This window comes from Macrotis lagotis, chromosome X, assembly GCF_037893015.1.
Source record: "Macrotis lagotis isolate mMagLag1 chromosome X, bilby.v1.9.chrom.fasta, whole genome shotgun sequence".
NCBI lineage: Eukaryota > Metazoa > Chordata > Mammalia > Peramelemorphia > Peramelidae > Macrotis > Macrotis lagotis.
Window position 1 is genome coordinate 452,811,997 of NC_133666.1, and position 121,896 is coordinate 452,933,892.

A 121,896-nucleotide genomic window follows, 5' to 3' on the forward strand; every position below is an offset into this window, starting at 1 on the left:
GATCTCAAAAAATGGATAAGATTTCAATAGACAATGTATTGTGGGCACAGTAGCTGTGACATTGAAGGTAAAAAGAGCAACTTATCTAAAGAAAAGAAGATACAGTGAATCTTAGGATCTGTATGAGGCACTGAAGAGAAGGAACAAGCCCAGTAACTGAGAATGAACCGTGAAAAAATGACCCATCATCAAAATTTTTTATTTGATGTAGTTGTGGCCTTAAAAACTAAAACTTGACTTTATACAGTAACTGAAGTCTAAGAAGGAAAGCCAGTTCTAGGCAAAATTATGAATTAGAGGAAGTTTGATTTTGACATATTTTTATCTATCCTTTCAGAACCTTTTTTGACTTCTGTAAATTCTCAGTGACCCCATTCTATGTGCCCAAGATCTCCTAGTGGGGCATCCTTCAGTCCCTAAATTATTTCTCAGTCTTATCAAAATTATTTGACCCATATTCTGTACATTTAAGTTCTTCTCCTAAAACCATATGACACTGGATAGTAGGAAGTTCACTAGATTAATTAATCCCTACCTATGTTTTTGCTAGCTAAATTCCTCCCAAACAGCAAAACATCTTTCACCAAATAAAACTCATCCAGAATTAATTGATTTAAAAAAGCCAACTGTTTGGTGGTCTTCTGAAACAAATAATTAAATGACACAACATCCCATTTCTCCATCTAATTTAATAAAAATACAGTTCTGTTAGGACTACTTGATTTTAAATACTTCTCTTGAGACCAATGATAAATTGCCTCTGTCCCAAGGTAGCCAGTGCTTTCCTAAAAAAGAACTTGAGGCAGTATGGCAGAGTAGATAGAACATTGGACTTGGAGTGAGGAATGCCTGAGTTCAAATCTAGACTTAGATGTTTCCAAGCTGTGTGAGGAAGTCATTTAGCCTCTCTTGGTCTCATTGTTCTCATGTGTAAAATGGGGATAATTAATCACACATACCTTCATGGTATGTGTTTACCTTGAAATGAGATGATATTCATAAAACCCTTTGCAAATTTTAAAATACTATGGATATCAAAATGATCTATGTTTAGCATTGTTACAAATGTAGAACCTATATTAGATTGTTTTCTGTCAGGGGAGGGAAGGGGAAAAGGGAGGAAAAAAAGATTAGTAAAAATTACCAATGCATATAATTAAAAAATAAAAAATAAATAAAGTACAATGTAAATTTTATCTATTATTAAGAATTTCATGATCTGGAGGTAGAGCTAAGATGGTAGAAAGAAGCCAAGAACTTGCCTAAGTTCTATTCAACTTCTCTCAGAAACAACATCCTAGAGTGACAGAACCCACAAAAAGACAGAGGAGAGCATTTCCCAGTGTAAGATACCTTACAAGGATCTGTCTCATTCCAATGGAAAAGGAGCATGAACCAGGCATGGAGTAGAGACCAGCATAGAGAGGGTGCAGAGGAAGCCAGAGGGAGCCTCTCAGCCTAGCAAAGATCAGCAACTGAGACCCTCTGGGTCCTAACTCAGCAGACCAATGGCACAACAGGTAAGGCCTCCAACACTGCTGCCTACAGCAAATTGAGAACCCCCAAACCCCTGCACAGCCAACGTGACTAGGCTGTCAAGTCCATGGCAAGATCCCTTTCCCTAACACAAGAAACTTAGGACAACGCCCACTGTGGCCCAAAAAGAGAGAGTTCAAAATGAGTGAGAAAAGCTCTGATCATAGAGAACTACTTTGGCAATAAGGAAGATCACATCATCTTAGAAACTGATGGCAACAAAAGTACTACATGTGGGGCAGTGGATAGAGCACTGGCCCTGGAGTCAGGAAGACCTGAGTTCAAATCCGGCCTCAGACACTTAATAATTACCTAACTGGCCTTGGGCAAGCCATTTAACCCCATTGCCTTGCAAAAAAACCTTAAAAAAAAAAGTTCTACATGTGAAGCACCAGAAGGGAATTGTCTCAAACATAGAGTAATGGGCATTGGATTAGAATAGGTACAAAAGACATTGCAGTAAATTACTATGGTAATCTATAATTCAACAAATCCAAAGATACTAGCTTCTGGGATAAGAACTCACTATTCAAAAAAAAAAACTGCTGGGAAAACTGGAAAATAATATGGTTAAAAAACTAGGCATAAACCTATGTCTCACAACTTATACCAAAATAAGGTCAAAATGAGTACAGGATTTAGACATAAAGGGAGATACATAGACCAATTAACATCAAGTAATACTCTATTTGAAATTAAAAAAAGAAAAAGAAATTTACAAAAAAGAAATTATCTATCAGATCTATGTTAAGGGGAGACCAAACAAGAAATAGAATACACTATAAAATGCAAAATGGATGATTTCAACTATATTAAATTAAAAAATGTTTGCACTAATAAAAATAATGCAGTCAAGACTGAAAGGAAATCAGAAAGCTAGGAAACAATTTTCACAGCTAGAGGTTCTGATAAAGGTTTCATTTCTAAAATATATAGAGAATTGAATCAAATTTATGAGATTATAAATTATTCCCCAATTTAAAAATGGTCAAAAGATATGAACAAGCAGTTTTCAAACAAAGAAATTAAAACTATATGTAATCATATGAAAAATGCTCCAAATCATTACTGATTAGAGAAATGCAAATGAAAAAAAAAAACCATGAAGTATCCCCTCATGGCTAAAATAACTAAGATGACTAAAATGGAAAATGATCGAGGTTGGAGAGGTTGTGAGAAGATTGGGACATTAATGTGCTGTTGGTGGAGTTCTGAACTGATCCAATCATTTTGAAGTACGATATGGAACTATGCTCAAAGAGTAATATAAAACTGATCATATCCTTTGACCTAACAATACCATTATTAGATCTATATCAAAGGAAGTCATAAAAATAGGAAAAGTTCCACATGTTCAAAAATTTTTATAGCAGTTCTTTTTGTGATCACAAAGAATTGGAAATTGAGATGATTCCCTATTAATTGGGGAATGGTTAAACAAGTTATGACATACGAATGTTATGGAATACTATTGTTCAATAAGAAATCATGAATGATCAGACTTTAGAAAAGCATGAAAAAAATTACAGAATCTGATGCTAAGCAAATGGAGCAGAACCAAGAGAACATTGTACACATTAACAACAACATTGTGAGATGATCAGCTTTGATGGATGCAGCTCTTCTCAGCAGTTCAGAGATCTAGGACAATCCTGAGAGACCAGTTATGGATAATGCCATCCTCATTCAGAGGAAAACAGAAAACAAATAAACAAACAAAAAAAAATCTGAGTCTGAATGAATGCTATGTTCACTTTTTTAAAAACTTCTCTTATGTTTTTCCTTCCTATCCCATAGTTTTCTTTCTTTTCCCTTCATCCCAATTCTTCATACACAAAATGGCAAATATTTAAACATGTTAAACACAAATGTTTATGTATAACTTTGACTAGACTGCTCACCACTGAGGGGAGGGAGGTGCGAAGGAAGGGTGGTGGAAAATTGTGTAACATAAATATGCAAGTGTATGAATATTGAAAAAATTTTTATAGCATGTGAAAAAATCAAATATTAAATAACTCTTGGAAGAGCTCAAAAAAAGGATTTTAAAAATCAAATTGAAAGAGTGGTAAAAGAAATGAATGCAACAGCTTGGAAAAGGAAGCAAAAAATTTGCCTGAAGAAAGCAACTCCTTTATAAATAAAATTGAACAAATGCAAAAGAAAAAAACTCTAAATAGAATTGACCAAATGGGGGGAAAAAATCCTCTGAAGAATCTTGACTTCCATAAAGGACAGAAAGTATAGGGTCTATGTGTTTGTGTGTGTGTGTGTGTGTGTGTGTGTGTGTGTGTGTGTGTGTGTGTGTGTGTGTTTTGCTTAATAATGAGTATATGGAACTAGCTTGGGGATCTTTAAGTATTCATATTTTGACATTCCCTTGAAGGATCCCAAAGGACAAGATTTCTTTCCTACAGGATTAATCTAATGATATCTGCCACACTAGCAAAATCCTTGATCTACTCCTACTTAAGTTTTGTAATAACTTTCCAGTGTATGGATGACTTCTTTTAATTAAGAAGAATTTTGTTTTCACAAAGCCCCAAACCAAGATTGAGAAGACCTGAATCCTAGACTTTGATCTGCTAATAAGAAGTTGTGTGACCTTGGACAAATCCCTGAATAAACTAGTCTTAGTCTCCTCCTCTGCAAAATAGGAATTCCTATGTTATCTACTTGAGACAGCTCTGGCAAATGAGATAGTGCATGTGAAAAGGTTAAATGATGCTATGTAAACAGAAGCTGTTTTTAATTGTGTTAATTTGGGGGAGCTTGTCTTGTTTCCAAGGCTTGTGGAAGCTCAGGTTTCTTACAACTTTAAGAATTCATTAGCTGGGGCAGGTAGCTGGGGCGCAGTGGACAGAGCACTGAACCTGGAATCAGGAGGACCTGAAATCAGATCTGTCCCCAGGCACTTAATAATTACCTAGCTGTATGACCTTGGACAAATCACTTAACCCCATTGCCTTGCAAACCTCTCCACCCCCCAAAAAAGAACTCATTAACTAAGGGGTAGCTAGGAGCCACATTAGATAAAGCACCAGCCCTGGAATAAGGAGGACCTGAGTTTAAATCGGATCTCAAACACTTATGTGAGCTTAGGTAAGTCTCCTATGACTGATTGCCTCCAGAAAAAGAAAAGAAAAGATTTCATGATGACATTCTAAGGAGCTTTTCGAGGAGACATAATTTTATGAAGATTAACTATAAAGAAAGTTAGTATGTGTAATTAGAGGTAGCAAACTAAATTACAAATGGGGATGCTAATCCCCAAATAAGTGTCTCTTCAGGCTGCATAATGGCTTGGTTTTAAATGTTCTCTGTTTTAATACCTTTTTACTTATTATGTTAAATATTTCCCAATTATACTTTCATCTGGTTCAGGGCACTAGGGGATGTTACAGGGAGGATCTGTGGGTCCATTTCTGATACCTCTATTGCAATGGATAGAAAGTTGACTTCAGAGTAAGGATGGCCCAAATTCAAGTTCTACCTTTGTCAAGATCTAACTGAAGAATCCTGATCAAGTCTCTTAACCTCTCAGGGTATCAGATGACTCTCCAAGACTGGAAAAGTTGCAGAACAGTTACTTATCTGAATTGATAGAGGAGTGGGGAAAGGAGCAAGCACTGATAAGTAACTACTGTGGCCAGGCACACAACCACCAGAGGAGGCAGGAAATGAAGACAGAGGTAAAATGACTTACCTAAGGTCACACAGACAGTACCTGTATGAGACCAAATTTGAACTCAGATCTAACTGACTTGAGACCCAGGACTCTCTCTCAGTGGTCACAGCATCTAGAAGAGGGAATTTCCTTATCAAGAATTTCCTAAACTGATGAAATTATAGATCTGCAATAGCAACAATTACCATGAGCCTATCAAAGACTGTTGGCTATAGCAAAATCTCCCATTAGAGCTTAGAAACAAATGATGAAAAACTAAAGTATATAAGTAGAAAGGGCAGCTAGGTGGCTCAGTGTATAAAATGCTGAACTTCTTGAATCAAAAAAAAAAAAAGATTCAGGGGGCAGCTAGGTGGCTAGTGAATAAAGCACCAGCCCTGGAGTCAGGAGTACCTGGGTTCACATTCGACCCCAGACACTTAATAATTACCTAGCTGTGTGGCCTTGGGCAAGCCACTTAACCCCGTTTGCCTTGCAAAAAAAAAAAAAACCTTAAAAAAAAAGATTGACCTCTGAGAGTTCAAATCCAGCCTCAGATACTTCGTAGCTATGAGATCCTGGGCATATCTCTTCACCTTATTTGCCTCAGTTTCCTCAACTATAAGCTGGGCTAGAGAAGGAAATGGTAAACCATTTTTTTCTTTGCCAAGAAAATCCCAAATGAGGTCACAAAGAGTTGGACACAGCTGAAATAACTAAACAACAACAACAACAAATGTGAGTGAAAACAGGCTTGTGTGTGTGTGTCTGTGTATGATTTTCTATGTGTATGCACAGGCATGGACTCAACTAAACTGTTACATATAAGCTGTTATAGATTAGGACAGTCAACCTTCAAACAGCCATTGTTTCCATTAGGAGGTTGCTGTCCTCCACCAAGGATTTCTTAGAACCATGGAATACTTGGCCTCAGTCAGAGGTTGCCTTAGCCCTCTGACATCCACGGGGCAAATGTCCACTCCTCATCTGAGTATTGGTTGGTTTTTGTCCTTTGTTATCGAAGTTCAAAGAGACATCACTATGTTAGAGCTGAATTACAATGTATACAACCGTAGCTGATCAGATCAATATGAGCTCAGAATGCTCCACCACGGTCAAGCATAAATAGTCCCATGTGAACACCTGGGGTGGGTACTCTAAACCTCCATATATTATATTTCCTTTGAATTGCTTCAATTCTACCATCTTCATAGAGCTCAGCACCCTCACTGATGAGGACACTCCATGCTGGTCAGTCCTGTGCCAGTGGCTCCCTGTACAATCAATTCTAAAGTTCTTCAATGAGACTTTCAAGGTGTCATGGTATATCACTTCTTCTGACCCCCTTGTGAGAGTTTGCCCTGTGTGAGTTCTCCATAAAATAAACTTTTTGGCAAGCATACATCTGGTATCCTAACAATGTGTCCAGCCCGTTGTAGTGGTACTCTGCAGCAATATTGGAATGCTAGGCAATTTAGTTCGCAAAAGGACCTCAATGTCTGGTATCTTCTGCCAGGTGATCTCCAGTATCTTCCTAAGACAATTTAAATAGAAGCATTTCAATTTCCTGACATGGTGCTGGTAGACTGTCCAGGTTTCACAGACTGTTCCAGGTTTTCACAATGGCTCTGTAGACCTTCAGTTTGTTAGCTAGTCTAATACCTCTTCTCTTCTACTTTCTTTCAGAGTCTCCCAAATACTGAACTAGTTCTAGCAATGCGAGTGTCAACTTCATTGTCCAAGCGTCCCTCCTTGTAAAGGACACTGCCTAGGTAAGTGAACTTGTCCACAGTGCTCAAAACTTCTCCATTTGCTGTAATCGATGGTTCCACATATGCTTGGTGTGGTGCTGGCTAATGGACCACCTGTGTTTTCTTGGTGTTAATTGTTGAACCACAATTAGTGCAAGCAGCAGAGAATGCATCCATACTTTGTTGTATCTCAGCTTCAGAGGCTGCATTGAGTACACAATTATCCACAAACAGAAGATCACGTACCAACATTCCTTCCCTCCCCTTTGGTTTTAGCTCATAACCTTTTCAAGCTGAAGAATTTGTCATCAGTGTGGCAGCGGACCTAGATGCAGTGTTTATCCTCAGGGAAGGCATTTGATAATATGGTTGAAAACATCATGCTAAACATGGGAGCAAGGACACATCCTTGTTTCCACTTCATTGGTGACTGGGAAATCTCGAGAGCATCATCCACTATCCAGAACCCGGGCAACCATGAAATTGAGGTACAATACTGATGAACTTCTCTGGGAAACCAAAATAACTCTTGATGTTAGTTGAAATTTTTTATCAAGCTGGCTCAGATCATGTCTATTCTGAAAACTAGCCCCTGGCTCCCTCTGCTGGAGAGAAACTTTAAAACATAACAAGAGGCACAGTCCATAATACAAACCTGATCCATACGTGGGAAAAGAAAATTCTTCCTCTGTACTAAAGCAATACCTGTTCTTTGGTTTTCCGGCTTCTGGATCATCCCCTCTTGGTTCCATCCTCCCTATGGTTCACAATAATCTTTCTAAAATATAAGCATGATCAAAAGTCTCCAGGGGCCACCTCTTTTCTTTCTGATAAAATAAAAAAGTCCTCAATTGGATATTTAAAGTTTTCCACAATCTGTACTCTCCTACCTCTCTAAACATATTCTACTTAGTCCCTTTATGCATACCACTTTCCAGCCAAATTGGGTGACACAGATGTCCCTGAACATGACATTCCAAGTCTGAGCTGTCTGTGCTTGCACTGACTGTCTCCAGGTCTGGAATGCACTCCCTACTCTTAGAATTCTATCTAAAGCCACCCCTGGCCCTACTGTCCCTTCTCAAGTTCTCTTTACCTGTGCTTCACCCCTGCTCAGCACAGTACATCGTACATATTAGATGTTTAATAAATGTTTATTGGCTGACTGACTTTTACCTGTTGAGATCTCTAGGAGGAAGAGTAGAGGGAGCTCTCTCACCACGGGGTCCAACTCACCAGCTCAGGCCAACATCTGTGTCTAGTAATTTGCTCTATCAGATCAGGCCCCTAGGGGGGTATGCAAAGCTTACTCTTGTCATACGTAAAACCCTTTTTTAGTTTATTTTACTTTATTGTTTTGTATTTTTATTTTTCTGGATCTCTAAGGATATAATTTAACCATATCATAATCCATAATATCTTGACTTATGGCTGGAATCATTTACATTGAGATTCTAATCTCTCAATTTCAGTGACTTAATTGGATTATTTCTTTATATCAATCAATTAACAATTTGTTAAATACCTACTATGGGCCAGACACTATGCTAAGAACTGAAAATACAAAAAGGGTAAAAAGAGGGACTTAAAAGAAATGAGGGAGATATCATGCAAACAAATACGTACAAAACCCTAAAACAGAGAAAAGAAACAGAATAGTTCCACCTTTTAAACTTCCCACAGATTGGCAATCTGCTGCTCCAGTTGACTGTCTAAAATCTCAACTGTCTCCACCCTACTCTACTTCTCCTGGTGCTTCCCAAACACCCCTAGACATTCTGGCCCCCAAGGAAAGTTTGGCAGACATCACGTGTCTCAGATCACCACATCTACTTTCACTGTCATACTGGGTCTGTATGCCACCTTTTCAACTGTCATTCACAGACTTCAGGAATTCTTCAAGGCAGGTGGTTCACCAGAGAGCCTTGACATCTTTTCCCACAGAAATTCCTACAGAATGGTTCTCAAGTTTTCTCCTCTGGTCCTTTCTGTAACATATAATGGTTCTTTTTAAATATTCACCTCATAATGTGACAACAGAATGAATATTTATGACATATATTCTAAGTAATTCTCTTGTCTAGAAGTGATAGGAAAATGCTAAGGAAACCTCAGCCTACAGAAAGGGGTGTGTGTGTGTGTGTGTGTGTGTATGTGTGTGTTTATATTTTGTGTCTTCTCAATAGAACTTATACTTCTTTTTTTCAGGTTTTTTTTTTTTGCAAGGCAAATGGGGTTAATTAAGTGGCTTGTCCAAGGCCACACAGCTAGGTAATTATTAAGTGTCTGAGACTGGATTTGAACCCAGGTACTCCTGACTCCAAGGCCGGTGCTTTATCCACTATGCCACCTAGCTGCCCCCATGAACTTATACTTCTTGAGGGCAGGGGCTATTTTTCTAGTTGGTCTTTCAATCATCAGAATCCTGAATATTGCCTCACACTTAGAAGACATATGCAATGTACTCTGCCATCTTCAAGTACTATATAGATTATTATATAAACTATTTATATATAATACATATAGCATAATACATAATATACTTATATTGGTGTAACTACTAATGTATAAGCTATAAGTCATTATCTAAGCTATTATCATTTTGACATTTTAGTTGAATTATAGCTATCTTCAGGTATTTCCAGGACTGTCACATGAAAAAGCAATTTTTTTTTACTTTGCTTCAAGAGAGAGGAACTATACACAAAGGATGAAAGTTGAAGAGGAGCAAATTTTAAGCTTAGTTATTCCAAAGTGGAATGAGATGACTGGGGAGATAGTTGGAGGTAGGCATTGAAAAACCTTGAAATAAATTAAGGATGTAGTAAAAACAAAATTGTTCAGGTGCTGGACTAAGTGACCACTGAGATCTTTTGCACCTCTGAGATTCAGTGATCCTGTAAAAAACTGGAAACAACTTCCATATTAAAGAATGCCTCTAGTATATTCACATTAATTTAACAATGTCATGAAATGACAAATATAAAGAATATAAGGAAATATGGAGGTATTTCCAAAAAGTTGGCAGCATAAGAATGGCATATTAATGCCTATAATTATAAACAAAGGCCACAATATTTTTTCAAAACACAGGTGGATTTGGATGGGGACACACATAAAAATGTCATTTGCTAAAATGTAGATCATAGTACTTTTCCAATCAAAATAAAAATAGTAATCTAAAATTTTATCTGGAAATTTATTCTAATTTTAATAATCTATTTTTATTTCTTAAAAATTTTGTGAAGTACATAATGAAAAAGATTACCAAAGGTTCAAAAATGTGTTTCAGAGTTAGTACAAAATCTTTCAAAATTGCTAAGTGATGGGGCAGCTAGGTGGCATAGTGGATAAGGCACTGGCCTTGGAGTCAGGAGTACCTGGGTTCAAATCCAGTCTCAGACACTTAATAATTACCTAGCTGTGTGGTCTTGGGCAAGCCACTTAACCCCATTTGCCTTGCAAAAAAACTAAAAAAAAAATTGCTAAGTGACTAATTGTAAAGAATGTCACTTGGGAGCCCCCATATCTTCTTTCTTTCCACCTTGAGACTGGAGCAGCACAAATTTCCCAAAGGCAAGGTCCCATACTCAAAGAGCTTGATATAAGAATCTATCTGATTCTCCTATAGTTTTATTAGAGATGAACAGCATTTAATATACTTAATTGTGACTATCTATTGGGAGATTGTCTAGGATCAACATTTTAGTCTACACAATTTAGCTACTAAAATTCCTTCCCTGATTGCTTGCATAGTACTAACAGATTCTGTAGTTTCCTATCATCCAGTTATGAGTTAATATACTACTCCTCCCATAACTGACCTTTGTCTACCTCTCTCCTTCCCTGAAAGATGTGTCAAAATGTAATAATAATAAGAAGAAGAAGAAGAAGAAGAGAAGAAGAAGAAGAAGAAGAAGAAGAAGAAGAAGAAGAAGTTAGATAAGAAATCAATGACTTCTTACAACTCAGGGGAAAAAAGATCAGAAAGTTGGAAGACTTGTCCTGCCCTCATGATGCTTAAAGTCCAGGAACAGATAATATTTAATCAAATATTATTGTATAAGGCTTTGAAGAACATTTGGGTAATTTAAGATAATGCAAACTTCATTGTCAGGCCACCAAAGGAAGTTAATGATTTCCCTTATCCTTTGTTTTGGATAAATATGCTTGTGTCTCCCTCATTTCTGAATGATCATCTTGAATAGATGGTCTCCACCTAGAGGTTAGTGGTAAATTCCAGAGAAGAAAAATTCATGTCAAGCCTATTTATTGTCACTTTATTTTAAACCCCATATTTTTTAAGGTTTACAGAATTTTTAGTGTTCACAGTTTTTGTGCCATAACATATGTTGGAAATTTTGAGAAGGGCCAGGTCTCCCCTCAAACATGCTCCTTGAAAGGAAAGAAGTTTGTAACTTTTCAAATCCCAGATCTATTCTGAACCAGGGTATTAGTTGACTGATGTGGGATTAGACAATTTTGACTTGGAAAGGGGGTAGGTAGACTGTTTTTTTAGCCACACTGGATATAGGATCTCTTTATTTTTTTTTATATTTATTTAATTCTCATTTTATACAAATAATGTTTTTTATACATTAATAAATTATTCTTGTTTAAGAGTAAACAAAATACCCCCTCCCCCAAAAAATAAAGACTCACTTGAGTGATAAAGTAAAGGGGAGGGAAAAAAATTAAAATTAAAAAAAAATAATAGTAATAATTGTACGTATGGCCAGGTGGCACAATGGACGGAGCACCAGCCTGGAACCAGGAGCACCTGAGCCCAAATCCAGCCCCATACACCCAACAATCACCCAGCTGTGTGACATGCAAGCCACCCCAACCCCATTGCCCTGCAAATCACAAAAAAAAGAAAAAAAATAGACCCAAAATTAAATAAAATAGTAATAATAGTAGGGGTGGCTGGGTGGCGGACAAAGCATTGGACCTTGAGCCAGGAGCACCCAGGTCCAATTCCGGCCTCAGACACCCAACGATTACCCTGCTATGCGGCCCCAGGCAAGCCACCCAGACCCATTTGCCCTGCACCCCCCCTCAAAATAATAATAATAAAAAATGTGCTTCAGTCTTTGTTCCAACACCAACAACTCTGTTGTGGGTGGATCACATTCTTTATGGTAAGTCCATTGCAAAAGTTACTTCATATATTTCCACCATTGCCATTGCTGATCGCAACTCCCTCCTTTCTTATTTCTCCACTACCATGTACTATATTTTCTCTCTCCTTTCACTCTGACTCTGGTGTAGGCTATCTGAGTGGCTCAGCAGACAGATCCCTGGCCCTGGGGTCAAGAGGCCCCCAGCCCCCCTACCACCCCTTAGGCCCAGCATCCACCTGGCCCTATGGTCCCGGACAGGCCATCCAATCCCAGCCCCTTGCAAGGAGTAAAAAAGAAATGTGTTATATCTGATCACTCTCCCACCATGGTCCATCCTCTCCTCCATCACTCACATCCCCCCTTCCCTCTGTCCCCCCCCCTCCTTCTTACTCCAGATGCCTATACCCCATTGAGTATATATGCTGTTTCCTCTCCTAGCCACCTCTGATGAGAGCAAAGATTCCTTCATTCCCCTTTGCCTTCCCCCCCTTCCATATCATGGCAATAGCTCATTGTAATAAAGAAAAATCTTATATGAAATATCTTGGCCTATTCCCCCTCTCCTTTTTCTTACTCCCATTACATTTCCCTTTTTTCTATTGACTCCATTTTTACACCATATTTTATCTTCAAATTCAGCTTTCTCCTGTGCTTCAAATATAAAAGCTCCTTCTACCTGCTCTATTAACTGAGAAGGTTCATATGAGTATTATCAGTATCATTTTTCTATGCAGGAATACATGCAATTCATCATCATTAAGTCCCTCATATTTTCCCCTTCTCCTCCAATCTCTATGCTTCACCTGAGTCCTGTATTTGAAGATCAAACCTTCTGTTCAGCTCTGGCCATTCCAACAAGAACATTTGAAATTCCCCTGGTTCATTGAAAATCCATCTTTTTCCCTGGAAGAGGACATTCATTTTTGCTGGGTAGTTGATTCTCGGTTGCATTCCAAGCTCTTTTGCCTTCTGGTATATTATATTCCAAGCCCTATGAGCTTTTAATGTAGTTGCTGCTAAGTCCTGTGTGATCCTGACTGTAGCTCCACGATATGTGAATTGTGTCCTTCTGGCTGCTTGTAATATTTTCTCTTTGAATTAGGAGTTCTGGAACTTGGCTATAATATTCCTAGCGGTTGGTTTTTTGGGATCTCTTTCTCAGGGGGATCGGTGGGTTCTCTCCATTTCTATTTTGCCCTCTGCTTCTAGGATGTCAGGGCAATTTTCCTGTAGTAATTCTTTGAAAATGATGTCAAGGCTCTTTTCCTGATCATGACTTTCAGGTATTCCAATAATTTTTAAATTATCTTTCCTAAATCTGTTTTCCATATCAGTTGTTTTTTCAATGAGATGTTTCACATTTTCTTCTAATTTTTCATTTTTTTAGTTTTGAAGTATTGAGTCCTGATTTCTCTTAAATTCATCAGTCTCCCTGAGTTCTATTCTTTATCTGAAGGATTTGTTTTCCTCAGAGAGTTTTCTTATCTCTTTTTCCATCTGGCCGATTTTGCTTTTTAAAGCATTCTTCTCCTCAATAACTTTTTTTGAACTGTTTTATCCATTTGACCTAAGCTGGTTTTTAGCATGCTATTTTCTTCAGCATTTTTTTGGATTTCCTTGACTAAGCTGCTGACTTCATTTTTGTTTTTCCTGCATCTCTCTCATTTCTTTCCCAGTTTTTCTTCTAACTCCCTCATTTGATTTTCAGAGGTTTTTTTTTTAGCTCTGTCATAGCCTGAACCCAATTTCTGTTTTTCTTGGAGTCTTTAGATGCAGGAGCTTGTGCTTCCTCATCTTCAGACTGAGTATTTTGATCCTTCTTGGGATCATAGATAATGTATTTCTCAATGGTGTTCCTCTTTTTTCTCTGTTTGCTTATTTTCCCAGCCTAAGCCTGTTTGGGGGGTGCTTCCTGAGCTTTTGTGATACTCCCACAAGGGTCTCAGTGTGTGAGGCTCTGTGAGGCTCCCTCCTGGTCTGTGAATGACCATATGCACCCCCCCTCTGCCATGGGGCTGAGGTCAGGGGACCCTGCTGTTCCATGGGGGGGGGGGGGCTAGACTGTGATTAGGATCTGAATGTGGTCAGAACCCCAGAGTCCTGTTCCAGGGGCAGAGGACAGAGCTCTGCAGTCTCTCTCTCTTTACTCCCCTCCTAGGTTCAATGGGCTCATGCCCTGGGGGCTCCTGCTTACCTGCTCCACCTGCTTCTGTTTCCTGAATCTGGGCTGATAGCTGTGTGCCCTGAGGGCTGGTCTTCACGTGTTCTCTCTGGCAGAGGGCCCCCCCCATTCCCCCAAGTTGTGCCTGATGCTCCCCGGGGCATAGGTCAGGAAACTCCCCCACTGCTGTGAGCCACTGCTCCCAGCACCCTGGGGCTGCCTCCAGGAGGCTGAAGTTCTTTCACTCTGGTGGGCCACCCATCCAACCCCAGGGAGCAGAACCTTTCTGCTCTTTTCCAGGTTACCCTGAGTAGGAGAACTGCCTCTCTGGGTTCCTCTGTGGGTTCTGTCTTTCAAAAATTTAGTTAGAGTCCTTAGTTTCCAAGATTTATGAGAGAGCACCTAAGACACAATCCACTCTTGTTGCCATCTTGGCTCCATCCCTATAGGATCTCTTTAAAAAGAAAAAAGCTAGATCAGATTTTGAGCCTAGCCAAAGCTGATGTTGAAATAAGGCTAGTGTACCACTTCTTCAACTCAAGTGCTCTGCTCTTGAACCTTTGTTAGTTTGAAGTTGAAATATTCTCTGGGTTTTACTCCTGGTTACTGAAACTCTGCCTTTTGTGAGACCCCGGGTATGTTTCTTGGTTTTCTAACACTCAATAGTGTCAGAGATATGGTTTGAGTGCCCCACCCTATTTCTATGGTTTTAGGAATTGTGCCTTTGGCACCCTATGAGACTTTGTTTGGGTAACCCTCTCTTTTGTTTGTGTGTATGCCTGTTCGGGTACCTGTGTTTATTTGTTGCCACCTCTGCTATTAGCTAGGACTAGAGTTTCCCCTACCAGGAAAGTGGCTTCTAACTACCTGACATTTGTTTTTTTCAGCTGTTAAATGGGGTAAAAATTAGAATTTCTCTCTTAAATGAAAATGTAAGTTCTAAAATGTGAATACTTTTATTTGTTTGAGCTTCAAATTTAATTGTTTTAATTTAAAATTAATTTAATTTAAATTTAAATTTAAAATTAATTTAATTTAAATTTAAATTTAAAATTAATTTAATTTAAAATTAATAAACAAAAGTAGATTGCCATCTAAGGTAGGATATCATCTTTTTAAGATTTCAACTCTTCAGTTCAATTCTTTTAATTGTCTTGTTTCAGTTAGAAACTACAAAGGTAAATTTTCCCTTTAGAAATTAAGTAAGTAAATCAAGTTTAAACTAGGAGAAGGTTTCCAGATAAATATCTGTAGGGAGCTTTTTAAAGCAACCTAAGTCTTGCTAGCCAGTAAAGACTTGGTCTGATTTCAGAAATGAAAATCCATGAGAGTTTTTCAGAGCCAAGATTTAGTTTTGAAAGGGACTAAGTCTTTCTAGTTACCTATCAATTGCTAGTTGACATAAAGAAATATATTAAAGCTATAGGAATGCTTTTATATAATCATACACACACACACACACACACACACACACACACACACATATATGGGCTGATCTTTTGTTCATTACTAAAATTAAGAAATTTTTAGAAGACATAATTGTGATTATAGTATTTTGATGTCATATTATAATATTAAGAAATAGTAATAAATAAAACTGCTAGAAGAATAAGGACAAATTCACAAATAAACTAAACATTTAGGAATTTAAAAATTGTGATGTTGACCACATACATTGTATCTGGCCATAATGTTATGACCCTCATAGGGTTTTCTCTAATCAGTCTGACTTGGCTTGATCTCATAGGAATTTTAAAGTCTAGTTTCCTCAGTATGCCGCCACTTGTGTTTCTTCAGTGGCATTGGCCATTACAACTCTTCTTTTGTAATTATTGCAAATGGGGGATAAGGATATCTTTCAAAGGAAAATCCCCCTGGTTTTAAAACAAATTAGGGATTTAGTAAGGCAATGTCTTTAAAATTATAGTATGGAATTCTAATATAGCTCTTGTGTAAAAATAATGCTAAAATGAAATTAAGTTTCTTTATATTAGGCAATTTGTCAGTTTTAACTGTTTTTAAGTCGTTATCTGATTTGTAAAAAAGAAATTATAAATTGAAATTCTGTAATAGCTGAGATATCTAGGAATAATTTCTTTTGGTCTTATTTGTAAGTGATATTTAGTCCAAAATATCTAATTTTTATTATCCCTTAATTAAATGTAACTACTTCAAAATTCAAGCCACCTAAATTGGTAATTTTAATTAATTTAATTGTTTATGTGATATAACTCTTTAAATCCTATATTTGAAAGGAATTTGACTTGAGTTTGTCCATATGAAAAATTGTGTGTTTGAGTTATTGAGGAATATAATAGAGGAAATTTGGACAAGGAAATATGTTTTATAATTAATAAAATTATTCCTTCTGCACTGAACATATATCTTACTTTGCTCAAAGCAACATAGGCCCTTATCCCCATTCCAGTTTTCAAATTCTTGAGATGAGATAAATAAACTATTATTAAAGTACCTTACCCTTCCCTGAAAAGGACTTCCCTGACACTAGGCAAGCCCTATCAACAAAGCAATGGATCCCTAGGCTAACCTGAAACAATTAGATCTTTGACCTTCTGCCCCTCATCCACATGTTCTTACTCATCTTTGAACTGAGTTGTTCAGGTTAATTTAAGGATTTTATAGGTGGAATGTAGTGGAAAGTCTAACCCTGTTGCAAGAGTACCAAGTGTTGTAAAATTCTAGCAAAATCCTTGCACTGAATGGGGAAGTAATTGTATAATTTAAATCGTCAACTTGTTCTATCTAAGAATTTATATAAATTAAGGTGGAGGGGCGGCTAGGTGGTACAGTGGATAGAGCACCGGCCCTGGAGTCAGGAGTACCTGAGTTCAAATCCGGCCTCAGACACTTAATAATTACCTAGCTGTGTGGCCTTGGGCAAGCCACTTAACCCCATTGCCCTGCAATAAATAAATAAATAAATAAATAAATAAATAAATGAAAATTAAAAAAAATTAAGGTGGAAGTTATACAGCAAATTTGTCAGTGCTATTCAATGAACCATCTATGTAGGATTATTTCTAGTGATACAGTTAAAGATGAGAATATGTTGAGTAAATTTTAAAGGTCTGAGAAAAATTTTGTGATAATAGGAGTACTTTTATTAGGTATTTTTCCTCTCTGGTTTAGAAAATGAGCCACCTTAAAACCTTAACCTCCTTACTTTAACCAATGGAAAGTGAATCTTGTAAATTTGCTAAGTTTGTCAAAGTCCCTTTCTGTAAAAAATTTTCATCTGAAAGCTAATTCATTGTAATATTCATCTAATATTGGTGATAATAGCTGTGTCCAACTTTGATAAATGAAATCAAACCCTGTATATTTTCATGGTGTTGCTGTTTTGATGCAGATTTTGTTTTGACTCAACTGAAGTTAATTGTTGATAACTTTTTTCTGCTCCCAGTGAGGTTGACTTAACTCTAAATTTCCTTTGCTTAAGCTATGTCCCTGCTTATAGATCTCTAAAAATTTTCTATTTTTCAAGGTAATATAAGTAGGAATTTACTATTTGTGAAACGTTTTGTCATTAGATAGGAGCATCTAAATTACTGTCAGTGGAAAGGATTTTGTTGTTTTTTGAATTTGTTTCCATTTCCATGGTATAGGGAAAAACTATGTTGATGTGTTGAATTTATCACAAGTATATAATTCAAATTCCTGAAGAATATCACTGTCTTTTTGAGTGACATGAGTATATTTGAGTAGAAGAACTTGTAAAACAAAAAATATGTAAAGTCATTATGATTATAAGGTTAAAAAACAAACTTACCTCTATGCTGTTTTCTTTTTGTTTTTGTAAGGCAATGGGGTTAAGTGGCTTGCCCAAGGCCACACAGCTAGGTAATTATTAAGTGTCTGAGGCCGGATTTGAACTCAGGTACTCCTGACTCCAGGGCTGGTGCTCTATGCACTGCACCACCTAACCACCCCCCTCTATGCTGTTTTGACTATAGTTCTAAGAATTAAGATTTGAGTATCAAAACATTATGATTAATAAAAAAAAAATACACATGTTACCCTACTTGAAAATCTGATTGTTTTTATGACTATTAATTATATTTGAAGTCAATAATTTCTGTTTATTTTTAAAATCACCTAAGATTTTCTAATTGTTTATAAAGATTCTAAAAGCAATAATTTGTATTTATGTCTTTTTACATCTGGTTAATAGCTGAACATATTTTATATTTATTTTATAACTGAACATTTATTTTATAAAGTCTGGTTCTAGAGGCAATTGGCATTATTGATTTTTTTTAAATCCCAAGTTTATATTTTATTTTTAAGTAGCGTCCTTCTGTGCAACAATAGAATGAGTTGTATGGTTTTATTGTGATAATATATTATTGTTGCAGCTATAAGATTATAGTCACCACCAGATCCTTTAGTCTATAAAATATAGAGCTAAATTTCTGTCAGATTATAGGAAATTGCTATTAAAAACCTCATGAGACTGAAAATTGGCCTTTTATCTTGAATCTGAAATCCAGGTATCAAGGAAATTTAAGTTGGACCAATGCCTATGAGACTGGCAAGATTGAGGAAACTATCTTCAACAAATTCTGATATTAGACTTTCCTAACTCATTTTCTCAAAAATGACATTTGGAAATGTTTCACCTGTCATTGTTCATCCACATTGCCTTACTGTTATCCCTGAAAGCAGAGCAGACCCTGAGAAACAAGGCAACCCAATTTTAATGTGTCTTTAATTCCATATTGGACTAAAACCATCTTGGAATGGCTTCTGATCCCTTGACTTAATGCTCAGTGACGCGTACTAGAAATTAAAAAAAAAAATTCTAATGCCCAGACCATTCTTTTTGGGGAAAATTCTATCTGGACATTCGAATGTTTCAAACTAAGGAACTAGTAACATTCCAAAAGTTTACTTAAGTTACTAGCTTTGAACTGAGGATGCATTCCCCACCCCTCCCTCACCCCCACAAGAAACACTGTTATAAATGGAAGTTAAGTTCCCCTCCAAAACCTTTTTATTCCATAATGCGGATGACCTCAAGATCAATATATCTACATCACTCTCTACATTTCTAATTTTTAAAAATAGGGAATTTTTTTAACCACATTAGCAGCTAAATGAAATAGAAAAATAGTAAAATTGACAAGCAATATTTTTTCTTTTACATTCAATGCTGCTACACCAGATTATAAGAATGACTTCCAAAAAAAATTTTTAAAAAAGAAAAGAATGACTTTCTCTAAGTCTTCCTTCAGTAGAAGGGAAACATTGAGATGACTAGGTATCTACTCAATCCTCCCACTCCTCCAGTACAAACTTTGATGGAATCTCCAAACTTTCTTAATACTCCTGCCCTGCTCAGGTCTTATGTCTTAAGCTACATTTTCTGTCCTGATTGACCTCAGAAGAGAGTTAAGTGAGAATCTCCCTTCTCTTCTCATCCCCCTCACCCCAGGAATTTAAGAAAATGAACAGTGGTAACTTTTCTGTACGGTAAAACACTTCCAATCTAACTGTAATCAGAAAAGGTTAGTTCAGTTCTTATTTCCATCCAATACATGAGATCTGGGAAACAGGGGATGTATTCTTGTTGCTAGGTGGCACAGAGGATAGAGTAGGGTTGGAAATCAAAGAGACTCATCTAAGACTGGATCTGAACTCATAAAAATAAATCTTCCAAATTCTAAGCCTATTGCTTTGCCCACTGAGCTCACATAACTAGCAAATAGGAGGCTACTGCAATAGCTCAGGAAAGAAAGGATGAGGGTCTGAATTAAAGCAGTAGCTGTGTAGAGAAAAGATGTATGAAAGAAATAAAGGTAGAAACAAAGTTTAGCATTTGATTGGCTATATGTGGAGACTGAAAGTGAGAAAAAAAAACCTAAGTGGTTAGAAAGATGGTGATGATTTTGAAAGAGGTAGGGAAGGTTAGAAAAGGAATGGCTCGGGGGCATGGTGCAATAAAATATGAGTTCAGTTTTGGACATTCTGAGTTAAAAATTCCTACAGAACATTCATTTCCATGCATTCAACAGGAATTGGTGATCCTGGACTAGAACTCAGGAGAGAAACAAGGGCTAGCTAAATAGATTTAGGATCATTAAACCCATGGAAGTTGGTTAAGTCATTAAATGAGAACATATAGAAGGAAGAAAGGAAATAAGCATATTAAACTACTATGTACCAGGTGCTGCGCTAATATTACAAATAATATTTCATTTGATCCTCATAAAAACCCTAGAAATTAAGTGCTGTTATTATTGTCATTTTACAGCTGGGAAATCTGAGGCAGACAGAGGTAAGATGACAGCCCAGAGTAACACAGTTAGGGAATGTGAGACAGATATGAACTCAGGTCTTCCTGACCATGCCCAACATTTTATCCAATGATCTTTTGGCTGCCTCATCAAAGAAAAGAGAAAAAGATCCAGGATACATCTTTTGGAAGCTACCCACAATGAATATGAAAATTCAGCAACAGAGATGAGCAAATGAGAAAGAGCAAATAGGAAAGACAAACTATTTTTTTTTTTGCAAAGACTATCATTTATTTGGGATTTTTTGTGTGTTTCAGTTTGGTTTTCTTTTTGAAGCACAGAGAGGTAGGGGGGAAATCAAGAGAGAATAGTGAAATGACATTTAAGTGGGGACAAGAATCATGATGAAGTGTATTTTCTGGGGAAACATAGAGAAATTACAAACAGTTCTAAATAATAGCCATTTGTCAAAGCTATCTATAGTCATGTGAAAATTGCTCTAAATCATTACTGATTAGAAAAATGCAAATTAAAACATCTCTGAGGTACATTGTCACACCTCTTAGATTGAACAATATGACTAGAAAGGAAAATGGTCAATATTGTAGGGGATGTGGAAAAACTGGGACCATTGTTGGTGGAGATATGAACTGATCCAACCTTTCCAGAGAGCAATTTGGAATTATGCTCAAAAGGAAATAAAACTATGCATGCCCTTAGATCCAGCAATGTCACTGCTAGGTCTATATCTTGAAGAGATCATAAAAAAGATAAAAATCCCACATATACAAAAATTTTCATAGTAACTCTTATTGTAGGGACAAAGAATTAGAAATTGAGGGGATACCCATCAACTGGGGAATGACTGAACAAACTGTGGTATATGAATGTGATGGAATACTATTGTTCTATAAGAAATCATAAGAAATGGGATTTCAGAAAAACCTGGAAAGACTTGCATAAAAGGGTGCTGAGTGAAATGAGCAGGACCAGAAGAATATTATACACACTAACATCATGGGGTCATGATCATAATGGACTTATTCATTTCAGCAGTACAATAATCAAAGATAATTTTAAAGGGAAAAATATTATCCATATAAAGAGAAGGAACTGTGGAGTTTAAATGAAGACCAAAAAAACCTTTGTCATTTTTTTCTCTCTAATATTTCTTCCATTTGGATATGATTCATGGTTATTAATGTAGAACCAATATCAGATTGCTTTCTATGGGGGGGAGGGAAGGGAGAGAGGGAAAAAATTGTAAAACTCACAATCTTGCCCCCCCCAAAAAATGATTGTTAAAAGCTACCATTATATGTAGTTGAAAAAAATAAATAAATAAAATATTTTTTAAAGTAATAACTATCTGCAGGAACTCATGTTCTTCTATACTCTTCTACAGAACAAGTACTTAATCCTTCCCCCCATCCCCCCACATGTTGATTGCTATTAAATACTCTCTATTACTTACCTAATTTAATGAACAGGTTAAAGGAATATTATGGAATTCTATTTTGAATATAGTTATGGGAGAAATATCCTCTCTGAGTTCATGGCAAATATATATATATATATGTATGTATATATACATACATATATATATATAAATATTTACCACAATGTATAAATGATGGTGGTAATATTATGCACAAGCATAGCTTCAGGTCTCAGAGAAAACCTGAATTTGAGGGTTCTGACAACACTTTTTATAAGCAAAATTATATCAGTCTAACAGAGAAGTAAGTCTTTTACACTTTGCAATCTTTTCTCTTAGACCATAAAAGTTAAAAAGAAGATAGATCCAAAATCTCATACTTCCTTTGATGTCAGAAAAGTTGAACAAACCACAATAATCTCATCCATTCCCTAAGGAAAAAGAAAACTTTATCAAACAAACTCTATAGATAAACTAATGTATAGGGAGATTATACAACACTGAGAAGATTCACAGATAGGCAGACTAAGGAGTAGTAAGGCATCAGGGACAGTTAAGATTCTTCTTCCTTTTTAATCTAAAGACTGTTTAATTCTCTAAGTAAATTTTCATATCCTTTGGTACAGATTTTCATCAGGTGAGGTTAATATTAATAGAATATAGACTTTTAGTTAATCAAAACTTTCAGAAAGAATGACCCTGTGTCCTGAATAATAAAAAGACATAAAATATGTATAAACAAATTCACACACATACACACACACACATTTGGATTATATATGTTTAATACACATAAATAATTATGTATGTGTATTGTATAGCTCTGTGGAGAAACATATATACACGTTGCTGTATTTATACTTTCATATATGCACTGTTTGTATGAATATGTGTTTATGTATATATATTCTCTTTGTACAATATACATACATATAAATATGTATGTTTATATCCTTTTTGTATAACTGTTTGCCTATTGTCTCCTTCATTGGACTCTGAGCTCCTTGAGAGCAAGGACTATTACATTTCTTTAGTTTCCCAGTGATTAGCACAATGTCTAGCACATGGTCAGTGATAAATGCTTGTTGATTTGATAATTTGACACATAAAAAATTACAATTTAAATATTATGTAAAATGACACCTTGAAATGCATAATGCTCTATATTTTTCAAGCATTTCTACATTCTAGCATACTCTGTGAGGTTCAGGGGAAGGAAATGGCAAACCACTTCAGTATCTTTGCCAAGAAAACCCCAAATGGAGTCAAGAGGAGTTGGGTATGACTGAAGCAACTGCACAAAAACCTGTGCTGAGTAGGTTTGTATAGCAGAAGAGTTCTGGCTTTGGAATCAAGTCTTAATTCTGACATATGATGACTGAGACCCTGTGTACTTCACATAGCTGCTGTTATTCTTTGTTCTAAGAGAAGACCATGACATTGGGGTAGTGATGCCATGAACTGAACGTGAGTGGGGGGAGGGGAGGGCTCTGTGCTAAGTCCCCAGACCCCTAGGTCCTCCAGACCCATCTGAGTCCAGTGGCCAGAATTTGAATCAGCATGATGGGAGATGGCCCTGGATGTGAGGAAAATGGGATTAAGTGACTTGCCCAGGATTACACAGCTAATAAGTATCAAGTATCTGAGGTTGGATTTGAACTCAGGTTTTTGTAATTCCAATGCCATCTATCTGGATGGCACAGGGGATAGAGGAGTACCAGAGCTCAAATACTTACTTAGGGTATGACCCAGGGCAAGTCACTTAACCCAGATTGCTTCCAAACACAAATAAAGAAATAAACAAACAAATAAAGAAATAAATGAATATAAATGAATGCATTCATTCATTCATTGATAGATAAATAAACAAACAAATAAATAAATAAATGAACAAACAAATAAATGAATGAATGAATGAATGAATAAATAAATGTCATTCCTTCCCTTCCTTTCTTAGCTCCCTCCTATAGATAGTATCTAGTCCAACAACTTCAGTTCACATAGCAAATCAGGGTACTAGGTTATTCTTTAAGACTAAAAATTGGGGTGGCTAGGTGGTGCAGTGAATAGAGCACCAGCCTTGGAGTCAGGAGTACCTGGGTTCAAATCCGACCTCAGACACTTAATAATTACCTAGTTATGTGGCCTTGGGCAAGCCACTTAACCCCATTGCCTTGAAAAATCTAAAAAAAAAAAGACTAAAAATTGCCCAGTAGTGATATGACTTGCATTGCAGTCAGGAATAGATATTGAATTTTGTATGCTGCCATATACAGGTTTTTGTTGAGCAATGTGACACAGAAGAGCTAAAAAGTTGGATATCCCTGAAGGAATAAATATAATAAAAGACAATTGACATTTGGGAGGTCAGAAAAGTCTCCTGTGAGCTGTGCTTTGAAGGAAGTTAGGGATTTTATGAGGCAAAGGGGAGGAGGTAGATCATTTCAAAATTAGTGTAATAATTATATGAAGACACAGGGATGTAAGATGGAGCAGTGGGTAGACCACTGGCAGGCATCTGATTGCTTGAAATGGAGAATAAATTAAAGGGTATAAAAAGTAAATACGAAAGGTGGGTGGGAAGCAGAAAGCTTTCTAAGTCATGTTGGGACATAGTATTTTTTGCTAGAGGTAATAGGGAGTCATTGAAGGCTTTTGAAATGGGAGTGGACATTATCATGTTCAAAATGGTGTTTTAGAAATAATATAAAAGAAAACACATATTAAAAACAGACAATTAGAATTTAATTTTTTTTCTTTGAGAGATATCTTCCATACACATATGACAATAGGAAACCCCCTATATTATATGTGATTATATCTTCACAAAAAATTTAAAGAGAACAATTGCTCTGGCTAAAATCAACAGTTAAAGCACCAGTGGTTGCTTGGGGTAACTAAACTTAACACAAATTATTCCAATCATAAAATCATAGAATCATGGATGGGGAAGTAAGAGAAACCTTAGAGGTCACCAAACTCAACTGCCTCACCTTAAAGATGTGTAAGATGAGGTATAGAAGGGGAGTTGGTTAATGAATTATCTGTGAGGGGAAGGGCATTGGTGGGGAGAAGAAAGGGAAGAGAGAGGGAAAGTGGGAGAGAGGAAGAGGAGAGGAGGAAGAAGAACAGGAGGAGGAGAAAGAGGAGAGAGATTGTGTGTGAGAGCATGAAGATGTTAAACAATAAGTATATTAGAAAGTTACCAAAGTGCTTTGTGATGTCTAAATAAGAAGTCATTCCTAATGGATTCAAAGAAGGAAGACTTCATGAAGGAGACAGATTTTTTGCTTGTTTAATTGCAAGGCAATGAGGTTAAGTTGATGACTTGCCCAGGGTCACACAGCTAGGTAATTATTAAGTGTCTGAGGCTAGATTTGGACTCAGGGACTCCTGACTCCAGGGCCGGTGCTCTATCCACTGCACCACCAACATTCGATTTTAATAAGATTTTTGAGTTTCAAATTTTTCATCCTTCTCATCTCTTCCCAAAATGGCAAATAATCTGATCACATAAAATATATATCCACATTAGTCATCTTGTGAAAGAGAACACAGACAAAATACCCAAGAAAAATAAGAATGTAAAAATAAATTTGCTTCAGTCATTAATTCTCTTAAAAATAGCATTTTTCATCATGGGTTCTTTGGAATTTTCTTGGTTCATTGAATTGTTGAGAATAGCTAAGTAAGTCACAGCTGATCATGACACTACTGTTTTTACTGGGTACAATGTTCTCCTGGTTCTGCTCACATTACTCAGCCTCAGTTTGATGGGGTAAACTATAATTTGGAATTGAAGCTTATACCTGAGAGAGGACTTGGGATATAGAAATACAAACCTGGTAAAAATTCCCCTCTATCTAGGACACAGGCTTGAGAAAATTCTTTCCTACCCATTTGACCTTGTGATAAGTATGCCTGAGAAGGGGCTTTGTGATATAGAAAAGCAACCCTGAGAGAATTCTTCCCATCTGTCCCTGCAGAGTTGAAGATGTCTTTCTTTATCTACATTCTTGCCTCATTCTCAGATTAACCCCTAAAAGAGAATTGCCTCTTCGCCTTCGATCTCACTTGCAACTCTGGCCCCTTAGCTCACTCCCCCCAACACTTTCCCCTAACATCTAAACATCTGGTAATTAAGAAAGGTCAGATTCTTCTACTTAAACCCATCCTGCTCTCCCTAAGACAGACTGTCAGTTTGACCTGTGCTGACTATGTCACATCACTCTTGATCTAAATACTATCAAATAATTAAACCTTAGCTTCAAGGGATCCTTTGTATGTATGTTCTCTCATGACTGGTCACCAGACCAGGGTACCAGGGCCCTTGGACAAAGGGCTTTAGCCTCCTTTGTCCAAGGATCCAGACCCCAACAAGTTCATGTGAAACTTCAGTTTTTTCCTGAAAGTCTCTTGCTTATCATTTCTTATACAATATAGTATTCCATCAAAATTATATACTACAACTTGTTCAGCCAAACTTCCCCTCAATTTTCAATTCTTTGCCACCAGAAAAAAGCTACTATAAATATTCTTGAACAGGAAGGTGCTTTTTCCTCTTTTATAATCTCTTGGATAGAGAGCTAGTAGTGATATTGCTGAACCAAAGAGTATGTACTGTTTTATAGTCCTTAGGGCATAGTTCCACACTGCTCTCCAGAAAGGTTGAATCAGTTCACAATTCCATCAACAGTGCATTAGTGTCCCAATTTTCCCACATCTCCTTCAACATTTATCATTTCCCTTTTTTGTCATATTAGCCAATCTGATAGGTGTGAGGTGTTACCTCAAGTTGTTTTAATTTGCATTTATCTAATCAATAATGATTTAGAGCATTTTTTCATATGACTATAGATGGATTTAATTTCTTTATCTAAAACTGCCTGTTCATATCCTTTGACAATCATTTAAATATTGGGGAATGAGTTAAGTTCTTATAAATTTGACAAAGTTCTCTATATACTTTAGAAATGAGTTCTTTAGCAGAAACAGTAGCTATAAAACTTGATTCCCAGCTTTCTCTCTTTCTTTTAATCTTGGTTGCAATGGTTTTTGTTTGTGCTAAAACTTTTTAATTTAATGTAATCAAAATGAACTATTTTGTATTTTAAAATATTCTCTGTTGGGGCGGCTAGGTGGCGCAGTGGATAAAGCACCAGCCCTGGAGTCAGGAGTACCTGGGTTCAAATCCGGTCTCAGACACTTAATAATTACCTAGCTGTGTGGCCTTGGGCAAGCCACTTAACCCCATTTGCCTAGCAAAAAAACTAAAAAAACTAAAAAAAATATTCTCTGTCTCTTGGTCATAAATTCTTCTCCTCTCCATTGATATGACAGAACAAGATTCCTTGTTCTCCTATTTGGTTTATAGTATTATCCTTTATGTCTAAATCATGTGCCCATTTCAACCTTATCTTGGTATAGTTTTTTGTCAAATAGTGAATTCTTATCCCAGAAGCTGAAATCTTTGGATATATCAAACAATAGATTGCTAAAGTAATTTACTTCTGCTTCTTTTGTGCCTATTTCTTAGCTAGTACCAAATAATTTTGATGACTATCACTTTATAATGTGGTTTTTAGATCTGGTACAACTAGGCCACCCTCCTTTGCATTTTTTTTTCATTAATTCCCTTGATGTTCTTGAACTTTTGTTCCTATAGATGAATTTTGTTATTATTTTTATAGCTCTAAAAATAATTTTTTATTTGGTTTGGTTGTAATGGAACTGAATAAGTAGATTAATTTAGGTGGAATTGTTATTTTATCATATTAACTTGGCCTACCCATGAGTAATTTACATTTTTATTCAATTGTTTAGATCAGACTTTATTTGTGTGAAAATGTTTTGTAATTCTGTTCATATAATTTCTGTATTGTCTTGGCAGATAGAATCCTACATATTTTATGTTGTCTACAGTTGCTTTATTTTTTTTTTTATTTTTTTGCAAGGCAATGGGGTTAAGTGCCTTGCCCAAGGCCACACAGCTAGGTAATTATTAAGTGTCTCAGGCTGAATTTGAACTCAGGTACTCCTGACTCCAGGGCCAGTGCTCTATCCACTTCGCCACCTAGCTGCCCCTTACAGTTACTTTAAATGGAATTTTTTCCCCTATCTCTTCCTGCTGGATTTTATTTGTAATATACAGAAGAGCTTATGATATAGGTGAGTATATTTTATATACACCAACTTTGCTAAAGTTTGGTAATTGTTTCAAGTAGTTTTTGTTGTTGTTGTTGTTTTTAGGATTTTTCGAGGCAAATGTGATTTACCCAAGGCCACACAGGTAGGTAATTATTAAATGTCTGAAGCTGGATTTGAACTCAGGTACTCCTGACTCTAGGGCCAGTGCTCTATCCACTGTGCCACCTAGCTGCCCCTCAAGCAGTTTTTAAGTTGATTTTCTAGGATTTTCTAAGTATATGATCATATCATCTACAAAGAAAGTTTGGTTTCCTCTTTGCTTATTCTAATTCCTTCAATTTCTTTTTCTTTTCCTATTGCTAAAGTGAACATCTCTTTTTAATTTAATTTAATACTAGTGGTAATAATAAGCATCTTTATTTCACCCTGATCTTATTTGGAATGCTTCTTCCAGTTTATCCCCGCTTACATTTAATGCTAGCTGATGGTTTAAGTGCCTACTGCTTATCATGTTAAGGAATACTTGTGGCTAGACAGTCAAATAATGGAGTGCAACAAGAGTAGTGAGCATAGCAGAAATAGGGAAACAAGGTTGTCTAGAGACAAAGTCTGTTCATAGCAGGACTCTTGTTTGGGCCTGTTAGCACCTGTCTGAGCTCAGGGACCATCAGTCCAAGAAGATGAAGGAAAAAGATTGCTGTTCTGCACAGCTTGCTGGGTCTTGGATCTGGAAACAGAGAATCTCCTAATAGTATCTTAATAACACTTTCAGGGAAATTTAGAGGAGGGAAGAATTTGAGGGCAAAAACAGCAGGCTCTGTTTTAGACTGGTTGAGTTTTAGATCAACTAGTCAGCAAGCATTTATTAAATATGTACTACATTGCATTCAAAGCAGGAGGAAGCTTGATGACCCAGTGCATAGAGCTCTCAATTTTTCAGTCAGGAGGATCTGAGTTCAAATCTAATTTCAGACACTTACCAGCTGTGTGAACCTAGTCAAGTCACTTAACCTCTGTTTGTCTTAATCCACTGGGGAAGGAAATGGCAAACCATTCCAATATCTCTGTCAAGAAGACCCCATGGACAGTATGGTCCTTGGGACCATTAAGAGCCAAACATGCCTGAACATCAAGACATTCCAATAAGCTTTGAAACAAAAAAAGGTCAAAAAAACTCAAATAAACAAACCCCACACAAACCCCAGTCCCTATGCTCAACAAACTCATAGTCTAATCCAGAAGACAATAATCAAACAACAATATACAAAAAAGATGCATATGAGATAAATTGGGGGATAATTCCAGAGAAAAATCATTAAAATGAAAGAGGACAACTCCCTATTCAGAGAATTTTCTATTGCTTCTAGGATCAAATATAAAGTTGTCTGTTAGTTTTTAAAGAACTTTATCATCCAGCCCCTGTCTTCCTACACATTATATTACCTTTCTCCTCTAACTGGGGGGGGAATGGAAGTGGTGGTGGAGAGAGAAGTAATCCCTTGCCACTGCTCTTCCTGTTCTTTTAAATAGGTCCTCCCATCCCTATTTCAGCCCTTTTCACTACCTGAACCCAGATTTTGAATGCTCTCCTCCCCATCTCTGCCTCCAAAGCTTCCTTGGTTTTCTTCAAGTCTCAGCTTCTGTAATTAACCTTTCCTAGTCTTCCTTGGTCTTAGTTCATTCCCTCTGAGTTTATAACATATATTCTCCTGTTTGTAAAGAGCTGTTTGCATCCTTTGGGTTGGGAGGTTCACCTTGAGAGCAGGGACTACAGCCTTCGGAAATGTCTGCACTTGGGAAACGTCCTGTCTTGTTTAAGGAACAGCAAGGTTTCCATAGTTACTGTATTGCAGATTTTGTTTGGGAGAGGAGTAAGGATGTAAATGGGGGTTTGCAGGTGGCAGGGTATAAGGTGTAAAAAGTCTAGAAAGGCAGAAAGCCTTTAAAAAATCAAACAAAGGATTTTATATTTGACCCTGAGGTACTAGGAAATCATCAGAGTTTATAGAATACAAGGTCGACCTGATAAGTGATAAGACCTGTATTTTAGGAGAATCAATTTGACAGATATTAGGAGCATGGACTAGAATAGGGAGAACCTGAGGCAGGGAGACTCAACTAGAGCTTACTGCAATAGTTTAGGCTCAGATGATGAGGACTTGTAGTTGAGTTACTGGCATGTCAAAGGAAAGAAGGGGATGTTGTAAACATAGAAATAACTGGGATTTGAAATTGATTGGATATTTGGGTTGAAAATGAACAATTGAGTTTGCAAGTGGTTTTGAGAACAAACCCCAAAATCTGAAACAATTTTAGGAAAAAAAATATTAGATTTGATAGAGGAAAGTGAAACAGAAGGGAAGTATGGCTCCCTTTTCTCTAAGTTCTAAATCATATAGAATTTGCACAAGGACAACCAAATATACATAGGTAATTTTGCTGAGATGGCAAGGACAGCAAAATCAGATTGAGATGGTATTAGGAAACATAAATATTCAATAAAATTTGTGTGAAGTCAAAATATAAACTTGAAGTGTTTTGGGTGGATTCAGGATCTGGGAATACTCAACATTCCTTGTAGCCATTTCCTGCATTCCTAAAGAGTTACTGAACTCAATGTGACATTTAAGGTTCAAACAAACTTTAGTCACATAACATCAGGTTCAAAATAAAATTCATAAGTGATAAATAATAATCCAAACAAATTTGGGTGACTGGGAAGATGATGATTGGAAAGCTCTGAGAAGAGAAAGACTTTTGGAGGGAAACATAATGAGTTTAGTTTGGACATATTGAATATAAGATGATATAAGATTGATCAATGAAATAGTTGGTTCAACTACAATAAACAGTTATTTTATCATCTGTGCAAAGTCCACAGAACATTAAGTTAGAAAGGATAGTAACTTTTTTTTCATTAGTAACATTAGGATCATTTCTGTCTGAACTTCTTTGAGCAAGAGAAAAAACATGAGAAAAACATCATCATCATCATCATCATCACCAGTAGCAGCAGCAGCAGTAAGTAGCATTTGTGACCGATGGAGTCATTAAACTGCCTCAGAAGCTTAAACTTCTGTCACCCACAGCAAAATGCCAGATCATTGAACTTGGACAACTTGTGCAAGGAAGGGTTCAACAAATAGTTGAATTGTGAGCATTTGTTTATGGTAATGGAAGAGTTTATGGTGACAATTCATCCACACCAGAAATTATAGACAGCTTATACTTAAGGAACTTAGTGATCAGTGAAGATTATATAAGGATATAGTAGAAACCAAACAAGTCATTTTAGGCAGTAAAATTTTTGTTCCTAACAAATACCTAGCAAGTATGACTCAAAGGCTAGAATTACACATTAAAGATTCACTAAATTCTGTGGTCTGATAGATTGCAAATATGCAAATATTGCTATAATATAGACATCCTTGAGGATATGGCAAGCTATCGGGCATGAAATATTATCATAGGCCAAACTGTTGTATGCCCAGTCAAAATCTTGATCCATAAAATTTTATTTTTTTGTTTGTTTTTTTAAATTTATTTTTATTAAAGATATTATTTGAGTTTTACAATTTTCCCCCAATCTTGTTTCCTCCCCCCTTCCACGGAAAGCACTCTGTCAGTCTTTACTTTGTTTCCATGTTGTACCTTGATCCAAATTTGGTGTGATGAGAAATCATATCCTTAAAGAAGAGAAGAGAAGTCTAAGAGGTAACAAGATCAGACAATAAGATATTTGTTTTTTCCCTAAATTAAAGGGAATAGTCCTTGCACTTTGTTCAAACTCCACAGCTCCTTATCTGGATACAGATGGCACTCTCCTTTGCAGACAGCCCAATATTGTTCCCAATTGTTGCACTGATGGAATGAGCGAGTCCTTCAAGGTTGAACATCACTCCCATGTTGCTGTTAGGTTGTACAGTGTTTTTCTGGTTCTGCTCATCTCATTCAGCATCAGTTCATGCAAATCCCTCCAGGCTTCCCTGAAATCCTGTCCCTCCTGGTTTCTAATAGAACAATAGTGTTCCATGACATACATATACCACAGTTTGCTAAGCCATTCCCCAATTGAAGGACATTTACTTGATTTCCAATTCTTTGCCACCACAAACAGGGCTGCTACAAATATTTTTGTACAAGTAATGTTTTTACCCTTTTTCATCATCTCTTCAGGGTATCCATAAAATTTTAAAGACAACCCTTTATCAAATAACTCCATTCTGTTGTATGCCCAGTCAAAATCTTGATCCATAAAATTTTATTTTTTTGTTTTTTTAAATTTATTTTTATTAAATTTATTTTATTTTTATTTTATTAAATTTATTTTATTATTAAATTATTTTATTAAAGATATTTGAGTTTTACAATTTTCCCCCAATTTTCAAGCTTTGTGAAATAAAAAGCTTTCAAGAAACAATGCAGAAGAAATAAAAAAAATCACTTGAAACAATAATTTGGGGTTTTTTTTGTTTGTTTTTGTTTTTTAGTTTTTGTAAGGTAATGGGATTAAGTGGCTTGCCCAAGGCCACACAGCTAAGTAATTACTAAGTATCTGAGGTCAAATTTGAACTCAGGTACTCCTGACTCCAGGGCTGATGATCTATCCACTGCGCCACCTAGCTGCCCCTTGAAATAATAATTAAAGTACTATCCACATTCTCATTGTCCCGGCTTACAACAGTTACTCTAAAGATGATTTCAGTAAGTCAGCAGTCTTATAGTAGTTATTTCATTCCCTTGTGCAAGCAACTGTATGGGGCATTGGTTAGAGCACTGGCCTCAGAGTCAGGAGGATGGAAGTTCAAATCCAGCATCAGACACTGGCCATTTATTGGTTGTGTGACCCTGGGCAAATCACCTAACCCTAAGTGTCTTGAATCTAGGGTCATCCTGATCTATATCTGGACCCATATGGCTCTGGAGGAGAAAAGAGGCTGTTGACTTAAGCATAATATCCCCTCACTCAGATTTAATTCATGTGCTTGGCATGGCATGACCATCCTGTTGTCATGGTCTTCTTTGAGCATGAAGGACAAGCATCATCGAACATGTCATATAAAAAAACAATAGCATACTATTGACTTATTTTTGAACTTCTTCCACTTGAACTCCATAAAAAAAGATGAGAATGAGATTATTATTTTTTTATTAAGATTCACATATATCAGTTTGCTAGTGAGACACTACAGAGTGAATATAAATTAAAATTGATTTCGTTTCTTATTATTTCAGGGGGTCATAAATATTTGTAGTTTTTTTCAGTGAGAAGCAAGCAATGCTTTTTCCTTTATACAGGATTATTATAAATAATAATTGACATCCCACCTTATAAGCTATTAAATCATAATACTGGGACACTATCTCATTTGACCCCCATAACAATGTGATCAAGGAAATTCCTGACTTTTGAAGAAGAGTTATACACTCTGTTATGTTAAATTCCAAATAAGTTACCTGGGAAAGATAAAGTATTCCATTATTAGGATGCATTGATATAGCAGTAATTATTTGTTTATCAAATCAATTGGCAGACCATAGGACTCTAAAGAAATAGCAACCAAAGAAAAATAAATTGTAATGAGGAGGGTAGTAGAACTATATGTCTCACAAATTGTGGCAAGAACATACAGTGTGAATCATAAATATGTCTGATAAATGATAATGATGTTGGAGAAGTGGAAGTAGAGCAAAATCAGAAAAGTTAATATGATTTAGAACTGCTGGGGCATTAAAAACCATCTAAGTACTGAAGCAATTTGAAATTATGCTGAAAAAATGGCTAAAATGTCAAAGACAGAAAGGCCCCATATTACAACAGAATAATCATAATAGCATTTTTTGTGGTAGAAAAGAATTTGAAACCAATTAAATAGATGTCTGTAGATTATAGAATTGATAAAAATGTGGCACAAGAAAATAGTGAAATATTATTGTCTTATAAAAACTAATGAATATGAAGAATTCAAAGAATCATGAGAGGGCAACATGCATATATATAAAATGAAGTAAGCAGAATCTGGAGAGCAATTTATACAATGAGTATAAGAATGCAAATGAAAGGAGCCAAAAACCCCAACAAATCTGAATGTATAATTAAAATGACCAACAAACTTGATCCTAGACAGGGGGTAAATGTACCTTTTTCCCTTCTTTGTGAAATATTTTATATACTCACAGACTCAGTTAATGATTTGATTATTGGTAACCTGCTTTTGTCTTTTATTCTTTATTATGTAGAATGACTTCCTGATCAGGATGATGAGAAACGCATTTTTTTAGGGGTTTTTTGCAAGGCAATGGGTTAAGTGGCTTGCCCAAAGCCACACAGCTAGGTAATTATTAAATATTTGAGGTCGGATTTGAATTCAGGTACTCCTAACTCCAGGGCTCTATCCACTGCACCACCTAGCCACCCCGAGAAATGCATTTTAACAATGATGATGATGTAAAAACAAAAGTTATGATGAATACAAAACTATAAAACCCTTTTTGAAGGATAAGGGTGTTTTTTTAGGTTTGAGTAAAAATAAGACTTTTTCATTTCTGTTTTAAAACATCATCTAGCACAAATTCCTCATTTTGTAAGAAAGAAAATTGATTCAAAAGAAGGAAAAAGACTTGCTCAAGGTCACCATTATTATAATAAAGAATTCAACTTCAGGTCTTGTCTTTCCTGATTTAGAGGTATACTGTTCTATACAGGATACTAGATTTAAAAATAGCCTACATTCTATGTAGTTTTTAAGATTTGCAAAGCATTTTACATATTTTATCACATTTTATCCTCACAACAACCCTGGGAGGGAGGTGCTATAATTATCCTTGCATTACAGAGGGGAAAGTTGAAGTTGAAAGATTAAGCCCCTTCCCAGAGGCTAAATAGCTAAGTATCTCTTTCAAGATTTGAACTCAGGTCTTCCTGATTCCATATTGTTTTCTTTTATATTGTTGTCATCACTGCTGTATTTCCTCCCCCAGCCTGGCCCTGCTTACTTCACCTTTTAGGGATCTATTCAGGGCAATTTTAAAATATTTCCCCAAATTTCTTATACTCTGCCACCAGGATAATTGCTTTATCCTCTAAACCATCTAGTTACTGCTTTAGGAATACTTTATTGGGTATGACCTTGAGAAGGCACTGATCTTTAGAGCCCAGCAGAGAGGTACACCTAAGGGAGGCTTTGTAAAGATTCTACCCAAAGAAATAAGACTTGCAGGAGGTACTCCTTGACCAGAAGAATCCTTTATGCAAATATGTTATTACCATCTTCAAGTTTGAACTTACTCTCCCTAGGGACATTATTTGTACTAAAATTTGTACTAAAAACTATTAGTTTGATGGGAAGTGGCAGATAGAGCTCAGAATGAATATTGTTAATAGCATTACCTAATCTCATTCTACTCTGGCCTTCCCGAGGTTGGGAAAAGCTAACCTTCCCTCAGGGTCCTTAACTACAAAAAGTAAATCACTAATAATTTTGATTGCAGCAAGAAACAAATTGTTTGAAATGGCGGGGAGGGGGGCGGGGAAGAAACAGTGCTACCAAGAGGATGAAAAAGGTAGGTTAGAATACATTTACATAGGGGTGGCTAGGTGGCGTAATGGATAAAGCACTGGCCCTGGAGTCAGGAGTACCTGGGTTCAAATCTTGTCTCAGACAGGAGTACCTGGGTTCAAATACAGTCTCAGACACTTAATTACCTAGCTGTGTGGCCTTGGGCAAGCCACTTAACCCCTTTTGCCTTGCAAAAAAAAAAAAACCTAGAATGTATTTACATGATTATCACTGTAACACAAATGCAAATCTTGGATGTGATAGTGGAACTTTAGAATGCCGGACTTGGTGAATTCAAGTCCAAATTCAGATAGTTATCAGATATCTGAAGCTGGACAATTCAATTAACCTCTACTTTGTAAAGAAATGCTAACTTTTTTCTTAACCTGTCAAGTATTTTTTATCATTCTACAAATATATATATAAAATGAAGTAGATATATACTTCCTGAAATAGAGATGGACTTGACCCAACCTTGGGAAGGAAGTTTGATTTGCTTGAATTCCAATTTTTGCTATGGAGGGTGTGGTTTATCTTTTTTCTCCAAAGGTGGAGAAAAGGGTAGATGAAGGGACAAGAAGTTTAGGATTGCAAAAAAAGAAAGTCAAGGCAGCATATAAAAAATTTCATAAGAGAGAACATAGATTTTGTTTATCTTTTTTTTTCTTTAGTGGTGGAGAAAAAGGTCGATGAAGAGACAAGATAGGATAGCAAAAAAAAAGAAAAAAGTCATGGCAGCATTTTTAAAAAAAAGTCATAATAGAGCAGAAAAATCAGAATTACAAAGTAGAACAGCTTTGGGTTACATTTTGAATTTTTAATATAGACTAAAAAGCTTATATGAAATTTATAGATTCAGTTTCATATACAATTCTTTTTCTGTTCTGCTATTTATATACAAATGTCCATTTAATTCGGTATTTATTTAAAGTTCAATAACAAATACTCAAATTTGAAAATTAAAAAAAGATGATTTGGATTAGAAGATCTCGAAGGTTCCTTAGTGATTCAGTGGCAGATGACAATATCCTTGCCCTCCAAACCACGAAGGGTCCACCAGACGAAAGTTTATAGAGTCTTTTTCCAGCTCCCCAGTCAGTAGCAGGTACTTGCAAATAGCAACGCAGATTTGAACAAGCCGGAGGAGGAGCCACGACACCCCTCAGCTTCCCCTCCCTTTCCCCTTAAGTTCGGTCCCTCAGCCTGCCCCGGCTCTCAAAACTCTACAGGTGTGAGCAAAAGCGGCCGCGCCGGAGACCCGGACAGACGGCACCGGCCCGGGCTCCTCAGGCGTAGCCCAGCTCCTCCGGCCACGCGTGCCTCCTGCGTCCCCTCCCCACCGCGGGACACGGTGACCACAGCCCACCGAGGCGGCGGCTGGACCATGAGGTCGCTAGTCCCTTGTCCCGGGTTGCTGTTGGCTGCCGGCCTGGCGCTGCTTTGGCCCGTGCAGGTGAGCAACCCCTCCCTTCACCTGGCGCCCACCAAGGTGGGAGGGCAGGGGGCCCGGGGACCTCCCCTGGAGGGGGCTTCCATAGATTCCGGACGGATGTCGGTATTGCCCGCACTTGAGTGGCTCAATACTCTTTCTGTTCCAGTTTCTCATCCCAAATCACCCTCGGGATGGGGGGAGGAGGAGAGCATTGCTTCTCTATTCATTCCAACACCTTGGTCTCCTTTGCACTAGGTAGCAATTAGGAGAGGTCCTGGGGAACAGTTCATCCTTTTTCCTCTCCCTCACCTTCCCTCTGCACCCCCTACCTCCCCCCATCTTCCTTTCCTCCTTCTCTCCACCACCTGTTCTCTTCTCTCCCCCATCTCCCTCTTCACCCTATTCCATCCACTTTCCCCTCCTCCCCTACTTCCTCTCCTTCCTTCCTTCCTCTCCCTCTCTCCCCCTCCCCCCTTCCCCAGCCTCCCTCCTTCTCTTCCCTCTCTCCCCTTTTCTTATTCACCCTTTTTCTCCACCTCTTCTTTCTTCCCCTCCTCTCTCCCCTTCCCCCTTCCTCTCCTCTAACCCCCCCTTCTCTCTCCCTTCCTCTCCCTTCCTCTCTCCCCCTCCCTCTCTTTCCCTTTTCTCTTTCCTTCTCTTCCCTTTCTCTCCCTTTCCTACTGTCCCCTCCTGAGGAAGAGAATACAGTTACAGTGAGTGTGGTGACCTTTCTGGGCCACTATGGCTTGAGGGCTATCTTAGATAATTTATAATTGAGCTGACCAAAAGACCCAAGAGAGATGGGGGGATAAGAGAACTCTCTCCACTAATCTTGGATGATTTGGAATTTGAGTAGCCCAAAAGGCCCAGGGAAAGAGAGTTGGGGAGGGGTGGTTGGAAAACTTAGGCAAACTAAAAGGAAGAAAGTGTCTCTTGCCAGGTGAGTCCTTACCAGATTTGTATGGGTTGACTGCTAGCTTGCTTTTTTTTGCTATTTGTTCCCCATCATACCTGGTCAAATGATCTAGTTTTGAAAGGAATGAGTAAGTTTGGTGACAGTGGGTGATAAGGTTGTTTTTTTTGGGGGGGGGCGAGCATGTTCATGGACTTATTTTTGAAATCTGGTGAAGCCTGTGGATCCCTTGTCAGAAGGTTTTCAAATAATTGAAGAAAATGCTCTTTCAGTTCCAATGTGAAAATAAAGATGATAATTTTCTAAATTCACTGTAATGGGATCCTGATTATTGGTTATGATGAAATCCCCAACATTATGTTTGCTCTTTCTGATGTGGCCCGCTCATTCAGTTCTGAGTGTTCTTCCAGATACTTTGCTAGAATTTGGAATTCAAGTTATGATTTAATTACTGTCTATACTGCTCTCACTTTTGCCCCAGGACTTTTGTCTTCTGGTTCCCTGTTATCTGTGCTCACTATTTGGGACCTTTTAAAGGCTAACCTTGTCCTTTTATTTTACAAAAAGGTCAGGGTTTGCCTTAAGACTTAATTACCTATATCTGCACCTGGGATCTTTTGATATGTAAAGGTTCTCCTTGACAACTATGTATATAACTTAATTGCAAATTTTGTCCCAACTATCTCTATTACCCTACATTCTTGAGGTAATTTCTAACTCCAGGCCCATTTTAAACATTAATTTAATTATTTAACTGAGACCATTTTTTTCTCTGTTCTTCTTGCCCTATACAAATGAACATATGTCAGATCTCTCTTTGCTAGAGAACTTTCCCTCTCTATACTGTGTCTTTCAGTGAATAAATGCCTCATTTGACTTCATCTTCCTTTCCTCCTTCCTCTCTCCACCACCTGTTCTCTTCTCTCCCCCCATCTTCCTCTTCACTCTATTCCATCCACTTTCCCCTCCTCCCCTACTTCCTCTCCTTCCTTCCTCTCCCTCTCTCCCCCTCCCCCCTTCCCCAGCCTCCCTCCTTCTCTTCCCTCTCTCCCCTTTTCTCATTCACCCTTTTTCTCCACCTCTCCTTTCTTCTCCTCCTCTCTCCCCTTCCTCTTCCCTTCCCCCTTCCCCCTTCCTCTCCTCTAAACCTCTAAACCCTGCCATCTCTCTCTCTCTCTCTCTCTCTCTCTCTCTCTCTCTCTCTCCCTCCCTCCCTCCCTCCCCCCTCCCTCTCTTTCCCTTTTCTCTTTCCTTCTCTCTTTCCTTCTCTTCCCTCTCTCTCCCTTTCCTACTCTCCCCTCCTGAGGAAGGGAGTGAATTCTTTCTCAGACCTCCTATGCTGTATCCTGGTCTTCTGTCCCTGAAAACTAGCTATAAACACTATTTCTCCTCCATTGCTCCTCCCAAAGGGTTAATAACCTTTGACTTCCTTCTACTCCTCTATTTTACAGGACTGAAAATTAAAGTCTCCAGAGTAAATGAATAGTAACTTATTCTTTTGATTCCCAGGCCACTCACTGCTCTTTCTATTATAACATGGATGTAATTGAAAGCATTGCCCTTAGATTTGTCAAATATTATTTTAGCATCACACCAGCTGTGAAAGCTTTGTTATACTTTTTTTTTGGTAAAGCAATGGGGCTAAGTGACTTGCCCAAAGTCACACAGCTAATTAATTATTATGTATCTGAAATTGGATTTGAACTTGGGTTCTCCCAACATCAGGGCCGGTGCACTATCCATTGCTCCACCTAGTTGCCCCTATTTAATGTACTTTAAGCATTTTTCTGTCCTTTTAAGGGTTAGTGGTGAACTGGAGGAGAGGTCCTTGAGTCATACTTCCTAAGTGTGTACTAAGCATCTCCGAACCTAGAGAAATGGAGGAATATCCTAAAGCAGGTGAATATGGATACTCTGTTCTTGTCTCTTTTTAATAAGTACCATAAGAACATTCCCCACCCTAAATACAATTTTTGGACCTATGACTTTATTGGTATTGCAAACTCCCTTTAGCAGTGAAGGTTTGCACCTTCTATGCAATAATTTGAGAATTACCTAGACCAATTTCTAGGATTTTCCAGTGACTATTTCAAGGTGACTTACTTTTTTAAAAAATTATTTTATTTTAAGCAGTGTGGTTAAGAGTGACTTGCCCAAGGTCACACAACTAGGCAATTATTAAGTGTCTGAGGTCACATCCGAACCCAGGTCCTCCTGATTCTAGGGCTGGCATTCTCTATTCACTTCACCACCCAGCTGCCGCCTGTGACTTAGTTTAAAAAAAAAGCCTTTATGAGGTCACAGTTGAAGACAGCTAAAATATTAAATGAAAATCTATTAAGTATCCCCACTGTGTTGCCTTGCTTTGGGAGGATGTTCCCCTGAAAATTGGAGTTGATACTAGCCTTACAAAAGCTAAAAAATGAAGAGTCAAATATGAAGTTCCAAATGGCAGGAAAATATGTAATTTCTGAGTATTGTGGTTTGCCCTTTCCTGAGAATGGCATATATTGATTCATTTCTAACAGGTTGCATCCTAGACTTGGTTGGGAGGATTTATATACTGTAAAGAGCTGTCTTTAATCATTAAAAAAAATCAGGCTTTTAACCCACTCATTCTGTGCCTCTCAAGAAAAGTAAAGAATGTTTTTATTTCTTTTCCTCAGAAACTCAAAGGGTTTAATATCCTGGTAAAGATGAGGGAGGGAGAGAGAAGAGAAGTTTGCCTATTTTTTTTATCCAAGTGGCATTAAATTGACCAGTTATGCTACTACTATGATCATTTTTTTTTAAAAAGGTGATCTCCATTATGGATAATCCTATACCAAATGCTTTCACCCTTACTTTTAAAAGAATTTTTACTGAGTCATTCTTTAATCTGGGGCTGATAGAGCAGAGTGCCAGTAATCAGGGAATAGTTTAATTAATTATTTTCATTATAAGGAACCAATTTGCAAAGCATGAGATTTCTCCTGCTTGGAGCTCTACCTTCGTATAGTTCAGGCAGAGAATATATACATGATCATAAAGTGGGAAGAGAAAGGGAAGAATAATCAGTTTGGGGACATGAATGATCTTCCTAGGACAAGCCCACCCAGCAGGGTAGTAATAAAATTACAGCAGTCCTGATCATCCAAGTAAGACACCACCAGCTTTTCGAGTCCTTTGAGAATGGTTAAGTTCATTGTATAGGCTTGGGGGTATATATAACCCATTGTTTTGCTTGGGTACAGAACAGGCTATGCTGATTCATTTCACTTAACACAGACAAGCACAGGTCAGGGAAAGAATTAAGGACTTGTCAGAATTGATAAATTGCTCCCTATTGCTTTGTTTTCACTATTTTCCAGGGCCAGAGTCTACCTTTGTAAAAGATCTCTAGAAACTAAATTATTAGTGTTAAATTCATTTCACATATCACATTAGTCAATATGAAAATCATAATTCTCTCGACAGTACTTAAAACTAAAGCATTCAGAGACAGAAGTCATTGATCCAAACCATTATTGCAAAATGTTTTGAAATTTTTCCCAAAGTCTTTAAATCCTTACATAATGATAATACAAATAGTATTCTTTTTTGTTATGAAAAAATTTGGAGATTCTCATATTTACTAAGTGCAAGAAATGTTTCATTCTACATCGAATCTATCACCTCTGAGAAGAAATGGATAGAGTGCTTCATGACATTTGATTAGAGTTTTTCAGAGCTGTTAGTTTTGCAGTGTTGTTATTTTACATATTGCTTTCTTGGTTCTTTTTATCCTATCAATTTATACACATTTTCCTAGGTTTCATAGAAACTGCCTCTTTCATAATTTTTTTATGATATAACAATATTCCATTATATTCATGTACCTTAATTTGTCTAGTCATTCCTCAAATTTCTGGACATTTGCTTAGTTTCCATTCTTTGTTACTACAAAAATAATAGCTAACATTTATAAAGCTACAAATATGTACCAGGCATGTCATAATATTTTCTCATTTGATCCTCGCATCAATGCTAGGATATAGGTCCTATTATTTTCTATATTTTACGGTGTGAGAACATTGAGGCAAACAGTTTCAGTAACTTGTGCAGGATCACACAGCTAGCAAGTATCTGAGATAGGATATGAACTTGGTATAAAAGAACTCCAGGCCAAACATTGTATACCTAACTGTCCCCCAAAAAAGAGCTGCTACTTTTTGTTTTTGTACATTAGTGCTTTACCTCATCTGTTTATCCATATGTAGGCACCTATATAATACCTTGTAAGCACTGCTAGACATATCTTTTCTTCTACACCATAGGTATAGATTTCAAGAAATCTGTTGTATACTACAAGTGTAGGCAAGGGTGTGGAATGTGCAGAAGAGTGAACATAAGTTGTCATATGAATAACAGAAAGGGTAGATCTGAATTAGAAATGTCGGCTAAAGAAGGAAAGTTATATTTTGAGTTCCTGTGGTCTAAGTCAACTTCTTATCTTGCTTGTGTTTTGTAGGGTAGTCTTACTCCTTAAGTCCTTCTTGTAGTAGAGAATTCACTACTTCAGGAGAACCCTATTCCATTTTTAGACCATTCTTATTTTTAGAAACTTCTTTACATCAAGTCAGAATTTGCTTTCCTTTATGTAATTTTACCCAGTGATATTTTTTTTAATTATGAAGCCCTGCAGTGGAAGTCTAGGTTCTTCCCCATGGAAGCCCTTTGGCTATTTGAAGACCTGTCAGATCTGTTTTCTACACTAAAGGAAGAAATTGAGTTTCCTAAACTCACACCTTATTCTTCCTAGGCAGATCAAAATTTGGGAGCTGCAGACAGGGCAACTGCTTTTGAATCTGCTTGTTCACCAGGATGTGGTGAGAGATCTGATTTTCCTATCCATTGGAAACTTGACTTTGGTATCTGTATCAAGGGATAAACTTGTTCAAAGCTAGGATCTAAATAATGATAGCAAACAGATCCAGGAACTCTCTGACCATCTGCAATGGATCTTTTGCTGTTCCAGCTCCAGACTGCTGTACCCATGCACGCAGGAGAAGTGAAATCTTTTCTTTGGATCATGTTGCCCTACGTGTTTATTAGGAAGCTAGAAGGGCATCATAATAGTATGGTTTCTTGTGACTTCTCATCAGACTCTGTACTGCTCGTCACACACAGCTTCCTATGGCAGATGACAGACTATTCAGGATCTGAGCTTTGGAACTGAGAACTCCCAATTGCATTTGCTCCTATGACCAATGGTCTTTGCTGCATATTTTTGCCATATGAAGTATTATTGCCACAGGGACAAGAGATGGCTATGATAAGTTCTGGACAGTACCTAGGTCCTATCATCACTAAAGCATTTATGTTTTATTTATGCCATAAAATCCTTTGGGGTTTCCTTACAACTTAACAAGTCTTATCACTGCCAATATCCAAGAAAATGAAAAATGTTTCTCACATACAGGACCTTCTAAGCCATGTACGCATACATAGTTTTTCTTAAAAGGTAAAAAGGGGGGGGGGCTAGGTGGCGCAGTGGATAGAGCACCAGCCCTGGAGTCAGGAGTACCTGAGTTCAAATCCGGCCTCAGATACTTAATAATTACCTAACTGTGTGGCCTTGGGCAAACCACTTAACCCTTGCAAAAAAAAAAAACCCTAAAAAGAGAACATAGAGTCTTGTTCTTTCCTAAAAAGAGGATTACTCATTTTTTATCAGTTATATACAATGATAGTTTCTACCAACCATTTTTTTGCAAAGTTTTATAATTTTTTCTCCCTCCCCTATACCCCAACAGAAGGGAATCTGATATAGTCTTTACGTTTGCATCCATGATATACATGGATCAAAACTGAATGTGTTATGAGAGAATAATCAGATCCAAAAAGAAAGAAAACATCAGAGACAGCAAAATTATATTATACATAAGACAACTTTTAAAAATTGAAGATATTAAGCTTTGGTCTTTGTTTAAACTTCACAGTTCCTTCTCTGTAAACAGTTAATATTCTCTATCATAGTTCGCCTAAAATTGTCCCTGATTATTGCACTGATGGAGTGAGCAAGTTCATCAAGGTTGATCATCACACCAAGTTGTTGTTAGTGTGTACAATGTTCTTCTGGTTCTGCTTTCACTCAGCATCAATTCATGCAAGTCTTTCCAGGCATTTCTGAAATCCTGTCCCTCATGATTTCTTATAGAACAATAGTGTTCAATCACATACACATACCACATTTTGTTCAGCCATTCCCCAATTGATGAGCACAGGATTAACCATTTTGACAAAGGTGGAGCTGAAATCATTAAATGGAAACAAATTGGGCTCATAAACTTTGATTCTTCTTTGAAACAGAATTGTTTTGGATCATAAACATGCAGTTATGTGCCAGGGGAAAACTGCTCTTTGACTTTTTTTATTTATCTATAATGTTCAAAATCTAGTAATAGAGGAAGTGGTTTTCTTTCTTTCTTTTTTTATTAAAGTTTTTGCAAGGCAATGGGGTCAAGTGACTTGCCCAAGGCCACACAACTAGGTAATTATTAAGTGTCTGAGGCTGGATTTGAACTCAGGTACTCCTGACTCCAGGGCCACTGAGCCACCTAGCCACCCCTAGAAGTGGTTTTATTTTTAAGGCTACAAGCCTTAATTTAGATTGTCCACTTAATAACAACACTTAATTCTGTGTTGTTCAAAGTGCAGTTAATAATGTTGTTTTGGGCCATGTGCTCTCTTAGTGCTATAGGAAAGAACCATAATCTTACACATAGAGAAACCTGACTCTGCCCAACACTTATCTATGTTAGTGAAGCATTCAAATTATTTTCTTGCTCTTGGTTCATAGTATCAGTATTTCTTTGTTTAGCCAAGTGCAAATATTTTACATTTATAAAAATCATTTGTCTTTGTTTTTCCTCTGAGAGATTTCAGTATGTCAATGGAGCTCATTGGCTGCCTTTTTGCAGACTGAGAAGGGTCTCCATCCTCATTGTTTTCTGGTTTGGTAGCTGGGTTTCTGTCTTGCTGTCACAGTCACCTTCATTCTTTGATGAGTTATAAAATGAAGTTAGAAGTCACTTCCTAAGTAATCTTAGTGAAATCAGGAGTCCTCATTTCAAAGAATGTATCATGAGATGCTTTACAGTCCTTACTAGGGAGTACGGAACTGACACTTTCCCCCTTCCCCTGGTTTCTGATGAGGAATCACAGAATTTCTCTTGAATTACAAGAAATTGATTTCATCTTCCATCTAAACAGTTTATTCTGCAGGAAAAAGAAACAAAGAAAAGGAAGAAAAGAAAAAACAGTTGACCAAATTCTGTGACCCTTTATATTAAGGACCCAAGTCTACATCCACTATTTGACTAAAGAGAAAAGGAAAATTCATAGAGGAACAAAGTTCAATGCCATTCTTTCCCTTTCTTTGGCTCACCATTGGCTACTGTTGCTTGCCCTTTTTTGTATGCGTGGGTATGTATATGTATATGTATGCATATATCCTGGATATACATACATATATATGCATATGCTCACACATAAATACACATGAGCATAGCCACATATGACCACCTATTTAACAAAAATTTTGGGGTTTTTTTTTCACTTTGTATACATCATCAAAATCTTCCCAATATGAGATGGGTCCAGAGAACCATATCATAACGAACAACATTTTAAAGATTTATAAAAGAAAAGAAATCAGCAAAATTGATCAATATATTAAAAAATAGAAAAAAATAATTAATTCATTTAGGTATTGTTTTTATATACTTTTCAAGTAATATTTTTTGATTTTCTATCAATTTCATGTAAAAACGATTTTAACATGGGTTTTTTTTTTAATTCAAATTTCATCCCTCCATACCTCCTTTCTTCCTCCTCCAGCTCCTCAAGATGTGGCAATCTGATATAGATTATACACGTGCAAACATGTAAAACACTTCCATATTAGTCAGTTTGTCCATCACTGTTGTATTTTTCATACTTTAATGAATTTGTGTTTTATAGCCTCTTGATTGTGAGCATAATAAGAACAGAGACCTTTGTTTCCTATACCCGTTCAGCATAATCCTCTTCCTTTAATATCTATAGAATGAAGAAACTAAGCAGATTATTACAGTTCTTCTTGATTTACCTTCAAAAAAATGATCAGATGTACTTTAAGAATACTTAGTGTCTTCTCTTTTCTGTGACAGGGTTGAAGAGCATTTGTGGTTAATCTTGCCACTGAGGCTACTTTTGGTAACTTTGATTTCAAGGTGCTGCCACAGTAACCTAGAATTGAAACTTCATTGGACTATTTCAAACCTCACCCTTTTCTTTCTGATATTTTTTTAATGTCCTTGTGACTGTCACATGAGGAATGTGAGTGGTACTTGAGAAATTTTAAAGAGATTTGTTGCCTTGAACGAATAAGTGATACCCTTAAAGGCTGCTGACATTAACATAACCTTTGCTTCTCTGATCTTAAGTCCCAAAACCTAGGCACTCTGCATTCTTCCTAATCTTGTTCCAACTAGCTCATATATCTAAAACATCCCTTAATTCCTTGTGTGAGGGATGGAAGAATTGGGTAGCATTAGTGCTGAGCCTATGCATAAAGAATTAATCCCTTGTACCTATCTTCTCATTCCTGGCTGATTTGTTCCTGTTAGTAAATCTTCCCTCTTCATTCCTGAAAGTACCTATTTCCCATAGCAATACTTTAAGAAAGCCCTAAATAGAAAAGTCAGTAAATATCACTTCCTTCAAATAGCTTTGTGTTTGTATGTACTGGATATTAGATATTGGAAAACTGAATTTTGATTCTAAGTATAAAAATTAATGTTTTTCTTAGGACTAAAAAAAATAAATCATTTTTTCCCCCAAAAATGTTATTTGGTGTCTATTCAATTTTACAATAAAAAGTATAATTAAACATGCATATAGCAATGACAATTTACCAATTTTATCTCCTTATCTTTAGGGTTCTCTATATTAACAAATCTACAAATAACTTGCATATATACAATACTTTTCATGGATGTGGGATTTAACTTGAAAACACCTTTCAAAAAACAAGGCATTTCAGTTCTGATTTTTCCACATGGCATTACTCCATTTTGTACTTTTCTTACTTCCACATATCCTTGGTATTTGTTACATTGCATGGAGAGTCATGTTGGTGGGCCATATTCTCCCTGACCCTAACCTCAATCCAGCCATTCCTCAACATTTGAACATTTAGACTATTTCCAGTTTTTCTACCATTATAAACAGCATAGCTTTTAACAGTTTTTTTTAATTCTTTCCTTGAGGAGATTAGGGAAGGGAGTTCCTAATATTTTTTTTTAGTTTGTTTTTTTTTTTGCAAGGCAATGGGATTAAATGGCTTGCCCAAGGCCACACAGATAGGAAATTATTAAGCAGCTTAGGCCAGGTACTCCTGACTCCAGGGCCTGTGCTCTATCCACTGTGCCATCTAGCTGCCCCTGGGACTTCTTAATATTAAGATCACTGTGTCACAGATTTTGGTTAAGTTTATAATTTTTGCTAGACTTTGCCAATTTGCATTTCAGAGAGAATAATCCATTTGTAAGGCCAGAAATACCTTTTCCTCACCATCTCACTGTTGGGTTTTTATAACTTTTAAGTTTTCCCAAAACTGGTGCCAATAACATAGTATTAAGAGTCAAGAGGAACTTTGGAGAGTATCTGGTCTAATCATATGGGCAGTTAGATGGTGCAGTGGGTAGAGTACTGGCCCTGAAGTCAGGAGGACTTGAGTTCAGATTTGACTTGACACTTAATAACTGCAAGTCACCTAGGCAAGTACTTATTAACCCTGATTGTCAAACATTCAGAGTCATCATATCTGGCCACTGGACCCAGATGACTTTGGAGGAGAAAACTAAGTGGTGATTCAGCACCCCCTCACTCAAATCTAATTCGTGTGCATCTAATCATACCTAAACAGCATGCCCAATTATGACCATCAAACCTGAAGTCCTCCAGCCTTGGGAAACTCACCACCTCTCAGGTTAATCCCTTCTACAACAAAGCAATTCAATTTGTTGAATTTTTCCTTTTATCAGGTTTAAATCTGCCTTTATACAACTTCAGCCCAATTTTCCTGATTTCTCCGGGACCACAAAGAACAATCTTTCTAACATTGTTCTTCCGATGTTTGAACAATGATCAAATGTATCTTTAACTTGTAATTGCTTGTAATTTTCTTCAAATGTTCACTGTGTTGGATTCTTCCCTTGGGAATTTTCTATTCATATCTTTTGGCCTTTTGAACATTTAAACTTGATATTGACAGAAGATCTACTTCTAATCCTTGACTTGAGGGAGGCCATTTTTAGATCAGGGATTCTTTAATCTTTTTTATGTCATGGACCCCTTCTCAGAATCATGTCTATAAATGAATAAAACCAAATACTTCAGATTACACAGAAAACCAATTATATTGAAATATAGTTATTTAAATATCTTTGAAACCTCATTTATACAACCCAGGTTAAGAACCTTTACTTCGGATCATAGTATCTGTAGAGTGACTTCAAGTTCTTATTGTTGAAATGTTTTTTGGCATCAAGGTTGTTTGTATTTGTTTTGGTTATACAATTCTGGATTCTTTTTTTAGGTGTTTTCCCAGTCCTGTGTTTGGTATGGAGAGTGTGGCATGGCATCCATAGGTAAGAGATACAACTGTGAATATTCAGGACCTCCAAAACCATTGCCAAAGGATGGATATGACTTAGTGCAGGTGAGTTTATTATTATTATATTTTTATAATGAAATAGGAAACTAGGTGATACAATAGGACTTGGAGTCAGGAAAACCTGAGTTCAGAATTCAGGCTTAGATACTGACAAATTCTGCGACTCTGGACAATAACAACACCTACCTTTCATGGCTTTTGTGAGAAAAAAAGAGATAATATAAAGACTTTAAAATGCTTTGATGATGATTACCTTCATCTTTATCATTGTCTTGGCTATTCAAAGCATGGATCATACTAGACTATATCATGTATGGGTACCAACAAATATTTTAATTGAAAATGAAAATAATTTTCAGTAGATAAGTATCTAAGGCCAAGAGAGATTAAGTGCCCAAGTTCATATAGAGTATCAGTCAAGATCTGAACCCAGATCTGCTAAATCCAGGTCTAGGTTCTCTCACTGAAATTCTTTAAACATGATCTGCTTCAGTTTTTTTTTTAACCTCACAAGGTCAACAACCATTTATTTACTCTAACAAGAGACCATTTTAATATTAGCTAAGAATTTTTTTAAGTTATGAAACTTACAGGATTATTCACTTTTATTCAGAATTTTTTGTTTTTCTTTTCCAATTACATATAAAGACAGTATGCAACATTCATTTTGAATTTCACATTTTTCTCCCACTGTTTCTTTCCCCCTCCCCAAGACACGTATTCTTATAGGTTATCTGTGTACAATTATGTTGAATATATTTCCATATTAGTCATGTTGTGAGAAAAGACTAAGAACAAAAGAAATAATCATGAGAAAGAAAAAACAAATTTTGAAAAGTGAAATTTGTTTACTTCAGTTAGCATTCAGACTCCATGATTCTTTCTCTGGTTGAGGATGGCATTTTTCATCACAAGTCTTAGATTGAGAATAATTAGTTCTATCAGAATTAATCATCATACAATATTGCTATAATGTGTACAATGTTCTGGTTCTGCTTACTTCACTCAGCATCAGTACATGTAAATCTTTCCAAATTCTTCTGAAATCTGCCTGCTTATGATTTTTCTCTATTTTATGAGCAACTTTATTTTTTTCAATTACATATATAGTTTTAAACATTTGGTTTTTTGCAAGATTTTGAATTCTACATTTTTCTCTTTCTTTTTTCCTTCCCCCTTCCTATGACAGCAGGTAATCTGATAGATTATCTGTGAACTGCCATGTTTAATATTTTCCATATTAGTCAAGTTGTGAAAGATGAATCAGAACAAAAAGAAAAAAATTGATCATTGTTCTGCAATGGTTGATAATTACACAATGTTCCTATTAATTTGTACAGTGTTCTGTTTCTGTTTATTTCACTCAGCATTAGTTCATGTGTTTCATTATAAGATTTTCAGAAATCCATTTCTTATAGAACAGTAATATTCCATCACATTCTATGTCACAACTTGTTCAGCCATTTCCCAGTTGATAAGCATCCCCCCAATTTTCAATATTTTGCTTTTGACTCATTTTAAAAATTATTAGAAAGCTTTTCAAAAATATTTTGTCAGTGTGTGTTTTTACCCCAAGGAGAATCCTTTATGAAATAGTCTTTTTTTTTTAGAACTATCTCTTGTTTTTTACTGTAGTGTTCTACATGCCTTTGTTTGATTTCTCTCCTAACAGGAAATCTGTCCAGGCCTCTTCTTTGATGATGTCAGTCTTTGTTGTGATGTACAGCAACTTCAAACACTGAAAAATAATTTGCAACTGCCTCTACAATTTCTATCCAGGTAAACTGATGACCTTGCAAGTAAGAAAGACAAACACTTAATGTTTTTATGAACCATTAAATTCACTTGGATCCACTTGAGAAGGGTGACAAGTCTCAGAAAAAATTTAGGAAAGTAATTTTTGCCATGACTCATTGGAAAGGAAGATTAACCAGTAATTGTTGGAGTTTTTTGAGATAGTTTCAATATGAGGTACTCCAATTTTCATTAGATTTTTTTGTTTTTGTTTTATTTTCTCAGCAATTTTTCATTTGGTTATTTCATCATCTCCCATGCATCTGATCTTTCTAGTCTTAATCTCAACCCTGAGGTACAGTTTTATATTGCTTACTGCCTATTAGACATTCCTATTTGAATGTCCCATAGATTTCTTGAACTCACTGCCTTAGAAACTGTCTCCAAATTTTCCCATTTCTAATAGGGGCATCTCCTATCTTCTTCCACTTAATTGCTTTATTCATTCTATTCACTCTTACTCTTCCCCCATTTCTAATCATTTGCCAAGTCTTGTAGAGTCTTCAACCCTTATGTTGTGTTCTAGTTCAGACCCTAATTTCATTTTATCTCTTAAATGGTCTCCTTTCTCTTAGTTATTTGCCTGTCTAATCCATCTTCCACATGACTGCCAGTTTTAATAAGCCTACACCTAACAGTATCACTTCACTTCTCAAGAATTTTCTATAATTTCCTATTACCTTTAATACAGATCATTAACTGTTCGCCTTGGGATTTAAAGCCCTGTATTGTCTTTTGGTTCCAACTTGCCTTTCAAGGCAGTGTGCCTTGTATTTCAGCCAAATTGATTCACTACTGTCACCTTGGTTTCTTGGAATCCCTATTTCCCTTCAAAACTCCTCTACAAGTCTCTTTCTGAACTTCACCAGTTTTTAAAATCCCCTCTTTGAAATTACTATGTTTCTGCTTTGAATATATTTTTATCTTGCTTTTTTCCTCTATATTTTGACTGTCTTTAGCCAGCATTTAAAGTGCTTCAATCTTTGAAGCATTTTACAAATATTCATTTGATCCTTTTAACAGTGCTAGAAGGCAGGTGAAGTGTTTAATGTTTTCCTAGTTCTTCTCACTTCAGTCAGTATCAGCTCATAAGAAAAGGGAAGAAGGGACTTATTCCTGCTTCAGATGTGTTTCTTGTAAATGACATATTGTAGGATTCCGGTTAGTAAGCCATTCTGCTATCCCTTTCTGTTTTATGGGAAAGTTCATCCCACTCACATTCACATTTATGATTTACTAACTTTGTATTTCCTTTCATTCTAGTTTTTCTCCCATTTGTACTTTATCTCCTTTCACCCTATCCCTCACTAGTGTTTTGCTTCTACTTCATTTAATCTGCCCTCCCTTCTAATCAACCTCTTTCTCTTTTTCTTTTTCCTTTCCCCCTCCAATTTTTATCCTCCCAGCTATCAATTCCTCTTTCCCTTTTTTTCCCCTTTCCCCATCTAATGCTCTTTAGAGTAAGCTGAATTTCTAAATCTAATTAAATGTATGTTACTTCCTCTTTGAGCCAAATCTGATTGGTGTAAGATTCAAACAATTCTCATTCCCTCTCTTCTTATCCTCTGCAGGAAGTTCTTTGTGCCTCTTCGTATGATATACTTTACCATATTCTGCCTTCTCCTTTCCTCATTTCCCAGTATAATCCTTTTTTCATAGCTTTTTTAATATCATTGCATCAAAATCAATTTATGCCCATATCCTCTAAGTATATATTCCTAATAGAAATGCAGGAGTTACAAGTATTATCTTCCTATGTAGGGATATAAATAGTTTAGTCTTATTGAATAATATTTTCTTTCCTTACTGTTTGTCTTTATACGCATCTCTTGAATCTTGTATGAAAAATCAAATTTTCTATTCAACTCTGGTCTTTTCATCAGGAAAGTCTAAAAGTTCATTATTTCATTGAATGTGATCTTTTCCCCTGAAAAAATTCACCCAGTTTTTCAGTATATTTGATTCTTGGTTGTAATTCAAGCTGCTTTACCCTCCAGAATACTATATGCCAGGTCCTTTGATCTGTTACTGCTGGAGCTGCCAAATCCTGTGTAATCCTAATTGTGAGTTCTTGGAATTCTCCTTAACCTAATAATTTGGGGATTTTGCTACAACATTCCTTGTTATTTTCTTATAGGAATCTCTTTCTGGAAGTGTTGAGTGAATTCTTTTAATGATCGTTTTATTTTGCCCTTTGGTTCTAGGCTACAGGAAAGTTTTCCTTAATAATTTCTTGAAAGATGTTGTTTAGGCTCTTTTGTGGATCATGGCTTTCAGGTAGTCTAATAATTCTTAAATTATCTATCCTGAATCTAATTTCCAGGTTTTTTTTAAATGAGATATTTTTCATTTTCTTCTATTTCATTGTTTAAAATTTTGTTTGACTGATTCTTAATGTCTAACTTGCTTACTTCAAGTTTTAAGGAATTATTTTCTTCTGTTAGCTTTTGCATCTCCTTTTACATTTCATCAATTATAATTTTAAAAAAGTTATTTTCTTCAGTATATTTAAATTTTCCTTTGGGCCAATTCCATTTTTTAAAAAGTTTTCTTTTTCTATTTGCTTAAGCATTGTTTAAGGAGTTCTTTCTCCAGTCAATTTTTGCACTTCCTTTTCCAGGCTGTTGACTCTCCCTTACATATCTCATTTCTTTTCCCAATTTTTCTTCTACCTCTCTTACTTGATTTTTTAAAAGTCCTTTTTAAGTACTTCCAAGAGAACTTTTTGACTTGAGATCATTTCATATTATTCTCTGAGGCTTCACAAATAAGTCTTTTCCCAATGTCTTCTTTTAAAAAAATTTTTTTTATTTATTTAAGGCCAGTGATTTGTCCAAAGCCACACAGCTAGGTAATTATTAAGTATCTGAGGCCGGATCTGAACGCAGGTCCTCCTGACTTCAGGGCCGGTACTCTATCCACTGTGCCACCTAGCTGCTCCCTCAGTGTCTTCTTCTGTGTTTTGATCTTCCTCGTTGCCATAGAAGCTTTCTATGGTCTGGACTTTTTTTTTTGTTTGTTTCTTACTCATGTTTAGATTAGTCCAAAGTTTTTAAAGATGAGTTTTAGTCCTGGGCCAGAAGGGGATACTGTCTCAAGCTTCTATAAGAGGTCAGAGGTCTGCTTAATGATTTTCCATGTCCTAAGGCCTCAGTTGTTAAAAACTTTCCTGCTACATTGTGAGTTCCCAGCCTAGAGGCCTTCAGTTGGTCTTCTGAAGTGGGATCCAAGGAGCCTTCCTCAATGATCTGAGCTGTGGCTGAGAGTCCCCACTCCCCTCTGTCCCCTGGGCCACACTCCCTCCCACCCCAACACACACACACACACACACACAGACCTGGATGAGAGACCTTCCTTGAAGTCCTTCCAAAATGTCTTAAGATGGAAATTGCTCCACCCTATTTTTTTTAGTGGGTTCTGTCACTCCAGAATTAGTTTTGAGACTGGACTAATATTGGCTCTGGGTGAAGCTGAGGAGAGCTCAGGGAAGTTCTGACTTTTCTCCTCTATTGTCTGTCCATTCACTCTCTCTTAATCCCTTTTAATCATATTTCTGTCTCTACCATCCTATTGAAACTACTCTCTCTAAGGTTATCGGTAATCTCATCCCTAATCTAGTGGCCTTCCTTCAGAACTCTTCTTTGTGATAACTATGTTGCATTGGACACTGACTGATCGCCCACCCCTCACCCTAATTTAATGTTTATTTGAATTGAATGACCTTTGGAAAACAACCTTCCTATTGCTCCCTTGTGAAATGGCTATCTAATTCTCCAGAACCTGTAATTCCTACTACACTTTTGAAGGAGACTTAGGTGAGGTGGGACATAGAGAAACCAAAAGTAGTAATGTTATTAAGTGGTTATAAGACAAAAATTTGAGAATTTACTAGATTAAATTTCTTTTTCCTCTTTATATTCTTTGACATTTGTCAGTAAGATGATCGATCTTAAGTCCCACTGATTTTAAGACAGACTACATTTCTAAATGAATTGATAAATACAAAGATGTAGTTATTTTTCCATGAAACTCTGTTCAAAAAAAAAATACAGCTTTGAAATATGATACATTCTCTTCATGGCTCCATTTTTTTGTTCACTTATTATGCCATATGATTTCGTTAACATGACCTACTATTGACTTTTTTTCCCAGGTGTCCATCCTGTTTTTACAACCTGTTGAACCTGTTTTGTGAACTAACTTGCAGTCCTCAACAAAGTCAGTTTCTGAAAATTACAGAAACCCGTAACTATACTGATCCTATCACAAAAAAGACCAAAGTAGATGTCATAGGACTACAGTACTACATTGGACAGAGCTTTGCCAATGGTAAGCTAATATTGAAGAAGAAAATGGGATATAGGATAAGCGTTCCTATTGAGCTAGAAGGTCTCTACTTAAAGGCCATCTAAATTATGTATTTGTCCTGTGAGTTAAATGCTTATTTATTGCAGGATAATAACCACCTCATCACAGCAACAATAAGGGCTAGCATTTGTTTAGTGCTTCAAAGTTTGCCTACATTATCTCATTTGATCCTTAGAACAACCTAGTGAGGTATGTACTATTATCCCCATTATATGGAGAAAGAAACTGAAACACAGAGAGGGTCAGTATCTTATGCAAGGTCGTACATCTAAGGAGTGAAGCAAGATTCAAACTGAAGTCTTTTCAGATCTAAACTTTATCTACCATGTTACCTTGCTAGCTGCCTCTGATAGAAATAAAAGATTAGGAAATAAGCCGAGATGTCATTGTTTTGTATAGAAATAATAAATTCACATTTATGTGACACTGTCAGGTATGAATTAAACTGGGGTCTTTTCTGCACCTCCTGAGTCTGAAGCATGAGACAAACTAGGCTGACCAGGTTATTTCTTTCCCACCTCTGGTTCATCTGCTTCTTTACTCCCTTCTTGTTATTTGGAAGCCAAAATGAGTCAGGGAATGCCCAGAGAAGAGGAATCATAAATATCCTACCCTCCCAAACCCTCCTCATGTCCATTATGTTGTATACTAACTTCTCTCTTCCACTCTGTTCTCAAGGGGTCTAGAATTCTAAGATCTGGGAACGTTTGAAAACACCTCTGTGGAGCGAGCAGCAGGGGGCTGAACTAAAACAAGTATATTTCATTTCACCATTTTTCTCCATTTTTTTTCAGCCATGTATAATGCTTGCCGGGATGTTGAGGCCCCCTCAAGTAATGATAAAGCTCTGGGGCTTTTATGTGGGAAAGATGCTAGAGACTGCAATGCTACCAACTGGATCCAATACATGTTCAATAAAGATAATGGACAAGCTCCTTTCACCATCATGCCTGTTTTTTCAGGTAGGGGAAAGTTGGTTATTGTCAGTTATGTTCAAAATATATTGATTCCATGCTAAAGAATAATCAACATGGATGGCAGTGGGGGGTGGGAACAACACACAGGTATGGAATTAAGTTCTTCATACCTGTATCCTATAGTGTAACTGTATCCTATAGTGTGAGACTTATCAAATTGTTCTAGTAAGCCATGTAATAAAAAGAATACTGACTTTGGAGTCTGAAATTCAGGGTTTGGATCTTAACCATATGGTGTGATATTGGACTAAACTTGTAATGTCGGGGCAGTGGATGGAGCACTGGACCTTGAGTCAGGAGGACCTGAGTTCAAATCTGGCCTCAGACACTTAATAATTACCTAGTTGTGTGACCTTGGGCAAGTCACTTTAACCCATTGCTTTGCAAAAACTAAAAAGAAAAAAAAGTACTTGGCAAACTTGTAGTGTCTCAAAGAGGGGGTTGAACTTAATGACCTTTAAGGACCTTTCTGATTCTGTAGCTGTGGTTATGGAAGCTCTAAAGTGATTTACAAAACAAGTATCTTTTTCCTGATTCAGGGACAAAAAGCATATAGTTAAAATAAAATTGAAGAATACAGTTAAAAATAGCTTACCACTAATAAACAAGAGTGGCACCTGGTTATTAACACTCCTATCATAGGCTGCTGCACTGACTCATTAGAACTAAAATAAGATAGTATTAGTTTTGTTCCTCACAGAACTAATTCAATTCAGAAAACATTTTTTTTAATATTTTGCTTACAAAGAAGTCTTGACAGTCTTATTCACTCTGTTAGTCAAACTTTTATTGAGTATCTGCTTTGTTAAGCACTGTGTTAAACTCTGGACATACAAAGAAAAGCAAAAGACATTTGTTCTCAATAAGGTCACAGTCTGATGGGGGAAATGTGCCATCATCTATGTACAGACAAGCTCTACTTAGGATAAATAGGAAATAATCAACAGAAGAAAAGTTCTAGAATTAGATAGAATCAGGAAAGGCTTCCCTGAAAAAGGTGAAATTTTATCTGGGACTTGACAAAAGTCCAGAGAAACCAGAAGGCAGAGATGAGGAGGAGAGGAATTTCATCACTGGGAATTCATAGAGGAAAAATGCCCCAATTTGGGAATTCTGGAATATTTTGTTCAAGGTACAACAAAGAAGCCCATATGATTGGAATTATAAGGAATGGTTTTAAGGCATAAAAAGACTGGAAAGGGCCCAGGGTAGGGACAGATTATGAAGGTCCTTGAATGCCAAACAAATGTTTTTATATTTGATTATGGAAGTAAGAAGGAGTCATTAGAGTTTATTGACTAATAGATATAACATGATCAGACTTAGACTTTAGAAAGACCATTATGACAGCTTAGTGGTGGATGGCCTGGACTGGGAAGAACCTCATTGACCTGGAGACCAACCAGCAACCTATTGTGGTGGCACAGATGTGAAAATGATAAGGGTCTCCATCAGGATGGTGATAGTGTTAGAGGAGAGAAAGGAACTGATGAGGGAGATATTACAAAGTTAGAATCCAAAGACTTTGGCACCAGATTGAATGCAGGAGGGTGAGAGAGAGTCAGAGTTGAGAATGACATTGCAATTCTGGGAGACTGGAAAGATAGTGATGCCCTGGACAGTAACAAGAAATTTTGGAAAAGGAAGATGATTTCTGGGGAAAGATTATAAGTTCTCTTTGAACATGTTGAATTTAAGATGGCTATAGGACATTCATTCTGAGATGTGAGGTGGAGATCAGCAAAGAGGTTAGGACTGGAGAAATAGATATGAGAATCATTAGCATAGAGTTAATAGTTAAATTCATGGAAGCTGTTGAGTTCATCAAGTAAGTTAGTATAACTGGAAAAGAGAAGATGGCCCAGTATAGAAGTCTGTGGGGCACCCAAGGTTAGAGGAGGATCCTGCAAAGAAGATTGAGGTGGGAGAAGCAAAAGAAAAAAGAAAATATCAAGAAGAGAGTGATCAAAGGAAGCAGAGGGGCTAAGATGAGGATGAGAATTGAGGATTAGATGTGGCAATTAACAGCTTTAGAGGGGGTGGACTTTAGGCAAGGTACAATCCCTACCATCATAAAATTCATATGATAGTAGAGAGATAAGGTAATGCCATGAATTAACATAATACTCATGATTATGTAATTGTATTAAATAGAAGCATGAGGACTGTGAAGTCACAATGTAAGGTTCTTGTTGATAAACCAGGTTTAGAAGATTTGGCATTATATTCAATTTTTATAGAGGGGTAAGAAACAAATAGATTTAAAGGGCAATAAAGGACTGTTTCAGCATAAGAGGCAGTCTGAGCTAAGGGGCTTTTAAAAATTGAAGATAATAAGCTTTGGTCTGCATTTAAAAGTCCCAGTTCCCTCTCTGGATATGGATGGTACTTTCCATCACAAGTCCTTTAGAATTGTCCTCGATCATTGTACTGCTGAAATGAACAGGCCCATATTCTGCAGAAAGACCTTCCTGGTCTCTTTCTCCCACCCCTCTCCATTGTTGGTACTTTCCCTCATAACATTCCTTTCCATTTACTACACATCTGTCTTGTGCATATCTGTTATTTCATCCTTTAGACTTTTCCAAGGTCACACAGCTCAAGAATATCTGAGGCTAGATTGAGTCTTCCTGATTCCGGACTGAGCCCCCATCCACATAATCATCTAGATAGCTCTGTTCTTCATCACTAGACTTCTGGAACTGCAATCAATAATTGCACTAATTAGAGTTCTTTAGTCTTACAAATTTATTTTCTTTTCATTGTATACATTGTTCAACTGGTTTTGCTCACTTCATTCTGCAATAGCTAATACAAGAATTCCTAAGCTTGTCTGAAATTGTCCCTTTTGTAATTTCTTGTGGCACAATAATATTCCATTGCATTCGTAGTACCTTGTTTTCAGCTATTCCCTGTGTGATGAATATCCCCTTAATTTCTCTTTCTTTGCCACCATGAAAATTCCTATTATACATAATTTTGTAGATTTGGAGACTTTGATTTTTTTGGTCTATAGTTATAGTAGTGTTGGTATTGCTCAATCAAAGGGTATGCACCTTTTATACCTTTTGGAATATAATTTCAAATAACTTTCCAGAGTGATAATTTTTTAAAATAAGTGTTATTTTATTTTTCCAATTATATGCAAAAATAGTTTTTAACATTCATCTTTTTTGTAAGATTTTGAGTTTTACATTTTTCTACCTTCCTTCCTTCCTCACAACAACAAATATTCTGATATAAGCATGCTTAAAGCTTAAATATTAGTTATGTTGTGAAAGAGGAATCAGAACTAAAGGGAGAAAAAATCCATGGGGAAAAAGAAAATAAAATATAGAACAAGTTTTAGAAAGTGAAAGTAGACATAATAGACTTACCGAATGCTTGTTTATAGAAGTTAACAAACTTGTCTGAAGTCCCATATTCAAGATATGTCTAAGATGAGAAATGGATCCATTGTCTCTGCTCTCATAGAAGGGAATCTCCTCATGGAAAATTGCCTATACTTGTGAAATCAGAAGTTGTGGATAAAAGAGGAGGAAACAGGGAAGAGATAGTGGGAGGGAAATCAGGTTGAAGAGAAGGAGGGAGACCTTTTTTCTTTTTACTTCTTAAAATTGTTTTGGTGGTTGTTTGAAATTTTGCATATACAAATGTGTTGAGGTAGATATGTATATTTCCAATTTTTTCTGTATGTTGTCATTTCAAACCAACTTTTCAAATAAAATCAAGTTCTCATTCTGTTAAGATGTATTGTTAATTTGTTAATCTATGAATTTGCTAAAATAACATTATTTAATTTCTTAGATACTCCTATTTATGGAATGAAACCAATGAACAACGCCACCAAAAGCTGTAATGAGTCAGTGGATGATGTAACTGGGCCTTGTAGCTGTCAGGATTGTTCCATTACTTGTGGCCCCAAACCCCAGGTCCCACCTCCTCCTGCTCCTTGGTTGATATTTGGCTTGGACGCCATGTCTGTCATTATGTGGATCTTCTACATGGGATTCTTGCTTGTGTTTTTTAGAAAGTATTTTATAGCATGGTGCTACAGGTATGGATCTACATTTTTTTAATCTCCTTTGAAGAAGGGAAAAAAACATTTTATATATGATGTTTGTTTACTTTTGAGTATTAAGTGTAATTAGTTTAGGAAACAAGTTTTCTGAGTCATTTTACAAAATATGAATTTTTTTAACACAAGCAAGCATTCTAATGCTGGTTGAAACACTTAGCCAAGTTTTTTCTAAATTATGTTTTATTCATAAGAATATCTATTTTTGTACTGGCTTTTATTTGCTAAAATTATCAGATCATAAAAATTAAGTCAATTCAAATTCCTTTTTTTGTTCCCTGTGCATTTTTGAATAGGTGTTTACTTTGTTAGTGTGGAATAATACTTTGTGAGAATGTAAAATTTGTCAGAAACATACTTAAAAATGAAGACAGATTTTTTAGCAGCATGAATATAGAAGAAAAATGAATACTCAAACAAAGAAGAAACAGGGAAAAAACTTTGTGGATTTGTAGTGATTTCAGGGTAATCCTTTCAGAATCAGACGTTTATTAATTTTGCTTATATTCTTCCCCCCCCAGAAAACTACATTTTGTCTCTGAGTTCACACCCAATGATGCCAATATAGCTGCTTCTGTTAATGCCAGGGATCAAGGTATGCCTATTTGGGATTTGGAAAAAAGGGTATTGGGAGCTGCAAAGGTGAACAGACATCATGATTTTTGAAAAATAATTTTTAGTATGGGGAAAGGGATTCCTTATATGCAAGGTTCTTTCCTCCTGGGTGAGGGTATGAACCACCCACCTTTGGGAGGGAGAACATGGATTTTGTATCCATCCTCACTGATTTTAGGCTAGTCAGATTTTTCCCAACCCCCTCTAAGCACTTAATCCAGTCACTGCTGAATGAAGTTTAATTTATTTCCATTAAAATTTGAGGAATGGCTTGGCTCTTAACCTCCAATCTCCTTTCTTCTCATTGTCTTCCAGGGGAGGCCTCCTGTTGTGATCATCTCGGTGTAGCATTTGAGAGCTGCTTGAAACAAGGGTTTACACGATGGGGATCTTTCTGTGTCAGAAAACCAGTGCTTGTCCTCTTCTGTTCTCTGGTTTTCATTGGAGTATGCAGTTTGGGTCTGGTGTTCATGAGTCTCACAACCAATCCAGTTGATCTTTGGTCTGCCCCTAATAGCCAAGCATACCTAGAGAAAAAATACTTTGATACCCATTTTGGACCTTTCTTCCGTACTGAACAGCTTATAATCCGGGCTCCAAATACTAGTCAGCACACTTACCAGCCATATCCTTCTGGATCAGATGTTCCTTTTGGGTCCCCTCTGGACAAAGGGATCCTGCACCAGGTAATCTGCTATTTGTTAAGCCAGTCCAAGGACCACATGCTATATTTGTGGTACATTCTATAAAATGACCTTTTCGGGGGCGGGGGCAGGAATTTATCACTTCCTAGTGAAAAATTAGTTGCTTGGAGCATTAAGAAGTTCAGGGATTTGCCCTGAGTCACACAACCACTTTCACAACAGGTCTTGAACCTAGGTTCTTTCTGACTTGGAGACCTGAGAGCATGGCAAACCAGCCCTATTCATTCAGACCATTTCCAAATACTTGAATAACCATACATCCTTTCTCCTACAAGATTTTGTTTCTTGTTTTGTTTGTTTGCTTTTGCAAAGCAACAGGATTAAGTGATTTGTCCAAGGTCACACAGTTAGGTAATTATTAAGTGTCTGAGGCTGGATTTGAACTCAGGTCCTCCTGACTCCAGGGCTGGTGCTCTAATGCACTGTTCCACCTAACTGCCTCCCTTCTAGATTTAAAAAACTAGTAGAGTTTTATGGTCCACTTTAGGTACTTGTGGTAAAACATACCTTTTTATTTAAGTCGGAAGGAAAAATCTCTGAACAAAAGACAAACTATACCAGTACTTTCTACCTTATCAAGAAATATTCCCATAAAACTTGGCATGAATTTTTTGAAAATGATAAATGCCCCTTTTTTTGGTTACATAATTTCCTTTCACCCTCCCTTCCTACCCCCCTCCCCTCAAAGGCAAACAGTCTGGTGAACATTGTACATTCATATTTGTGTTTAGCATGCTTACAGTTTAGTAATTTTTTTCTTTTTTTCTTTTATATTGATATTTTATTTTATTTTTCTAATTTCATGTAATGAAAATTTTTTCAACATTCATCCACATAAATATGCTTATTTTTAAGTTACATGATTTCCTTCCACCCTCCCTTCCCACCCCTGTCCCCTCAGCAATGAACAATCAGGCAAATATTGTACATACACATTTATGTTTAACATGTTAACAGATTAGTCATTTTCAGTATGAAGATTTAGAATTAAGAGAAAAGAAAGAAATCCATGAGATAGGAAAGAAATGCATTAGAGAAATTTTTAAAAAATGAGTGTATTGGGTTTTGTTTTGTTTTTCTTAATCTTTTTTATTAATATTTTATTTGTTTTCAATTATATACAATAGTAGTTTCTACCTATCATTTTCTGTAAGATTCTGAATTTTACAATTTTTCTTCCACTTTCCCTTCCCTCCCCCATCCCTCCACAGAAGTCAGTCTGATAATCTTTACGTTGTTTTCATGCTATACATTGATCAAAATTGAATGTGTTAGGAGGCAGCTAGGTGACACAGTGAATAGAGCACCAGCCCTGGAGTCAGGAGGACCTGAGTTCAAATCCAGACTCAGACACTTAATAATTACCTAGCTGTGTGATCTTGGGCAAGTCACTTAACCCCATTGCCTTGCAAAAACCTAAAAAACAAATTGAATGTGTTGGGAGAGAAATCATATCATTGAGGAGAAAATAAAATATTAGAGATAGCTAATTATGTAGTACATGAAACACTTAAAAAAAATTGAAGGTAATAGACTTTGGTCTTTGTTTAAACTCCACAGTTCTTTCTCTGGTTACAGATGGTATTCTCGGTCACAGATGCTCTAAAATTGTCTCTGATTATTGCTTTGGTGGAATGAGCAAGTCCATTAAGGTTGATCTTCACCCTCATGTTGCTTTTTGGGTGTACAATGTTCTTCTGGTTCTGCTCATCTCTCTCAGCCTCAGTTCATGCAAGTCTTTCTAGGCTTCTCTGAATTCCCATCCCTTTTGGTTTCTAATAGAACAATAGTGTTCCATAGTGTACATATACCATAATTTGTTTGGCCATTTCCCAATGGATGGACATTCACTCAATTTCCACTTCTTTGCTACCACAAACAGGGCTGCTATGAGTATTTTTGTACAAATGATGTTTTTACCCTTTTGCATGATCTCTTCAGGGTATAGACCCAGTAGTGGTATTGCTGGATCAAAAGGTATGCACTTTTTTATTGCCTTTTGGGCATAATTCCAGATTGCTCTCCAGAAAGGTTGGATGAGTTCACTCTCCACCAACAATGTATTAATGTCCCAGATTTCTCACATCCCTTCCAACATTGAACATTGTTCTTTCTGATCATATTGGCCAATTTGATAGGTGTGAGGTGTTACCTTCTCTAATCAGTAATGATTTAGAGCAATTTTTATGACTATGGATCGCTTTGATTTCCTCATCTGTAAATTACCTTTGCTTATCCTTTGACCATTTGTCAACTGGGGAATGGCTTGGTTTTTTTTTTTTATAAATTTGACTCAGTTCTCTATATATTTTAGAAATGAGTTCATTGTCAGAAATATTAGTTGTAAAAATTGTTTCCCAAATTACTGCATTTTTTTTATCTTGGTTACAGTGGCTTTGTTTATTCAAAGCTTTTTACTTTAATGTAATCAGAATTATCTATTTTTTTTTTAATGATCTCCATCTCTTCCTTGGTCATAAACTGCTTCCCTTTCCATAGATCTGACAAGTAAAGTATTCCTTGATCTCCTAGTTTACTTATAATATTGTCTTTTATGTCTAAACCCTATACCCATTTTGATCTTATCTTGGTATAGGATATTGGTCTAATCCAAGTTTCTCCATACTAATTTCCAATTTTCCCAACAATTTTTATTGAAGACAAAGTTCTTATCCCAGAAGCTGGACTCTTTGGGTTTATCAAACAGCAGATTACTATAATCGTTTCCTGCTGTCTCTTTTGCCCCTAATCTGTTCCACTTATCCACCACTTTATTTCTTAGCCAATATCAGATAGTTTTGATGACTGATGCTTTATAGTATAATTTTAGATCTGGTGAGGCTAAACAACCTTCTTTGACACTTTTTTTCATTGAATCCCTGGATAGACTTTTTGTTTCTCCATATGAATTTAGTTAGTTTTTTCTAGTTCATTAAAGTAATTTTTTGGAAGTTTAATTGATAAGGTGCTAAATAAGTAGATTAATTTAGGTAGAACTGTCATTTTTATTATATTAGCTTCGCTTATCCATGTGCAGTTGATATTTGCCCAGTTATTTAAATTTGATTTTATTTGTATGAAGTGTTTTATAGTTGTTTTCATAGAGTTTCTGCCTTGGCTGGTAGACTCCCAAGTATTTTATATTGTCTGAAGTTACTTTAAATGGAATTTCTATTTCTAGCTCTTGCTGCTCTATCTTGCTATTAACATAGAAATGCTGAGGATTTATGAAGGTTCATTTTATATCCTGTGACTTTGCTAAAGTTGCTAATTGTTTCTAGTAGTTTTTTAGAAATTTTTTTTAGGATTCTCTAGGATTCTCATCATGTCATCTGCAAAGAGTGAAAGTTTTGTTTCTTCCTTCCCAGTTCTCATTCCTTCAATTTCTTTTTCTTCTCTTATTGATGAAACTAACATTTCTAATACAATATTAAATAGTGGTGGTGATAATGGACATCCTTGTTTCACCCCTGCTCTTATTGTGGATGCCTCTAGCTTATCTCCATTGCATAAAATGCTTTTTGATGGTTTCAGATAGATACTACTAAACATTCTAAGGCACAATCCATTAATTCCTATGCTCTAGTATTTTTAATAGGAATGGGTGTTGTATTTTGTCAAAGGCTTTTTCAGAATCTATTGAGATAATCATATGATTTCTGTTAGGTTTGTTATTAATATAGTCAATTATACCAACAGTTTTCCTAATGTTGAACAACCCTGCATTCCTGGGATAAATCCTGCTTGGTCATAGCATATTATCCTAGTGATAACTTGCTGTAATCACTTTGCTAAGATTTTATTTAAGATTTTTGCATCCATATTCATTGGGGAAATTAGTCTATAATTTTCTTTCCCTGTTTGTAACTAAATTCATATGGAGAAACAAAAAAGTCAAGAATATCCAGAGATTCAATGAAAAAAAGTGCCAAAGGTTTAGGTATCAGCACCAAAATGGTATCATAGAAGGAGTTAGGCAGAGTTCTGTCTTCATCTATTTTTTTCCAAAGCATTTGTATAGAATTGGAACTAACTGATCCTTAAATGCTTAATAGTATTCACTTGTGAATCCATCTGGCCCTGGAGATTTTTTCTTAGGGAGTTCAATGATGGCTTGCTGAATTTCTTTTTCTGAGAGAGGGTTATTTAGGTATTTAATTTCCTCTTCATTTAACCCGGGGCAATTTATAGTCATTTTCTGTGTGAGGACTCAGGACTAAGAAAAAAGAAAGAAAACCATGAGATTGGAAAGACAAAAGAAATTTCTAAAAAGTGAACATAGAATTCCTTTAGATTCTGTTTTTTTTGTTTTACTCTGTTTTTCTTCCTCTGAATGTGGATAGCATTGTCCATAACAGGTCTCCCACAGTTGTTCTAGGGATCCAAACTGCTGAGAGGAACAATCAAGGTCAATCATGTTGACATCAATCCTGAAATTCTCATTTTGACTTCCACCATACCTAATGAGAAATGCCACCCAACTTCTCAAGAGGGTTTTAAAAATCATCCCATACTATTCTGTATTCCATTGTGCCTATGGATTATCATCCAATTCCCTTTTACAAATTTCCATGTTTTAAAACTCTTACATGATTCTTAATTATAAATTCAATTACATTAAACCAGCATTTTTGAAGCTATATTCTAGGGACTGGGACTATGGAGATAAAACTTGTCTCTCTCCTCTTTTCAAGGGGAAGGACAAAACAATTATACAGAAGTACATTTGAACATAAAGTAAATATAGAGTAATTGGGAGAGGGGAGAGGTACTAGCAAGTCATCTCTTGGGACAGGTTCTGTAAGGCTTCAAGGAGATGGCAGCAAAAGATTCTAAAACCTTCTTTCAGAAAATAGGAATAGTTAGCCTTCCATATCCACCTGAATACAGATTGTCTATGTGCATATTTCTCCTATCTCCATTAACAAGGACAAAGATCCAAATGAACTGAGTGTTGGTTTCAGCTCCACACTTCCCTGCCCTAGGTGGTTTCAGTGTGTTTGAGATTATCAGAAGATAGGGGCAGCTAGGTGGCACAATGGATAAAGCACCGGCCCTGGAGTCAGGAGTACCTGGGTTCAAATCTGGTCTCAGACACTTAATAATTACCTAGCTGTGTGGCCTTGGGCAAGCCACTTAACCCCGTTTGCCTTGCAAAAACCTAAAAAAAGAAAAAGATTATCAGAAGAGGTCTTTTTTCTTAAGAGCTGATGGGAGTTACCTTATTTTAGCTGATGTTGTCTTCTCTTTTTGTTTCTCTGAGAAATTTTGTACCTTCAGTCATTTGATCCTTAGAATAGGTATTCGTGGTGTCCTAAAGTGTGAGGACTGGGAAGACCACTCTGGGTTTTTCTTTGCATATTTAGGAGAATTCTGCCTCAGCTGTAATTCTCCAGGTACAGATTGGGGCAGGGATTCTGTGAGCTTTTTTTATTTTGACATTTTGATAATAATATTTCATTATAATTTGTTTTCTTCGTAATGCTACATATTTTATTACCTGCATTTAAAGATATTTTAGAAGAAAAGTATGCACAGGTTTCATCAGATTGCCAAAGATAACCATTTTTTAAAAAAGGTTTAAGAACTCTAGATTAGGGAATCTTAATGTTTCCTAACAAATTATCTTCTGACTCTAACAAATGATCAAAGTGTAAGTCAACTATTAGGTGATTAATGTAGATGTGATTCTGCTCTTCTAGGTGCTAGACTTACAGACAGCCATTGAACAAATTACTGCTTCATATAACAATGAAACAGTGACTCTTCAGGACATCTGTTTGGCCCCCTTGTCTCCTTACAACAACAACTGTACCATTATGAGTGTACTGAATTACTTTCAGAATAGTCATTCTGTTTTGGACCATGAAATAGGAGATGATTTCTATGTCTATGCAGATTATCACACCCATTTCTTATACTGCACAAGGTAAGTAGGAGTATTTGAATTAAAAGGAAAAAAATGAAATTTTAAGAGGTTCAGGCATGGTGCCACATGCCTGTTAGTCTCTGCTTCTGGACAAGCTAAGAACATTGATTTGATTGAATTCAGGACTCCTGAGCCAATCTAGTGCTTACACTGAATCTGAGACTGATATGAGCAGGCAGACCACCAGGGCTGCTGAACTAGCCCAGTTCAGAAAAATAGCAGGATTAAGTTTCTGTGACAAGTAGTATTGGCATTGGACCAGGAGTAGCTGCTATGCTTGAGCACTAAAAGGGAGAACCAGTCTCAAAAAAAAAAAAGAAAGAAAGAAAGAAAGAAAGAAAGAAAGAAAGAAAGAAAGAAAGAAAGAAAGAAAGAAACCAAAAATGACAACTTTTCAGACCCTTTTAACCAAGAAGGATGTCTAGTAGTCTCCAGTGAGTACATAAACACAGAATTGTTGAATCAGTCTGGTGAATTTTCCGTCTGGTGAATTAGCATGAGAAAATGACTTTTTAAGAAGTAAATGGTTTTGGGGGCAACTGGGTGACATAGTGGATAGAATGTTGCACCAACCCTGGATTCAGGAAGACTTGAGTTCAAATCTACTCTCAGATACTTAATAACTGCCCAGTTGTATGACCTTGAGCAAATTACTTAACCCCACTGCCTTAAATAAATAAAACTTTAAAAAAAAAAAAGAAGTGCTTTTCACACCCTTTAAAGATGAGTGGTATCAGGTAAATATAGAATCAGTTTTCAAAGGAGAAAAATGAAAGACCTGTTTTAAAGAACTGACTTCCTTTAAGATTCTTTCAAGTAAAAAGAATGACTAGTGATATTGAATGAGTACATAAGTCCTTGTTGAGTTAGCTTCTCAGCGAGATTTCCAGATTTGGAAATTCTAGAGAGATGTAACCTGTAGGATAAATTTAATATTTGAACTTTATAGGAGACAAGGGAAGAGGTACATTGAATTTACATGCTAGCTCTGGAAACTGTTCCTTGAGTCATGATAGTTATTACATTTTCAGGATGAAAATAAGCAAACATATATCTCATCATCTGAGTGTGTAACTGCTTAGAAATGAGTTTCCCAATAACTTAGTTATAAAGATTTGGTCATATTTTGCTGGGAAAGGTTTTTTATTTTGTGAGTATGTGTTTGTGTGTGTGTGTGTGTGTGTGTGTGTGTGTGTGTGAGAGAGAGAGAGAGAGAGAGAGAGAGAGAGAGAGAGAGAGAGAGAGAGAGAGAGAATGAACTACTTTGGATTTCTCAGTGAATTCCAATTTTATTCACCACTTTTTCAAGGAAGTGCTTATTTAACAAGATGATGGTGATAACAGCATACATCTTTAAGCTTGAGTTTGTGTCTGCTAACATACCTGGGCTGACTTAACATGTGTGTTACTGTTATTTTTTTTTTTTAGGTTTTTGCAAGGCAGATGGGGTTAAGCTTGCCCAAGGTCACACAGCTAGGTAATTATTAAGTGTCTGAGGCTGGATTTGAACTCAGGTACTCCTGACTCCAGGGCCGGTGCTCTATCCACTGTGCCACCTAGCCACCCCCCCCATGTATTTTTTAATGCTTTTTTTTCAATTATATGCAAAGATAGTTTGTTTTTGTTTTTTAGTTTTTACAAGGCAATGGGGTGAAGTGGCTTGGCCAAGGCCACACGGCTAGGTAATTATTACCACCCCCAAAGAGTTTTCAACATTCATCTTTTTGTAAGCTTTTGAATTCCACGTTTTCCTCCCTCCTTCCTTCCTGCCTTCACATGAGAGCAAGTAATCTGAAATAGGTTATACAAGCACAATCATGTTTAATATATTTCCATATTACTAATGTTATGAAGGAAGAATCAAAATTAAAGGGAAAAATACCATGATGAAAAAATTAATAAACAAATTTTAAAAATTGAAAACTATGCTTTGATCTGCATAGTATTTTTCTGAATATGGATGGAATTTTACATCACAAGTTTTTCAGAGTTATCCTTGATCATTGAACTGCTGAGAGAAGCAGCATCATCATAGTTTATCATCTCACAGTCTTGTCTAATGTCTAATGTCTCCTGTTTCTGCTCATTTCACTCAGCATCAGTTCATGAAAATCTTTCCATGCTTTTTTACAAGGTTTTGAGTTCTATATTTTTCTCTTTTCCCTTCCCCTTTGTCAGAAAAAGCAATCTAATATAGGCTATACATGTATAACTATTCTAAGCATACATCTGTATCAATCATTGTGAAAGAAGAATCAAATCAAAATGGAAAAAATAGTGAATAAAAAAGAGAAGTCTTTTAGAATTGTCTTTTATTATACTGCTGAAATGTATAAATCCATCATACTTAATAATTACCTAAGTTTTGCCAGTCCATTCTGAAGTTTCATCCCTCATGATTTCTTATAGTGTTCCAACATATTGCACAATTTATTATCCATTCCCCAATTAATGAACAAACTCTCAGTTTCCAATTCTTTTGCCTATATTTTTGTATGTGTGGGTTTTTTTACCCTTTTTTATGATCTCTTTAGGATACAGACCCTAATTCTTTATCAAAGTGTATGCAGTTTTATTGTCCTTTGAGCACAATTCTAAATTGCTCTCCAGTGGTTACTTCAGTTCACAACTCCATCAACAATGCATTAGTGTTCTAGTTTTCCCATATCACCTCCAACATTGATCATTTTTCTTTTTAGTCATAGTGGTCAGTCTGGTGGATATGAGATGGTACCTCAGAATTGTTTAATTTGAATTTTTCTGATCCATAATGTTTTAGAGCATTTTTTCATGTGACTATAGATTGCTTTAATTTCCTTCATCTGAGAATTGCCTTTTTATATCCTTTGACCAATTATCAATTGGGGAATGATTTGTAGTCTTATAAACTTAATTCATTCTCTATAGTTTAGAAATGAATCCTTTTTCAAAAACACTAATTGTAAAATTGTTTCCCAACTTACGGTCTTGCTTGCATTGGTTTTATTTGTGCAAAAACTTTTCAATTTAATGTAATCAAAATTATCCATTTTGCATTTTATAATATCCTCTATCTCTTTGGTCATAAAACTGCTCTTTTCTTGGATTGGATAGGTAAACTATTTTGTTCTCCTAATTGGCTTATGATATCACCATTTCAACCTTATCTTTTTTTAAGATCTGAGATGTTGATCAATGCTTAGTTTCTGCCATACTATCTTCCAGTTTTCCCAGCAGTTTTTATCAGAGAATGAATTCTTATCCCAGAAGCTATAATCTTTGCGTTTATCAAACAGAAGATTACTATAGTCATTTACTATTTTTTCTTTTGTACCTAATCAATTCCACTGATCCACCACTCTTTTTCTTAGCCAGTACCAATTTTGATGACTGCTTCTTTATAATTTTAGATCAAGTAGTTTTAAAAATGATTTTCTAGGATTGTTATTGATAAGGTCCATTTTACTGATTATTTTCCTAATATTGAATTATCCTTGCATTTCCTCTATAAATCCTACCTAATCAGAGTGTATTATCCTAGTAATAAACTTGCAATAATCTCTTTGCTATTATTTTATTTAAAATTTTTACATCAGTATTAGGAAAATTGATCTATGATTTTCTTTCTTTGTTTTAGCTCTTCCTGATTTAGGTATTAGCAATATACTGGTGTCATAGAAGAAATTTAGCAGAACTCCTTCTTTGCCTGTTTTTTCAAATAATTAATATAGCACTGGAATTGTTCTTTAAAAGTTTCATAGAATCCACTTGTGAATCTGTCTGGTCCTGGAGATTTTGTTCTTAGAGAGTTCATTGATGGCTTGCTTTATTTCTTTTCCTGAAATGGCTTTTTAAATTTCCTCTTCTGTTAATCTGGGCAATTTATATTTTTGTAGATAATCATCCACATTACTTAGATTGCCAGATTTATTGGCTTATTTGAGCAAATATCTCTGAATTATTACTTTCTCACTGATGGTGAATTCACTCTTTTCATTTTTGATACTGGTAATTAAATTAACCAAAGGTTTATCTATTTCATTGTTTTGTGTTTTTTTCCATAAAATCATTTCTTAGATTTTATTAGTTAATAACTTTCTTATTCAGTTTTATTAATCTCTTCTTTGATTTTCACCATTTTTAATTTGATTTTTAATTGGAGATATTTAATTTGTTCTAGTTTTTTTTCATTGCATGCCAGATTTATTCATCTCTTTCTCTATTTTATTCATTTAAGCATTTAAAAATATAAAATTTTGCCTAATAACAGCTTAGGCTGCATCACATAAACTTTGGTATGTTGTCTTATTATTGCAATTGTCTTAGATGAAATTATTGATTGTTTGTATGAATTGTTGTTTGATCCACTCATTTTTTAAAATTAAGTTATTTTGTTTCTAATTAATTTTTAGTATATTTTTCCATGGCCTTTTATTGCATCATGATCTAAAAAGGAAGCATTTAATATTTCTGCCTTTCTGCATTTAATTCTGAGGTTTTTAATGCCTTAATATATGATCAATTTTTGTGTAGGTGCCATGTACTGTAGGAAAAAAGGTATATTCCTTTCTAGCCCTTTTCAATTTTCTCCAGAGGTCTATTATATCTAACTTTTCTATACTTCTTATTTAGTGATTAGATTTATCCATTTCTGAGAGGAGCTTGCAGTTCCCTAAATTTTTTGAATGTCTTTCTGTACCTCACTTAACTTGTCTATGATTTTGGATGCTATATCACTTGGAACATATATTTAATACTGATATTACTTTATTGACTATGATACATTTTAGGAACATGTAATTTACTTCCTTATTCCTTTTAATTAGATCCATTTTTGCCTTTGCTTTGTCTGAGATCAGAATTGCTAGCCCTTTTTTTACTTCAGCTGAACTATATTTTGCTCCAGCCTTTTACCTCTATTATATGTGTATTTCTCTGCTTCAGATGTGCTTCTTTTAAACTGCATATTGTAGGATTCTGATTTTTAGCCCACTCTGCTATTCACTTCTATTTTATAGGAAAGTTCATTCCATTCACATTCATAGTTATGATTACTAACTCTGCATTACCTCCCATCCTATTCTCCTTCTACCATCTGAACTTCTCTCCCTCTTTTCACCCTATCCCTCCTCACAAATGTTTTCCTTTTGATCAACTCCCTCAGTCTTCCTTCTATTCAATAAACCTCTCTCCCTTTAGTTTCCCCCTTTCTTTTCCTACTTCTTTTTTTTAAGGCAATGGGGTTAAGTGACTTGCCCAAGGTCACACAGATAGGCAGTTATGTGTCTGAAGCAGGATTTGAACTCAGATCTCCTGACTCCAGGGCCAGTGTTCTATCTACTACGCCACCTAGCTGCCCCCTCCTTTCCTACTTCTGCTCTTCTGCCCTCCCTTTTATCAGCCCCTTTCCCTTTTTTCCCTTTTCCCTTTCTAATTCCCCATAGAGTAAGATAAATTTAAGAACTCAACTGAGTTTATATGTTATTCCAACCCTTGTTTCAAATCCTTTGAGATTAAGCATTCTCACCTCCTCCTTTCTCTCCCTCTACTGTAATAGGTTCTTTGACCTCTTTCTTCTTGCTACCTAATTTACCTTATTCTGCTTCTTCCTTTCCATTTTTCCCAGTACAATCATTTTTTCATGCTGTATTTTTATATCATCACATCAAAAGAGCTTATGTCCACATCCTCTAAGTATATTCCTTCTAATAAAGATACAGTTCTCAAGAATTCCAAGGATCATCTTCCCATGAAAGGATGTAAGCAGTTTAATCCCCTGACATTTTTCCCCCCTTTCCTATTTACCTTTTTATGTATCTATTGCATCTTATATTTGAAGAGTGAGTGAATTTTCCGTTCAGCTCTGGTCTTTTCATCTGGAAGGTTTGAAAGTCCCTGTTTCATTGAATGTCTATCTTTTCTCCTGAAAGACTATGTTTAATTTTGCAGTGTAGTTAGTAGACACTGTATTCCAAACTCCTTTGCCCTTCAGATTATTGAATTCCAGGTCCTATTATCTTTAAATGCTGAAACTGCCAAGTCCTGTGTAATCCAGACTGTGGCTCCTTGGTATCTGAATTGTTTCTGGCTACCTGCAATATTTCCTTCTTGATCTGCAAATTCTGGAACTTGACTACAATATTTCTTCATGTTTTCATTTTAAAATTTCTTTAAGGAGATGATCAGTGGATTCTTTCAATGACTGGTTGACCCCCTGGTTCTGGGATATCAGGGCACTCTAACATGATGATTTCTTGAAAGATGTTGTACAGGTTTTTTTTTTTAATCATTGTTTTCAGGTAATCTAGTAATTTTTCAATTATCTCTTCTGGGCCTATTTTACATTTCAGTGAGGCATTTTACATATTCTTCTATTTTTTTTTATTTATCTCTTTTCACTCTTTTCCCTCCTCCAAATGTTTTCCTTTTTTTTTCCCATTTTTTAAAATTTTCTTTGATTTTTTTTTTTTAGGTTTTTTTTTTGTGAGGCAATGGGGTTAAGTGGCTAGCCCAAGGCCACACAGCTAGGTAATTATTAAGTGTCTGAGGTCAGATTTGAACTCAGGTACTCCTGACTCCAGGGCCAGTAGTCTATCCACTGCACCACCTAGCCGACCCTTGATTGATTTTTTGATGTTTTATAAAGTCTTGAGATTCAATTTGTCCACTCTAGCTTTTAAAGGAATTCTTTATTTGACCAATTTTATTTTTAAAAGAGTTGTTTCCTTTAGGGAATATTTTCTCTATTTGGTCAATTCTATTTTTTAAATAGTTATTTACTTTTTGTATTTGTCTAATTGTATTTTTAAAGGAGTTGCTTTCTTCAGTTAATTTTTGTGCTTGATTCCAAATTGTTGAATTTCTCTTACATTTCTTTTACTAATATTTCTTTTTGATTTTTAAAATGTTTTTTGAGTCTTAAGTTGTTTTTGTGTTTTATAATTTAGTTTTTTGCAAGGCAAGTGGGGTTAAGTGGCTTGCCCAAGGCCACACAGCTAGATAATTATTAAGTGTCTGAGGCCAGATTTAAACTCAGGTTTGAACTCCTGACTCCAGGGCCAGTGCTCTATCCGCTGTACCACCTAGCCACCTCTTAAGTTGTTTTTGATCTTCAGACCCCTCTGCGGCTTCACATGTAGCACTTTTTCTACCATCCTCTTCTGCGATGGTACTGTGATCTTCCTTATTACTATGGTAGCTCTCTGGTCAGAGCTTTTATCTGACTTTTTTCTGTTCCTGGGCCACAGGGGTGCTGTCCCAAGCATTTTGTGCTGAAGGACCAGGGTCTGCTCACATACTTTGAGACCTTAGATATTAGTGTTAGTGGCTTCCTCATTGCACTGGAGTTGCCCAGTGCAGGGGATCTCAATTCATCTACTGTACCAGTTCTGGAGGCCTTGCCACTGGCTTCCCTCCTCCCACTTTCATTCATTTGTGTTTCTTGAGCTGGGTGAGTTCCCCTCCACCCCATTTGTCCTTTCCTGATGCCCTTCCAAGATATCTTACACTGAAAAATGGTCCTCTTTGTCTTTTTTGTTGCTCTAGAGAAGTTCTTGCTTTCTCTCCACCATCTGGGCTCCATCTGTCATATATTTTCAAAGTCCTTTGTCAGGTTTGATCACGTAGCACCATAGACCCTGTGTAGATAAAAGAATACATTTAGAAGAGTACAAGATCTGCATCCTTCCAAAGTAATGAATTTCTCATCTTCTTTCTACCTCTGTAAAAGCCCGTAGGACCTCCTGTGTGTAAAGTGCTTTGAGAACTTACAGACTTTATGTCAGTTCTTGTTTCCTGTCCACCTTTAAGGTCCCTCTGCTATAGCAAGGCTTGCTTCATATTACTTGGTGGCTGAGAGCCTCCACTAGAATTAAGAGTTGACATAGTAACTGCTGCTCTTGAGCTTACCCCAGGAAAATCCTTAAACTTTTGTTCCTTAAAGAAAACCCTCAATATCATACCACCGGAGTTTTTCAAATATGTGAGTAAAGACATTTTACCAGGATTTACATATTTGTTTGCAGAATCTAAATCTTTTGTATTTAAAAAATTGAGAACATATCTGTCTTACTTAATTTGTAGCTCCTAGTGTGTATTTTCTGTGATTTTTATCCTGTTTCCTTAGTCTTCCTGTCTTGTCATGGGGATTCCCTAAAACATTTCTTGTTCAAATGCAGAGTAATTGTTTTTGGATTTTTTGGCAGGTCTCCTACCTCATTGAATGATACAAGTGTGCTTCATGATTCTTGTTTGGGAACATTTGGTGGGCCTGTTTTCCCTTGGCTTGTCTTAGGAGGGTATGATGGTAAGTACTTGTATATGGGGTGAGGGGGTAAGGATGAGATGGGCTATAAATTACCTATAGTTGATCTCAAAGGAAGCTATTAATTTAGGATCCAGATATCCAAGATTAAATTCTTATCTCACAAATTCAAGGTATTTTCTATGATTTCTTTAACTTGAAAATTTGGGTTACTTTTATTTTTTTGTTTTAGTTTTGCATTAGGAGGGTTAGATTTGGAATCCCTAGAATCTGTTCCTTATTACTACCTATAAGGTAGGAAGAACTCATTTCATGAGTGGTTCTGAGGTCTGGTCTATCAATTGAAGAGGCTGGCCTCTAGGGTCTCTTATAGCTCTAAATCAGTAATACTAAGAATCTTCATTTTGCTGGATTTTTATCTCTTCTGACATGCATTTTACTTCCACTTTTTAGATTTTTCAGCTTTGTAAAAAGAACTACAAAAAGATCCTAGTATTATATCAAGACAATCAGCTTGTTTTTCAATAATTTATGTTTAAATGAATATCAGAGCATAAAATTTCATCAGAATTTTATAATCTGTTTATAATACCTTTTTTAATTCCTCCTCATTCTCTTTCCTCTTATGAATTAAATTCTATTAAAGTTTCACATGTATGATACCAGATAGAGCAAGAGTTTAGTCTTTAGCCTCAATAGTCTCTTAAAGGAAGTACAGTGTTGTTCAGCAATGAAACACGTCTTTTTTTTTTTTGTGTTGACTAAGAAATTCAGCCATATTTATGCCATTCGAGGCTTTTTAAAATGCAGAAACTACTGCTTTAATTTCTATTTGCTAATTCCCATAGAACATCACAGTATATTATCCAGTGTGCACTGATACAATTAAAGTTTCAGGGTTTTAGTGTCTAAGGTTTAATAACACAAAGTTTGACATGGGTTTCCTCTGTAGAGAGGAAGCTAAATGAAAATTCTTGAGCATCCCCACCATGAGTGAGAAGGGATTAACTTCCAATCTTAAATAACTGTTGAATGAGAACTTGGCTTCTAAGCTGAACTCTGACTTATCTAGTAAATTGTCTCATTCTTGGTACATAGGGATTATTACTAGTAATCTGCTCCAGTTATGTCATGAGATTATGAGCTCTCTCGTTAGATGTCTCCTTTGTTTCAAATTTGTAATCTTTGTATTACTGCATTTTTCCTTACAGAGCAAAACTATAATAATGCTACTGCCCTTGTGATTACCCTTCCTGTCAATAATTACTACAACAACACCGAAAAGCTACAAAGAGCCCTAGCATGGGAAAAAGAGTAAGTTTCTTGCTAAGTACTCCTTATATCTTTGCATAGTGAGTTTACTCTTCTACTTGCAATATTTCTTAATAAATAGATAACTGTAGATCCTCTTTCTTCCCTATTTTGCTACTATTAGGTAGAGTGGGGGAAAAATTACACTTGGGAGTCCTGAATTCTTGTTGAAAATGATAACCCATTTCAGTATCATCTTTACCAGATGGGAGGGGCATTTTTTAAATTAGATTTTTTAAAATTAATTTAATTAATTAAAAAATAAAAGTAACCCAAATTTTCAAGTTAAAGAAATTAATTAAATATTTTTTTAAATTAGAAATCCAAGTGAATTGTTTTGAACATGTTTTTTAAAATAACCCGAAACTGACCAAGTTGAAAATACTTGTCATTTAAACCACAACCCAGTATAGAAAAAAATTTAGACATCTTGTTGGCATAGTAGAAAGAGGGCTAGATTTGGAATCCCTAGAAACTGTAATTAAATATTAGTTTGGCCAATTACTTCTATCTGTAAGACAGTAGGATGTTAGTTTTCATCTCTGTGATTCTCAGATCTTGTCAAATGATGGAATGAGATAAGATTAGAGAGCCTCTAATCTCTTCTAGCTCTAAATCAGTAATCTGAAGAAAGTTTTCCTGTTTTCTTTTCTCCCTGACATGCATTTTATTTATACTTTTCAGATTTATCAGCTTCGTCAAAAACTACAAAAATCCAAATCTGACTATTTCATTCTCTGCTGAACGAAGCATTGAAGATGAGATAAATCGTGAAAGTAACAGTGATGTTGTGACTATTCTCATTAGCTATGCTGTCATGGTTTTATATATTTCCATCACCTTAGGACACATCAAAAGCTATCGTAGGTTTCTGGTATGTGATATCAATGAGTTTGTGTAATTATTATTATTGAGACTTTTTTAATATTCCTAAGGTATTTCTTATGCATTGATCTTTATATTTAAAGCAGATATTCCCCGGCACATCACTTCTTCATTGGTCATTTTTTTAAAAATTGAGATATATGTAAAAATAGTGTATTTATAAATAAGAAAACTTATAGACATCTTTTTTTTTCAGGTAGATTCTAAAATCTCCCTGGGTATTGCAGGTATCCTGATGGTGCTCAGTTCAGTAGTGTGTTCTCTAGGTCTCTTCAGTTACATTGGAATTCCCCTCACCCTGATTGTCATTGAAGTCATCCCATTCCTGGTGCTTGCAGTTGGAGTAGACAACATCTTTATTCTAGTTCAGACCTTTCAGGTATATGCATACATACCACTCTTGCCCTTTAGTTCCACTTTTGAAGTTATTTGAAAGCACATTGAAAAGAAGTAAAATTCTGTAGTTAAAACTTATTGTATATTCATTATATCAATGTAAATTCCTCTATGTCTGAAGCAATTGAGTAATTACTAGTGTGGGTATGTTAACACCAGGGAGTGGGATCACTAATAATAACAATACATTTTAAAGTTTACAAGGATTTTAAACATGATCTCATTTGAGCCATATAATGTGAAATAGATATTATCAGCATTTAGTCCCATCTTACAGATCAGGAAATCAGGGTTCAGATGTGAGTTGAAACTTGCTCTTGGTCACTCAGATTGTACGTGTCAGAGAGAGCCTTTGAAATAGGTCTTCCTGATTTCAGTTTGTCAGTCTGTCCAATTTACCATATTGCCTCTGCCTTAATACAAAATAAACCTTTATTATAAATATTGTTTTTGACACAGTGGCCAATATGCTACAAATTCCCCTTGTCTTAAATCTCCTGAGGTAGCCAAGTTAAAGAATTTTGAGGATAAATGCTGTATAATGATGAATCATCACAGATTTGATTTAACAATTATTTTTAAGTACTCTGCATAACACTATGAAAGGGAAATGTTTAGTTAAGAAGTCTTTGCTTTCTTGAAATTTTAACAGCATATTACATGCACTAAGATGATTGTAAAATAAATAACACATAAGTATATGAGAGATAAGCTATATGTTATCTGAAGAAGGAAAGGCTTATCAGTATAGGGACAGGACAGAGAATAAGAGAGTTGTCTTACATTAGAGGCTAGAGACTTTGGTCTCAGATCACATCAGTGCCATTACCTGTGTGCTCTCTGATTATTTAATTTCTCTGGACCTTGGTTTCTAGCATCAAATGAAGAACTTGAACTGATTTCTGGAGACCTTCCTGTTTTACTTCAGTGATCCTATCAGCTTCTTTTATTTCTCATCTGTGTACTAAGAGAGAAGGGTTACCAGGAATCTTGGGTCAGATTATTATTAATATATTAATATTTTACTTTGGGGGGGATATGAAATGTGGACTTTTAAATCCTCATCTTTTTGGGGGGGGGGGTTGCAAGACAATGGGGTTAAGTGACATCCAAAGTCACACAGCTAAGCAAGTGTCCAGGACCAGATTTGAACTCAATTCCTCCTGACTCTAGGGCCTTGATCCAAAGTGCTACCTAGCTGCCCCCTTCATCATTCTTCTTAAAGTTGACCATATCTCCTTAGGGAATTGTGGAGAGAGAAATTGTAGTCAATTTTATGGAAAAGTTCTTCTTTTCTCTTTTAGAGAGATAAACGTCTTCAAGGGGAAACAGTGGATAAACAACTAGGGAGGATCCTGGGGGAAGTGGCTCCAAGCATGTTCCTGTCATCATTTTCAGAGACCGTAGCCTTTTTCTTAGGTAATTCCTCCTCATACAGCTCTGCTCCTGCTTTCATTGAGCCTGGGTGGTATGGTACAGGCACTTTGCAAGTAGATCTCTGGATGCATTTCTTTTTTGCCTCTTTTTAACATTCATATAACCAGAATATTTTATTGGGAGATTGAGTTTCAAAAGAATCATTAATCTACCTTTCCCAGCATATAAGCATCACATGAGCATCAGTTTTAGAACTAGAAGGATATCATATATAAGGGATACCCTTCTCCCACTTGTAAAATAATTTGCATTGCTGTGGCATTTTGACATTTGTAAAATGCATTCCCTTTTGTGCCTCATTATAACACTCATTTCAGAACCTTTGGGAGCAACTTGCTCAATGTCAGTCAACTAACTATTGGCTTGGATTAAATAGGGGAAGTAGTCCATTGGTCACATACCTGTATTTATGCTATTCTCACCCCCCAACAAATTTTCTCAATCCACTGCTATTGTAAATGTATGGGAAAAAAACCCCAGCAAGTCGAGTCATAATGTATCCTGACTCTCTGGGAGAGCTTTATATACATGTTTGGTCTACAGCTTTCTACCTGCCTCCCCAAATATGAGTGAAATTTCCCCAAAAAAATTTTAGGTAAGATTCTTGACATAGGAGGACCCAAATTGAATCTGAGATTTTTGAAAAATATTTCTTGCTTTGACCATATTGGTATAAAATTGAGCTAAGACAAGGTGGTAAAGTCCAGCTCTCTTTTTCAGTTGAAATATAGACCCTTTCACTCCCAAACACCTCTTTCTTAATCTTATCATCTTTCTTACTTTGGGGGGAGCTTTCTTATTGCCTCCTTATTGTCCACAGTTTTGTCAGAAATGTCAAGTAACCAAATAATTGTAAAGCTAGTTAGAACATGTGGAACAAGAATGATCAGTCTCCTTTCCTATTGTTCCATAGGAGCTTTGTCACCCATGCCAGCTGTTCGAACCTTTTCTCTGTTTGCTGGAATGGCTGTTTTCATTGACTTCCTCCTTCAAATAACTTGTTTTGTCAGTCTCTTGGGACTAGACATTAAGCGTCAAGAGGTAAAATATCTAATTGTGGCAAATGATCTTCACCTACCTCTCTGTAATGACAGTGGACAGAGAATGTACTTACAATGCTATCTTTCTTTTCACCCAATCAGAAAAATAAATTGGACATTCTTTGTTGTGTCAGAATTACTGAAGACAGAACCAGCCCCCAGCCATCAGAGAGCTATTTGTTTCAGTTTTTCAAAAATGTCTTCTCTCCATTTCTGCTGAAGGACTGGATGCGACCAACTGTGGTATGTAGTCTTCTGCAAGTTTTTGGTTTTTTTCTCATTTTGAATTGGAGACCTGCCACCAGGTATTGAAAACAATTGCTGTATAAGAAATCCAATATTTCTGCAGATGAGTGGCTAATGTATTTTTCAGGCTTGTAGCTAATTATTGCTTCTCCCAAGTATAACCAAAAACCTGTTAAGAGTTCTAGGCTATCTGATGACCCTTGGCCGTGGTGGATTTGTGATTCTGGACATTAGATAGACATGGGTCATCATTGAAGGCCATTTGAACATTGGCTACTCCTTTAGGAAATTCCAGGTCTTCACTGGTTCAGCTCTTTTTTCCTTTTTGGAGTTTGTATTCGTGGAAATACTGTGCAGAAATCTCAAGTCCTTACTATTTCTTTTTTTTCTCATGCAGATAACTGTGTTTGTGGGCATTCTATCATTCAGTATAGCAGTTGTCAACAAAGTGGAAATTGGCTTGGATCAGTCTCTTTCAATGCCAGATGTAAGATTCTTTTATACTGATTTGATTTGAGTGGTTAAACAGGAAAATTTATACAAGGTGTTCAGAGAATGTCAGCTGATTAATACAATTACAGCTTACTTTAAAGGTGCCATTTTTAGATGTTACCCCAAATCTTCACCAAGGCAGTCCTTTAGACCTAAAAGTGCAGAATGAACAACCAGTTTGTCATCTTTTAAAAAAGAATAGATAACTTGAATGTAGATGAGTTCTAGATAAGATGTTCTTCCCGTCTTTCTCAAGAAAAGACTCCAAAGGAGTCTTCATTCAGCACTTCTGATAACTTTAAAAAACAATTTTTTTTGTAAATTAAATTTTTATTTATATTTCTTGATAATAAAACATTTCTAGATGATTTCACATCACATAAATTTCTCAGGATAGCTTCCCCCCCTTCTCTTTTCTGAGAATCATCTCTTAAAACAAAGAATTAAAAAATAGGAAAACAATTCAGCAAAACTAGCCAAAATATATAAAAAAAGTATAATATGCACAATGTTCTCCACACCGATAGTCTACCACTTCTGAAAAAAGTTTGGGAATAGGATTGCTTCTCATCTGTTGAGTTTGATCATTATGATTTTGCTTTTTCTTTACTTATCTACTGTATGATCTTTTCTTTTTTAAGGACTCTTATGTTCTAGATTATTTCACATCCCTGAACCAGTACCTGCATGCAGGTCCCCCTGTCTATTTTGTGCTAGAAGGAGGCCTTGACTATACTTCTCTAGATGGACAGAACATGGTGTGTGGTGGAATGGGATGTAACAACAATTCACTTGTGCAACAAATTTTTAATGCTGCACAAATAAAGAATTAGTAAGTAGTCCATTCTTCTCCATCAATCACTCCAATAGAACAAACTTGAAGCTCTTTCTACATTAGCATGGGTAATTATTAGATGGTAAATGTGTGCTTAGTTTCAACTGTCATGGATCAGAACTTTCAAAAATTAACTTAGCCCAAAATTCTTTTATATTAAATGATGAAATAGTATGGAAGAGTTGACAGTCTTCCTAGACATTAATTTGTCTTATATCCCATAGCACAAGAATAGGTTTTGCTCCTTCTTCCTGGATTGATGATTATTTTGATTGGATTAAACCCCAGTCTTCCTGCTGCCGGATTTATAATATGACTGACCAGTTTTGTAATGCTTCAGGTAATACCCTCTGAAAATCTTCCCCTTTTTTTGAGCATCATGAAACTTTTACATTTTGCTGTTTTTATTAAATGAAACATTTTGTATAAACTACTGAAATTTAACTGACTCAGATTGACAGCTTTCAACCAGTATATAATTTCCTGTGTTATTTCTGTGGATGTATTTTATTTTATTTAAGTATTTCTTGGGCCAAAATTAGACAATTATGACTTATTTCTTGACTGCCATCTCAGACAATGTCTTCAGTGGCTCATAAGCCAAATAGACTCTTTAAAAACTACTGATTCATCCCATTGTTTTTAAATCAGAAGATTCAACTCCTTATTCCTTGAATAACATACTTGAAAACTTTATGCAATAGTTTCAGCTATAGTAGTAAGATTTCCATATTTTGAATCAGAATATCAATTCTGGGCTTGGTTCTGTCACTTTTAGTCTCTGTGCGATTTGGGGGCATGTCTCTACCTCGGTTCCTTAGCTTCTATGTAGTATGAGGAAGATGATTTAAAATACTTTTCAAATCCCTTTTAGCTCTAAATCAACCCTTATTAAGGGTAACTATATATTTAACTGTGATAAGTGCTTAGTTGCTAGATGTAAAAGTGAAACTATGTCTAAGCTCAAGGAGCTTAAATTCTAATAGGGGAGGCAGGACCTAGATGGGAAATGGTGGTGGTGAATGAGATATTTTGATTTGGAAAGTCAGAGGGTTAATGACTGAAGTCATAAGTGAATTGCCATATTCTTTCCAGGAATTAGATGGTATTACTTAGATTAGATTATTATTCTGGAGATTTGGTTTATGATCCTTGGCAAGTAACTTAATTTTCAGTTTTCTGTATATAGGATCAGAAATTTCAGGCACTGATCTGAATTGGAAAAGGATATTCCTCTTTTAGTTTCCTATACCAGTGAGGGTCACAGGTCCCTGGAAATCACAAGCCCAGTTTTCTTGTTCCTATTTGGAGCTGAAAAGACAGGAAAGAGGGGAAGGAAATGGGAATGAAGGAGCTGCCTGTGGCACCAGAGCAGGTGGCAAGAGGATGTTCTGGGAATGGTCCTGGCCAGTCAGAACAGTGGAGATCCCATAGGGTGAGCTCCAGAACTGAAATGATCAGTTCATATGAGGTAGTGTCTGGTCTGAAGGAGTAGTGAGTGGCAGGGCTGATGACCAGAATGAATCTCTGAGAGTGCATACATTGCCTTGGCAAGTCTCTCTTTAGGAAGCTTTCCTTTTTTCTTTGTATGGTTCTTTTTGTCTTAAGAATTAATTGAGGGGGTGGCTAGGTGGCGCAGTGGATAGAGCACAAGCCCTGGAGTCAGGAATACCCAAGTTCAAATCTGACCTCAGACACTTAATAATTACCTAGCTGTGTGGCCTTGGGCAAGCCACTCAACCCCATTGCCTTGCCAAAAAAAAAAACAAAAAACAAAATAAAAAATCCTAAAAAAAAGAATTAATTGAAAAAAAAGAATTAATTGAACCATTACCAAACACCCATAGTTTTAAAAAAGTAAAAGAAAAAAAACCTAGAGATTAGATTCTGATAATAGGCTTTGGAACTCCTTTCTAGTAGCCTGGTAGATGGGCATATTTTTAAGTCTATGGATATTTTAGAGATAGAAAGAACTTGTTTTTCCCCTGTTCTCAATATTGTAGATGAAGCTATTGAAACATAGAGAGGCTAAAGGATTGATGGTAAAAGTAATAAGTATTTAAACAGAGCTTTAAAAATTTTATAAAATGCTTTCAAAGTTATACCTTTAGAACCCTTCAACAATAATGGAACATAATGCTATCACTACTCACATTTTCTTTTTTTTATTATATAAATATTCTATTTGTTTTCCAATTATATACAATAATAGTTTCTACTAATCATTTTTTTTGCAAGGTTTTGAATTTTACAGTTTTCCTCCCTTCCCTCCTGTCTCTCTCCCCAGCAGAAGGCAATCTGATATAATACTCACATTTTCTTGATGAGGAAATGGATGGAGAGAAGTCAAGAGGCAGGGCTTCCTGATTGAAATCCAGTGCTTTATCTCCTACAGCATCTATTATACAGGAGGACAAAGCAGATAGATCCCTGTCTGCTCAGTGTCTGGTGCTTTTTTCCAACAATCTTTCACTGTAGTTATTGTTAATGACACCAGCCTGATTAATTTAGAAGATTGGACTGAAAAATATCATACATCATAAAAGAAAGAGAGAATTTTCTTTGAGTTTCTTTATTGACATACTATAAGTGTGTTTACATGTATGTACACATGTATTGTGTGTATATGATTAGAAGTATATATGTAGGGCAGCCAGGTAGTAATGGATAGTGTGCCTGGCCTGGAGTCAGACAGTTCTGAGTACAAATCCTATATCAGACACTTCCTAGCGGTGTTACTCTGGGCAAGTCTTTGCCTCAGTTTCCTCTTCTATAAAATAAATTGGAGGAGGAAAGGAGAAATTATTTTTGTCACAAAATCCCCAAAGGGATCATTAAAGTTGGATATGCCTGGAGCAACTGAACAACAAAATGCTCTGTGTTTATGTGGTTTTGTATGTATGCTATATTTTTTTACTTACAATTTTTGTGTAAATATAATCAAAATTATGGGATTTATGAATGGGTTTTACAACAAAACTTGCAAAACATCATGCTTAAGCTTTGTTTTATTTAATGTTGATTCTAGTTGTTGATGCTTCATGTGTTCATTGTCGGCCTTTGACTCCAGAAGGCAAAAAGAGGCCTCGGGGCAAAGACTTCATGAAATTTCTACCTATGTTTCTTTCTGACAACCCTAATCCTAAATGTGGCAAAGGGTAAGTGCCATCAGTCTCTTTCAGTGAGTCTTAAATGTTTTGGTTTCAGGATTCCTTTACCGTCTTAAAAACTAGCGGACTCTATCTATCATTATTTGCCATCTCAGAAATTTAAATGTCTAAGTATGACTATAAATATAGTTTTTACTTCATGAATCCCTTGAAAGGGTCTTGAAAACCTCCAAGGCTCTATGTCTATTCCAGTTATGTCTATTCCAGTTTTAGTAGAAAATTTGTAATATTAGCATTATTGACAGTTTTGTGATAATAATCTTCTTCTCCCTCAGACTCTCCTATACTTATCTCCTATGAAAATGAGGTAGATAAGAGGTAAAAAAATAAAACTACTTGTCTAGGAAAAAATTATGACCAACATGTGTTTATTGTTTTAATGTTTGGAAAGTGCTTTACAAATATTCTCATTTGATCCTCAAAACATTCTTGGAAAAGCTAGGTTATTAATTATCCCCATATTACAGAGGAGAAAACAAGAGTTAGAGGTTGAGTGACTTGTTCAGGTCCACATAGTTTGGGTCTAATGTCAGATTTGAACTTACTTGTTCCTGGGTCTTACTGATTTCAGGACTGGCACTCATTCAATAGCACCTAGTTCATAAACAGATCTTTGTAAAATTCTTTGCACACTTTAAACTACTACTACTATTATTATTATTATTATTATTATTAGAAATTTAACAAAGCTTTATTCTGGGTTTGAGAGCCCTTTTTACATGAAAATACTTTCATGAGCCCCATATTCTAAATTTGTATTTTTAATACTCATACTTGTTTACCCATATATGTTGTCTGAAACCCCCACTGTTGGTGAAGCAAATGAGTATCTAAGGACAGTTTGTCCTATTGACTGCTCAGCAATTTAGACCAGAAATTACTTAGTCAGGATAATTCTCCATCCAGAATGTAAAAAATGATGCTTGTCTCACATTCAATTTCGATCAATGCATAACATGGAAACAATGTAAAGATGATCACATTGCCTTCTAAGGAGGAGTGGGGGGGGGAAGGGATGGGGGGGTAGTGTAAAACAGTAGTAGAAGTAGTAGTAGAAACTACCATTATATATAATTGGGAAACAAAATATTTATATAATGAATTTTTTTAAAAAAGAATGATGCTTATCTACCCTAGTGATGATCTGTGTTTTTTCACTCATAGGGGGCATGCATCTTATAGTTCTGCTGTAAACATCCAAAACAATTCCACTGAGGTCGGAGCCACCTATTTTATGACTTATCATACTGTGCTTCATACTTCCTCTGACTTTATTGATGCCATGAGAAAAGCAAGGATGGTGGCCACTAACATCACTGAAAGCCTGGGTCTCCAAGACAAAAACTATCGAGTATTTCCATACAGGTAAGGTTGTACTTTGGTCACTCCACATGCCACAATTTGTTCTTTTCTCTTTTTTTTCTGATATTTTATTTTTAGTTTTCCAATCACATGTCAAGAAAGTCTTTCAACATTCATCCACCCACATATTCAATTTGTTCATTTCTTAAGTTAGGTTAGGTATGGGCATTGTATTTTGGGGTATCAGGAGATGGTGTCATGTGGAAAGTGTTCTGAATATGGAATGTGGAGGACTTAGGTTTTATTCCCATTTCTGCTGCTCTTGTGACTTTACCATCAAGTCCCTAAATCTATCCAGGTTTCAGTTTTCTCTTTTGTAAAGGAGGAAGGAGAGGATTGGGCTTGATGGTCTCCAAGTGTCTCTCCAAAGTGTTTGGAGATTATGGTTTTTTTTTGTTCAGTTTGAATGATAGACAGTAAAATGTAAACTATTGGGGGGGGGGGAATTCTGCACTTGTAAGTTGACAGCCAAGTTTGTTAAATTTAGAGTGTATATTAATAGCCACCTGACCTAGGTTATTGCAAGTATCTAATGAAATGATATCTGTAAAAGGATTTGAAAAAGTATAAAGTGTTTCACAAATGTAAAGGGCTGAGTTTTGTTTAGTTTTTATTTTTTTGGTAACCTCTCTCAAGGGGATCTCAGCTTTTCTAAATGAGGAAAACAGACTGAATTTCTCTAGTCAAGTTTCTCAGAGGGGCCCTGTGTTCAGATCTCATGCTGTATGACCTTGGGGAAATCATTTAATCACTCAGCCTTATTTGCCTCCTATAAAAAAAAGGGGACTTGGGGGGCAGCTAGGTGTCGCAGTGAATAGAGCACCAGCCCTGGAGTCAGGAGTACCTGAGTTCAGATCCAGCCTTAGACACTTAATAATTACCCAGCTGTGTGGCCTTGGGCAAGCCACTTAACCCCATTTGCCTTGCAAAAAAAAGACTGGTCCCTAGATCATGAGGGTTCAACCTTTTAGCTCTTTTGGGTCACATCACTCACAAAAACTTGTCAAGGGCCACATAGAGCATTTAATATTTTTTATGATTACAGTGTAATCATATGAGTATAATAATAAATGTGATGTGGGCTGCATGAATGGGCTTTGAGGGCCACATGCTGTTTATGGGCTACAGGTTAGACATACCTAATCTAGATGATTCCTTATTTCTCTCTGTGATCCTCTAGTACTTTGAAGTATTGGGAGGAGTAACCCAAACCCTTCACATACAGCAGCCTTAATAATAGTTCACATCTATACAGATGGTGGTTTAAAAAAGTCCTTTGGTTGCAATAGCCCTGTGAAGTAGCAAACTCACTCACCTTATTTATATAAAAAAAGACTAAGGTCAGGGGAGGGGAGGTGCCCAGGATCATATAGTTCACTTCAGAGAAGAAAGTAAAACCCAACCTCTCTGAAGGTCCTCAGTTCACTTTGTCTTAGTCTATAGATCTTCATTGGCATGTAATCCACATCAGTCATGTAACGCTCAAGTTTAGTGCCTTGGGTTCCTTTCTGAGCAGCAAACCAGCTTCCCTTGTCTGGTCCTTAAAATTATTCATTTCTAGAAGGTAATTTGGGAGAAAAGGTGGCATTCTGGGAAAGTGATAACCACAGCTCAATTTTTACCAACACACATAGGTGGTATCCAGAATAGACTGTAACATGTCAGGAGAATCACCATAAGGGTGCTCTTTTTTGAGAATAATGTGGGTTAATTTGGAGCTTTTTTTTAGGGGGTGTATATTGGGAATTTATCACTCACTATTAGCATTTTTGTTTACTTTCTCTGAATTATACCTTTGTAGAGGAATGAATTAGGAAGTTATGTCTAAACGATATATCATAAGAGACCAAAAAATTTAAATGTTAAGTTTTCTTCTTTATTCAAGGTAGTCAATCAAGGAATGAATGAACAAAATAAAACTTACCTATGTCTCCATTATATTTTCATGTCTTCTCCATGCAGTGTATTTTATGTCTTTTATGAGCAATACCTGACCATAGTGGGTGACACAATCTTTAATCTCGGTATATCCCTGGGAGCAATATTCTTGGTGACTGCAATACTCCTAGGTGGTGATCTGTGGTCTTCTGTGATCATGTGTGTTACAATTGCTATGATTTTGGTCAACATGTTTGGAGTTATGTGGCTCTGGGGCATCTCTCTGAATGCTGTTTCCTTGGTCAACTTGGTAATGGTGAGTTTTGTGTCCCCTTATACCCTGGTACCCAGAAATTATAACTAATCGCTCTTTTTAACTGTAGAGGAAAACAGAGTTAGCCAAAAGAAGAATTGTTGAAGGAGAGGTACTTGGAAGTATGACATTTTTTCTCCTTTTCCCACTTTATTCCTCCCTGAAAAGGTGCTATTAAATTATTGTGAATTGTTCCTAACATCAGAACTTTCAGCATACAACAATAAATGTAGTCATTTTTGCTGGCCCAGCTCAACAGTTATGTGCTCTTTGCAAAAACAGTGTAGGAGAAGGATTTTATATTCCCATTAATAGTTCCAATATCCTAACATAAAACTTGGTTAAAGAGTCATCCCATACTTTTTTGGTTCACCTCAAAATAAATACATCATCATTCAGGAATGTATTGGATAAAGAGTGGGAAAAATACATAAGCACTTTGATATCTTTGCTATTAAGTCTCAATTAGACCATTTCTATTGTGACTTTCAATAGTTTTCCTGTGGGGTCTGCCTGGCCTCTTAGGAAATGGAAATCTAATACAAAACTGGCCATTGGGATTCCCAAAGTAATCATGTGATTTTTGGTGTTTGTGGTTTGTGTGAGTGTAAAAGAGATCCATGTGTATGATGGTGGTGGTGAAGGTGTGTGTGAAGTGAATGAGAGATCATGATATGATGGTGGTGGTGGCAGGTGGAAGACAGTTGATGATGGTGATGATAGTGGTGGTGGTGATGAAGAAGAGCTGAGTGGGACATTTAAGGCACATTTTTCTCTCCAATGCTGCGGAAATTGCTTTCAAGCTTTAGAATTAAGGAGTGTGTGCATATCTATTTCCCCCATCATTAGAGTTGTTTTTCATTTCAGAGTTGTGGTATCTCTGTGGAGTTCTGTAGTCATATCACCAGAGCCTTTGCCATGAGCCTGAAGGGCAGTCGGGTAGCACGTGCTGAGGAAGCCCTGTCTCACGTGGGCAGTTGTGTAAGTATTCTGTTTATCCCTTAGGACAACTGGCTGAAATTTCAACACAGCAGGGCAGGACATGGTCTGTTCATCCCTATGCATACTTACTACTGACTATAGCATCTGCTCATGCCTTCCCTTCTCAGATTACCTCCTGTCTAGTGTCTCTATGTTTGATTTTTTATCTGCTTTTTCACTATTACTTCCATGTTGTCCTTCCAATTCCTTCAGGTAGGGATTGTTTTTGCTTTTCTTTATATCCACAACACATGGAACAGGTTCCTATGTACTTCATACGTACTAACCTATAGTTAGTAGATGCTTAAGTTTCTCTAACATGGCTAATAAATTTGGTTGAAAGGAGGTAATTCACAATTCAGTATTCAATCTGAACTCTGGAACTAATCCTGTGAGTAGAAAACACAAGTCACTGATTATTTTCATATGATGGGCCAAGAGCTTTAAATGTCCACTAGATGCTTGGTTGATAGGTGAATTCTATCTAGAATTTGAATATAAAGGGGAAAATAACTGATATGGAGATAAAGTGAAAATTTTCAAAAAGGAAAAAGATCATGTCTCCCTTTTGACTTGGAAGTCAGTTATATAAAAGTGATCACTGAAACCATGGGAGTGATTTAGATCACCAAGGGGGGAATGTAGAACAGAGGACCACATTCTTGGAACCTCCATGTTTAAGGAAGTGGAGAAGATGAGGAAAGAGGAGGCTTGGTCAAAGTATAAGTCTTCAGTGTCTCAGAAGTTAGAGCAGAGTGGCATGTACAAAGTCAAATGCTACTGAATACAAAGAGCATAAGGACCAAAAAAGGGTCATCATTGGTTATAGTGACATTTGTAACAGTTCTCAGTCTTTCTCCACTTCTGCTGAATTCTGGCATAAGACCATCAATGAGTTGGAAATCTGGCACAACTATCTCTTATGGGGAGGAACACAAGGCCTAGAGATCCAAACTCATATCTTCTGATTCAACTCCATGTTCTTTCCATTTGACCCCACTGCCTCTTTCATTACCTTTTTCCTTATTTCAATTACTTATTTCAGTCTAGTGCTCATTATGTACACATAATAGGAAATCAATCTATGGGATTATCCAAAGTTTGTAATTGCCTATGCTGTTCTTGTCCCATTGCCTTTGATCATTGAGTAGAATATATTAAATTGAGCTTTTATCCTTAAATGATCACTCCTAAGGAATATGTGAATTTAAGGCTGGAGGAGGGGTACTCAGTTGTTTACACTGATGTAATATAAATTGCTTCTAACATCTCTATATTTCCTCTTAGGTTTTCAGTGGAATTACACTAACAAAATTTGGAGGGATTGTGGTGTTGGCCTTTGCCAGATCTCAAATTTTCCAGATATTTTACTTTCGGATGTATTTAGCTATGGTCTTGTTGGGAGCAACTCATGGCTTAATATTCCTTCCAGTCTTACTTAGTTACTTAGGTAAGCGTTCTTATTGTTTTTATGGTTGTAAACATGGAAAAAACTTGGTGCCACAGAAGCATTTAAAAGTAGATTCAAAGTTTTTACCAGTACTTTTTGATTTTCAGTTTTCACTTTAAGGAATTCTTATTTTTACAAGGATTTGTTGCTATAACTGGTACTTGTTATACTGTGAACCCCAGTAAAATATGTGATCTGAATGCAAGAATTTCTATTAATTCTCCTACCTTTGGCTGATTCTCTCAAAAGTAAAAGGGATCCTAGATGAGACATTGATCAAATTTTAATTAAATATGACTCAATACCAACTGGATGTTATTGGTAAATGACTACTGAAGAATAAATATACAGTCAGATCACAACTGCTGCAATGATATTAGCTTCCCCCCCCTTTTTACTTTTTGGGGGTGGGATTAAGGACATTGAAGTAGAGGCCTCACTACTGTGACTTTCTACTCTACCTTTAAGTCTACCTCTATAAATTGATTCAGCTTCCCTAGTGGAAGTCAATTTAGAGTTTGCAGGTATTCTCTGTGTGAACCAACCTGAGCACAGCAAAAGGGAAGAGAATGGAAAGGAAGAATATTATTTTATTTCATATGAAAAGACTAAAATGGGCCTGGAAGACAATTTTCTTTTCCTGGACATATTCTTCACCTTCTATATGAGGTTATGCTTTACTGCCTAGAACAAGAAATAAAACTGATTATTTCAGAACCCCAAATATAGCCTTTTGCATTCAGCAGCTGATAGTGCAGAGGAGAATATTCAGTCTCTCTCCTGCAGTCAGGATGATTCAAGTTCAAATTTGGTCACACTAACTGTGATCCTGGGCAAGTCATTTTACCTCTTTTTATTTTACTTTCCTCATCTGTTAAATGGGGATGATAAAATTAGCATCTACCTTGTATAAAATGGTTCTGCTAAGAAGAAACAGATTCCAGATGACAATACTGTGGGGGGAAAAAACAATAATTTTAACTTATTTTCCTCTTCCTATAGGGCCAGCAGTAAATAAAGCTAAAAGTCATGCTACTCAAGAATGAAACCAGCACTGAACAAGAACAGCTCCTTCTGGGTGGCTGAAAAGTCATGTGGTTTAGCTGAGATGTCATAATGTTCTGGACTCTGTAGTGTTGGAATTACTAGTTGTGCACTAGACATCACTGACCACTGTACCACTGTTTAACACCAGTAGCTTCAGATGTGGTTTTTAAACTCAAGAATAGTCAATTTGAACTGGTGCATTAGTAAATCTGATTGTATCAATAGGACACTGGGGAAGCTAAAAGAAACATCTAACTTCTCAGCAAGCCAAAGTATACAGATGCCCAGTATTGGAGGGTATGAAAGTAAACTATTCACTGCCACTTTTATTTTTTTTTTTTAAGAAAAACATCAATGCAAATTTTTTTTCTCCCTCTACTTTTAGGGGAAAAGCCAATCATACAGGTTCTGTACCATATTTTTAGAAACCTTCCAGAAAATTACAGGGGTATGAACTGTGGCTTTGGGTATAGGTGTAGGTTTATAGAAATGCTTCTTAACATTTTGAAGTTTTTAATTAAAAAATTAATTAAATTAATAATTAGTGCAAAAATTTAACTTTGCACAGTTTTTGTAAAAACTAGCAAATGATTTCAAAAAGTTATAGGCTTCATTAGAATTTGGTCTCCAAAAACCTGGTTGAAAAAGCAACATATTCATTACGTGTTCTCCTGTAAAGGAAGATAAAATAAAGACTGCTAGATTATTATGTGGGAGATTTCACCAATTAATAGAGATGAAGAAAATGAGATTAGAATGAATTCTTGCAGTTGATACATGTGTATGAAGGATTTTAATATATTTTCTTTAATAAAATGCTGTTTTTCTTAGACCTTTGAGTGTTGTTTTCTCTACAAGACCCTAATATGTTTCAAGTAACTTTGTAACTTCTTAATAAAAAATCCTGTCAGTAAAGAGAGATAATTAGATAAGCATATTAACCTTCTTTCCTACTTTGCGAATAAAGGAGAAATGCAAGACTAGCCTGGCACCACCAAAAAAACCCCAAAACACCTGCTTTTAACTTTCTGTCTTGACTTACAAGTAAAAGTAAAGCCTTCAGCTTATTCATATTATTCATATTAGAAAACAATGAATATTGTTACAGTTAATTTTTGGGAGTTAATCTATTACAGTTACTGTTGCTTTTACTGATCAAGGGATCAGACTTGTGAATGAAGACAAAAGCTGAATCTGAAATGTTCAAACATCTAGGGAAATCAGAGCTTTTCTCTTGGTATAAAAAGGGTATTGAGAAGCTATTTACAACCGAATACAGAACTAAAGGGAATGGAATGGCCTTTGAACAATCATTTTGAACTGGGGCAGCTAGATGATGCAGTTAATAGAGCACCAGTCCTGGAGTCAAGAGGACCTGAGTTCAAATGTGACCTCAGAAACTTAATAATTACCTAGCTGTGTGACCTTGGGCTAGTCTCTTAACTCTGCTGCCTTGCAAAAAAAAAAAAAGCAAATAAACAAAAAAGAATAAGCATACTCTACTTTCTTCAACTCATTCTTCTATGTAATAAATTCAACTTATCCTCACCATCAAAGTGATATTCTTTTGCAAGGTGTTCAACTTAACCAATGCCCTTACTAAAATGTGGTGAACAGAACAGAATAGATACTTCATTTGTGGTCTGACCAATGTGAAGTACAACAGGACTATCACCTTCTGGATATTGAACATTCTATTAATAGGTGACTTTTTTTGTCTAAGCTTTGCCATGATCAGACCAAATCTTGAGCATCATATACATTTCTGAATACACTATTTCAGGGAAGATATAAGTTGAAGCACCTTTAAGACCAGATGATCAAAATGGGGGGGGGGGTCAGATTCAAAATTATTAAATACAGTGATTCATTGAAAAACTTAACTTGGAGAAGAAAAGATACAGGAAGAGTCGTGACAGGTTTCTTCCAATATCTTAATTATCTTGTAGAAGAGACTTATTACATGATCTCAGAATCAGGATCAATGGGTACCAGTTACAGAGAAGCAATAGCATAACATAGAAGCAATTAGCCTCAACCTGTTACAACACTTTTAGTCTAGGAACCCTCTATTGGCCCTCAAATCCACATGGCTCCTTTTTAATTTCTCCTTCGTAGTATTTATATTAAACCAAAAACTTACTTGAATAACCAAAATAGCTCAGACTACTAAGGTAAATAAATCCCTAACATCCAGATGGGTTTGGCTCTCTGTCCTATTTTAAAGTGTTTTGTATCTCTAGCTAACCCTTGGTCTCTTTATGTTTTAGGCAAAATCAGGATACAGGAAACATTTAGGTAAAAAAAAAAACTAGCTTGTATTAGAGTGTCACTAAATGTGCATAGGGGAGAGGATGTTAGGAGAATAGTAGACCTTTTGGAGAATTTTCTCCATTCTTCCTCCCTCTTCCCCAGAATATATTTTCTTCTCTGTTCTTTGAAGAGCATTAAAATGTAATAGGACTTCTATGTAATCTCCCTCTATGACCCCTTAAGGAAACTAGGTAGCACATTAGATAAAAGTGCTAAGCAGGGAGTCAAAAAGATAAGTTCAAATGTGATCTCAGACACTTAATAACTGTGACCTTGGGCAAGTCACTCCATCCTGTTTTCCTTTCTTCATCTGTAAAACAAGCTGGAGAAGGCAATAACAAACCGTGTCAGTATATTTGGTAAGAAAATCCTCAGTTAAATGTGATTGAAATGACTGAAGAAGGACAAAAATTGTCTAGCTATCCCTCTTCTATTCTCTACTTGTGTGGCTGTTTTATTTAATACAACTGTAATACAAAACTTTACATTTATTCCCATTAAAATGGACCCCTTCATTCTAGCCTATATAACAATGTTGGAGAGAAAAAAGAGAAGGGAAGAACACTGTATAATTTATCCACTGATGACCCTTCCTAAGTAACCCAAATAAATTCAATATCACTCCATATATGATATGATTATAAAGATGACAATTAGCAATGCAAATGGATCTATTGTCATCTCATTAGTCATATCTTGGATATGTAGCTCATACTGAAAGACTGCTGTTGATGATTTCTGTTATTTTTGCCCCCCAAGTATGATGTTCTTAAACCCAGTTGTCTTCAACAATGCCACCTCATTTGAAGCCTACATCATGGTTGCCTTTTTTAAAAAACTGCTGACCACCCTGTTTGAATTTGTCTCTATTTCAACTTAATATGCAACAACTGCTTCAGACATGCATCCATTCCAAATGTCTGATCAAAAAAAAATTTCTGAAAACAAATCTACCTAGAGACTGGCTTTTTTTCAGGACTTCATTATTGGCATTCTCTCTAATTCTGCTAAGTGCCACTTGTATGTGATGCCAATAATACTCTTGAAAAAGTTTCATGTATCATCCATGGCATTTCTGAATCCAACAGTAAGAGAGAATGTTGGATTCCAGCAGTTTCCTAAATCTTTAAATCTGATCTAGAGTTTGGCATCATGTGGGCCTCATTGTCTCCCTGAAAACATTTCTTCATCCATCCCTCTATTTCTTTGTTAATTGGTCAGGATGGAAGCTTTAGTAGCAGGCTTCCAAGATGGCATGGTTCACAATACAGCCTACACATTTTTCATAATCTGCTCTATACCAGGTTTCCTTGAACTGTTTCTGCTTTCATTTCCTCCCTAGCACCCTTTTTCTCAATGACTACTTCTAGAGCCTCCATCATTAAAAGAGTACTTAACATCTTTCCAAAATGGAAAATTTCTATCTGCCTCAAGGTCTCTTGCTCACTCAATGTTCAGAAAGTCTTTTCCCTTGTGTACTGGACCCAGATGGCTCCAGGTGAGAAAGTGAGGCTGGTGATTTTGCTTGGTCCTCACTTAAATCCATTTCACTTACATATCATGGTATTACATTACTGATGTCATAGTATTCAAGAATGAAGGACAAACAACAACAGTTTCCCTAGGTTTCAGAAATACTCAGGCTGTACTTAAAAAATCATCTTTATTGCACTAAATGGTACCAAAGGGCCAGACAAGAGTTAACTCAGTTTTTAAGAAGCATTATCTACTGTATTTCCACATATATAAGATACACTCTTTTTTGAAAAATTCGGGTTCCCAAAACTGGGAGCATCTTATACAGTGGTGTAGATTTTTTTTACTTGTATTTTCCACTTTTTCAGGCTTGTCTTTGTGCTCATTCTTTTGCATTTGTTACTGGTAAATTAGGTCACTTTTTGCCACATTCTGCCCAGAAATAGCTCAGAAAAGATTTTTGTACAGCGCTGAATTCAAGTTCAAAGTGATCCAGTTTGCAAAAGTGAAACAAGTTTGGTCCTCCTCCAATTGAGAAAACAAGTCAGCCAAATGGTCTGATTTAGAGAAGGAACTGAAGATATGGATTGAAGAGCAAAGGGCAGTTGAAATTCCTGTTTCCACAAAGATGATTCAACAGGACGCAAGAATTGCTGATGAAAAAGAAGTTACTGATTTCCAAGGACACACAATTGGTGGTTCAAGTTCATGAAATAGAAAGGACTAAGCAATATGTACATACACCAGACTTGCCCAAAAAGACGCTTGAAAGTTATAAGTAGAAGGTCCTTGAATTTCATGATGAATAAAATTTGAGTTCAGTAACTTTATGTAACACAATTTTTTTCAAATTTGGGGCCCCAAAATTAAAATGCATCTTATACATGGGGAAAATACAGTAATTTAGAAGCAGGAAATTATTTTCACATTTGAAGAATGAATTCATTATTCATGTTCATAACTAATTCAAAACTAATGCACAGTACAGCATGATACGTGAAGAATTATCAGTCCAACTGATAATGATTTACCATTACCTAATAGAAAAGGTTTCTGTCTGCACATCATCAAAGATATGTGGAATATATTAACCTTTCCTTGTTCATGAAGATTTTTTAGTTAAATACATTCACATTTGTAAGACATGCATATTTATAATGATTTCTATTTTTATAAAATGAAATGTGTAACTTTTAATTTTAAAAGTCTCAATTACAGAGAATTCATTTTCCATCCCATGAAATGCATTTGGCCCAGAAAAGTTGAGATTTGATAGTATGTGCTGTTATTGAATTTTCTATCACTAAGTGTCCCAGTCTTTTAGGAAAATTAACCCTTCTTAAGCCATAGCAACCACTTATTAGCTACAGAAATATTTGTGCTCTGTGTCTCAGTGCAGTTTCTTTACATCTGTGAAAGCTATGAAAATACTGTAGAAAATGCTGATAGAGATCTTGATGTTTATGCTCTATGTGTGCTTGAAGAAATCATTTCACTTCCTAGGCCCCTCCCTTTTTTTTGAAGAGCTGGTTCTTAAACATTGATCAGCATGCTGCTTGGCATAAACCTACACAGATCACATGGAATGGAAGAGTGCACCAAGAGCAAGCCAGGAAGAAGGTAAAGATAGGTATGCACTAAACTTTCTAAATTCAAATCTGGCCCCAGACGCTTACTGGCTATGTGACTCTGGACAAGTCATTTAATACTGCTTGCCTCAGTTTCCTCATCTGGCAACCCACTCTTATATCTCTACTAATAAAATCCCAAATTGTGCCACAAAAGTTTGACAACTGGAAACTACTAACAACAACCCAAAAGGAGGGAAACATTAGAATTAAGAAATGGTGGGGAAAGTTTCCTATATAAAATAGGATTTTTGCTGAGACTTGAAGGATGCCAGGGAAGCTAGAAGGTAGAAATGAGGAAGAAACACATTCTAGGCATTGGGGTATAGACAAAGAAAATGCCCAGAATTTAGAGATGGAATGTCTTGTTTGTGGAACAGCAAGAAGGCCAGTGTCACTGGATCAAAGAGTACATGGTATAAGAATGATGGGAAGGGCTAGGTTCTAAAGGTTTGCACATCAGAGCATTTTTGTAATTAATCCTGAAGGCAAAGGGGAGCCATTGGAGTTTAATAGGGAGGCAAAGGGAAAGAGTGATGATCAAATTTGCATTTTAGGAAAATCACAGATACCCACTTCCTGAAAATGAGGCAACAGATCAGTATAAATTGCTTGAGATGCGGCCACTATGGGAGTTTGTTTGGCTTAGTAACAAGCATTGTTTTTCTCACCTCATTTGGAGGAGGAAGAAATGCTACAGTGAGAAGGGAAAACATTTTCATTAAAAAAATATAAAAATAAAAGTAGCTATTGACTCACACAGTACATGATTCAGACCCCAAATACTCTGGAACTACCACAAACTTATAAAAATAAGACTTTTTAAAAATCCTAATTCATGTTTTAACTTCTTTTTTTCCATTTTATTTTCTAAATCCAATCTAGTGTCAAGGAGTTTAATTTTGTTTAATTAAGGTTCAGAGATTTAAGGCAGTTATCTTGAATTACTACTATACATAGCCAGTTTGCATAGAACAATCATCAATGAGAATGGTTGAAAAAAAATTGGTGAATTGTAATCTCTTTTTCCTTTTCTTTTCTCCTCCCACTTCCAAAGAGGCAAGTTTGAACTGGCTGCTGCCAAAACACTTGGCTGAAATACATTTTAATAAATTAGCCTTCATCCCTTCTCAATCCCATTCTTTTCCCTGACATGACTCTCTCACAGCAGTAACTGTTGCATACTCCCTTGCCCTCTTCTTTGAAATAAGACAGACAGTCCCAACTCAATCTAGCTTTCTTTCATCCCTGACTTTCTATAGAATAAGTTTCAACACCTTACAATATTCTGTTCCTTAAAATTACACCCTGGTCTAGGAGGATGGGAATATGCTGAATTATCTAAGAAAATCTCTTCAGCTTCTTCCTAGGACTCTGAATCAGTGCAATTAATTTTGATTATGAACAATTTGAGGGCAGAAACTATTCCTGCTCTAGTCTTCAGCAAAATCAATGCCTCATAATTCTCTAGTAGTTTAGGCTTGATTCTTCAAAACAGCCCTGTGAGATGTCATAGGTCACAAAAAAGGAAACTGAGGCTCCAGAAATATTAAGTGATTTACCCAAAGTCATGCAATTTAAAAGGTTGAATTTGAATGTTGGGAATATTTTTAAAAATGTAACCCATCATAAGTCTTAAAAAAAGGCAGTTGTATGGGTTGATCTCTAACATCCCTTGAAACTATAATAATAATAACACACAGAATGCTTTACAAAGCATTTTCCTCACAACAGCTTTCTGGGGTCAGCTGTGTAAATATTTTCCAAAACTTCAAGACAGCCAACAGCAATATTCTACCACCAACCTAGAACACATCCCCTCTACAACCTACTAAATAGTCTTCCAGAAACGCTGTGATTGAAATTATCACCCTCTTCTCACTTGTTGATAAACCTCTCCAGCTTTATCTCTGGAAAGCATTTGGGGCTTGGTTAGATTTTGAGAACCTTGGGCCAAGTATGAAGTGTACCCTCAATAGAGAAATGATGGGGTGGCTAGGTGGTGCAGTGGATAGAGCACTGGCCCTGAAGTCGGGAGTACCTAAGTTCAAATCCTGCCTCCTACACTTAATAATTACTTAGTTGTGTGACCTTGGGCAAGCCATTTGCCTTGCAAAAGCAGAGAGCGAGCGAGAGAGAGAAATGAGAGATAAGGTAGAAAAATTCACCCTAGCCCACCAATTAACAGCTTCCAATTTTAATCATTTTTGTTAACTGAGTTCTAAGGTTGTTACTATACTGCTGAAAGAATTCAAATCTTATCAGGGCCCTCCAAATTTGGCAGCCATAACTAAAGCCCCACTTAACTGACTCTGATGATAGATTTGATGAGCTTTACCTCTACACTAAAAACAGAACTTTAGAATAAGTATATTTGTATAATATAATACAGTTTAATACACAAGAAAGAGAATTGAATTTTGAGTTTGAATTTTGGCTCTGCTATTTATTAGCTGTGTGAACTTGGGCAAATCACTTAATCTCTGAAATCAGGTTTTCTGTATAAGAGGGTTGGTTGTTGTTAAGAACTTCTGGGGTTTTCTTGGCAAAGATATTGGAGTGGTTTGCCATTTCCATCTCCAACTCATTTTACAGATGAGGAAAGTGAGGCAGATCACACAGCTGGTAAGTATCTGAGGCTAGATTTGAATTCAGGAAAATGAGTCTTTGGGACTCCTGGCCTGGTACTGCATCACCTAGTTCCAGTTTTGAGTTCAAATCCAGCCTCAGATGCCGGTAAAGTTACAACCTAGTGAATTTCAGTTTTCTCATCTGTAAAATGAAATGGAGAGAGAAAGAGCACCCCCCCCCCAAAAAAGGAAAGAAAGAAATGGCACCCCCCCCAAAAAAAAAAGAAATAAAGAAAGGCAGACCTCTCGGCCACAATCTAAGTACAGATGGGCTCACAAAGTCTTAAACGACTGAAAAAATGACTGAGTAACAAGGAGAGGCTTGGACTCTCTTACTATTAGATGACCTCTCTAACACTGAGAAATGAAGACATTTCCCAAAATCACAGAATTAGCTGAGACGCAAACTCAGAACTCTTTAAACCCAGAAGACTCTTTTCACCAACTGTTGTCAATCATCTAAGTAGTCCTACCGATCTATGAACAAAAAGAAAATATATTCCTGATGAAAAGGGTCAAGTTTGGAAGGAAGCAGAAGCAGAAGCAGAAGTTTATCTCCAGACATCTCCCAGCGCCAAACTGTACTCGGGACTTTTTCTAGAAATTCCCCTCAAATAGACACTTCTTTTCTTTGTTGCCTCCCGGTTCTCAGGCTTCAGAGATGGGGAGGATCGGGGTGGGAGTTTAAGGATCCTCTAACTCAGGACTCTAAAGAGGAGGAGAATTAAGAGCCCCGCAGGCGAGCTTTTCGAAGGCACCAAGTCTGCAGGCTTCTGACTTCAGATCCAGGACCTCTGTGCCTCGGGCTGGGGGGGTTGTTCCCTCCTGGTCATCCGGACGGAACGCCCCGGGACCTGGCCCCCACCCCGCCAGCCCCTCTCCTCCCAAGCGCCCCGAGGGGACGAAGTCCTGGGTTACCTGCGCCGCCGCGCGCGCTCTTACCTGGATGCTGTGTCCGCCGGCGGAGGCGACGGGGCCCCCCACCAGCCTGCAGTAGAGCTGGGAGCGGGGCCGCCCGCGGCCGGGCTCCTCCCCGCAGGTGGCAGTGGCCGAGATCCTCGCCGCCTGGGCCAGGTTGAAATAGGGCGGGCGCAGGCTGAGCCCGGGCCCCGGCTCGGGAGAAGCGGCGGCCGCGGCAAGGGCGCAGAGCAGCGGGAGGCAGAGCCGCGGGAGCCGCCGGGGCGCCGGCGCGGCTGCGGGGGTCCCCGTGCGCGGCCCGACCATCCTGGCCCGGCCCCGGGGGAGCGCCGGCCCCGCTCCGCCTGGGCCCCCCGGGCCGGCGGCGCGCTCGGGCTGCGGGCTCGGAGCGGCTCGGCCGGGCGGAGGACGGAGAGAGGAGCCGCGCTGCGCTTCTGTTTCTTGGAGACTGTCCCAGAGAGAAGTGAGCACCCCCCCGCCCCCGCCGTGGGAGGAGGCTTGGGGCGCCTCCCCCGCCCGGAGCCCGAGCCCATCCGGAGGGAAAGGAGGAGAGAGGGGAGAGGTTGGACCTGGCTCCCTACGGGACAACCCGGAGCGGGCCGGGCAGGCCACTGCAGAGGCGAAGAGAGTTACATTTGGCATCATCAGTGGCGGGGATGGATAAGCTGTCCCAGCAGAAGCTTCTGAACAAAGGGAGATCCTCGTGGTCATTTCCAGGGTTAATTTTTTACTACTTGGAAGAGAGAAAAGGCAGGTGTTAATAGTTTTCATTGAAGGCAGTGATTTCCTCAGCCCAAGACTAATTTACAATACTTCCAAGGCTTTGGGGTTTTTGGGGGTCCTCATTGGGACCTTTATTCTTCCAAGGTTTAGTGTTCTCTAGCCTGTGCTTTGATACTAGATGACCATAGCACTCCCTCTGCCCTTGAGCTGTAAGAAGGAGCCCTGCTCAGCTATCTTAGTGTGGAAGCCCAAACTGCAACCTGGATCTGAGTGTGGGCAAACAGCAGAGTCCTGCCCCAGAGGAGAGCAGAGAGATTTCTGCAGTCTCCCCTGGTCCCTTTACCATCTGTGGGCTGTGCTCTGGAGGTGCAGGCTAGTTTCTCCCAATTCTCACTGCAGGTTCTGTGGCTGGTGCTCCTCACTCCCCACACTCAATCTGGTATAGCAGAATTCTCTCACCTCCCCCTTCAACCTGTTCCCCCGGCTGTGCTGCAACTGGGGCTTTTTCCAACTCCCAGTCCTGGTGAAACACACCTTTCCTGTGGAATTTATAAGTTATCTTGGACTGGGAAAATGTATCACTCAGTCTTTCTGTGGGTTCTGCCCCTCTAAATTTTGGCTAGAGTCATAATTTGATGGCTTTTGGAGTTTTGGGGGGAAGGAGTTCCTGGGAAATGTTGCCTTCATGCTGCCATCTTGGATCTGCCCAGAGCTATACAATTGAAAGAATATCAATTGCTCATGAGTACACCAAGTTAATATAATAAAAATTACAATTCTACCTACTTATTCAGTTAACTTGTTTCATAGTTTCTACCATTGCTTTGTATAATTGGTTTTGATTTTTAAAAAATTTTGGTTTCTTAAGAATAATTCTTCTGTTATTTGTTGTTGTTCAGCTGTTTTCAGTTGTGTCTAACTATTCATAACCCCATTTGGGGCTTTCTTGGCAAAGATTCCGATCTGGTTTGCCATTTCCTTCTCCAGTTCATTTTATATGAGGAAATCAAGGCCAATAGGGTTAAGTGACTTGCCCATGTTTACACAGCTAATAAGTGATCTGAAGTCAAATTTGGACTCAAGAAGTGAAGTCTTCCTAACTCCAGACCTGACACTATCCACTAGCTAGCTAGCTAGCACCACCTAGTTACCCCAAAAGCTAATGAGTGACATAGGTAGAATTCCATAATTTTTTAAATGGTGATAGTAATATCTTTAATAGTATTATGTGTGCTTTGCACAGTGTCTGACACATTGTAGGTGCTTAATAAATGTTTCTTAACAGAATTACTCTACCTATTACACAGGGAAATTGTAAAGATGAAATAGATAATGTAAGGAAAATAGTTTGAACTCCATAACATTCAGTACATGGGGTCCTGGACTAGAAGTCATATAGATGTTTATTCAAATCCCTCCTCTTACATTTACTAATGGTTTACCACAGGTGAGTCACAACCTCTATAAACCTATTTCCCAATTTGTAAAAATGAAAATAATGGTGCCTGGGATACCTATCGCCTAATGACATGAGATCTAACTTTGAAGAATTGTTATTGACCCCAGAATGACTGTAGTACTGTGTCCACCCATCATTCTGTATGCAGACGAGATTCAGTCTAGGTTTCCTTTTATCACATTCATTTTATCCTCACTCTGGCAAACCAGAGATGATTTTATTTCTCATCTAGATTGTGACTTCCAAAAGAAAAAAAAAACAGGGGGCAAAAATGTATTCAATGTGCAATATAAATCAAGTCTGAGACAAGTAATTTATCCCTACACATAAACATACTTACCACAGGACATTCACAAGTACATAAAATAATTTAAACAAAATTCAGTAATATAGCTACCATTATAATCAAGGTTGATTATTTGTTTTTTAAAATATTTTATTAGTTTCCTAATTATATATAATAGTAGTTTCTACTTATCATTTTTTGTAAGGTTTTGAATTTTACAATCTTTCCCCCAGCCTCCCTTCCCTCCCCATCCCCCCATAGAAGGCAGTCTGATCATCTTTGCATTGTTTCCATGCTATACGTTGATCGAAATTGAATGTGTTGAGAGAGAAATCATATCCTTGAGGAGGAAATAAAATATTAGGGATAGCAAAATTATGTTATACATAAGATACTTTTTAAAAAAATTGAAGGTAATAGACTTTGGTCTTTGTTTAAACTCCACAGTTCTTTCTCTGGAAACAGGTGGTATTCTCCATTGCAGGTACTCTAAAATTATCCCTTATTATTGCATTGATGGGATGAGCAAGTTCCATTAAGTTTGATCATCACCCCCATGTTGCTGTTAGGGGATAAAATGTTCTTCTGGTTCTGCTTTTCTTGTCAACACCAGTTCATGCAAGTCTTTCCAGGCTTCTCTGAAATCCCATTGCTCTTGGTTTCTAAAAGGACAATAGTGTTCTATAAAACATACATATACCACGATTTGTTCAGCCATTCCCTCAATGGACATCTACTTGATTTCCAGTTCTTTGCTACCACAAACAGGACTGCTATGAATATTTTTGTACAAGTGATGTTTTTACCTTTTTTCATGATCTTCAAGGCTGATAATTTAAACAACATCAGAATAGAAGGCCTTTAGTAGGATTACTAATTAGGCATTTTTCATTTTGCCTTAGATATACATGGTCCAGTACCTCCTGACACATGCCTTCTGCTGAAAATACTGATTGATGCCAATCCAATGGTCATTGTCTCTAAGAATTCTGAAGACTTTTTATTAGTTCCTCCTCATTTTTTCAGTCATCTAAAATTGGATGGTAATCAGGCCCTCCTTTCTCAAATTAACAAGGTTGTCTACAACCCTATATATTCCTTAAATTAAGTCACCTACTCAAGAAAGGAAATGGGAAATGGAAATCTGTCTTGCACCCCAAGGACAAGCTCACCTAAGTCAATCCATTTTTTTCCACTGGAGTGGAAGAAAGGGTAGAGAAGATAAAGTCCAACCCATCTTCCCACCATACATCCTCATAGAGAGTCTGGCACACATCCAGAGGAAGAAAAAACAAAATAAAACAAAAATTCTTCACAATCTGATGAACACTACATTTACTTTTTAAAAAAAAAATATTTCTTATGTATTTCTTTTCTTTAATCATAATATCTCATACCAAAAATGACTAAGCTGTAAATATGCTTAACACAAATGTGTATACAATATTAACCTGACTGTTCACAATTGAGGGGAGAGGGTGGGAAGGGAGGGTGGAAGGAAATTTTGTAACTTAAAAATATACATAGGCATATGGATGAATGTTGAAAAACTTTTATAATTTGTATTTAGAAAAATAAAGCATCAATTAAAAAAAAGAGTCTGGCATAACAAATTTCTTGCCACACAAGAGACTGGAAGTTTTATTCTTTTAATTAAGATAACACCCTGCTCACCAGCCTCACTGTCTCTTTCAGGAGGGGACCCAGATATCAGTCAGCAATTACAGCTCTCAACCAAAATACAGAGTCCTTTAAGTACTGGGTCATCATATGCCAAGAAGCAAGTAAAACCAAGATGAACAACTCTGAGTATGCTCCACGAGATGGTACTCATAAGTGAACTGAGAATGTACTACTGAAAAAACTTTATGATGATAGGAATTCACATTTTTAATACCAAAACTAACAATCTGAGAATCTAAGATGAAGGTTAAATAGGAGAGAGATGGGGCTTAAGTTTGAAAGATGAATAAGAATCTGATGAACAAAAAGGAACAAAGTGGATGTGGAGGATAAGGAAATCTATTCAAATGTACAAAGGGAGACTTGAAATGTGCTTTGTTCTATGAATGATGAAATGAGTAGTTAAACTATTTAGCCTGGTAGCCATATTATTGTGGTAATTTATTGATTCAGTTTCCTCATAGATAAAATAGGATTGTTGAATTAGTTGATCTCTTCCAAATCTAAACTTAAGATATAAACTTAAATTCTGGAATAGATGGTATGAATAAATTTAAATTGAAAGGGGAAGACTTGGGGCAGCTAGGTGGCATAGTGGATAAAGCACCAGCCTTGGAGTCAGGAGTACCTGGGTTCAAATCCAGTCTCAGATACTTAATAATTACCTAGCTGTGTGGCCTTGGGCAAGCCACTTAACCCCATTGCCTTGCAAAAAAAGAGGGGGGGGGGAAGACTGGAGGGAGGGAAAGAAAAGGGAAATATAAAATATTTTCTAGATCCTTCTAGATGCTTCAATTCGACCATGAATAATAAAAAATTGGCATGAAACTCCTTCCCGTCTCCTTTTCAATGAACATCAATAATTCCAGTTATCTATGATTTTATCAGTATGGAAGCTCACTCTAGGGAGAAAAATCCAGTCAATCTATAACTAAACAGGTAGTCTTCGAGAATAACTAAGATTCATTGAATTGCTCATGATCACACAGCTATAGGGTCAAGTTGGCATTGGAATCCAGATCTTCCAGACTAGAAGTACTGCTATAAAAAGCAACGTTAGATTTTATGGCAACCAGATTTATTGCATCATCTAAAGTCAATATTGTCATACTTTTTAATTATTTTATCCATTAGATTATATTCTATAAATAATAGAATAAAAACTAAATTTTTTACAGAGTCTCTATAAATAGGTGTTGAGTGGATATCTGGTCCAGTAACAACTCCATCATGATCAGAGAATTGCATTAAGGTGTTCTGTTGGTTTCAAAAACCTTTGGAAGCCAGAACTGGCAGCCTGTCAATAGAAAGCCAGAGTTTATTCCTCATTTTTTTTTATTCCTCATAACATTCCTCCTTATTTTATTTTGTATGTTTTACTGTAAAAGCAATGTTAATCTCCTTGGCAATGAGATTCATTGCATCATTCAAAGTCAATATTTCTATTTGTCAAGCTTTTTATTACCTAGCTGGAGGACATATAATGCCATTTACTTTATATTTTCATCAAGAGGAAAAAATATTTTTATGATGATGCTCCTACAATAAAGTTTGTGTCTATAGTCCAATGGGATCTTCAAAAATGATCAAACAAAACCAGAGTATTTTAAGTAAATATTTTATAGGCAGTTAGCCCTATAAGAGCTATTTTCTGGAGAATAGAGTCCAGCAAACAAGATATCTGGGGTAAATGGAATTCCTAGTGAATGAAAAGCTAGAGCAAATATCTTTGTTATGTAAAGTAAAATAGGCAGGAAAGGGCTCCAGTTAGTGGTCCAGTGAATAGAACTCTAAGCCTGGAATCAGAAAGAACTGAGTTCCAATCTGATTTTACACCCGAGTTTCCAGGCAAGTCAGTTAAACTGTGTTTGTCTCAGATACCTCAACTGTAAGAGAGGCATAATAAAAGTACCTATCTCATGGGATTGTCTTAAGGAAAGCATGAAGAGCATAGAGGTAGTACAGTGGTTAGAGCACCAGCCCTGAATTCAGGGACCTGAGTTCAAATCTGGTCTCATATACTTGATACTTGCTGTGTGACCTTGGACAAGCCACTTAATCTAATTGCTTCACAAAAAAAAAGAATAAGATGAGATCATTTTTGTAAAAAGCCCTTAACATAATGTATACTATACATTAGGGACTATATAATAGCATAATGGATAGAGAATCAGGTTTTAAGTTAGGAAGACTTGTGTTCCTGAGTTCAAATTTGGCTTCAAACATTTACTAACTGTGTGAACTAGACAAATCACTTACCCTGTTTATCTTAGTTTCCTTATCTGTAAAATGAACTGGGGAAGGAAATAGCAAAGCAATTCAGAATCTTTGCCAAGAAAACTCTAAATGGGATCACAAAATGAACACAACTGACCAAACAACAGCAAATATTTATTCTCTTCTCCCTTTCCACAATTTTTTTCAACTGGTTCCTACTCATTGTCTGACTGAATTTTATAGTTTGTCCATTCTCTAAAACTGATCCCACCATTGTCTACAAAAATGAGTAGATAATCTAGGAGGGGTAGGGTTAGGTAGGTCATGTGCAAATTAATGGTCCCTGGCTGTCTCAGTTTTTGTAGATATTCACCTAAAATGTATATATGTGAAAATTGCAATATTGGGAAATACACGATTCTCTAAGGAAGATATCTTCTAAAAATGGCATTAATATGGCTTCAATAAAATTTCAGAAAGGAGCATGTACATTTATCTCTTATCTGAGAAAAGAGATATCCATTGTTATTTTGAGACACTGAATTATTCTCTGCTTTCTTATGGACAACATATATTCAAGTAAATCTTGCAGAAGTCTTCTCTACCAGTATCCTTTTTCCCTCTCTTCAGTTTGTTGTAAAATGGCAGACCTCTGGAATACTCTATAGTTATTGATAATAACTTTTACTAATATTCTCTGAGGTCAGAGATCAAATAAAGTTTTAACCAATTATGTTTTTATTCATATCTCTCTTAAGGAAGTTAATCATAATCATCCAACCCACAAGTCTAAAATCTTAACTACAATATTCTGTGTAAAATGGGTTTTTTTAATGTATTGAAGAGCTCAAAATACTTCACCACTACGATGGTGCTTCAGTTGGAATGATATTGTCTTTTTTTTTAATGATATTGTCTTATGAGTTGAACTGATACACTAAGAGATCACAAAAACTTGCCTAAAACTTCATATGAGGTACCCTGATCCTCAGTCTATGTCTCCCAGGTGCATTCTGGGAAGACAAAAGGAAAATTGCCCCTAGCAAGGCCCTCTGTGGTATGAGTATTATTGAGATGTTCTATATCCAACTCGTGGTACTAAGTAGATGCTATAGAAATGTCTAATTGGGTGTTAAAAGAAAATTCAATCTAGCACAAATGAATTTAAAGTTTGGCCATTTTCCTAATAGCTCAGAAATGATTCATGCATAGCTGTGTACTTCAGATCTGAAGATGGCTATGATACATTCCAGTGGGCAGAATCAGAGAACGGTTCTCCTCAGATTAAAGTACCTGAGGCTGTGAAATACAGACTTTGAAGTTCACACACCTAAACTTCCATTCACAGTTTGGGTCCCTGCACAGCTGCTGGTTACATTTCCCATTCAGAATTCTAGGGATTCCTCTGAAATGTAGAGGTGCTTTTCAGTTGTAACATTTCTTAAACACATTTCATTTGTCAGGCACTATGATAATGCTGGAGTTACAAAGAAAGGTAGAAAAATCCTTACTTTCTAGGAGATCACAATCTATGTAACATGAATTTACAAACAAGAGTGAAAAGTAATGTCAAGCCCTAAAATTTCTCAAAATTATATTGTAATAAAAAAATTAATTTTATTTAAAGGATACTTAGACTTCATATGAGTCATGTTGCCAAACCGAATAAGAAATCAAGACTCCATGGTATAACCCATTTTTTTAATTCCAAGCTAAGAAGACAATGCTCAGGATTCAAGATCTTCCTCCCAGGAAGAGATATCTAGGGGAATATGCTAATTTTTGAAAAGCTGTCTTGAGTAGAGATATTGTGCAACTTTCCATGTTCAGGTCCCTAAGGACAGTTAATGATTTTTTCTCTATTCTTTGTTTTTGAATAAATATACCTGTTTCTCCCCCAGGTCCTTGTAACCATCTTAGATAGTATCCACTTATAGGTTTTTAACAGTAAATCCCAGAGAATAAAACTTGATTCTAATCTATATTTTTCGGTCTTGTTATTTTAACTCTATGGCACAGTGGATAGAGTGCCAGATCTAGAATCTGGAAAGCTCATTTCCCTGAGTTCAAATCTGACCTCAGACACTTCCTAGCTGTGTGACCTGGGGCAAATCACTTAATTCAGTCTGCTCAGTTTTTTCATCTGCAAAAAGGGTTAGAGAAAGAAATGGCAAACTACTCCAATATCTTTGCCGAGAAAACCCCAGATGGTGTCACAAAGAATTGGATATGACTGAAATGATTGAACAAGAACAACAAACAATAAGCTTTTTTTTTTTAGGGTTTTTTTGCAAGGCAATGGGATTAGGTGGCTTGCTGAAGTCCACACAGCTAGGTAATTATTAAGTGTCTCAGCCTGCATTTGAACTCAGGTACTCCTGACTCCAGAGTTGGTGCTCTATCTACTACACCACCTAGCTACCTCAACAATAAGCTTTTTTTTCAGGGTTTTTTTTTTTTTGCAAGGCAAATGGGGTTAAGTGGCTTGCCCAAAGCCTCACAGCTAGGTAATTATTAAGTGTCTGAGACCGGATTTGAACCCAAGTACTCCTGACTCCAGGGTTGGTGCTTTATCTACTGCACCACCTAGCCACCCCACAATAAGCTTTTAAAAAGAGTTATTGTCTCAGAAGATACTGCAAGAACAGAAGTTTACATTTATCCCCTCCCACCAAGGAAGGAGATGAGAAACACCTTAATCTTCCTCAAAGGGGAGGGAGTGGATATAAGAGGGCAAACACACTAAAGGGGGTAGTATTCAGAAACCAAATACTAGGGAATATAGATAATGTGAAAAAGGGGGAAAATCCAATCAGAGGGAAGATAGCATGGAGGGATGATTTCTCCCTCATCACATTCAATTTAGATCAATGTATATAGCATGGAAACAATGTAAAGACTGATAAATTGCCTTCTGGGGAGGGGGAGCAAGATTAGGGGGAAAATAGTAAAACTCAAAATAAATAAAATCTTATCCCCTCCCACCCAGTTGGGGACACTCGCTTTTTAACACCTCTGTCCCTGAGGAGAATGTGCTCAATCTTAAAGCATTCATCCCACCAAGTTTACTTCCAAATGTGTATAATCAATAGGCATTCCTTTTGTTTGGTTTGTTTGGTTTCACCGCTGGTGGGTCAGTTCAAGGTAAGACTGGATCCTGTAATTCATTTCTCAGGATTATAATCTCCATCGCACTTGACTACTGGCAGCTTCTGGTATAGATTCCAATTCCTGGACCTCTGGTGATTCTTCTGACATTTTGAAGCTGTCGAAGTCATAGCTTAGTCTGTTCCATCTCCACTATTATTTTACCTAAGAATGGAAAAGAATGAAACACAGGAGGGACAGAACAAGAGTACCCCATTGACTTGCATCCTCCTGCTAGCCCCAGGTATTAAGAGTGGGTCACACACATTGATTTTTTCTCCCTAGACAGAGGGAAACAGCAGTGACCCAATCACCATTAGAAAAGAAAGTATGCAAATTTTGCAAGTTAATGTCCTTTGTAAGCACACTCAGTTCCAGTTCAATATCCAATTAAAAGACTTTTCTTCACCCTGTGTAAAAGGAAATTGTTACAGTACCTATGAGTGTTTTGATCTAGAGATCTAGACCCCTATTCCAAAGTATATCTTTATGTACTTCCAGAAGCAAATCCCTAAAGGAGATGCACTAAGACCTAGGCCCTTATTGACTAGACACTAAAGACCAAAGACAAGGATTTCCCCTAGACTCAGAGAAAAGAAACTAAGAGTACAAGTTTGGTAAATCTATTTTGTCTTACAAGAAAATGATTTCCCAGGTGCCACAATTAATCTAACACTGCTTTTGAATGAAACATATTTAAATGAACATATAATTTTGTTTTCTTCTTTTCATAAAATCAGGACAGTTCTTGGTAGGCAATGTTGAGTAACAGAAATAATACAGGAAATAACTTCTAGGAAGGTGATGAGTGAGAAATACCATCCAAACCCAGCTCCTTTCATCTTTACCTCCCACAAGAAATGTCCAAAACTAAGTTGAAGAATAATAATTAAAAAGAAGTGAATTCTCCACAGAATTAATAAAAATAAAAGGCAAATGTTGCTGGCTCATGATCCATAAGCTTCACTACCATATAGCAGTGGTTGAAGCAGCAGCTGAACCCCCCAAAATGTTTCTAATCTTATTTTTTTAGGTTTTTTTGCAAGGCAATGGGGTTAAGTGACTTGCCCAAGGCCACACAACTAGGCAATTATTAAGTGTCTGAGACCCGATTTGAACCCAGATATTCCTGAGTCCAGAGCCAGTGCTTTATCCACTGCACCACCTAGCCACCCCTCACATTTTTTTTTAAACTGCTTCAATTCTGTCTTCCTCATAAAGTGCAGCATCTTCACTGATAAGGGCACACCATGCTGGATAGTCCTGTGCCAGTGTCTCCCATTCTGTACAATCATTTCTAAAGTTCTTCAATGAGACCCCCTTGTGAGTCCTTGCCCTGTGTGAGTTTTCAATAAAATAATTTTTGGGGCAGCCTAACAACTTATCCAGCCCATCTTAGTTGCATTCTCTACAGTCATTTTGGAATGCTAGGTAGTTTAGGTCAAGAAAGAACCTCAGTGTCTGGTATCTTCTCCTGCCAGGTGATCTTCAGAATTTTCCTAAGACAATTTAAATGGAAGTGATTCATTTTCTTGGCATGGAGCTGGTAGACTGTCCAGGTTTCACAGGCATATAACAATGAGGTCAACAAAACGGTTCTGTAGACCTTCAATTTGGTAGCCAGTCTAATACCTCTTCTTTCCCATACTCTCTTTCAGAGCCTCCCAAATACTGAGCTAGCTCTGGCAATGTGTGTGTTAACCTCACTATCAATGGGTATTTCCTTGGAAAGGACACTGCCAAAGTAAGTGAACTTGTCCATAGAACTCAAAACTTCTCCATTTGCTGTAATTGATGGTTTCACATATGGATGGTGTGGTATTGGCTGATGGAGCACCTGTGTTTTCTTGGTGTTAATTGTAAAACCAAAATGAGTGCAAGCAGCAGATAAATAGATCCATACTTTGCTGTATCTGAGCTTCAGAGGCTGCATTGAGTGTGCAATCATCTGCAAACAGAAGATCACGCACCAACACTCCCTCCACTTTGATCTTACTTGTAGCCTTTTGAATTGGAAGAGTTTGCCATCAGTGTGGTAGCTGACCTTGAGGCCACTGTCATCTTCATTGAAGAAATTTGATAACATGACTGAAAACATCATGCTAAAAAGTATGGGAAAATTGACATATCCTTACTTCATTCCAATGGTGACCAAGAAATTTCAAGAGCATTGTCCACTATCCAGAACCTGGATATGTATATCATCATGAAGTTGATGAACAATACTGATGAACTTTCATGGGCAACCACATTTTGATGTAATTTTCCCTAAGCCTTCATGACTGACAATATCAAAGACTTTGATCAGATCTACAAGTGTTGTATACAGACCTCTGTTCTGTTCTTGCCATTTTTCCTGGAGTTGTCGGGCAGCAAGCATCATATATTAACTATTCCTTGATCCTTTCTTAAGTCACACCAGCTCTCAGGGAGGTAACCATTTTCCAGGTGAAGGATTAGCCTACTGAGAAGGATTCTGGAAATAATCTTATCCTCAATGACTAAAAGAGAAACATCCATGTGATTGTCAAAGGTCAATACATTCCCTTTACCTTTAAAGAGATGTATGATGGAGACATCCTTGAATTCTTGGGGGATAACATCTTCATGCCACATACCCTGGAAAATTTCAGTCAATTTTTATATGGGTAATGGATACCCCAGGTTGTAGAACTCAGCCAGGATAGAATCAACACCAGGTACTTTCCCACTTGAAAGGAACCTAATGACATACAAAGCCTCTTCTTTCTGTGGAACTTCAGCTAGGGACTGACTGACTTCAACTTGAGGTAAACAGTCGATAGCTTCTGCATTCCCTGATGATGGTCTGTTAAGACTATCTATGGAGGTGTTCAGCTCATCTCTCTAGGATCATGTCCCTATTGTTAATCAATGTGGAACCATCAGCACTGAATTGTTGAGATGCATGGGTGTTTGGCCCTTAAATAACCTTCAGGGAATTATAAAAAACACTTTGGTTTATTTCAGTCTTCATAAAACTGAATTTCAATCTGCCTTCTTACTGAACCAGGAGTCCTGCTTCTCTCTAAGCTTCACTTGTACTTTACTTTTTTTTGTTTTTTAGGTTTTTGGCAAGGCAAATGGGGTTAAGTTCCTTGGCCAAGGCCACACAGCTATTAAGTGTCTGAGACCAGATTTGAACCCAGGTACTCCTGACTCCAGGGCCGGTGCTTTATCCACTGTGCCACCTAGCTGCCCCTGTACTTTACTTTTGATGGAATTAAATGCTGCCTTCTTAGAAATGGACTATCCTTCTGGTAATTTAGTAACTTCTGTGTTTCTCCATCATTTTCATCAAATTAGTCTTGATGTCTGCAAGTGTTCAGGCCTAGATGAGTAAATGCAATGCTGTACACCAGATCTCTAAAAGCTGCCCACTCTTTCTACTCCACTATTGACAACTGTGTGTTGGCTTTTCCCTCCAAGTCAGCAACAAATTGTTCCCACTCAAAGACACACTCTAATATCTTGACATTAATTTTTCTGGTTCTCATTTTGTCCAGGGTCACCACTTTGGTTGAATGTGAATATTTAGTTTAGAGAGCATGAATCTGTAATCAGTCCAGCATTCTGCATCGCACATTGCCTTTGTCACACTCTCACATCCTATCTGTCTCTTCTCCTTATGCTCTCATAATCTATTAGATGCCAATGTTAACTACAAGGGTGTATCCAAGAAGTTTTATTGCATTTATGTAAATAGAAGTCACTTTTTGTGATAAGGTTATGAGCAAGTCTTCCGTAGTAAGTGACCATTGCCACTGTTGTTTCCAACTCCATTCCTCCCAAGGACTCACTGCTATGTCTGCTAATCTGAGTTTACCCTAGGATTAAAGTGACCCAGAATTATGAGATTATCCTCTTTTAGTACATTGATGATAAGTATCTCCAGATCGTCATAAAATTTTTCTTTAACTTCATCAGTGTTCATCATGGTGGGAACATAGGCACTGATGATGGTGGCATGGAAAGTGGCAATCTCATTGTCATGAGCCTGTCATTCAATCCTTTTGGTAGACATTCAAGAATGCTGCCTAGATTAGTTTTGATTTCAAAACCTACTCCAGCTTCACGTCATTCCCCTTCACTGTAGCCACTCCAGAAAGATGTGCATCCAGTTCCAACTTCAGAAGCAGTAAACCTTCATTTACCAGCCTTGCTTCACTCAAGACTGCTTATTTGGATATGATTCCTGCTGAGTTCTCTTGCAACAAGAGTTATTTGCCTTTCAGGTCTATTGGATCTTGTGTTGTCTATGAGTATGCACACACAATCCATGCAGCAGGGATGAGTGGAATCTTCTTTTTTTTTTAAGGCAAACCGGGTTAAGTGGCTTGCCCAAGGCCACACAGCTAGGTAATTATTAAGTGTCTGAGATACGATTTGAACCCAGGTACTCCTGAGTCCAGGGCTGGTGCTTTATCCACTACGCCACCTAGCCGCCCCTTGTGGAATCCTCTTTGAAGAAATTTTTGTAGATTTTTTTTTTTTGTCTCTACTACAATATGGGAATTCCCCCTTGCCATGGTAATCAGGCCAGGGCTGGGTTAGCAGACAATTTTTGCAACACCTTTTCTAGTCCCTTCCTTACATCAGGAGGTGAGCAGTGTGATCCTTAAAAGGGCTGCTCAGTCAGCCAGGGGTCTGCCAAATCTCACTGCTGCTTTCCATGGGAAAATGACTCAATGACCTGGGCTGCCTGTGACTACAGCTTCCAGTGTATCCATACCTGCTGCTTTGTCAGGTGCCTGCTACCTGTCACCACAGGACTTTGAAAAACCGTTAGGAGTGATGTTTTTTATTGCATGGGTAAATTGGATTTAAGTGTGGTAGAGCTGCTCGAAGTCATTTACCTCATTTTTTCTTCCAAAGTCATCATGATCCCAGTGGCAAGACAGAGTCAAGACATCTGGTGAAGGTTCTAGATGTAGTGAACCTCTGCATTTTCAATGTCTAACCAAACTCAAAGTGCTCCACAGCACCTGCTTTAGCTAGCTTCATGGACGTTGGACCTAATTGTTCTCTTCCACCCATTCCACCAGTGGAAAACTTCACATGCTTGGGGTAGACACCCCCACAACTCATGGATGAGTTTGAGACTCTTTTGGTTACCCACAACCTGGATTAGCCTGCCCTGTAGAAACAGTTTACTGGGGTGTGGCCTCTGTGCATACTACAGCGTCTTGGAGCTACAGGTGAAAGTTAGGTGGCTCAGGTGGACATCAAAGGAGAAAAGCAGCCCCAAAGAGGACTCGGCAGCTCTCCCACCAAGGTACTAGTCTTTCTTAAACACACACTACACCCCATATGATCATATGCTTATATTCTGAAAAGAGGAAGAGAAAGAAATAAGTATTCATGAAGGGCCTGCTTTGTGCCTGGCTCTATGCTAATTGCTGTACAAGTATTATCTCATTTGAAAGGGAAAAAGAGGTTGTTCCCCTTTCATAATTCTATCACTCCTAAGGTGAAAAGTCCTGTGACTTTTCCTTTTGGGCAGCTGGGTCTTACCTTTGTTCCAAGGTCTTCGTGGTGCTGGACATGACCCACATGTTCAATAATGAGAGTTCAACCAGGAGAGATGTGTAACAGGTTTTATTAACAGGACACTACATCTCTAACTCACATAGTTGAGTAAGGGTATATGTAGTCCCCCTGTTATCAGCATTCTTCATCTCCAGGCACTGTGAAAGAGTAATGGACATTCCATGAAAGGTGTGTATCCTGGCTTAAACAGGATGAGGATGAAAGGCAGAGAGATAAGGGCCAAAGCTCCTTCCTGAGACACTTAAACAAGGTAAGGATGAAAAGCTCCTTCCTGAGAATCTTCAACGAGATAAAGATGAAAGGCAGAGAACAAACAGAGAGAAGGGATAGAGCTCCTTCCTGAGTTCAGAGCACTCTGGTATGGACATTCCTGTTGTCCCCGGTCTCATGACTCTCAGGATGAACTCCTCATGAACTCCTACTTTGTCTATTAACCCCTTACACTAAGGGACAATGAGCAATAGATTTAGTGGTCAAAAAGAAAAATTTCAAATGAGATGTTCCAAAAAAGAAAAGAGTAAATTTGAGGAACTTACTATTTCTTGCATTTGGGGTATGACAAGATAAGATTATTTGAACATAAAGTAGAAATTCATTTATGTCTGGTCAGGGCAAAAGAAGATTATAAAAATAAAAATAAATACAATAATTACAGAGATAGAAATAAGAGATGGAGAAGGGGACAGTAAACTCATAGAATTAGGGAAAAAATAGCCTCAAACAAAAAAAAACAGCCTATAACTTTTGTGATTCAAATGTTAAAAGAAAGAAACAGAGCAAAACCCACTTATTTAGAACTGTGCAAGAAGAAAATAAGATGGGGCTAGAATTAGCTTGTTCTAAGCATTAAAAAATGAGGATAACTCAAAATTAAAGAAAAAGCACTAGGCTTAGGAATCCAAAGACATCTTCAAATCCAAGTTACACTAATCACTTTCTCTGTGACATTAAATAGAGTCTCAATTTACTCAACTCTAAATTACCTTACTCACATAGTTGAGTAAGGGTATATGTAGTCCCCCTGTTATCAGCATTCCTCATATCCAGGCACTGTGAAAGAGTAATGGACATTCCACAAAAGGTGTGTATACTGGCTTAAACAGGATGAGGATGAAAGGCAGAGAGATAAGGGAGGATGAAAGGCAGAGAGATAAGTTACTATGAAGAGTTACTATAAAGTCTCTAAGTTGTCTTCTAGTTATGTGATGTTGATTTGCTTGGAATTGTCTTGATATCACAATCAGCAGAAACTCTAGGAACATGAATATTACAGTTTTTCCTTTGTCATCATTGCCTCAAATTTTCTATCCCAAAATCAGAAATCAGCTTTCCATCATGGTCAAGAGGAAAAATAATACCCAGGCATTTCTACCAATCACAGTAAGCAATCTGAGAAAATAAAGTACATATGATATATATATATATATATATATATATATATATATATATATATTCTAATCTATATTACAGTCTTATTTCTAACATTGCTAAATTCCTAGAAAAGTTAATACATTTTGTATTAAAATTAATTGCAGTATAAGGCTGCAATTAGTTGCCATATGACACTAAGCTTTCTCTTGTTGTCAGTTTCCTCATTGTGCCCTTTTCTCAGAAATCAGGGGGTGAACTTTGGGTATAGAATTAGTCATAATCAGGCATGGTCGATGTGTCAGTTTTATTATACTTTAGAAAAGAGGAGTTTCTGGAAAGACTCACATGAATTGATGCAAAGTGAAGTGAGCAGAACCAGGAGAACATTAATAGCCCCTTTGTACAATGATCAACTAAGAATGACCCAGCTGTTGTCAGCAGTACAGTGATCCAGGACAATTCCAAAGCTTCATAAGGGAAACTACTATTCGCATACAAAGAAAATGACAGAGTACTCATTACTTTCTCTCAGAGAATCAGATAATTAATCAGGTTATTCCATAACATATAATATCATAAAACCCAAATGAACTTTACCCATCATGTAATCCATATCCTTCTGTAACACATCCTTTGGCCTGCCTCCCAGGACAGACAGGTTTCAGATTGAGTCCCCAGGATAACAAACACTAAAGTTCAAGTTCATATGGATATGCTTACATACATCAATGAAAAAAAGCAAGAACATAAATAGAGTGAATTGGAAATGAGGGAACACAAGAAACCTATTTCAGTTTTCTACTATCATCACATTCTTCTCTGCTGTGCACAGCAGCTCTATTGAGAAAATTGTTTAGATTCCTTTGACCTACTTCTGTCCAGTTTTACTCCTGACTAGGACTAATGTTTTTCTTAATGGCCTTTCTTTTGCCAGGAGTCACACTCCCTGGAACTTCCTCTACTGATTGTCCCCTGTTCCCTTCTGGTTCTTCTGCTTGATTAGTAACTCAAATACAAAACACCATTCTAAAAGGGTGAAAGTAGAGATACATCTTCTCCCATTCTGCTGTCCTCTAGAAGAGGCAAAAAAAAGGGAACTGCAAAGAGTGATCTCTTCTCAAGAGTTGTGTTCTTCTTATATAACTGGTTCTTTTCTAAGCTGCCAGAGGTACTATTCCTTGTAGCTATTTCCTTCTTCAAATGTATCTAACTGAAGAATGTGTTCTATTTTTTAAATTTATTTTCTTTTTTTAACAACCACAAGTAATTTCTTTTTGAGAATTATTTAACATGAAATTATTTCTATAAAATTTGTATAAACACATACCCACATTTGTCATAACACAGATGGCAAAGGATAAGAAAATTAAATTGATTTCCATATACAATTGGACACAGTTGTATCATGTACACTAAAATTCTTTTATAAAATAGCCATCTCAGATCAAAGAAGATCATTCTTCATTCAGTGTTGAACTCCTACAAGATAGGCTGCTGTAGCATTTGCACTGGTTTTCTCCATGTCCAACTATAATATGACTGGTAATTGTTTTGGTGATTACCATACCCTCTGGGGATGCTTTGCCATCCCTGTTTTGTTGACTTCCATGGTCTAGATATGCCTATCCATATCCATATTTCCCATAGTTCCATTCAGTATAATCATATCTGTCACAGCCACTGCTGTTTTGATCACCACCATAGACACTATTGTAATTTCCATATCCTTGATCATGATAGTTATTAAATCCTTGGTTCCAGTTTTGTCCCCCACCTCAGCCACTGACCCTCCTGGACCACCTTATCTGCCAGCAGCAGCGTTGCTTTCTCCTTTCTGTTGCTGCTGCTGCCTGTACATCTCTTAAGACAGAGTAACTTTGATTTCACACTTCCCAGAACCAATCTGATATCTGTTTTCTAATATTTCTTTACTGATTCTTCATCTGTATATGTGATTTTAAAAAAAATCCTCTTCTTTCATTTGATTTTGTGTCCATAGGAAGTTCAATTTTCTCACTCTCTCCAAATGTTCAAAAGTATTCTTTGATATGTTTTCCCAATATTATCTGGGCTCAGACCTCCTACAATCACTTTTTTTGTGAGGAGGCTCCTTTCCCTTTAAAGATTTAAACCTTTTGGAGTCTATTAACTTGCCATCTAATTTGTGTTCTTTAAGTTCCAAAACCTTATTGACATTGGCAGCATCTTTGAAAAGCACAAATACAAATCCCCTAGTTCTCTTTTAATTGGGCAGTCTATAATGTCTCCAAAATGAGACAAGTGTTCAGTGAGCTCTTTCTTACTCATATCTCAGCTTAGCCCTCCAATGAAATTTTACTGTTGTCCCTCTGGATCTTGCTCACCGTGATTTTGGAGTCCTCAGAAAACTTCTCTATGTTACTCATTTACAGGCTCCATGACAGGGCTGGGAGCAGGCAGGTGCACACACATTGTATGGAGGAAATTCAAAATGCCAGCAAAAGAGCCAATATATCCTATTTTGTAAGGCCATTCAGGCAGGTATATACTAAGCCAGTCGATATCTAACTATTCTCTAATTCCAAGAAAGAACATTTCTTCATACTTTGTAAAGAAGTAATAATTCAAATTTATCTTAGCACTTTAACATAATATCTTCTCTTTCTGTTATTTCATCAATTTGTCTTGGGGTGATGGGTGGAGGAATCAATGAATTAGAAACTGCTTCTCTCCCCTCATCAACCATCCACATGTGATTCTGTTGTTGAGTAGAGGTTCCTCCCATGGAGGGTTTTTTGCTAGTTCATTTTACAGCTGAGGAATTGAGGCAAATAGGGGTTAATGGACTAAGCCAGGGTTACAGCACTAGAAAGAATCTGAGGATGAATTTGAATTCACATTTTCCTGATTCTAGGCCCAATGCTCTATTCCCTGAGCCAATTAGTTTTTGTATATACTTACACGTTGTCTCTCCTACTAGAATGTACCCTCCTGTAGGGCAAGGGCTATTTGATTTCTGTCTTTATATTTTCAGCACTTAACCCAATGCCTACACATAGAAATCAGCTAGAAAAATGCTTGCTGATTAATTACTAAGTGATTGATTATGCCTTTACTTCTTCCCACTTATCTGCATAAGAGAGCAGTAAAATATTTATACCTTTAGAAACCCCAGAATCTTAGGGCCTTTAGCAGTGATGAACAAGTAGCCTCTAAATAGGAGGCAAATGACAGCTTAAAAAAGCTAAACTATGGGATGGAGGGTCACAAGTTCCAGATCAGAAAATTCAGTCTAAGTAAAAAATTGAGCTTGATCCTGGATGAAAAGGATCTCTTCTTAAGTTGAAAGGATTGGTAGTCAGGAATCTGGGAAAAAACCCAGATACCTTTATTTAAGAGGGGGAAAAAGGGGGGGGAGGGAGAATTCCCCCACTCAAAAAAAAAGAGTTGCTGATGTAATGGCTAAGGCATAGATAGATAGCTGCTAAAAGAGTTGTTTAAAAAATCATGAGGCTTAGAACTAAAAGAATATGGCAAAATTCACTCTTCCCATGAATAAGAAAAAGCCCTATAGCCAAGAACTTCAACTGAATCCAGAAGCTTCAGTCTTGTGAATAGGACTTGTTCTGATCAGGAAAAACCATGTGATCAGCATTATAGTAAATGATAGAGACTATACATCCAGGGATATAAAGTGATCAGAAGAGGCCAGTAGGAAGTAGGTCAGGTGAGAGCAGCACAAAGATATAGCCAGATTGCACAGGAGATAAAGAGTTTACCTGGCCACTCTGTTTCCTCATTTGTATCCACTTTTCCCTCTGATAGTATTTTTTTTTAATTTTTTTATTTATTTAGCTCATGGTTAGGTCGAGTTAATATAATAAAAATTACAATTTTACCCAAATTAAATTACTTATTCAGTGCCAAACCAACTAAACTACCAAATAGCTACTATACTGAGATAGAAAAAAATAGTAACAAAATTCATCTGGAGCAACAAAAGGGCAAGAATAACAAGGGAAGCCCAACTTTTAGGATAAAAACTCTCTCTTCAATAAAAACTGTTGGGAAAATTGGAGGTTAGTATGGTAGAAACTTGGATTACATCAACACCTCATGCCCTATACCAAGATAAAATCAAAACGGATACAGGATTTAGACATAAAAAATATTATAAGCAAACTAAGAGATCAAGGAATAGTTTACCTGTCAGATCTAAGGAAAGGGAAGCAGTTTATGACCAAGGAAGAGATGGAGAGCATCATTAAAAACAAACTAAATAA

At 36.7% G+C, this 121,896-nt stretch overlaps 1 protein-coding gene and 1 pseudogene across 1 annotated transcript; one reads left to right on the top strand and one right to left on the bottom strand.

Annotated features, from left to right (window-relative positions):
* Positions 1-37,021: 37,021 nt before the first annotated feature.
* On the top strand, positions 37,022-93,030 carry LOC141497424 (NPC intracellular cholesterol transporter 1-like). The gene is made up of 25 exons (XM_074200072.1): positions 37,022-37,092; positions 48,588-48,710; positions 50,338-50,444; positions 54,613-54,788; positions 55,622-55,789; positions 59,612-59,861; positions 60,404-60,477; positions 60,813-61,183; positions 66,904-67,130; positions 75,314-75,414; positions 76,584-76,686; positions 77,368-77,557; positions 77,765-77,947; positions 79,269-79,383; positions 80,315-80,442; positions 80,544-80,684; positions 81,085-81,174; positions 81,821-82,011; positions 82,239-82,354; positions 85,043-85,172; positions 86,349-86,549; positions 88,509-88,740; positions 89,605-89,718; positions 91,006-91,168; positions 92,171-93,030. The coding sequence occupies exons 1-25, from the start codon at positions 37,024-37,026 to the stop codon at positions 92,212-92,214; spliced, it is 3,807 nt and encodes a 1,268-aa protein (XP_074056173.1). The 5' UTR covers positions 37,022-37,023; the 3' UTR covers positions 92,215-93,030.
* A 26,083-nt stretch (positions 93,031-119,113) lies between these two features.
* On the bottom strand, positions 119,114-120,085 carry LOC141499247 (heterogeneous nuclear ribonucleoprotein D-like pseudogene; annotated as a pseudogene).
* Between the last annotated feature and the right edge of the window lie 1,811 nt (positions 120,086-121,896).

What these genes read in the sequence shown, in the direction of transcription:
- LOC141497424 (XM_074200072.1), top strand. Translation starts at nt 37,024, where the DNA reads ATGAGGTCGCTAGTCCCTTGTCCCGGGTTGCTGTTGGCTGCCGGCCTG. An exon ending in CCTCTACAATTTCTATCCAG is followed by an intron (nt 50,445 to 54,612) that starts GTAAACTGATGA and finishes TTTTTTTCCCAG; the next exon opens with GTGTCCATCCTGTTTTTACA. An exon ending in TATCGAGTATTTCCATACAG is followed by an intron (nt 86,550 to 88,508) that starts GTAAGGTTGTAC and finishes TTCTCCATGCAG; the next exon opens with TGTATTTTATGTCTTTTATG.